Source organism: Panthera leo, chromosome Y, assembly GCF_018350215.1.
Source record: "Panthera leo isolate Ple1 chromosome Y, P.leo_Ple1_pat1.1, whole genome shotgun sequence".
Lineage (NCBI taxonomy): Eukaryota > Metazoa > Chordata > Mammalia > Carnivora > Felidae > Panthera > Panthera leo.
In genome coordinates, this window is record NC_056697.1 from 113,271 (window position 1) to 232,074 (window position 118,804).

General features: G+C 62.2%; 4 protein-coding genes and 1 long non-coding RNA gene across 5 annotated transcripts; 4 read left to right on the forward strand and 1 right to left on the reverse strand.

Annotated features, from left to right (window-relative positions):
- The first annotated feature begins 741 nt into the window (after positions 1-741).
- PLCXD1 (phosphatidylinositol specific phospholipase C X domain containing 1) lies at positions 742-25,557 on the forward strand. Its single transcript, XM_042926608.1, has 7 exons — positions 742-778; positions 5,120-5,257; positions 9,202-9,338; positions 12,933-13,061; positions 13,958-14,113; positions 16,447-16,630; positions 22,911-25,557. Exons 2-7 carry the CDS (start codon positions 5,140-5,142, stop codon positions 23,147-23,149), a joined length of 963 nt encoding a protein of 320 aa, XP_042782542.1. The 5' UTR covers positions 742-778; positions 5,120-5,139; the 3' UTR covers positions 23,150-25,557.
- Positions 25,558-28,987: 3,430 nt separating this feature from the next.
- Positions 28,988-42,070, reverse strand: GTPBP6 (GTP binding protein 6 (putative)). The gene is made up of 10 exons (XM_042926574.1): positions 41,709-42,070; positions 36,264-36,401; positions 35,628-35,698; positions 35,340-35,470; positions 34,931-34,998; positions 33,852-34,010; positions 32,012-32,220; positions 30,226-30,374; positions 29,715-29,867; positions 28,988-29,354 (listed from the first exon to the last, which is right to left on the reverse strand). Exons 1-10 carry the CDS (start codon positions 42,055-42,057, stop codon positions 29,219-29,221), a joined length of 1,563 nt encoding a protein of 520 aa, XP_042782508.1. The 5' UTR covers positions 42,058-42,070; the 3' UTR covers positions 28,988-29,218.
- Positions 42,071-49,000: 6,930 nt separating this feature from the next.
- LOC122212676 (cohesin subunit SA-2-like) lies at positions 49,001-98,042 on the forward strand. Its single transcript, XM_042926641.1, has 18 exons — positions 49,001-49,078; positions 49,840-49,909; positions 58,251-58,352; positions 58,524-58,649; positions 59,674-59,826; positions 62,762-62,858; positions 63,158-63,234; positions 66,635-66,706; positions 73,396-73,499; positions 73,547-73,599; positions 76,811-76,962; positions 78,640-78,707; positions 78,851-78,974; positions 87,560-87,658; positions 89,092-89,171; positions 92,273-92,380; positions 93,070-93,181; positions 97,905-98,042. Exons 1-18 carry the CDS (start codon positions 49,074-49,076, stop codon positions 97,908-97,910), a joined length of 1,608 nt encoding a protein of 535 aa, XP_042782575.1. The 5' UTR covers positions 49,001-49,073; the 3' UTR covers positions 97,911-98,042.
- Positions 98,043-98,164: 122 nt separating this feature from the next.
- LOC122212643 lies at positions 98,165-104,889 on the forward strand. Its single transcript, XR_006199236.1, has 4 exons — positions 98,165-98,246; positions 100,017-100,109; positions 100,199-100,288; positions 104,808-104,889. It is a non-coding gene; the product is annotated as an uncharacterized LOC122212643 (long non-coding RNA).
- Positions 104,890-104,925: 36 nt separating this feature from the next.
- Positions 104,926-116,259, forward strand: LOC122212637 (cohesin subunit SA-2-like). Its single transcript, XM_042926563.1, has 11 exons — positions 104,926-105,014; positions 106,102-106,178; positions 106,586-106,673; positions 106,939-107,019; positions 108,181-108,273; positions 109,442-109,601; positions 111,467-111,615; positions 112,379-112,480; positions 114,977-115,128; positions 115,577-115,714; positions 116,126-116,259. The coding sequence occupies exons 1-11, from the start codon at positions 104,964-104,966 to the stop codon at positions 116,166-116,168; spliced, it is 1,134 nt and encodes a 377-aa protein (XP_042782497.1). The 5' UTR covers positions 104,926-104,963; the 3' UTR covers positions 116,169-116,259.
- Positions 116,260-118,804: the final 2,545 nt, after the last annotated feature.

The window sequence follows — 118,804 nt, forward strand, 5'->3', positions numbered from 1 at the left end:
CTGACCCTGACCCCGTGGTCACACTGACACCCTCCTGCCCCTGTCCCCTGACCCTGACCCCGTGGTCACACTCTGGACACCCTCCTGCCCCTGTCCCCTGACCCTGACCCCGTGGTCACACTCTGGACACCCTCCTGTCCCTGTCCCCTGACCCTGACCCCGTGGTCACACTCTGGACACCCTCCTGTCCCTGTCCCCTGACCCTGACCCCGTGGTCACACTCTGGACACCCTCCTGTCCCTGTCCCCTGACCCTGACCCCGTGGTCACACTCTGGACACCCTCCTGCCCCTGTCCCCTGACCCTGACCCCGTGGTCACACTCAGGACACCCTCCTGCCCCTGTCCCCTGACCCTGACCCCGTGGTCACACTCAGGACACCCTCCTGCCCCTGTCCCCTGACCCTGACCCCGTGGTCACACTCAGGACACCCTCCTGTCCCTGACCGCTGACCGCTGACCCCGCGGGTCCCCTCGGGACACCTTCCCGTCCTCGGGGAGGGTCTGGTCCCTGCAGGTGGGGCTGCCCGGGACGTGTGGGGCACGCCCCCCTCCCGCCGCGCCCTGCCCTCCCCGCAGGGGTCCTGCGGGGACGTGGGGGCTGCAGCCTGGGGCCCGTGTGGGGTTGGGCGTGACTGTCTGGAGGCGGCCCCTCCTCCTCGCGGGGGCGGGGGTTCCTGGCGTCCAATGGCGAGGCCAGAGCATTTTAGGAAGTGCTTGACTCCGTGGCTGGGGGAGGGCGCCTCGCCGGAAAGTCCGCTGGCGAGTCTGCGGCGCGCGGTGAGTGCCTCCGGGCGGGTCGCGGGTCCCTGCGGGGACAGTGGGGACAGGTGGGGACGGGGTGGGGGGTCCCGGCCTGGGGCTCGGGCGGGGCGCGTCTTGTACTCCGGCCTCGGCGGAAAGTCCGCTGGAGAGTCTGCGGCGCGCGGTGAGCGCCTCCGGGCGGGTCGCGGGTCCCTGCGGGGACAGTGGGGACAGGTGGGGACAGCGGGGGTGGGGTCCCGGCCTGGGGCGGGAGAGGGGCACGGCACGTCCTCCGGACCGGACGGGAAGGGTTAGCAGGAGGGGCCGCCACAGGCTCGACTCCGGGCTCCGCGGCCGCGGGAACTCGCCGTGGTCAGCGCTGACCCGCTCCGGGGTGGTGAGGGCGGCGGATGCCGGTGCGTCCTCAGACCCTGCTCTGCCGCTGGCGCAGGACTTAGCGCCCCAGGTGTCATCGCGGGTCCTTGGGGCTGGGGCAGAGCCTGCGTGCACGCAGGCGGGTCGGGGAGCGTTGGGGGCCCGTGAACGGGACAGAATGTCACGCGGGTTTGCCGGCGGCACGTCCGTCCTTTTATTCACCTAAGAGCTATTTCCTGAGTGTGACTGTCGCCAGCCACCACCTCCGGATGCGCCGCGGGGACGCGGAGCCACCTCCCCGAAGGCTCACGAGTGGGAGGCTGCTGTGTCTCACCTGCTTGGGCCGGGAGCCTGCAAACCTGCCCTCACCCGGGTTTTGTGCAATCACCCCCGTCCTTCCCAGGGCACCCCTGAGCCCTGCCTTGATGTGATCAGAGAGGGTGGAGGCTGTCCAGCTGTCGAGGGGACCTTCCCAGGGGCTGGCTCGGCAGAGGAGACTCGGGGTGCTGGTGCTCCCAGGATCTCTTCCGGGGCCTGGGGTCGGCGGAGGGGACTCGGGATGGATGCTGGTGCTCCCAGGACCTTCCCAGGGGCTGGGCTTTGGAGAGGACTCGGGGTGCCGGGTGCCCAGGATGTCTCCCAGGGGCTGGGGTCGGCAGAGGGGACTCGGGGTGCTAGTGCTTGCAGGACCTTCCCAGGGGCTGGGCTCGGCTGAGGGGACTTGTGGTGCTGGTGCTCCCAGACCCCTCCCAGGGGCTGGGCTCGGCAGAGGGGACTCAGGATGCTGGGGATCCGAGACCTCCCAGGGGCTGGCTCGGCAGAGGAGACTCGGGGTGCTGGTGCTCCCAGGATCTCTTCCGGGGCCTGGGGTCGGCGGAGGGGACTCGGGATGCTGGTGCTCCCAGGACCTTCCCAGGGGCTGGGCTTTGGAGAGGACTCGGGGTGCCGGGTGCCCAGGATGTCTCCCAGGGGCTGGGGTCGGCAGAGGGGACTCGGGGTGCTAGTGCTTGCAGGACCTTCCCCAGGGGCTGGGCTCGGCAGAGGGGACTCCGGGTGCTGGGGCCCCCAGGATCTCTCCCAGGGGCTGGTGTCGGCGGAGGGGACTTGGGGTGCTGGGACGCCCAGGATCTCTCCCAGGGCCTGGCGTCGGCAGAGGGGACTCGGGGTGCTGGTGCTCGCAGGACCTTCCCCAGGGGCTGGGCTCGGCGGAGGGGACTCGGGGTGCAGGGGCACCCAGGATCTCTACCAGGGTCTGGGGTCGGCGGAGGGGACTTGGGGTGCTGGTGCTCCCAGGAACTCTCGCAGGGGCTAGGCTTGGCGGAGGAGACTGGGAGTTCTGGTGCTCCCAGGACCTTCCCCTGGGGCTGGGCTCCAGAGAGGACTCGGGGTGCTGGTGCTCCCACGACCTTCCCCAGGGGCTGGGCTCGGCAGAGGGGCTCGGGGGGCTGGGGCGCCGAGGAGCTCTCCCAGGTGCGGGGGCAGAGGCATCTCTTCAGGTGGACATTTCACGTCTACATGGAAACTGCCTTCACGCAGACAAACTAGTGCCCCGTTGGGCAGTTTCTCTGGGGTCTGTTGCTCCCTCCAGCTGGTAGGAACCCTAATGCCCCAGGGGCACATTCTTGGGGGGGGGGGTTCGTTACCTGTCAGCTGAAACTCACAGAGTGGTTTTCCTTGGAAGCAAAATGGTGAGCCCCTGGCAGATCTCAGGGTTCACCCAAGGCCTCTTCCTGGGGCCATTGAGACGTGGGCCCTGCTGGGATGGGACTGGGGAGGGCTCAGTTGGGCGGGACAAGGCCCCCTGGGCAGCAGCTGGGAGAGGCATAGCCACAGCCCCTGCTCTGTGTGTCCTAGCTGGGGCTGACCACACTCCCAGATGAGGTCCACCGACACATATAGGGGGTCCTGAGGCTGGGGCTACACGGCCCCTGATCTGCCCACTTTCCAGACACCTGCATGGCCGGAGGGCAGGCGGTGGCCCATCTGCCCCTGGATGGCACAGTGCCTTGAGGAATGTCTCCTGTGTGCATAGGCCAGCCCCAGACCACCTGGATGTTTGCTGCCCCCGCAGGAGGGCCGGGGTCCCACACTCACTCCTGCAGGGACACTCCTGCAGGGACTGGGTATGAGCTGGGAGAGTCCTGGGACCCACCATGAGGGAAGATGGATGGCAGGGGTGCTAGCTCTAGGACCCCCTCTTATGGGCGGGGGTAGGGTTAGGGTTAGGGATTGGGCTTTTGTCTGCCGAGGCAGAATGAGAATCAATACTGTACTATTGGCTGTTGGTGCACTCGACACAGTGTAGACAAGGAACAAATTTTTTTCTAAACTCTTAGATTCTTGGACCAAGACCTGCAAATTAAAATGACAAAGAGGGGGGTGCCTGGGTGGCTCAGTCGGTTAAGCATCTGACTTCAGCTCAGGTCATGATCTCCGTCTGTGAGTTCAAGCCCCGCGTCAGGCTCCTGGAGCTTGTTTCCGATTCTGTGTCTCCCTCTCTCTCTGCCCCTCCCCTGCTCATGCTCTGTCTCCCTCTGTATCAAAAATAAATAAAAACTTAAAAAAATATATTTTAAAATGACAAAGAGGGGCCCCTGTGTGGCTCAGTCAATTGAGCATCAGCCTACGTCACAATTTCCTGGTTTGTGAGTTTGACCCTCGCATCAGGCTCTGCGCTGACAGTGTGAATCCTGCTTGTGATTCTCTCTCTCTCTCTCTCTCTCTCTCTCTCTCTCTCTCTCTCAAAATAAATTAAATAAAGTTAAAAATAAAATTAGATAAGATGACCACAGAGGGGAGCATCTGGCTGGCTCAGTCAGTGGAGCATGCCCCCTGGACCCCGGAGTCGTTGGTTCAAGCCCCGTGTCGGGTGCACAGCTTACGTTATAAATAAATAAATAAGTGAGATGCCAGAAGACAGATGGGCAGGGGACAGGGTTTATTCTGTATGTTTGTAGAGGCCTTCCCAGAAGAGGAGTGGACCCAGGGAGACAGTTGGACGTTAGGCCTTATCTGCCATTTCACCAAAGGTTGATGAATTTGTGTGGAATTGACAAGCCAGAGTGAAAGGGCTGGGGGTTATAGGGACCCTAAGTCCCGAGAAGGTAGCCAGCTGGGGGAGGCTAAGGGCAGGGTCAGTGTTACTCCTTGAGGCTAGCTGTGCAGACCTGGGGGGGGTGCCCTCCCCTTCCGGGTACAGGGGATGGAAGGGGACGGCTGCACAGAGGGAAATTTATGCCTGCTTGCAGGCGAGGGTTAGGGTTAGGGTTAGGGTTAGACGAGGAGGGAGGAGAGTTTTTCTTGTTTCTGCTTTTCTTCAGTCTCCTTCTGCTCAAAATAACCCTTAGGGTGAAGTGGCTTATTTCCAGGGAAGCCAAGTTTCACCCCCTCACTGTACGTACAGAGCTTCCGCGGCTGGAGACGTGCTGGGGGAAGGGGCCACGTGGGAATCTGGTCGCGGGTCACAGCTCAACCCAGGATGGGCTCCTGTCTTTGGGGCTCCTTTTCTGGGCAGGCGATGTCTTGTGCCCACCTCGTCGGCTTATCCTGAGAGTAAATTACACCCCATGCGTGTTCCTCACCTGGCAGATGCTGGGAAGACAGTGGCCAGGGCCGTAGGTTAAGGACCAGGAGACACCCCCTCCTCTCCCCTAGCCCCAGACGTCTCCCCATTGCTTCTAAGGGAGAACTGGCTTCCGTGGGAACAGATCTCAGATTCCCTGCACCACAGCCCAGCACCCCAACCCCGGAGGCAGAGGGCAGGGTGCTGACCTGGGCCCCCAAGGCACCACCACCCCCAGGATTGAAGCCCTGCAGCCACAGACCTGGCCGACTGGCGTGTGAGCCCCTCTGTGCGGCGGGGGTGGCGGGGTGGAGGGATTAGTGCAAGACTGGAGCAGGGGGCACCAGCAGGGGGTAGGATGCACTCTTCACCAGCGCCCCCCAGGAGAGTGGCTCTGGGCCCTTTGGTTTACGTCAGCAAAACTTTGTTTCCTTCCTCAGGTCGCAGCGAGTGGCCCCTGATGGGCGGACAGGTAAGCGCTTCTGGCAACTTCCAGAGCTGCGGCACAAATGCAGACTGGATGTCGGCGCTGTGCCCCCTGCTCTGGGACGTGCCTCTGCACCACCTGTCCATCCCAGGTGAGGGCTTCTGCGTCCCCCAGGGGCGCGGCCGGCCATGGGGTGGGGCCTGAGTGCACGGAAACCACAGGAACCATGCATGCATGCACGCAATATAGGCACACACGCGCACGCACACAACACAGACACTCATGCGTGCACACACATGCACACAGTATAGGCACACACGCATGCACACAATACAGCACACATACACATGCACACACGCACGCACACATGTATGGACACAAGACCGACACATACACATGCACACAGAAACAGGCACGCATGTGCACACGTGCACACACATGTACACAGACACGCACGCATGCACATAATACAGACACACATGCGTGCACACACACGCAGACAGTACAGGCACATGCATGTGAGAACATGATACAGACACACATGCACATAAGACAGACACGTGTACACATGTATGCACATAGTACAGGCACACACACGCACACAATACAGACACGCATGTGTGCACACACGCACACAATGCAGTCACACATATACACACACGTGCACACAATACAGGCACACACGCATGGATGTGATACACACACACGTACACGATACAGGCACACATACGCATGCACATGCATGTACACACAGACACACAGGCACACACACACCACATGCACACACATGCACCAAATGACCGTCTTCCCTTCTCCGTCTCCTTCATTCTGATGTGGCCCAGCAGGCACGTGCACAGTCCCAGGGAGTGTGGCTGAGGGGAGATGTGATGGCATAGGGATTTGGGGTACTGCTCCCCCGCCAGTCTGTCCCTCTGTGTAGGGAACCCGCTAGCCCTTCAGCTGTAAGGACCGAGCACTGCGTTCCTGCGGGGCACCTCAAGCCGCCAGCTGGCCGTGAGCCGTCCCTATCACAGGACCCGTGGGACCCTAGGTCTGGTGTGGCCAGAGCAGCTGGCTGGCAGGTCAGGCCCAGTCTAGGAGGGCTGGGAGTGCAGGGGAGGGAGAGAGGGGCTGAGGGCAGAGGGGCAGCAGGGACAGAACCCCCCCTCTGGGGACAGAACCCTCCCTTCTGAGAACAGAATCCCCCCTCTGGGGACAGAGTCCCCCCCTCTCTGGGGACAGAACCCCCCTCCTGGGGACAGAACCCCTCTCTCCGGGACGCCTGCCAGGCCTGCGTGGGGCACGACCTGGTGGCCCTGAGTCCTGCTGGGCTCCGTCTGGGCCCTTGCGGCTCCAGTGGCCCCGGGACCAGTGGCCGCCGCTCCCCACTGATGAGCATGTGGGCATTACCAGCCTTTCGTTTTTGCAAAAACGAAGGGCTGTAGTGGACCCACTCCGTGTCTCCACGTCCGTGCACGTGCGGTATCTGGAGATCCTCCCTCAAAAATAAGCAGGTTTCTCACCTGGGTACATTTTTGTAGTTTTTCAGATTGAGCCACGTTTTCACCCTGTCCTAGTGCTTTCCTTTGGGATTTTACGAAGACTTCTCAAAAACGTTTAAATCCTTGATTCGAATGCAGTTTCTCTTGATGGGGCAGGACCCAGTCTGGTTATTTCCCAGATGGCTGTCTGTTGTTTGTCAGCTGGACTCCCACAGTGGCCCGAGTCCCGACACCCGAATGACTTCACAGACGAGAGAGAGTCCCTGGGGGTCAGGCTGTGTCCCCGCTGGGCCCAAGGGGTGACCACACAAACCCGATTCTAGGCACTGACCAGTGCCTACAAACTCACGTCCCGCATAGCCTCAGAACGGGGCCTTATGTGGAAATAGGGTGTTTGCCGACGTGAGTAAGTGAAGGCTCTGAGATGAGCCCATCCTGGGTCAGGGTGGCCCTGAATCCCATGGCAGGTGTCCTTGTAGGAGACAGAAGGGGAGACACAGACACAGAGGAGAAGCCACGTGAAGACAGAGGCAGAGATGAGGAGGACGGGCCCACCAGCCCAGGGACCCCTGGAGCCCCAGAAGCTGGAAGAGGCAGGAAGGACCGTCTGCTGGAGCCTCTGGAGGGACTTTGGTCCCGCCCCCTTGGATCTCAGTGGTCCTGCCCCGCCTGGGTATCAGACTTCTGGCCGCCAGAGCTGGGTTACAATTAATTTTTGTTCTTTGAAGCCTCCCACTTTGTTAAGGGAGCCACAAAAAACTCATATAGCCAATACATAATAATTGGAGACAAATGCAAACGTGTAAGTTAAAAAAAATTACATTCTCCGTGACGTATATAGATTTGCCTGCAGTTTATAGTTCTATATTATAATATATATGTGAATCCATTTACATATAGGGATAATCCATTTTTATATAGAAAGATATATACTATAAACGAAAAGAAGGCCCAACGGTACAATTTTTGATCTACGTTTTCACTGAGCATAATATTGTCTGCATTTTCTGTATCAGCAAATATGGAGCCACAGTATCGTCTTACTGGCTGTGTGCCCTCCGCTGACATTCGTATAGGAGTGTATGTAAGTGAGGACTGTCACTGGGCTTGGGGACCGTCCACTTCCCCATCGCAAGCTTCTCCAGGCGCATCCTGAGTCTTGGACTCTTGACCAGGTGGTGGGAGGGGAGCCCTCCCACTGCCCTCTGCCTTCTTGTCATGCCCTATGGCCACGCCCCCGTCATCGGTGTCAGGACCCCCTGGCCACACCCACTCGAGGAGAGAGGTGTCACTGTGCTCTCACTCCCTGGGGATCCGAATCACAGGGTTTCCAGTTTGCCCTGGGGCCAATTTCCTTGTGGGAGGCGGTTTCCCGGTGGTTCCAGGGGATCTGCAGGGAACTCTTCTGGGACCAACAGCCACCAAGGGCCCAGGGCATGCCCTTCTTCAGGCCCGTCCCCTCCCCTCCGTGCCCCGCAGAAGCAGGTGGCCTCTGGGGAGCGTGTGGGAGAGTAGCTCCCTTAGAGGTCAGATCCGGGGAGCGGGGGGCAGCTGTGGGCGGTAGGGGATGCCCCAGCACCACAGGGGAAAGGGCCCCTAGTCCCCAAGGCGCCCTGTCCAGGTGGCTGTGAAAGTGTCCTGGGACCGCTGTAACAAAGGGCCACAATCTGTGTGGTTCCAAACAGCTGTGTGAACTCACAGCTCTGGGGCCAGAAATCTGCACGGGTGTGACCTTTCAGTGCCCGCAGGCCCGGCTCCTTCCGGAAGCCCCAGGGGGAATCCCTTTCTCTTTTCTCTGCTGCCTCCAGCCTCCGTCTTCTCCTTTCATACGTTTGCGTTCGGGATTGTCCTCAGAAAGATTTCCTGGCACATTCCGACAGAGCAGGACGGCTTCGTTTTTCCAGCTAAGCCTGTAAACATCGTGGGTTCCGCTGGATGGGACACAGGGCCCGGGAATGTCTCCCGATCTCGGTGCTCACTGACTTTGTCCAGCGAGCAGAACGCCTCCGTTATAACACCTTAGATGCGCAAAACTGCGTCCGTCTTTGAAGTCAGCGCTCTGGTGCGTTGATCTGTGGAATCAGCAGCACTGGGTCTCAGCGATTCTGGCAGCTTCGCTTATTTATACGTATTTGTGCTTATTTATACGGACGTCCCTGTACAACAGGCGAACGTTCGCACCCAGTAAACGTGCCCCTTCCTTCTTCAAGAGTTTCTGGAAAACCTTCACGGACGTCAGTGCGGACGGACATGGGGGTGTTTCTCCAGGTCAGGGGGGCACGTTGGTGGCTCTGCTGGATGAGGATCGCTTGGCACGGGAAGGTCCCCGAAACCAGGGGCGGTGTTCCCCGCGAGGAACCGCGTGGTGTCCTGTGGCATCTCCTCTGTGTCTGTGTCTCTCCTCTTGTGTCCCTTACAAGGACACCCAGGTTTAGGGCCACCCTGGTCCTGGATGACCCTGTCCCATCGGCATGGTGGGCATGAGTTTGGAGCAGTACCCACTGCCGGGCACGGGGCGCCTGGTGGAGGGGGCTCCCGGGGCGCCCGGCGGAGGGGGCTCCCGGGTGCAAAGTCCCCTCGGGTTTGCTTGCAGGGAGTCACGACACCATGACGTACTGCTTGGACAAGAAGTCGCCCATTGCACAGAGCCAGTCCCGGCTGCTGCAGCTGCTGGGCAAGGTCCTCCCCTGCATCACACGCCCCTTCGTGCTCAAGTGGTCCACCACCCAGGTGAGGGGCGCGGGGCCCTGGGGCCAGCCGATCAGTGCCATCTGCCGGGTGGGTGCCCTCCCTGGCAGGGGAAACACTATTGAAAACAGACGTCTGGCCAACCCAGCCCAGCAGCCACAAGCAACGCACGTCCCCGTGTCTTTGTGAGGTGTTTTGCCGGCTGGAGGCAGGCCCGCACGGGATCCCACTTCAGAGCCCCCAGTCCTGGGGAACCTCCTCTGGGCCGTGCCGTCGTCCAGAGGCCTGTTTAGAGACGTGCACACGTTTGAAAAGGAGGAGAAAGAACCCACAATGACAGGTTTCTGCCCTGAATGCTCAGGGAGGGACAGGGCAGGCGGGGCCGGGTCCCCACGTCCTGGGAGGGGTCAGTCTCTCCTGTCTGATTGGGGTTTGCTCAAACTCCCTGCCGAGGCCTCTGTTCCTGGGGGTCCGAGGGCATTGTGAGCACTGGGGTGGGGGGGTCGTCCTGGGGTAGGGTGTACATGGAGAGGAAGGTCCGGGTGATGTGCAGTCTGAGGGTCACCTGGGGCGTCCTGGTGGGGGGTGGGGTGACCCAGAGGGTCCCGGTGGAGGGTAGGGAGAGCAGACCCAGGGTGACCCGTGGCGTCCTGGTGGGGAGTAGGGAGAGCAGACTCAGGGAGACCCAGGGCACCCTGGTGGGGGGTGGCGTGACCCTGAGGGTGCTGGTGGGGGGTGGGGAGAGCAGACCCAGGGTGACCCGTGGCGTCCTGGTGGGGAGTAGGGAGAGCACACTCAGGGAGACCCAGGGCACCCTGGTGGGGGGTGGGGTGACCCTGAGGGTGCTGGTGGGGGGTGGGGAGAGCAGACCCAGGGTGACCCATGGCGTCCTGGTGGGGAATGGGGAGAGCAGACCCAGGGTGACCTGGGGCGTCCTGGTGGGAGGGGGAGAGCAGACTTAGGGAGACCCAGGGCACCCTGGTGGGGGGTGGGGTGACCTGGAGGGTCCTGGTGGGAGGGTGGGGAGAGCAGACCCAGGGTGACCCATGGCGTCCTGGTGGGGAATGGGGAGAGCAGACCCAGGGTGACCTGGGGCATCCCGGTGGGGGAGGGGCAGGCAGCTGGCCGTATGGCCGTCACCGCACAGTGTCAGTGAGGGAGGAGAGGCACGTGACGGTTCCAGGTTCTGGCAGCAACGCAGGACCCACCTGGGGAGCAGCCCAGCCCCCCACCGCCGCTTGTGGGGGGCTCAGGGGTCCGAATTCTCCGCTCCCTGGACGTGTGCATTGGAAACTCCGGGTTCCCGGAGGCCCCAGTCCCGGGCTCTGTGCTTTGTAATCGCTGAGCAGCAGGAATTCAAGTCACGAGGGCAGCAGGAATCCCTCTGGGGACCTGCCTGTCTGGAATGTGGAGAAACCAGATTCCCTACTTGTGTGAGGTGCTTGCACTGGCCAGCCTGAAATGTCACCACAGAGCCCTGCGGGAGGGGTCAGCGGGTTCGCTGCCGTCCCGGAGATGGGGTCCCGCGGTGCTGGGGTCCCACCGAGCTGGGTCCCCGTGGTGCTGGGGTCCTGGGTGGTTCTGGGTCCCATGGTGCTGGGGGCCTGTGATGCTGGGGTCCTGAGTGGTGATGGGTCCCAGCAGTGCTGGGGTCCTGGACGGTGCTGGGGTCCCACAGTGCTGGGGGCACGCAGTGCTGGGGTCCTGGGTGCTGGGTCCCCACAGTGCTAGCATCCTGGGTGCTGCGTCCCCACAGTGCCGTGTCCCACGGTTCTGGGGTCCCCAAAGTGTTGGTTTCTCAGTGCTGGGGTCTCATGGTGCTGGGTCCCCATGGTGCTGGGTCCTACGTGGTGGTGGGGTCCCGTCGTGCTAGGGTCCTGAGTGGTGATGGGTCCCAGCAGTGCTGGGGTCCTGGACAGTGCTGGGTCCCCACAGGGCTGGGTCTCTCAGTGCTGGGGTCTCCTTGTGCTGGGCCCTATAGTGCTGGGGTCTCGTGGTCCTGGGTCCCATGGTGCTGGGGGCCTGTGATGGTGGGGTCCTGAGTGGTGATGGGTCCCAGCAGTGCTGGGGGCCTGGACGGTGCTGGGGTCCCACAGTGCTGGGTCCCCACAGTGCTGGGTCTGTCAGTGCTGGGGTCTCCTTGTGCTGGGCCTTACAGCGCTGGGGTCTCGTGGTGCTGGGTCCCCGTGGTGCTGGGGTCTCGTGGTGCTGGGGGCCATGAGGAGGTCTGGGTGGGGGGTATGCTGTTGTAAAGTCTGGGTGCCTCCAGGGAATCGGTTGAGGAAATAACCAGAACCGCTGGTTCATAAGCACCGGCCACAGGAAAGCATATGGGGTGCATCCACTGCCGGGAAGGTGTGCACACCCTGAGTTTCTGCAGAACGTCCCAGGTCACACGGTGTCATCGCCAATGCACACCGCTCAGGGAAGAAGCACGGGGAGGGCATCATGTTAAGTTTGCAGCTCACACACCGAGGGGAAGGGGCAGGAACGCCCCATCCAGCGCCAGGGAGGTTCTCGGCCGCAGCCCCCTCGTTGCGTCCCCAGGTGTAGGCAGGGATCCACCCTGGGCGGTCAGACCGCGTGTGTGTCCTGTGACGACCTCCTCAGATCCCACGGCTTTACTAATGCTGACACCACGAGCACCTAGTTTACGTTCTGAAAAGACACCATACGCGTGGGAAGGGGTGTTTCACGGGAGAAAATGTTCACTTCTCAGTCCTGTCCGTCCACGACCTCAGCCCACCTGAGGCACAAGCCTGTGCCCCGGGGAGTAGCCAGCTGGGTGCTTTCCTCTCCCCGGAGTCCGCTCCTGCAGAGAGCTTGGGGTCCCTGAGCGAGGGCCGACCTGGGCGTCAAGGCCCCTTGCAGGTGGTTCTGCACGGGGGGGGGGGGGGGGGGGGGGGGGGGGGGGGGGGGGGGAGGGGGGCGCACCTGGCTGGACCTCGCCCCCCGCCCCACGCACACACAGTAGGGGACACGCAAGCCTCTAGGTAGCCTCCTGAACCCGAGTGCTGCATGTTTCCACAGGGGGGCTCACAGGAGGGACCCTGGCTCCCTGCAGGGCCGCAAGGATGTACAAATTACTTTCACGTTAACTCTCGCTTTTTCCATTGTCACGTTGTGTGGGAGGGTGCGGCCTTTCCCTCCTTTACCCTCTCTGGATGGGATTCCTTCCTGCCTGTCCTCCTGCTGTTTGCGGCGTGGGGACGGTGCCCACCTCCGCTGACCCTCCTCCGCGCATCCTGACCGCCAAGGGTGCGGGTGCGGCCCTGGGGGCCTGGCTCAGGGCTGCTGAGGCCCAGAGAGCGTTCCTTCCCGGTGCCCGCCCCGGGCGAGGGGGAGAGGCGGGACCCTGCAGGGCAGCGCCGAGGGGGCGTGGACGGCAGGACAGGGCCTCCCCAGGCTCCGTCTGTGGCTCACCGTGGCCAGTGTCACCCGAAAGCATGTGCCCGAGTGCCAGGCGTGCGCGGCGTCCGGACCGCAGCCGGCACCTGGAACAGCTCTCGATTCGACCTCAGACAGCGTGGCCCAGAGGGGGGCATCTCCGGCCGGACCGCGAGCCCTGGACGGGGGCGGTGAGCCGAGGCGGGAGCCCCACGGCCCCCAGCAGCGACGACGGAGCTCTGTCCGCAGGTGCTGGGTGTCACGGAGCAGCTGGACGCCGGGGTGCGGTACCTGGACCTGCGGGTCGCGCACCTGCCGGAGGGTTCGGAGAAGAACCTGCACTTCGTGCACATGGTGTACACGACTGCGCTGGTGGAGGTGCGGGGGGGGGGGGGGGGGGGGGAGGGGCGGAGGGGGGGGAGGGGGGAGGGGCGGAGGGGGAGGGGGAGGTGGGGGGAGAGTGGGGGGGGAGGTGGGGGGGGGGGGCAGTGCGGGGGGGGGGGGGAGGGGGATGGTGTACTCGACTGCGCTGGTGGAGGTGTGGGGGGTGCAGGGGGTCACGGGGTTGAGGAGGGGGGGCGCGGGAGAAGGGGGGAGGGGAGGAGTGCGAGGTCGCGGAGGGGGGCGGGGCGGCTGGCGCAGGGAGGGGCTGGGGTGCTGGAGCGCTGCGGCCGGGAGGCCTGCACGCGGTGATGCGCACCCTTGTGGGGTCCAGCAGTCGGAGGTTACGACTCTTGACCTCCTGGGTTTTGCAAACCTGGGGCCGCTTGTCTTCCTGCCTTTGGTTGGGGCCTGGGGCGTCTTGCACTGTCTCCTCCGCCACAAGCTGCGTGGCTCTGAAGTCCGAATATGAGGAGTCACCGTCCCGCTCAGCCTGACTCCCCCCTGCCGTCCAGGACGCCTGGGCCCGGGTGACACCATTCCGGGGACCTCACTCCACATGCCATTTGCCGGGCTTTGCGTGTTCCCTGCACTTGCAGACTTCACACCTTTGCACACACGGTGCCCTGTGCAGTGAGGGTGCACACACATGACCACACACACACACACACACACACACACACACACACGCAGGCGTATGCTTCTCCCTGAGCATAATGGCTGGCGGCCCGGCGGTCGTTGGTGAGGCTGCATTGGCTATTTGTTGGCCCAGGACCCAGGCCCGTTTGCCCAGTGGGTTCTGTTTGCGGAAGGCCCTTGGGCCTGTGGGAGTGTCCTCAGCTTCCTGGCCCCCCTCGGGACGGTCCGACTGAGCCCCTCTCTCTCTTGTGCAGGACACCCTCACGGAGATCTCAGAGTGGCTGGAGAGCCACCCCCAGGAGGTGGTCATCCTGGCCTGCAGGGACTTCGACGGCCTGACAGACAACCTGCATGAGTACCTAGTGGCCTGTATCAACAACATCTTTGGGGACATGCTGTGTCCCCGAGGGGTAGGAAGGGCCCCTTTGGCGCAGGTGGGGGGCAGGAGTACGATTCATCAACAACATCCTTGGGGACACGCTGTGTCCCCGAGGGGTAGGAAGGGCTCCTTTGGCGCAGGTGGGGGGCAGGAGTACGATTCATCAACAACATCCTTGGGGACACGCTGTATCCCCGAGGGGTAGGAAGGGCCCCTTTGGCGCAGGTGGGGGGCAGGAGTACGATTCATCAACAACATCCTTGGGGACACGCTGTGTCCCCGAGCGGTAGGAAGGGCTCCTTTGGCGCAGGTGGGGGGCAGGAGTACGATTCATCAACAACATCCTTGGGGACACGCTGTGTCCCCGAGCGGTAGGAAGGGCTCCTTTGGCGCAGGTGGGGGGCAGGAGTACGATTCATCAACAACATCCTTGGGGACACGCTGTGTCCCCGAGGGGTAAGAAGGGCTCCTTTGGCGCAGGTGGGGGGCAGGAGTATGATTCATCAACAACATCCTTGGGGACACGAAGGCCCCCTTTGGCGCAGGTGGGGGGCAGGAGTATGATTGTAGACTCCCCTGCGTGCTTGCTTCTGCTGTGCATGATGGTGAGATAATTCCGGTGCTGGGGGTGGGGGCGCTGCTGGAGTGGTCTCTGTGATGCGCCCAAGGAGAAAGACCACTGCCCACCCCCCGCCCACAGAGTGCCCCTTGCACCACTGTGCCACGTACACAGCCTGGGAGTGCGAGGTCCAGGCGGGGACGAGGCTGGGAGTCTGAGGTCCAGGCAGGGCCGAGGCCTGTCTCCTGGGCGTGTAGACCCGTCTTCCCCCTGTGTCCTCACGTGGTCGTCCCTCTGGGCACGTCTGTGTCTTCATCCGCCCTTCTCCAGTCCTATTGGATCAGGGCTCATCCTAATGATCTGATTTTACCTTCATTATCTACTTCAAGACCCCACCTCCAAATACAGTCACGTTCTGGGGTATCGGGGTGAGGACTTCAACTTAAGAATTCAGAGGGGACACGGTCGAGCCCACAACACACCTGGTCTTTGTGATCCAGATAATTGGTGCCATTTGCTGGCGACGGCTGGAGTGACCCTCCCTGGGTCTCCGGGAAGCTGAAAAGTTAACTCCATATCCATTTGGGGTCCATTTTACATCACTCTGTTGGGCGTTTCTCCAAGTTCGTCCCATGAGCCTGGTCTGGGGCCAAAACAAGACAGTGGGGCTGCTGTGACCCAGGGCACCCAGGTGCTGGGGGCTTCTGAGGGAAGGTGGCAGGAGCAGCTGTTAGGGGACAGGCCGCCAGGCTGAGTCTCCAGAGGGAACGTCACAGAGGGGAGATGGAAGAGGGTGGGAGGTCCACGTGCAAAATCACTGGTCCTTCGAGCCCTGGTCCTTGTAGTAACACGTGCTTGACCTTCCTGACACACCTGGCTATTTGATGGGTGGGGCCTCTGGGGGGACAGCGTGAGCTCAGGGTGCTGTTGGTAACACTTCTGTCTGGGTCACAGACATTCCAGAGGCCAAGGAGCAGTTGTAGATACTGCCTGCCCCCCCCCATGTCCCTACTACAGGCACCCAAATGATGCCACATCCCTGCGTCTCTCAGACACCCTGATAACCGACCACCGTTGCTCTCAGACACCCCGATCCTCCACCATCAGTCTGTTTCACTCTCCAATCCTCCACCATCAGTCTCTCACACTCCCCCATCGTCCACCATCAGTCTCTCACCCCCATCCTCCACCATCAGGTCTCTCACACACCCGATCCTCCACCATCAGTCTCTCTCACCCCCATCCTCCACCATCAGTCTGTTTCACTCCCGATCCTCCACCATCAGTCTCTCACACTCCCCCATCCTCCACCATCAGTCTCTCACCCCCATCTTCCACCATCAGTCTTTCTCACCCTCTCTCCACCATCAATCTCGCTCAGACACCCTCATCCTCCACCATCAGTCTCTCACCCCCATCCTCCACCATCAGTCTCTTACCCCCATCCTCCACCGTCAGTCTTTCTCACCCTCTCTCCACCATCAGTCTCTCTCAGACACCCTCATCTTCCACCATCAGTCTCTCACCCCCATCCTCCACCATCAGGTCTCTCTCACACACCCGATCCTCCACCATCAGTCTCTCACCCCCATCCTCCACCATCAGTCTCTTACCCCCATCTTCCACCGTCAGTCTTTCTCACCCTCTCTCCACCATCAGTCTCTCTCAGACACCCTCATCTTCCACCATCAGTCTCTCACCCCCATCCTCCACCATCAGTCTCTTACCCCCATCCTCCACCATCAGTCTCTCACACTCCCCGACCAGTCTCTCTCAGGTGCCCGCTACTCCTCCTTCCTCTCCAGGAGGTGCCGACATTGAACCAGCTGTGGACACGCGGCCAGCAGGTCATTCTGTCCTACGAGGAGGCGAGTGTCGTGAGCCGGCACAGGGAGCTGTGGCCTGGGATCCCCTACTGGTGGGGGGACCAGGTGAAACCCCAGGAGCTCATCCACTACCTGGAGCACATGAAGAGGTGTGGCCGCCCAGGTGAGCAGTGTGGGTCGGTCACACATGGCACCTGCAGGGCTCACACACACGTTATCACTCACAGGTTTGCTTTCGGCTCTTAGGGAAGAACTTTAGAAGTCATGTAGCGTGTGTGTGTGTGCGCGTAACATATATGGACACGTGTGTGGCTGTGTGCGCACGTGTCTGTACGTGGGTACGTGTACATGTGTGCACGGATGCTCAGAGGTACAGATAAGTCCATACACACGACGCGGTTTGAAGTGTTGGGGCTCTGAGCCGACGGCCAAGAAAGAGGATTGTTGCACTGTCTTGGGTGCAAACAGGTGCTTTTATTACCGCGGGGGGACAGGACTGTGGGCGGAACGGGGTTGTGAGGGGTGACTGATACTTGGGAGGTGGGGGAGGTGAAGGGAAGGAAGTTCCAGAAGGACTTTCATATGCTAACGAGGACTCCGGAGGCTGGAGCCCTGGCTATTGTCAAGCTAAGGTCATTTGCCCTCTAGCAACGCATGAACTTTAAGAGGGTAGGGGGTTGCTGGAGAGATGTTTCACTCTGAGGCTGTCAAGAGTTCACCCATGGCCGCAGGTTATAAGGACATTTAATCCGCATTTCTGCCTTTGTTTCCCACATCTTTCCCCCCTGAACAATGTTGACACTTAGATCTTTGGGTTGTTTTTTTTTAAACGTTTATTTTTGAGACCGAGAGAGACCGAGCGTGAATGGGGGAGGGTCAGAGGGAGGGAGACACAGAATCCGAAACAGGCTCCAGGCTCTGAGCTGTTGGCACAGCACAGAGCCCGACGCGGGGCTCGAACTCACCGACTGAGGGGATTCTCAGTCTCTCTCCCTGTGCCCGCCCCAACTCTCTCTCTCAATCTAGATGTAAAAATAGAAACAAACAAACAAAACCAAAAAACTAAAAAAAAAAAAAAAAATTAGTATTTACAAAGACGTGTTGTTGAAACATAATTTTTCCCTGCAATTACCCTCATTTGGAGAAGTAGCCAAGTCAAGACTCATCTGTTTGTAAACCGAATCCAGTGCTAATAAACTTGGCCTAATTATTTACATCACCTCAGCAGGAATAGTGATAAGCCATACAGATTTTTCAAAATTTGCTTTGCGAATTTCGTAAGCAATCTCTCAACTGAACCAAGCATAGCTTCTCCAGGCCAGAAGCCAAGGCAAGTACTTCCGTCAGACCTGCCTGCTGTACCTGTAGAATGGGGCCAACCCTGGTCACGAGGTCCCCAAATATCCTGAGGTTCCTGCACCTGCCAGGAAGTGACCTGTACTCGCCTGGTGAGGCTGCTGGGAGCTCTGGGAGCAGGTACCCGGCCAACGTTTCCAAGGGGCTCGATGGCTCCGTGTTTCGTAAAGTCAACCTTAGTTCCTTAGAGCTGTCTGGTCCTACGTGAGTTTACACAGGTCACTCGCAAATAGGACATTCCGGTCAAAGCCTTCGTAAAATAACCAGTGGTCCCAATGGCGTCCTGGGACAAGAACGGGTTCTTATCGAACTTATGTAAATGATTCTCATTGCCAGGAAAGAAAGAAGACTCACTGAGGGTTTGTGAATTTCAGAGGGTTCAGGGAGAGAGAAAAGTTAGAAGCTTTAGTCTGTTCACAAATTAAAACTTTATCATATTCCTGTAACTCATAGATCTCTCAGGAGAAAGTTTCCTTAATCTGGAAGAGCAAACGTTTTTGGTTAGTTCTGGGAATTTTTACCAATTTCAGTTTTAGGATTTTACCCATGTCAAAAACCTATATTTGTCAAAAGCCCTTTTTACGAATTCCCTTGCAGATGAAACCCATTGTCACAAGAGAATAACGATAAATGAGGAAAGACTCGGAAAGGGACACGGTTAAAGATCTGATGAGAGATTACAATGTAGCTGGCAGGGAAATTCGGCTATTTCTGTGACACCGAACACATCAGTAATCAGAATATCAAGCGATGGCCTCATAACAAAACATTAAAACTTTAGGAATTTCAGGGCACCTGGGTGGCTAAGTCATTTCGGTCGGATGAGTGGGATGAGTGTCGACTCTTGATTTCGACCCTCCCCTGCTCAAGCTCGCTGGTGCAAAAAGCAAATAAACTTAAAAAAAAAAAACAAAAAAAAAAACCACTTTAGGAATTGCATAGTCTCCAGAATAGTTCTAGCATTTGCCCTAAGACCTATTCTTTATTTAATGATGCTTCCTGAGTCACCTAAGGTACCAAAGAAGCAAATCTAATTGGTCAGAAACACTTTATTTACAATTTAAATCTTGGGGAAGTTTGTTTAAAAAGCCTTAAAGAAGTTACAAAGCACACGCCTTAATAGGATTACCTACCATCACAAAGTTATTTATTTAACCAAGGAGGCAATAAAAGATTGCAAAGGCAAGTGTGTAGGGTTATGCAGTTATTAGCAAAACTTAGCTCTTTTAACATTGAGATTTAAGTAATCAAAGACCTGATAAACAGAAAATGTAGAAACTGGCTTTCTTAGCAGGTAACAGAAAAAAAAAACCAAACCTTTGTTTACATGTTCTTATCAAAAGCAGGCTAACAATCCAAAAAAAGACCTTTTTTATAACAGAGAAATCAGAATTTCAAACTTATACCAGTGTACTTTTAAAATCCCCTCATTATGGGGCGCCTGGGTGGCTCAGTTGGTTGAGAATCCCGCTCTTGGTTTCAACTCACGTCATGATCTCACAGTTTGTGAGTTTGAGCCCCACATCGGGCTCTGTGCTGACAGTGTGGGGCGTCTCTCTCTCTCTCTCTCAAAATATTATTTTTAACGTTTATTTATTTTTGAGACAGAGAGAGACAGAGCATGAACGGGGGAGGGGCAGAGAGAGAGGGAGACACAGAATCGGAAGCAGGCTCCAGGCTCCGAGCCATCAGCCCAGAGCCCGACGCGGGGCTCGAACCCACGGACCGCGAGATTGTGACCTGAGCTGAAGTCGGACGCTCAACCGACTGAGCCACCCAGGCGCCCCATCAAAATAAATACACATAAGAAAAATCCATGGATTTCAACTTTAGTCCTGACCACACACAAAATTCCTTTCCAAAGATTTCCCTTCTTAAACCCTCTACACCTTTTTTTTTCATCCGGTGTTGTTTCCCTTATTTCCATCAGGGTTAATTACATTTAGCAGCATTTTCAAAAATGTTTATTTATTTTTGAGAAGGACTGTGAGTGGGGGAGGGACAGAGAGAGAGGAAGACAGAGGATGTGAAGCCGGCTCCAGGCTCTGTGCTGAGAGCCGTGAGCCCGATGTGGGGCTTGAACCCACGAACCGCGCGATCATGACCTGAGCCGAAGCCAGACGCTTAACCGACTGAGCCCCCCGGGCGCCCCATTTAGCAGAATTTTTCGTGTTAGAAACCTCAGTCTCCAGTGGAAATTAACTGGTAACCAATTGCAAACTGTTCAGCCAGAAGTCTCTAGATGGCAGATTTATGAATCTAAAATTTAAAGCACAAATTAAATGAAAACATTTAAGCACAAAGCATGTTTTCCAGCAGATTTAAATGCCCTGAGTTTCTCTGCAATAAGAAGCCAAAAAACCACAAACCTACGTTCAGTAATCAATCCATGCTTCAGGGCCACGTCCTATTAGGGAAAGGTCTGGATGTCCAAGGAATTCAGTCCAATTTGTCATCGCAGCAAAGCTTTAAAAGTCTCGGGTCACCACAGACTTTGCAAGCTATGTAAACAACACCCGTGAAAACTGAGACAGAAATCAAGCATCATTTTAGGTCGTCTTTTTGCTGACCAGTTGCGACAGAGATAACACGACCTGACCTCACCTTTAGTGAGCCTGAATAGAATAGCAGCGTGGTATTTAAGGCTCATGAGTCTAAAGACAGGTGCATCTTAAGTACACGGACAAATTTAAATTCGTTTAAATACCGAATTATATTCCGTTTGTGTCCATTTGAAAGTCAATCAGCTCGTTCCCCACTGTCGAGCAGGGATCTCTGAAGTGGGCGCTGTGAGTCCGGGGCTGGTGTTTGCTCCTTGCGGGAGGGGAGGGGGAGCCCGGGCTCCGAGCTGGGCCAGGAACCGGTGGTGGGCCAGGAACTGGACCACCCAAGGTGGTGCAAAATAAGGAGCAGAGGCAAAAGAGGAGAGACGCCCCGGAAGGCAGGGAAAGGGGTTCCCGATGGACTCTAAGCCTCGTAGGCTCGGACAGATGAGCAGACCCCGTGGGGTTTTCCACCACAGTGGACGCGTGCTGTTTTCACAGCTGCTTGGGAACATTCCAGAAAGTCCCCGTCCCGAGGCAGACTAACCACAGCTGGCTCCGATGATCGCGGCCGTTATCCCGGGAAATGACTTCGGGAGTAGCCCCTGCGTCTGTTTGACGAGGAACAGACAGGGTCAGCGTCCCCTTTGCTAGGACGGCCTGGGTGCCACCGGGAGGACGCCTGTCTACACAATTATCGCAAGGGAGTTTGCTGGCCTGGGCCAGACACATCCTGCCAGGGCCGCTTAGGTCCGGGCTGATGTGGAAAATGTTGGGGTTCGGAGCCGGCAGCCCAGCGAGCATTCTCGAGACGTTTTTGGTGCAACAGGTGGCTTTATTAAAGCGCAGGGACCGGGCCGTGGGCGGGAAGTGCTGGTCTGGGATGGAGGACAGGCTGGTTATACACTCGTGAGCCGGGGGCGGTGAGGTCAAGGGAAGCGCCCAGAAGGGCTTTAGTCGTATGCTAAGGGAGATCAGGGACCCTCAGGGATCCTGGAGGCCCGGCTGGCGTCAGGCTACGGGTGCTTTTCCCTCTAGCGAAGCCTGCACGTTAGGACAGAGGACGTTCCCGGAGAAATCGCGGACTCGGCCAGCGCTGTCCAGCGATCGTCAGTGGGCTGCGGGTTGTAAGAAATTCCATTGTGTCTGCGTTTCCTTTTTGCTTTAATTCCCCACGTCACGTACAGACGCACGTACGCACGTACGCACATCCAGGAGACAGCTACGTGTGTGTACGTACGTGGACGCGCACCTGTGGTACCGGTAGCGAGGTGCGGAGCCTCGGGTCCACGGCCTGCCCCGGCTCTGCTCTGCAGCTGTGCGACACGCGTCGCGGGCAGTGTGCGGTGCTCGCGCCCACACGCGCGGTACACACTCCCACACGTGCTGCACACGCGCCCACGCGGGCGGTGCCCGACCCACATGCGCTCCACAAGCATCCACACGCACTCACACGCTCTGCGTGCACCCCACGAGGTGTACACGCACCCACACGCGCTTCACACACACCCACATGCGTTGCACACGCACCCACACGCGCTCTACACGCACCCACGCGCCCTCTACACACACACAGGCTCCACACACACCCACATGTGTTGCACACGCACCCACACGCGCTCTAGACGCACCCACGCGCTCTACACGCACCCACACGCCCTCTACACACACACAGGCTCCACACACACCCACACGGGCTCCGCACGCACCCACACACTCCGAGCATGCCTCCTGCTCGCACCGTCACGCCTCTGTGTGCTCACAAACCTGTTTCAGAAGCCATGTTGTAACCCGAGCGGCGGACATAAGGCCCCGCGCCAAGGCCACCCGAGAAGCAGGTTGGGACGTGGTATCTCGCGCTCTCGTGTTTCTCCGGTTGACAAGCGTGCGCTCTGAGGGTTAGAAGCAAAACCGTCGGCGGAGACACCGAACGTCTGACCGTGGCCGCCTGCCAAGCCGCCTGTGGTGGGGGTGGGGGGCTCCCACACCTTTGTCCAGGGGTTCCCACCCACACAGGGGCTGAGCCCCTCCCAGAGATTCTGCGATGTGTCTGAGGATTCTGGGCCACCACCCCCCCCCCGAAATCTACTGGCTGACACGCGGTGTGTGAGTGTCCATTTGCCGCTGTGACAAATAGTGGTTATTGTGTCCAGCACACGGGTGGGACGTGCACGTCGCTGGGGACACTATTCCGTCCAGCACGTGGGACATCTCTGGGGACATTCGTGTGTCCGCCGCTCAGGGTCAAGGGGTGGACGTCTGTGGGGACATGAGTGTGCCCGTCATGTGGGGGGTCGGGGCATGGTCATCTCTGGGGACGTTATTCCGTCCACCACACGGGAATCAAGACATGCACGTCCCTGCGGACATTATCTGTCCCCATGCTGGGTGGCAGGAGTCTGGCACTGATGTGGACACGTGTGTCCCTGCCGTCGGAACCCTAATCTGCACGTGGCTCTGAGAGTCTGTGCTCAGAAGCGTGTGGACACGAGGGCCGGGGAGCCTGACGGCCGTGGCACCAGCTTCCTCTCCTTCCTGTTCCAGGCGGGCTGTTCGTGGCGGGCATCAACCTGACGGAGAACCTGACGTACATCCTGGCGCACCCGTCCGAGTCCTTGGAGAAGATGACGCTCCCCAACCTGCCGTACCTGCGCGCGTGGGTGCGTGAGCAGTGCCCTGGGCCGGGCGTGCGGTGCACCAACATCATCGCGGGGGACTTCATCGGGGCGGACACGTTTGTCAGCGACGTCATCAGGCTCAACGACAAGCTGCTGCGATGCTGACACGGAGCACGGGCACAGGTGGGGGGGGGGACGCGGGGCAGGGTCCACCTTCCCCCATCCACGGAGCGCCCCCGCAGGTGACACCCAGCCTCGCGGCTCCTGGAGGCGGCAGTGGAAAGCACACGCTGGTGACCAGCAGAGACGTGTGCTCGTATCCTCAGAGGAAGAAGGACCCGGAACCTGGGATCTGCTTCTTCAGGTTTAGCTGCAGCCGTGGCTGCCGTGGGCGGGTGCCGTGGCTGCCGTGGGGCATCCCCTCGCCTGGGGCTGTGGCAGCAGCAGGATGACCTATGACACTTTCCCAGAGCTGCATAAAGCCCGAAAGTACCGTGTCTGTGGGGTAGGACTGGGCATGTCCGATCCACGAAGAAAACCACTAAAACGGGGAAGAGATACTGTTGTTTCCGATGAAACCACCGCACGTTTGCTTGTCCCCAGGCCACGGTTCCTGGGGCTGCTTCTATTCTGGCTTTTCCCACAGGGATGGAAGGAGCAGAGGGCCCTCGAAGGACGTGTTTGGCACTCACTCCCTCACTTTCCAGACGCCTCTCTGGCGCTCTCTTCGAGCCAGTGTGGGTCCGCACACGTGACGGGCAGCTGGGTGCCCACCCTGGGCGCTGCCGTGGCATCCCGGGGCCCTCCAGGAGGCCACCTTCAGGCGTCCCCGGAAATTAGGCCAAGTGGTGCTGGGGTTTCCCCTCTCTGACACTCGTGCCACTCCTCTCCCAGGACCACGTTGGGCAGTGGTCAGTATTCCAACATCCTTGTTCTGTGGTTTCTAGGGTCTGTCTGTCCGTCTGTCTGTCTCTATTTGCCCGAGGTGCGAACTCTATTTTGTTCTTTTCTCTGTTCGTGGCGCTCTGGCGTCTGGGGGCCTTGCGGCTCCCCCCCTCAGGCTAGCGGATTCCTAATCAGAGACGGCAACCACGGGCTCGGGAGCACACGCTATATGCGAGCAAAGCAACGCCATCATCCAGCCCGCGCTCGCCAAGCCCACATGCCTGGGCTTCGAGCCGACCCCTGAGCCGACACGGGCATGCGCTGGAGATACTGTGGGTTTCGGTCCAGCGAAACTGCAATAAAGTGCGTCAGATGAATTGTTTGGTTTCCCGGGACATACAAGTTGTGTGTTGACGAAGTAGTCTATTAACCACGCACCGATCGCGTGGTGTCCAGAAAACCAGTGCTTGTGCCTTAACTGAAACATACCGTATCCCTCAAAAAAAAAAAAAAAAAAATGCTAACCATCCCCTGAGCTGTCGGTGAGTCCCCGCCACCGGGCAGAGATCACCTTCACCGACACGGTCATAACGAAAACGTGGGAAACACGGCGAGAAAGACCAATCTGGGGCACAGACACAGGACGTGAGGGGATGTGGTTGGAAAAGTGGGGCCGGCAGCCTGGCAGGGCACTTTAGGTTTGTGCAGCATGCGGTGTCTAGGAAGAACCACGGGGGGCGGGGGGAGGGCGCCGGTGTCCCGCTGACACGTCTGCCTTTCCCATGCAAGGCCTCATGCAAATTTCTGCCCCAAACGGGTTTTCCTTGCGGCCCAGGGGCAGCACACCCCACCCTCTGGGGCAACGTGCTTAGTAAATTCTCCTGGCGGCTGGCCGCCTCCAGGAGTGAAAACCCCCCCGAGGGCGTGCATGAGGCCGTGCTCCCCGTGAGGGGCAGGACAGCATTGCTCCGCTTCCCCGGTATCCGGGGATCCAGCCGCGTGGACGCAACGTCACAAGTCCCGCGTTGCGCACGCGACCTTGACGGTGCTGGCCCTTTCAGCTTCTCAGCCCAACGGTGAACCCCGATGCTGTGTGGGTGTTCCTCTCCCCAAGAAGGGCTCCCTGGGGTTCCTGTGTGTCTCGTGTTCTGGAGCATTCTGCCTCCGATGGAGGAGGACATTAGGCTTTCTCAGGGTAGTCTTGAAGACGACGCTTTCCTCCGTGTTGGAGTGTGGTCCCTTCAGGTGCAAGGGGTCATTTTCCAGAACATCCGCTTATGTTTTCGGTATGCGGATGCCATCATTCCAGGCGCGGCCCGAGGCCCAGGAACTGGAAGCTCGAAGCCCGCAGGGGACGGCGCCCGACATGATGCTGCGTCCTTGGAACGCCCCGTGGCCGTAGTTCCTGGCCACGTCCGGCCCACGAGTACCTTCCGTTTGTGTCCGGAACGCTCCTCGCGACTGTTCAATCCCACGAAATCCGCCTCGTTCGTGGATTTCTGTTTCTCTCATTCAGGTGACGGACACGTCTGGGCAACACGGTGTGGAGGGCCCGGTGTTGAAGGAGCAGGTTCCCCGGGTCACGGGGAGGTTTCTTCACCTGCCTCGCTGGGCCGCACTTTATTGTTGCTTTATAACTTAAAATCCTGGGTCAAACCTTTCAGTTTTCTGGTATTTTAAGTCTCTTCATGTGGACATGAAGCAAAGGTTCTGTACTTTATTCATTTTTTTAATGTTTATTTATTTTTGAGAGAGAGAAGACAGAGTGTGAGCAGAGGAGAGGCAGAGAGGGGGGCGGGGGAGACACAGAATCCGAAGCAGGCTCCAGGCTCCGAGCTGTCTGCACAGAGCCCGACGTGGGGCTCAAACCCACGAACCGTGAGATCATGACCCCAGCTGAAGTCAGCTGCTTAACCAACTGAGCCACCCAGGCGTCCCTATTTAATTTTAATTTAATGTAACTTCATTTAATTTTATTTTACTTCATTTTGTTATTTTTTATTTATTTTGTTCTACAGTCTTTTAAAAAATTTGTTTCTTTACACTTATTTATTTTTGAGAGAGACAGAGCATGAGCGGGGGAGAGGCAGAGAGAGAGGGAAACACAGAATCCGAAGCAGGCTCCAGGCTCTGAGCTGTCTGCACAGAGCCCGACGTGGGGCTCGAACCCACGAATCATGAGATCATGACCCCAGCCAAAGTCATCTGCTTAACCAACTGAGCCACCCAGGCGTCCCTATTTAATTTTCATTTAATTTAATGTAACTTCATTTAATTTTATTTTACTTCATTTTGTTATTTTTTTATTTTATTTATTTTGTTCTACAGTCTTTAAAAAATTTTTTTTCCTTACATTTATTTTTGAGAGAGAGAGAGAGAGAGAGAGCGTGAGTGGGGGAGAGGCAGAGAGAGAGGGAGACACAGAATCCCAAGCAGGCTCCAGGCTCCGAGAGCTGTCAGCACAGAACCTGATGAGGGGCTCCAACTCAGGAACCATGAGATCATGACCTGAGCCGAAGTCGGACGCTCAACAGACTAAGCCACCCAGGCGCCCCTCGTACTTTATTTTTTTTTAAGATGTTATTTTGGGGCTCCTGGGTGGCTCAGTTAAGCATCAGACTTTTGATTTTGGCTCAGGTCATGATCCCAGGATTGTGGGACTGACCTTGTGTTGGTCTCCGCACGGAGAGTGGACTGTGCTTGAGATTCTCTCTCTGCCCCCTCCCTGGCTTGTGTTCTCCCTCTCTCTCTCTCCCTCTCTCTCTCTCTCTCCCAGAAAGGAAGAAAGAGAGAGAGAGAGAGAAAGAAAAAAGAGAGAAAGAAAGAAAAAAGAAAAAAAAAAGAGAGAGAGAGAGAGAAAGAAAGACACAGAAGGGTGAAAGTAAATAGAAAATACTAACCCAAAGAAAGCTGGTGGGTCTCTATAAATAACAAAGAAAAGGGGCGACTGGGTGGCTCAGTCGGTTAAGCGTCCGACTCTTGAGTTTCGCTCAGGTCATGATCTTGCACTGAGACGCGAAGCCTGGTTTGGATTCTTTCTCTCTCTCTGCCCTTCCCCCGCCCGCTCTCTCAAAATGAATAAATAAACTTAAATTTAAAAAATAAAAAAGATGTTATTTTTGAATGATATCTACAGACCACATGGGGCTCGAACCTAGGAACCCGAGATCAATAGTTACATGGTCCATCCACAGCCAGCCAGATGCCCCCCTCCCCACCCATATTTAATTTTATTTAATTTATTTAAATTTATTTAAAGTTGTTGGGGCGCCTGGGTGACTCAGTCGGTTAAGCGTCCGACTTCTAAGCGTCCGACTTCGGCTCAGGTCATGATCTCGCGGTCCGTGAGTTCGAGCCCCGCGTCGGGCTCTGTGCTGACTGCTCAGAGCCTGGAGCCTGTTTCGGATTCTGTGTCTCCCTCTCTCTGACCCTCCCCTGTTCATGCTCTGTCTCTCTCTGTCTCAAAAATAAATAAACGTTAAAAAAAAATTAAATAAAAAAAATAAAATTCTTAATGTTTATTTTGAGTGAGAGAGAGACAGAATGCAAACGGGGGAGGGGCAGAGAGAGAGGGAGACACAGAATCCGAAGCGGGCTCCAGGCTCCCAGCTATCGTCACAGAGCCTGACGCGGGGCTCGAACTCAAAACCGCAAGATCGTGACCTGAGCCGAAGTTGGACACTGAACCGACTGAGCCACCCAGGCGCCCCTAATTTATCTAAATTTTTAAAAATGCTTATTTATCTGAAGCAGGCTCCAGGCTCCGAGCTGTCAGCAGAGCTGACCTGGGGCTCGAACCCACGAGTCGTGAGATCATGACCTGAGCCGAAGTCAGATACGTGACTGAGCCACGGAGGCGTCCCCTGCCCATACTTAAAGATGAGTGTCTGAGCCTTGTGTATTTGAGGGACGCACTCTGTCAGAAGCATGTGCCTGGCAGGTGCTGTGGTGGCTGCGTGTGCGGACCACGAGCCCACGGGAAAGGAGGCCGTGTGGTTCGGGTGCGCGCACTGCCCCGTGGCTGCTGAATAAACGTTGGCGGAGTGAAGTACCATCAGGTGACGGTGTCTCTGGGTCACTCAAACCCGTACTTGGCCCTTCCCATGTCAGAATCGGGGTGTGGGCACCTCGGGGGTCGGCCGTGCCCGGGCCCCCTTCTTGGGGTGACTGCCTGCCTCCCAGCACATGGGCGTGTTCTCAGGGCCCGGCTGCTCGCGGCACAGTGGACCGGGCCTTGGGAGGGGAGAGGCCCATCCGTGGACAGAGGGGTCCTGGGTGCTCGTGGGGCAGGGGGGGCGGTCTTGTACCTGGTCCCCTCAGTGGGAAGACCAACGCCCTCTGTCCGAGGTCCCTCCCCCCCATGTCCCTGATCCTCCCTCCTGGGCCCCCGAGCCCCTCCCCCAACCCTCCCAGGCAGGCCCCCGAGCCACCCCCCCCCGACCCTCTCTCACAGGCCCCCCTGAGTGCCAGCCACCTCCTCATCATGCTTGTAAGCACGCAATTGGGCGTCATGACCCTGTGGCTCTGGGCCTTGGGGTGGGGCCTCCGGGACACTGGGGTGTGGACACTGAGGGGGGTGGCTGTGAGGAGGAGAGTGAGGGTCTGACCCACCCGCACCCCCTTCTTGTGTCTCCTGCACGGGGAGGTGCTGCGGTGGTGAGAACAGAGTCGGGGGCTGGAAGGGGGCGGCCCTGGTGTGGGTCCCAGGCAGAGAGCCAGGCGGCGGGGCCTCAGGGAAGAGTGGGCACACACCGGGGGGCAGGCAGACCGGGCGGGACCTTGGGGGCGGGGGGCGGCCCACGCAGCACACTCCCCTGCCCACTGCGGTCTCTTCGGGGTTGGCCAGTCTCTTGGCTTCAGGCTGGGCTGGGCTGCCCTGTCCACACCTCTGCCCCGTCCCCTTGTTTCTCCTCGACCTGTGTGTGCCCTTGGAGGCCTCAGGGTCGTCGGGAGACAGTCCTCATTGCCGGGACACTGCGGTGGGGAACAGGGAGGTCTGGCAGCCCTGAGTCTATGGGGACCAGCACCCGGGAAGCCCCAAGTGGCTCCTCCCACCCCCGCCACACTGGCAGGACCGTGTGCCTGGCGGCCGGCCCTTGGAAGACTCAGCAAGGCTGGTTTACAGACACAAGAGCAGAGCTTTTAATATCCTGTAGCTGGAACAGCGTGGAAGGCAACCCACGCTCAGGTCACAAGCACGTCCCCGCGGAGTCACCCTGAGACCTGACCTTTGACTTCTGGGCGCAGTGGGGCGGCCACCAGCCTTTCGGGTCCAGCAGGGAGCAAGGCGCCTGAGGGGGCGGGCGGGACGCCCCGCGGCGGTGCTGAGGCCACACAGCCTCCGCTCCCTCACTGGCTGGCTGACTCCGGGAAGAGCTTCCGGAACTTGCTGTAGGCAGAGCTGCTGATGACGACCCTGACGTCGGCCGCCCCGGCCTCGGGGATCACGTCCACGTCCTGCACCGTCGCCTCCTGGTGCAGCCAGCTGAGGAAGTAAGCAAGGGACACGTCTGTGAGGCGGGCGAGGACCCCAAAGGGCTATGTTCCCAGGAACTGGTCCCAGGCAGAGCGCCGTCCCACAGAACGCTACCCCTGGAGCCCCGTCCCCCGTCCCCGCAGAGCCCTGTCCCCCGACCGCACACCGCCTTGCCGTCACTGGTGGGGGACCTACTGGCAACCAACTCCCCCGCCCGGCCGCATGCCTGTCAGCTCAAGGAGGCCGCTTGCCCCGCAGGCCAAGTCATCAACCCAGGTTCGCTGCAGGCGCGTCAGACACCCCGCACCTGCCCCGCGTGCTGGTGCTCCGCCCGGCCCTTCGTACACCTGCTTGGCCAGCCCCACGCACCTCAGCTGTGCCCCCGCCAGCCGGACTCGGAGCGTGAGGACCTGTCTCCCTGTGGCTCTCAGGACGGCGTCCTCCAGCCGGGCTCTCAGCTCCGGGAGCCCGTGACCCAGGAGGGCGGACACGGCCACGGCCTGGGACCCTGACGGGCTGTACCTGCGTCGGGGCGGCGGGCAGACCCCACTCAGCCCGGGGAACACCGAGCGCGGGTCCCCAAGAAGCACCCCCCGCCCCCGCCCACGGGGCCTGAACTGTGACTGTGTCAGACGGTCCCAGGAGAGGACGCGGCCCCGCTGGACAGGGACACAGGGACGGAGAAGACCATAAGGCTGCGGTGACACATCCGGGACAAGGGCGCTGGGACGGCCCCCTTTCCCTCCCGGGACCAGCAGGGGGCGCTCCGCGGAAAGCCGTGGGGCAGGCGGCGAGGGGCGGCCACGGGTCACCGGGCCGCGTCACCAGTACCTGCGGGAATGAGGTCCGGGCGGAGGCGGGCAGGCCGGGGTCCACTCACCCGGGCACCAGGTCGACCTTGTTATGAACTTCCAGCACGGAGTCCAGCAGCGGGGCGGGCAGGCGCAGGCCCCGCAGGGCGGCCAGGACGGTGGCTTTCTGCAGCTCTGTCTCGGGGCGGCTCACGTCTCTCACGTGCACGACCAGATCCTGGGGAGCAGACGGGCCCCGTGCTGGGGACGGGGTTCCGGGGGGGCACACCGGAGGACCCGCGCCGGCCGCACGGTGGGGTGGGGTGGGGTGGGAGCGGAAGCCGGCCCGGCCCCCTGGCGCTCCCCTGCCCGGGTCGCGGTGGGAGGCTCCCCGAGACCAGAGCTGGCCCGGGGCCCACCCAGTGCTCCCTGCTCGGGGGGTCCAGCCCCGGCCAGGCCGCCGCCCTCCACGTGGCCGGGGGCCCTGGGCGGCTCCCGCACCAAAGGCAGCAGGCACGCACCTTCGGGCTCAGGTAGGCCCCCGACCCCCACCGGGTGCCTTGTTCATCATCGGCGGAACCCTGAGTCGGCGTTACTCCAAATTTTAAAGGACGCCTCCTCCTACGTTTAAGTATCTTTACAGGTAGGTGACCGATGCACAATTGGGAAAACGCAGGCATCTGACTGGTGCAGCCGTTTTGGCTGGGGTCATGACCTCACGGTTGGGGGGTTCAAGCCCCATCTCGGGCTCGGCCGACAGCGTGGAGTCCGCTTGGGATCCTCTCTCTCCCTCTCTCCCAAGATAAATGAAAAAGAATTTGGAAAATGCAGCAAGAAGAAAGAGCTGCCTGTAATTCCGCCCCTGGGAACAGGCACCGCCCACATTCCAGAATGTTCACTTCCGGGTTTTAGATGCACTTAAAATTAAAAAAAAAAAAAATGTTTTACTTCAGAAACGTTCCAGATTTTCTGGAAATATGGCAGCGTGGGCACGTGGCCCTCACCTTGCTGCCGCAGCCAACGTTAGTCATGGTGTGTGCCACAAGCCGGGGTGACCCCGGGGCGCACTTGTGACGACCCCCAAGGCTCTGTCCCGAGTCACTGGCCTCTCCTTTTCCGTCCTGGACACCACCCAGGACACTTGTCACATTGCCGGTCACCTGTCCTTGGCCCCTCTGAGCCCCGACCACGTTGAGCACCGTGCGGGCATTTTGTGGGACGCCCCGTAGCTGAGGTCGGCCTGGTTCATTCTCCCGTCTACACCACGGTTCGGGGTTTGGGGGCAAGACCACAGAGAGCGTGCCCCGAGTCCCCGCGGCCACGGCTGCGCACACAGGTGACCTGAGGGCTGAGGGGCAGGCGCCTGGTCGCCCTGGACAGCGGCTCCACGTCCTGCGAATTAGTCTTCGAAGGGGGTCACCGGACAGGGCTCAGTCTCAGGGTGGCTTAGGCGCCACCTTCCTGAGGGGGGGTGTGTCCGGAGACCTGGCCCCCGGGTTGTGTCGTGTGTGAGGGGACCCGGCCCCCGGGTTGTGTCGTGTGTGAGGGGACCCGGCCCCCACGCTGTGTCGTGTGTGAGGGGACCCCGCCCCCGGGTTGTGTCGTGTGTGAGGGGACCCGGCCCCCACGCTGTGTCACGTCTGAGGGACTTCGCCCCCACGTTGTATTGTGCATGAGGGAATCCTGCCCCCAAGTTGTGTCATGTATGAGGGGACCTGCTACCCAGGGTTATGTCGTGTGTGAAGGTACCAGATCCCTATGTTGCGTCACGTGTGAGGGGACCCGGTCCCCAAGGCTGGGTCGTGTGAGGGGACCGGGCCCCAGGTTACACAGCTGTGTTAGGTAATTTGGCCTCTGGGATCATCCCACACTCACTGAATGAGCCACGTCTCCCAGGGTGGCGGAGAAGGACTCGATCAGGCTGTGGGGCAGCTGGGAGAGGAAGCCGACGGTGTCCATGTAGATGACGGCCACGCGGGAGGGCAGCCACCCCGCGTGGGCTGTGACGTCCAGTGTCGCGAACAGCCGATCCTGGGGCCGGATGGCGTCGTCACCCGTCAGGGCCTTGATCAGCGTGGTTTTTCCTGGAAGGTGGGCCACAGGGGACGCGCTGTGTGAGAGGCCCCCTCACCACACGTGTCCCACCTTGGCCGCAGTCGAACCCACGTGCATCTGGCCGAGGCGGCGGCCACGCGTCGTGAGGTCTCTGAGCTCCTAGTCTCCGCCCTGTGTGGTCAGAGAACCTGGCGTTCTCCGTCACGCTTGCGGCCCAGAGGGCCAGGGCCCAGGGTACGAGTGCCCGTATGCAGGACGGCGGTGGTGCGGACGGGGTGGTGACGGCCGAGGGGGTGAGGGCACCCGTGCACACGAGGATAGTACAGACCCGGCGGTCACGTTTGTACACGTGTGTTGTCTGTGAGGTGGGCTGGGTGCCTGTGTAGACAGAGTGCCGGTGGTGGAGTTGAGGTATAAGGCGGACGGGATGTCGGTGTAGACGGAGTGATGATGGAGTGGGGCGGGTACAGCGTGTGTGGCATAGGCTGGGCGTCTGTGTAGACGGGGTGGTGGTGAAATCGGTGTGTGTGGGGGGGGGGGTGGACGGGGGTGACAGCGTTAATGGAGTGTGGCGGTGTAGACAGGCAGGAGCTGTGTGTGTCTGCGATGGCCCCAGAGGACGTCCCCTCCACTCAGCCTTCCTGCAAGAATGCGCCCGTGTGTGCGCCCGGCCCCCGTGTTCGGGGCCACGCCAGCACCACGCCAGCTCGTGGACGTTACTGGTGGCCACTGGCTTCAGCCCGCCCCACAGGTGAATGAGGAGATGACCCGGGAGGGCGGCCCCACCTGGACACGCAGGTGCCCTCACCACACAGGTCCCGGGACACGGACTCCTCTGTGCCGGTGAGCCTCGGGCCGCGGGCGTAACCTAGCAGTGCTGAGTTCGGTTGCCTGGGCGGAGCTCCAGAAGCGCGGTGCTGACGCCGCCGTGCGCGCGCACTCGCCATTTCCCACAAGGTGAGAGCCTGTATCTACCCAAGCGGGATTCTCTGCAGCTGCGGTGCCCCCGCACTTTCCGTTCCAGGTTTTGTGGGGAGGTCCCTCCCTCCTTGAGGACAGGGAGCTGGTGGCGTGAGGCTGGTGGGGACCTCACGCTGGCAGGGGGCTGGACCCCGCGCAGCCCGGCACCCGCTGGCGGACCGGACCCCGACGGTGAGGAAGTCGCACCTGCCGTTGTCTCCCTTTACCGAGCACAGCCGTGAGCTCAGGGCTTCGGGACGAAGGAGACCCGAGGTTCCGTGTCCTGCAGACGATCGCGCTGAGCGCACACGTTAAGCTAAACCACGAGCCCTGTGCTGAGGTCCTACTGCGCACAGTCTGAACCGCTTTTATCCTTCTAGGGGCCTGCCCACCATGCATGGTCTTAACACCGTCACCCTTCTGTCTCCCTCTGAGTCTCAACACACCTGTAAGAGAGGGGAGTGCAGTCCGCTGTCCAGCACTCGGTGACCACGCTGCTGACCTGACGGGGCACCCGCCCTGGGCCCTGCAAGTGCCCCGGGGACATGAGGCACGCTTTCCACCTGTTCTCATCATCCGTCGGCCCTCTGAATCCCAGGGCCTTGTTGCGTTTGCGAGCGGTTTCTCCCCAAATGCACTAGCAGGGTGGTGGGGGGACGGTGGACCCCCCCCCCCCAGGAGCCCCCAGAACTTCTCTCACCGCAGTTTGTGTATCCCACCATGGAGACCACAGGAAACTCCCGCCGTCTGCGCTGCCTTCCCAGGAGACGCCTTTTCTCCCGAAGTCTGTCCAGGGCCTTCCGAATCTTCAGCTCCTTGTCCTTCAGCAGGCGCCGTTGCACCTGCACGAGCGATTCTCCTACACACACCCAACACGGCGAGTCGGTGAGCACACTCACAAAGACGTAAGAGCAGAGTGAGCCACGCGGGTCCCTGTGTGCGTTGTGGACAGGCATTCTGCCGCTGGGACCCCCCGCCCCCCGCCGGCCTGGTCTTCCACACTGCCCCAGCACCTTCCTGTCTGACAGATGGCTTCACCCAGTGGAGGGTGGCCTCGCCTCCGGACTTCTGCCCTCTGAGGTCACCTGGGCTCCCCTTTATTTGGGAGTAAGGGAGAGCCTCACAAGGACAGCCCCCATGATATCCAGAGCCACCTGAGCGGTGCCCCAAAGACACATCTACATCCTGACCCCTGGGACCTGTGAACGGGAACTCATTTTGGAATATGGTCTGGGTGCATGTAACTGGACAGGGATCTGAGGGGGTCATCCTGGATCAGTGTGCCCTAAATCCAAAGACAAATGTCTGCATAACAGAAGAGAAGACAGAGGAGAAGCCGTGTGAAGACGTGAAGACCCATGTGGGAGGGACGCAGCCACGAGCCCAGGGACGCCTGCAGCCCCAGAAGCTGCAAGAGGCAGGAAGGACCCTCCCCTGGAGCCTCTGGAGGGAGCACAGCCCTGCCCACTTGGGTCTCAGTGGCCCTGCCCTCCCCCGACCCGATCTCAGCGGCCCTGCCCCCACCCCACCCCCCAGATCTCAGACTTCTGGTCTCCAGAGCTGAGAGAGTAGATGCCCGAGGTTTTAAGGCTCTGGCTTGTGGTCCTTCATTGCAGCCACCCCAGCAGACCACGTAGATATCCTAGTTTGTGTGAATGGGACCATGTACGGGGTCACATGCAGCCCCACTGGGATCTTTCAGCGCTGCTGTCCCCTTCCTAAGGGTGGCTGCCGTGGCATACCCCCTTCTGAGCACGCGGTGACAAGACCTCACGTTACCTGACCCCATGATGTAGCGTGAGCCTCCTCCCCGTCCATCCAGGCGGGTGGTGCTGCTCAGGTGGGACCTGCCGTGGAAAGGGGGCGTCTCAGTAGACAGGGTGAGACGTCCGTGCCCATCTAGGGGGAGCGCACCAGGTGACAGCACACAGACGCGAGGGTGAGATGAGAACTCTGGGTGGAGAGAGCGAGGCAGGGGGCCGTTCCTCCTGCCTGGATCTTCACCGTCACCGAAGGGGGGGCCCCACAGCAGGGTGACCTGTCCGGGTAGGCACGCTGCTTGGACAGGAGCCTGACAGGCCTCGTCCGGGAGGGCACGGCCAGCCCTGCCTTCCGTCTTCACCGCACCCCAGGCAAAGGGTCGGACACGCGACTACGCGAGCCACGAGAGCTGGGGTGTGCCCCGAACCTGAGAAGGGGGAGCTCAGCCAGCGCCACCTGCAGCCGGGCCTCCTTCGTCCGGGCGTTGCAGCGGAAAATGGAAAGAACAACGGTGAATCGGTCAAACACCTGCACGCCCCAGGCGGCCTCGAGTTCTTTCTGGAAACGGAGGGAGGGAGTGAGGGCATCTGCAGCGGTGTCTCGGGTGAAGGGGGCCGCCGAGATGGCGTCGTTGATCCCGGGGCCTCCTCGGTCCGACCCGACTCCCTCGGCCCGGGGCCCGGAGCATGGGAAGCGCCCTGAGACTCCCGCGTACCTTGGTGGGCGGGGCCATCCTCTCCACATTCAGGAAGACCGCGGTGATTTCTGGCAACGCTCTGATTTTCTCTGAGGAAAAGAGAAGGTTCGGTCGGACGTCAGGGCTCCACGGGGTCTGTCGTGGGGCCGACCCTGGGCTCAGGCTGGCTGTGGTCACCGGGTACCCCTCGACTCCCTGAGTGCGTATTTGGGAAGTCGGGTGTGTGAGGCAGGGGAGGGGAGGACCGGGGTCCCTTCGGGGGTCGTGGGTCTTGCACACGCAGGTGACACGACCCCACGGGGTCTGAATGGCTCCATGACCTGCGGTGACAGAGCCGGGCGGTGAGCACCCCCTCAGCGTATCCGCAGGGCTCGCCGCGCTCAAGTGGGACACCCCCGGGGGTCCCTGGAAGGCAGGGTTCACACACAGCACCCTGTCTGCGGGGAGGGCCGGGCTGGGGTCCCGGGGCCGGTTTCCACCGGACTCTGAATTGCCCCGACGGCCCCAGTGGGCACAGTTGAGGTTGCGATCGGGGCACGGAGGCGTTTTGGACGTCTGATCCAAGTTCCCGTGAGGACGCCTCTACTCGGCCCAGACGGCGAGAGCCCCACCGTTCCTGCTCCAGGAGGAAGAGAGCCAAGGAGCAGGGCCCACCTGTCAGGTGCCGCAGGGTCCCTCTGCCGAACGTGACCTTCCCGTCGGCTGTTCTGGCGGGCACCACCATCCTTTCCACCACCGACCAGCGGTCCAGCGTGTGGACCAGAGATTCCGCCTCCGCCACCTGCCGGTCAGCTTCGGGGAGACACAGGGCCAGGGTGAGGGACACACCCCTGCGAGGTCGGCCCCGGGGCCCCGTGCTCCCCAGCTCGGATGGCTGCCCGCACGGCGGCACAGAGGTCCGGACGCGGCACCCAGGTAGGCACCTGTTCCGAAACACAGCTGTGTGCCTCCAGGCCCAGACCGTTGCAGCCTCCGCTCGCGCTGGACGCCGGGGGCTGGGCAGATAACGGGACGTGGGCGCGGTGAGGCCCCCGCGGTCTGTCGTGACCCGGTGGACAGCGGGTCTCGTGACGGAGCCCAGGAACTGGCTCCCTTCATTGCCGGCAGGGTGGGCTGTGAGCCCCCGCTTAGGCAGGGAGTGGGGCGCTGGTGCCGGTGGGTCCTGGGGCTGGGAGTCCTGACTGCTGCCGACAGGGCCGAGGGGGGCTCAGGGCTCTGTGACACAGAGGCCAGCGTGCTGGGCCCCACCCCTGTGACACTTGTACTAAGCGCCCGCTGTGCCCCAGTGCCGTCCGCCCTCTCCCGGCGGCCGCCTTGCAGCACAGTGTCCTCAGGTTCCCCGGAGGGACCTCGCTGGTCCTCCTCACCTCCGCCCCTCTGGGTGGGGCCCCCCGACTCGCCTCCTTAACCGTCACACGTGGGGCATCGGCAACCCCCACAGACGCGCTCTTTCCCGACCTCCGTGGGGGGCCACGTCCCCACTCAACCGTGGATCACCCTGCAGCTTCCCACAACCCCCCTGGCGGTCCTGCTCCTGCGGCCACTCCCACAGCCACCGGCCTGGGGGTCTGGTCCAAGTGCCACGTGGGACCCCCGACGCTAATGCTCGGGGATCCACCAGGTGGGGATGAAACCTCAGGACACTTGTGTATTCACACTTCACATGCACGGGCTCACTCACAACGGGGCCCTGCTCGCAGGACAAGGGAGGTTCCCCCACCCCTCACCTCCCCACCCCTGCCCCACACCTCCCCACCCCTGCCCCACACCTCCCTATCCTGCCCCATACATCCCCTCCCCATACCTCGCCACCCCCTCCCCACACCTCCCCTCCCCCACACCTCCCCTCCCCATACCTCCCCACCCCTGCCACATACCTCTTCACTCCACACCTCCACCCTGCCCCACACCTCCCCTCCCTTGCCCACCCCTGCCCCACACCTCCTCAGCCCCCACCCCACACCTCCCCTCCCCTGCCCCACACCTCCCCACCCCTGCCCACCCCTGCCCCACACCTCCTCAGCCCCCACCCCACACCTCCCCTCCCCTGACCCACATCTCAGCACCCCTCCCCTCCCCCCTCCACTCCCCTCCCCTTCCCACCCCTGCCCCACACCTCCACACCCCTGCCCCACACCTCACCTCCTCTGCCCCATCCCTCCCCTCCCCGCCCCATACCTCCCTACCCTGCCCCACACCTCCCCACCCCCTCCCCACCCCTGCCCCACCCCTCCCCTCTCTTGCCCACCCCTGCCCCACCCCTCCCCTCCCTTGCCCACCCCTGCCCCACCCCTCCCCTCCCCACGCCTCCCCTCCCCCACACCTCCCCACCCCTGCCCCACATCTCCCCTCTCCTGCCCCACATCTCCCCACCCCTGCTCACCCCTGCCCCACACCTCACCTCCTCTGCCCCACACCTCCCCTCCCCGCCCCACACCTCCCTACCCTACCCCACACCTCCCCACCCCTGCCCCACCCCTCCCCTCCCCTTCCTCACACCTCTGTACCCCTGTGCCACACCTCCCCACCCCTGCCCCACACCTCCCCTGCCCCATACCTCCCCACCCCTGTGCCACACCTCCCCAGCCCCTGCCCCACACCTCCCCTCCCCTGCCTCACACCTCAGCACCACACCACTGAAGACCAATTAACACCACTTCCTTGTACCCCATCTATCACATCCGGCCATTAGGAGAAAATTACAGGGTATACTGACAGGTGACAAACGTGATGTAAAGACACAGAGCAGCGTCAGAGCCAGTGGAATATGGCAGGAATGCTGGAATTATCGGACCAGGAACTTACAACAACTATGAGTCATATGCTAAGGGCTCTGACAGATAAAGGAGCCTGCACGCAAGGACAGATGGGCAACGTAAGCAGACAGATGGAAATTTGAAGAAAGAGCCAAACAGAAATGCTGGCTGTCACAAACACTCCAACGGAAAGGAAGAATCCGCTGATGGGCTTATGAGTGGGCTGGGCAAAGCCAAGAAATGAATCTCTAAGCTTGAAGACAGGACTAGAGTCGTGATGAAGAAATTCCGACTGCGAACGACGTAGAGAAACTGAGAAGTCAAGCCACAGACTAGAAGAAAATATTTGTAAAAAACATCTGAGAAAGGGCTGTTATCCAGAAGAACTCTTAAAACTTAGCAGTAAAAGAAGAACTTGAGGGGTGCCTGAGGGCTCAGTCGGTCAAGCATCCGACTTCGGCTCAGGTCATGATCTCGCGGTTCATGAGTTCGAGCCCCATGTCGGGCTCTGCGCTGACAGCTTAGAGCCCGGAATCTGCTTCGGATTCTGTCTCTCTCTCTCCCTCTGCCCTTGCCCTGCTGACACTCTGTCTCTGTCTCTCAAAAAGTGAATAAACATTAAAAAATGTATTTTAAGGGGCCCCTGGGTGGCTCAGTGGGTCGAGCGTCCGACTTCGGCTCAGGTCATGATCTCGCGGCTCGTGAATTCGAGCCCCATGTCGGGCTCTGTGCTGAGAGCTCAGAGCCTGGAGCCTGCTTTGGATTCTGTGTGTCTCTCTCTCTGCCCCTTCGCCGCTCATGCTCTGTCTCTCTCTGTCTCTCAAAGATGAATAAACGTTTAAAAAAAAAAATTTAAAAGAAAGAACTTGATCCAAAGCTGGGCCAAACGGGACGCCTCAGTGGCTCGGTCGGTTGAGGGTCTGACTTCGGCTCAGGTCACAATCTTACGGTTTGTGAGATCGAGCTCTGCACGGGGCTGTCAGTGGGAGCTGGCTTGGGACCCTCTGCCCCCTCTCTCTTCACCTCTCCTGCTCACGCTCTCTGAGAAATAAACATTAAAAAATTTCATAATAAAAATATAAAAAAACAAAAGCTGGGCCGAAGACCTAACACACACCTGACCACAGAAGCTGGGGAGAGACGCTCTGTACCATATGTGGTCGGGGAAATGAATGCACGTTACCTCGAGAGCCACGCACACCTGTGAGGCTGGCCCAGACGCAGAACGCGGACAACACCTGACACTGGTGACACGGCTGCAGCAAGAACCCTCCTTCGTCGCTGATGGGACCCCAAAGTGGTGCAGCTGCTGGCAAAGCAGTTTGGTGCTTTCTTATAAAACCAAATGTGCTCTTACCAGAGGGCCCAGCAGAATGCTCCCTGGTATTTACCCGAGTGAACAGAAACTTAGGTCCACACAAAGCTGCACGTGGATGTTTACAGCAGCTTGGAAGCACCCTTGATGTCCCTCAGCAGGTGGATGAATGAATACACTGGGGTCCATCCAGACAATAGGGTCTTAGCACCACCAGAAACAAATGAGCTGTATGGCCACAGAAACTCACGCAGGAGCCTTAGATGCATGCGATTGAGCGACAGGAGCCGGTCTGAAAAGGCCGCGTGGTGGATGGTTCTAACCCTATGACGTTCTGGAAAAGGCAGAACGAGGCACATAGTAAAAACATCTGCAGTTGCCAGGAAGGGGGTGGGGTGAAGCATGAACAGGAGGGGCAGTGAAACCCTCTGCAGAATCCTGTAATGATGGATCCGTGATGTTGCACATGGTCCAGACCCACAGAGCGTGAAACACCGAGAGTGAATCATACTGAAAACCGCGGACTCTGGGTGATTCCGTGTTCACGTTGGTTCCTGGATCGTAACACGTGTCCTGCTCTGGTGGGGATGCTGGTAACACACGAGGCTAACCAGGTGGGACAGGAGGTACAGGGAACCCTCTGTACTGTCTTCTCAAGTTTCCTGTGCAACTAACACTACTCTAAAAGGCTTTAAAAGAGAAAACAAGGAACATAGCACTGAGATGGAATGTTCTTGAACAGGAAAGTTCACGGGAACAGAGAGCAGATTCGTGGCTGTGAGGGACCGGATGGGGATGCGATGCAAAGTGGCTGGGATTAAGGGGACAGGGCCTCCTTCTGCGGTGATATGAACCACACAGAGGGGCTGGCTGCAATGTGCTAAATGCTACTGAACTGTGCCTGGCAGAAGGCTAATTGTATGAATGACATGTTAATAAAGGTCTAAGGGGAAGAGGGGAATTAAAAGAACCCACTGTATCAAGTCACCCTCCTGCTCAATGCAGAGTACTTGTGACAACCCCAGCGCTTACAGCCCACATCAGTGTGTGTTAGACACCCAGGGACTCCACTGTAAGTGCCCCCACCTCCCCACAGCCACCCAGCCAGCCTGCCGGGGTCGCAGGCCGTGCTCCCTGGAGGACCCCTCTCTGGAGACTGTCCTCACACCTCTGTGCCTGCCCCTTCCCGCTGTGGGCTCTGGTCTTCCCAGGCCATCCAGGACCGCTCTGCTGAGACGCTCGAACCACGTTCTCGCCCACCCGCAGCACGTGGGCCCAGGAGGTGGCTCTCTGCCGTGAGTGCGTGCTGTGCCCCGAGCCTCCAGCTAACTGGCTGTTAGTGACTGGGGGGGACGATGGCGGTCCCAGGCAGCTGCCCTCGAGAGGGCAGGCAGACAAGGGTTTGCGGTTCCGGGTATAAAGTGCATGCACGATGACCATCTTCTTGCGCAATCTTTAGTATTCAGTGGTTACATAAATGAAAATGCTGCACAGTAAGGTACTTAAGGATCCGTCTCACACACACACGAACACACACAGACGGGGCACGCTGGCTCTAGACTTTTGCTAGATTCTTTACAGGAAAGAACGGGTAGGACACAACACACGCTGCAGGGGAGAGGAGGGCTTAACCAGGGAGCAGGCAGAGAGGGGACAGGGCCAGGCAGCAGGGGGCTGGGGCTGCCTCCAGCAGGTTTAGGGAGATGGGTGGGGGCGTTTCAGTGCTGCGCTTGGCGCCCCGCCCCCTCAGCCCCAGTCCTCCGAGTCTCCGCCCCCGACGCCCCGCCCCTCCCAATCTCCGCCCCCAGAGCGCCTGCCCTGAGCTGTGGACTTGGAAGCCCCGCCCATCCCAATCTCCGCCCCCAGTCAGTCCCGAAAACCCCGCCCCCCTAGTCTCCACTCCCGAGTTCAAGGGCCTACGGCCACGCCCCCCCACTGAGCTCTAGCCCGATTCTCCCGAGGCTCCGCCCCCTGGAAGCCCCGCCTCTCAGAGTCCCCGGCCCCGCCCGCGGCGCAGTTCCTGCGCACCTCGGGTCAGCTGCGGCTTCCCGGGTCCCCACTTGACCTCAGGGTGAACCAGGCACACGCGCTGGGTCCCCACCGGCAGCAAAGGGTCCCTGCTCAGCAGCTCCTCCTCCTCTTCTTCCTCGTCCTCGGCATCTTCCGGTTCCTCCACCTCTCCCGTTCGGCTTCTCGGGCCATCAGCCGGTGGGCCCCGTCCTCCGCCCCCTCGCCCCTTGAGGTCCCCGGGGTCGAAGGCGGCGAACGCGCGCTCGGGGCAGACCAGCAGCGGCGGCGCGGGTCTCGGAGCCCGGCGGCCGAGAACCACGCGAGGCAGCCAGGCCGCCGGGCGGATGGCGGCCCGCAGGGCCCACATCCTGCGCCTGCCGGCACGCTATGGGGCGGGGCCTCGGGGGGGGGGCGTGTTCCCATGCGAACTCCCCATTGGCCGCCGGACGTCACGTGCTCGCCGTCGCTTGATTGGCGCGAGCGGTCCCGGGCTGGCAAAGCTTGGGACTCCGCCGCCGGGGGCTAGCTTCGCTTCGGCGGAGCCTGCTCGGGGCGGATGCCCGCGCCGGGTAGTGCCGCCAGCGGGGCAGGCGCAGGCATCCGATCCTGGGCAGGCGCTTCCCCACACCCGTCTCTCTCCGGCTTCCGAGCGGGATCTTCCCTCAGATCCGACTGGTCTGGTCCTGGGGGCCTGAGTGCCCCCGCAGAGGTCCCACATCCTGCGAGGGGGTCCGAGGCTGCACCGGGGGTGGGGGTGCCTCCACATCCTGCCTTGGGGGTCCGAGTGAGGCCGCGGGGGTCCCACATCCTGCCTTGGGGGTCCGAGTGCCGTCTCGGGGGTCCACATCCAGCCTTGGGGATAGGAGTGCTCCCTCGGGGGTCCCACATCCTGCTTTGGGGGTCCGAGTGAGGCCGCAGGGGTCCCATATCATGACTTGGGGCTCTGAGTGCGCCCCCAGGGTTCCCACACCCTGCCTTAGGGGTGTGAGGGCTTCCCCTGGGGAGGGTCCCACATGCTGCTTTGGGGGTCCGAGTGAGGCCGCAGGGGTCCCACATCATGACTTGGGGCTCTGAGTGCTCCCCCAGGGTTCCCATACCCTGCCTTAGGGGTGTGAGGGCTTCCCCTGGGGAGGGTCCCACATGCTGCTTTGGGGGTCCGAGTGAGGCCGCAGGGGTCCCACATCATGACTTGGGGCTCTGAGTGCTCCCCCAGGGTTCCCACACCCTACCTTAGGGGTGTGAGGGCTTCCCCTGGGGGGGGTCCCACATCCTGCCCTGGGGGGTCCGAGTGCTCCTCCAGGTTTCCCACATCTTGCCTTGGGGGTCTGAGACCTTTTCGGGGGTCCGGAATTCTGCCTTGCAGGTCTAGTATTGCCTGGGGGGGGGGTCCCACATCCTGCCTTGGGAGTCTGAGCCCATCCCGGGGGTCCTACATCCCGCCTTGGGGGTCTGAGCCCATCTCAGGGGTCCCACATCCTGCCTTGGGAGTCTGAGCCCATCCCGGGGGTCCTACATCCAGCCTTGGGGGTCTGAGCCCATCTCGGGGGTCCCACATCCTGCCTTGGGAGTCTGAGCCCATCCCGGGGGTCCTACATCCAGCCTTGGGGGTCTGAGCCCATCTCGGGGGTCCCACATCCTGCCTTGGGAGTCTGAGCCCATCCCGGGGGTCCTACATCCCGCCTTGGGAGTCTGAGCCCATCTCGGGGGTCCCACATCCCGCCTTGGGGGTCTGAGCCCATCTCGGGGGTCCCACATCCCGCCTTGTGGGTCTGAGCCCATCTCGGGGGTCCCACATCCTGCCTTGTGGGTCTGAGCCCATCCTGGGGGTCCTACATCCCGCCTTGGGGGTCTGAGCCCATCTCGGGGGTCCCACATCCTGCCTTGTGGGTCTGAGCCCATCTCAGGGGTCCCACATCCTGCCTTGTGGGTCTGAGCCCATCTCGGGGGTCCCACATCCTGCCTTGTGGGTCTGAGCCCATCTCGGGGGGCCTGAACTCTGCCTTGCAGGTCTAGTACTGCCCTAGGGGGTCATACATCGTGTCTTGTGGGTCCAAACCCGACCCTAGGGTCCCACATCTTGCCTTGGGGTCTGAGTGCTCCCCAGGTTCCCACATCCTGTCATGGGGGTCTAAGTGCAGCTGTGCGGGTCCCAATCCTGCCTTGCGGGTCAGAGTGGTCCCTCGGGGGTCCCACATTATGACTTGGGGGTCAGACTGCTCCCTCAGGGGCCCCACATTCTGTCCTGGGGTCTGAGTGCTTCCCCATGGGGGGTCCCACATCGTGCCTTGGGGGTCTTAGTGCTGCCCCAGAAGGGGGTCCCACATCCTGCCTTGGGGGTCTAGGTGCTCCCACAGGGTCCCACATTCTGCCTTGGGGGTCTGAGTGCTGACCCGGGGGGGGTCCCACATCCAGTCTTGGGGGTCCCGAGTGCAGCCATGGGGGTCCCAATCCTGCCTTGGGGGTCTGAGTGCTGCCCCAGGGGGGGTTTCACTTCCAGCCTTGGGGGTCGAAGTCCTCCCTCAGGGGTCCCACATCCTGCCTTGGGGGTCCAAGTGCTCCCCCAGGGCCCCACATCCTGCCTTGGGGGTCTAAATGCAGCTGCAGGGAACGCAATCCTGCCTTGCGGGTTGGAGTTCTCTCGGGGGGTCCCACAGCATGACTTGATGGTCTGAGTCCTCCTCCAGGGGGGTTCCCACATCCTGCCTTGGGGGTCTAAGTGCTCCCCTAGGCATCCCACATCCTTCCTTGGGAGTTCGAGTGTGGCCATGGGAGTCCCAATCCTGCCTTGGGGATCCGAGTGCTTCCCTGGGGTCTCACATCCTGCCTTGGGGATCCAAGCCCATCTCGGGGGTCCCACATCCTGCCTTGGGGATCCAAGCCCATCTCGGGGGTCCCACATTCTGCCTTGGGGGTCTGAGTGCTGACCCGGGGGGGGTCCCACATCCAGTCTTGGGGGTCCCGAGTGCAGCCATGGGGGTCCCAATCCTGCCTTGGGGGTCTGAGTGCTGCCCCAGGGGGGGTTCCACTTCCAGCCTTGGGGGTCGAAGTCCTCCCTCAGGGGTCCCACATCCTGCCTTGGGGGTCCAAGTGCTCCCCCAAGGCCCCACATCCTGCCTTGGGGGTCCCACATCCAGCCTTGGGGGTCAAAGTGCTCCCCCAGGGTCCCACATCCTGTCTTGGGGGTCTAAGTGCAGCCATATGGGTCCCCATCCTGCCTTGCGGGTTAGAGTGCTCCCTTGGGAGTCCCACGTCATGACCTGACTCTCTGAATCCTCCACGGGGGTGTGGGGGGGGTGTCCCCACATCCTGCCTTGGGGTTTGAATGTGGCCACGGGGGTCCTAATCCTGCCTTGGGGTCTGAGCGCTCCCCCAGGGTCCCACATCCTGCCTTGGGGGTTTGAGCCCGTCTCAGGGGTCCTAACATCCTGCCATGGATGTCTGAGCCCATCCTGGGGGTCCCACATCCTGCCTTGGGGTCCAGGCGTGTCCTCGGGGTCCCACATCCTGCCTTGGGGGTTTGAGCCCGTCTCAGGGGTCCTAACATTCTGCCGTGGATGTCTGAGCCCATCCCGGGGGTCCCACATCCTGCCTTGGGGTCTGAGCCCATCTCGGGGATTTCACATCCTGCCTTGGGGGTTTGAGCCCGTCTCAGGGGTCCTAACATCCTGCCGTGGATGTCTGAGCCCATTTCAGGGGTCCTAACATCCTGCCATGGATGTCTGAGCCCATCCCGGGGGGTCCCACATCCTGCCTTGGGGTCCAGGTGTGTCCTCGGGGTCCCACATCCTGCCTTGGGGGTTCAAGCCCATCTCAGGGGTCCTAACATTCTGCCATGAATGTCTGAGCCCATCCCGGGGGTCCCACATCCTGCCTTGGGGTCTGAGCGCTCCCCCAGGGTCCCACATCCTGCCTTGGGGGTTTGAGCCCGTCTCAGGGGTCCTAACATCCTGCCGTGGATGTCTGAGCCCATTTCAGGGGTCCTAACATCCTGCCATGGATGTCTGAGCCCATCCTGGGGGGTCCCACATCCTGCCTTGGGGTCCAGGTGTGTCCTCGGTGTCCCACATCCTGCCTTGGGGGTTCGAGCCCATCTCAGGGGTCCTAACATTCTGCCATGAATGTCTGAGCCCATCCCGGGGGTCCCACATCCTGCCTTGGGGTCTGAGCGCTCCCCCAGGGTCCCACATCCTGCCTTGGGGGTTTGAGCCCGTCTCAGGGGTCCTAACATCCTGCCATGGATGTCTGAGCCCATCCTGGGGGTCCCACATCCTGCCTTGGGGTCCAGGCGTGTCCTCGGGGTCCCACATCCTGCCTTGGGGGTTTGAGCCCGTCTCAGGGGTCCTAACATTCTGCCGTGGATGTCTGAGCCCATCCCGGGGGTCCCACATCCTGCCTTGGGGTCTGAGCCCATCTCGAGGATTTCACATCCTGCCTTGGGGGTTTGAGCCCGTCTCAGGGGTCCTAACATCCTGCCGTGGATGTCTGAGCCCATTTCAGGGGTCCTAACATCCTGCCATGGATGTCTGAGCCCATCCCGGGGGGTCCCACATCCTGCCTTGGGGTCCAGGCGTGTCCTCGGGGTCCCACATCCTGCCTTGGGGGTTCGAGCCCGTCTCAGGGGTCCTAACATTCTGCCATGAATGTCTGAGCCCATCCCGGGGGTCCCACATCCTGCCTTGTGGGTCTGAGCCCATCTCGGGGGGCCTGAACTCTGCCTTGCAGGTCTAGTACTGCCCTAGGGGGCCTTACATCCTGTCTTGGGGGTCTGAGTGCTCCCTGGAAGGGGGTCCCACATCCTGACCTGGGGTCTGAGTGCTCCCCAGAAAGGGGCCCCACATCCTGCCTTGGGGGTCTAAATGCAGCTGCAGGGAACGCAATCCTGCCTTGCGGGTTGGAGTTCTCTCGGGGGGTCCCACAGCATGACTTGATGGTCTGAGTCCTCCTCCAGGGGGGTTCCCACATCCTGCCTTGGGGGTCTAAGTGCTCCCCTAGGCATCCCACATCCTTCCTTGGGAGTTCGAGTGTGGCCATGGGAGTCCCAATCCTGCCTTGGGGATCCGAGTGCTTCCCTGGGGTCTCACATCCTGCCTTGGGGATCCAAGCCCATCTCGGGGGTCCCACATCCTGCCTTGGGGATCCAAGCCCATCTCGGGGGTCCCACATCCTGCCTTGGGGGTCTGGGCCCATTCCGGGGGTCCTGCATCCTTCCCTGGGGGTCCAGGCCCATCCGGGGGTTCCACATCCTGCCTTGGGGGTCCGAGCTCATCCTGGGGGTCCCACATCCTGCCTTGGGGGTCAGAGTGCTTCCTTGGGGGTCTCATATCCTGCCTTGGGGGTCCAAGCCCACCCTGGGAGTCCCACATCCTGCCTTGGGGGTCTGAGCTCATCCTGGGGGTCCCACATCCTGCCTTGGGGGCCAGAGTGCTTCCTTGGGGGTCTCATATCCTGCCTTGGGGGTCCAAGCCCACCCTGGGAGTCCCACATCCTGCCTTGGGGGTCTGGGCCCATTCTGGGGGGCCTGCATCCTACCCTGGGGGTCCGGGCCCATCCTGGGGGTCCCACATCCTGCCTTGGGGATCCAAGCCCACCCTGGGAGTCCCATATCTTGCCTTGGGGGTCCAAGCCCATCCCAGGGGTCCCGCATCCTGCCCTGGGGGTCTGGGCCCATTCTGGGGGTCCCACATCCTGCCCTGGGGTTCAGGGCCCATCCTAGGGGTCCCACATCCTGCTTTGGGGGTCCAAGCCCATCCCAGGGGTCCTGCATCCTGCCCTGGGGGTCTGGGCCCATTCCGGGAGTCCCACATTCTTCCCTGGGGGTCCGGGCCCATCCTGGGGGTTCCACATCCTGCCTTGGGGGTCCAAGCGGAGCTTTGAGAGTCTCATCCCATCACTGGGGGTCTGCAACTCGGCCTCAGGGGCCCCAGACGCTGCGTTGGGAGTCATCGCCAGTTCAGAGGAGCCTCAAACTTTGCCTGGCATGTCTGAGTCCATGATCTCAGGTCGTACACTGCTACGGGGGTTCGTGTTCAGTCGCATGGGTCCCATACTCTGCCTTGGGCACGTGGTGCTGACTTTGGGCTTCTTCCCCAGCGCTGCTTGGGGGTCTGAATTTGGCCTGGTGACGGCCGGGGGCGGGGGCGGGTGGGGATTCTGAAGTCTGTGCTGCTAGCCTGGGTGTGTCCCTGGGGGTCCCAGGACCTGCTTGGGGATCAGAAGCTGGCTGGCGGATGTGGTGTGGGAAATGAATGCAGAGGCCAGTGGGCCCAGGAGGGTGAGAGGTGGGCTGTTGGAAGGGAGGGCCCCTCCTGTTCAGACTGTTATCAGTATATCCTCCAGGAGAAATTCAGAATGCGTGGTGTCGAAAGGGTCGTCACACGGATCCCGGCTGTCACCAGGGGCTTCTTGTTTTCACAGAAGAGCAGGTTTAATGGAAATGTTCCTTTTTAAGGGTGTGCGGAAAGCCACGGCCTTTCCGATATTTCGATGATGGTGCAGCTCGTCATTCTAACATGCACAACGAAGGAGGGGACACGTAGGGACACGTAGCCCGAAGAGGCAGGGGAGGCCTGGTTGCTGTGTCGGAACCGGGGTGGGGGATTGAAAGGAACGTCTGAGGTGGTGTTACTGTACTGGCAGGAACTGTCCTGTGCCCCCCCCCCCCCCCCCCCCCAGCCAGTGTGACCACGTCGGGCACGGTTGGAATTGAGTTGAGCTGTCGTGCGTCTGTCTCAAAGAAAATGGGCGAGCTTGGGATCTCGACCCGGTGTCGCCAGTGACGCCCCCACGGGCCGTGAGTCCTGGGTGCCATTTCCTTGCTGATGGAATCAGAGTGTGGATTAGAACCTACAGTAACGAACGCACGAGTGTGTGTGTGCTGATGGCGTAGATCGTTCCGGGGCCGGTCCCCCAGCCCTCCGCCCCGTCCCACGGCTTCCGACCGCCAGCACAGGGCACGGGCACCAGTGAGTCCGCGGAGAAAGCACGGGGCCTTGTGTCCCGGGGAGGGTGTCTCTGCGGGGCCTTGCTCTGAGATCCTGGGGCGAAGCTTCTCTGCAGCGGGAGGCCGGCTGGCGATCGCACAGGAGCTCGCTGTGGTCCTGTGACGCCCCCTGGCGTAAGATTCGGGCAGGTCCCCTCCTCCAAGCCCTGCCTCCTGTAGACGGAGTGCAGTCTTACTTGGGCGAGCAGACCTACCGGAGCTCGCGTTTCCAGGGCTGCGCGGGGCGCCAGGTTCTTCGCCGCACTCAGACCTCTCCGCTTCCTCGGTCCCCGTCGCCGTCGCCGTCCGGGCCGCATCGCCAGCGCTGTCCCCTGGAGCCTGCCTGCCCGGCGGTTTCTGGGGGTGGCTTGGGGAGGGACGACGGTGAGGATTAACACTTGATAATGAGGTAACGCATTTTTTTTTTACTCCTTCACTATTGACACTATGCCCTGAGGCTGCTGAGGGGGGTGGTAGACGGTTTCCTGCCAAGTAAGTTCATCCTACAACCTCACCTCCGTGCTAACCCAGAGCTGTCTGCAGACTTGATTCAGCAGACAGCCCTCGAGACGTCTAGTGTGTGTGATAAACGGCGTAGATGTTGGCGTGAAAATGGTGTTGAGGCTGTAGGAAGAAGTAGGGGAGAGAGGAGACAGGTGCCAGTCGCCTGGGGTCGTGGCGCGGTGAACACAACACGGTGGGAGGGGGCTCGCACAGCCGTGTGGAAAAACCGCTCGTGTTTTGCCTTCGCGTGGAAAGTGTTCCATTTTCCCGAGTCTCAAACACCCGTGGTTGTTAAGAGACATCGTGGATTGGATGGGGAGATGTGTCCTGGTGTGTCAGAAGCCCCGAACCGGGCGCAGTTGGAATCAGGGGCCGCCGGTCGTTTAACCCCCTTCCCAAGCATGCGGAGACGGACGGTTTTGTCCCCTCTGTGAGCCGAGCCACTCCCCATTGCTTGGCATTGTCTGACTTTGGGGGCGTTCTTTCCTCTGCCGACAACAATTTAAAAACGTCGAATTTTAAGAGCGTGTGCTGAAAAGCCCCAGCGTGTGGAACTGCCTGTAGCTCGGGAAAGACTCACCGAGCGAGTGGGGGGGTGGCTGTGCCATTACGTGGCTTGCAGCCTCAAGGGCTCCACGCAGCAGTCTGACTTTTCTCGTGTCTCAGCGAAAGGTCTGGCCAAGAGGAGGGGAACCTGATGCCCGTGTGCGATGGCGGTGGTCAGGACACCGTGCCGGTAAGTGCCCGTGCTGGCGGAATCCGTGGCCACGCGGATACACGCTGGTTACGTGGGCCTAAGCTGCGTGTTTCCCTCGGGGGGGGGGGGTTGTGACACGTTCATGCAGATGGCAAGGTGTAGACAGGAACGCGGGAGAAAAACACGGATCCCTTATAATCTGTCCCGACAGCGCTCACTAGTAACATTTTGCTACAGGGGCACCTGCGTGGCTCGGTCGGTTGAGCCCCCCCACTTGGGCTCAGGTCATGATCTCGCGTGATCTCGCGTGAGTTCGAGCCCCGCGTCGGGCTCTGTGCTGACGGCTCGGAGCCTGGATCCTGCTTCGGATTCCGTGTCTCCCTCGCTCTCTGCCTCTGCCCTGCTCACGCTCTGTCTCTCTCTGTCTCTCTCAAAAATAAATTAAACATTAAAGAAATTAAAAAAATATATTTTCCTGAATATTCTTCTAGTTTTCTTTTTTTTTTTTTCTTAAAGCCATCTCTGTGTCCAAACTGGGATTCGAACTCACAACGTGAGAGCAAGCGTGGTGTACCAGCCACGTGTCCCTCTTCCAGGCTTTTTATGCACGTACACACACACGCATGTGTGTATTTGCATATCTGTATGCACGCATGTGTGTATTTGCATATCTGCATGCACGCATGTGCATATATATATCCTAAAATTTAATAAAAAATGAGTTCAAATGGTATATATTGTTTTATAGTTTCTTTTTTTCATCTTATGAAATTTTAGGCTTAAGGATGTGCCTGGCTGGATCAGTTGCCACACCATGCAACTCTTCTGTTTTTGTTGTTATTTGTTTAATGTTTATTTATTTTTGACAGATTTGAGAGAGAGAGAGAGAGACAGAGTGCAGGCAGGGGAGGGGCAGAGAGAGAGGGAGACACAGAATCCGAAGAAGGCTCCAGGCTCCCAGCCGTCAGCACAGAGCTGACTGGGGGCTCGAACCCATGAACCGTGAGATCAGGACCAGAGCCAGAGTCGGATGCTCAACCGACGGAGCCACCCAGGCGCCCCACCCCCAAGCATGCAACTCTTCATCTCAGGGTTGTGAGTTCGAGTCCCATGTTGGGTGTAGAACCTACTAAAAAAAAAAAAAAAAAAAAAAAAAAGCAGAAACAAACAAAATAGGAAACAAGATTTGTAAGTTTCACCTGTCTCCTGAGTATCCTTGGAGTGAGTTTGCATTGCTGTGTAGACAGCAATCACAGACCACAGGGTGGTCTGTCGGCCACGTAGCAGTTTAGTTAATAACCCCTAACGTTAACCGGGCTTGTCATGTATACATGGGGGTGCGACCACAGTGTCGTGAGGTTACTGTTTTCCAGTCACTCCTGACTTGAGAATGAAAATACGTGGCGGTCCGACTGTAGCTGGGGTGGCTGCTTGGGACCTGAGATGGTGAGGGTTGGTCATCGTGGCCTCGAATGTGCGTGCGAGTCTGCAGAGTTGGCTCAGGAGCACGCAGACAGGCGGGTTAGACTGAGGCCCCCGTGGCTTTAAGCCAGCACGACGTCAGGGGTCATGCGTGTCTGGGCGCGTGCAAAGCCCCCCAGGGCTGTGTCCCCAGGACGCATTCGTAGCACTGCGGTTGGCTGTTTACTGGCCACACATTGTGCTTCTGGGGCTCCACTTGGTGGTCTCCTCCCCTGATCCTGCTGTGTCCCCCTCCCCACGACCAAAATACATGCCGTTTTTTTTTTTTTTTTTTTTTTTTTTTTTTTTTTTTTTTTTTTTTTCAAATTTTTTTTTTTCAACGTTTTTTATTTTTGGGACAGAGAGAGACAGAGCATGAACGGGGGAGGGGCAGAGAGAGAGGGAGACACAGAATCGGAAACAGGCTCCAGGCTCCGAGCCATCAGCCCAGAGCCTGATGCGGGGCTCGAACTCATGGACCGCGAGATCGTGACCTGGCTGAAGTCGGACGCTCAACCGACTGCGCCACCCAGGCGCCCCAACATGCCGTTTTTAATTTATTCGTGCTGGTCCTGGAGAGTCAAGCTCGTTTTTGTTTCAGACGCTTGGTGTGAGGGGCACCCGGGTGGCTTAGTCGGTGAAGCATCCGACTCGGCTCACGTCATGATCTCACGGCTCGTTGAGTCTGAGCCCCGAGTGGGGCTCTGTGCTGACGGCTCGGAGCCCGGAGCCCGCTTCGGATTCCGTGTCTCCCTCTCTCTCTGCCCCTCCCCTGCCTGCACTCTCTCTCTCTCTCTCTCAAAAATAAATAAACATTAAAAAATTGTTTTCAAACACTTGGTATGAAATAAACACGTATTGAAAGTGTGTGGTTTAACACACGTGGACACCTTCTGGGCATCACCGCCATCAGGATGATGACTATCTCCACCCCTCCTGCCCCCTCCAGATCTTGTAAGCCTTCGCAGTGGCAGACCCAACACCTCTCCACACCCACTCCAGTCTGCCCTGTCCCTGACCGTGACACTGTGTGCATTTCCTAGAGGGTTATATACAGGGACTCACGCACTACGATTTCTTTTTCTTGGTGCTCGGGCATCATTCACTCAGCATAATTAAGTATGTTCGCATTCAACCATATTGGAATGGGTCGGTAGTTCATTCCTGTATTTTCTTTATTTTTTACTTTTTAAAAGTTTATTTATTTTGAGAAAGAGAGACTGTGGGCAGGGGAGGGACGGGGTGTGTGTGTGGGGGGGGGGGACAGAGAATCCCAGGCAGCATCAGGGCAGAGCCCGAAGCAAGCCTCGATGTCGTGAGCCAGGAGATCACGACCCCAACCAAAACCAAGAGTCACAGGCTTAACTGCCCGAGGCCCCCAGGCGCCCCGGTTCATTCCTTTTATTACAGAGTGGTTGCTGCACCTGTGGACCGACCACCGTCTGTGTGTCCGTTTACTGTGGACGGGACATTTGGGTTGTTGGGAGGTTTCCTTATCCCTGATAAAGCTGCCGGGAACATTTGTGCACAAGCCTTCGTGCGGAAAGATGCCTCTGTTTCTCTCGGGTAAATGCCAGCGGCACGGTGACTGGTAGGCACACGTGAACGTTCTAATGGCGGTGGGTTTGCAGTTCCCCTTCCCTAGTGCCTAATGACGTGACTGTCGTCCACTAAGGGCCCCACCTGTGTGTATCTTCAGGCGAGGACTCTGTTAAAATCGTTTGTGACTCTCCTCTATCGAGTGGTTTGTTGTTGAGTTTTGAGACTTCTTTTTTAACGAACTTAATTTTTTTGAGAGTTCTTTTTTAAAAATATTTATTTTTGAGAGAGGGAAAGAGAGAGCATGAGCACGGGGAGGGGCAGAGAGAGAGAGAGAGAGAGAGAGAGAGAATGTGGACCAGGGGAGGGGCAGAGAGTGGGAGACACAGAGTCCGAAGCAGGCTCCAGGCTCCGAGCTGTCAGCACAGAGCCCGACGCGGGGCTCGAACCCACGGACCGTGAGATCATGACCTCAGCCCAAGTCGGAAGCTTAACCGACTGAGCCCCCCAAGAGCCCCTGTTCAGTACCGTATTTTTAAGCAGATTATCTTCTTTCGGTGGAGTTGCCTTAGCAATTTTAGAAAAGGCCAATTGACCATATTTGCGTGCTTCTACTTCTGGACTCTGTCCTGTTCCACTGATCTACGGGATATCCTTTTGCCGACTACCACACAGTCTTGATTGTCTATGGCTTTATACTAACGTTTGAAATGAGTGCGAATCCTCCAATGTTGTTGTTTTTGAACGTTACTTTGGCTGTTCGAGTTCCTTTTTCTTTCTATACATTTTAGAATCAGCTTACTAATATCTAGAAAAACGTAGGCGGAGATGTTGATTGGGAGTGCACCGAATCGAGATCACTTTGGGTCACGTTCACATTCTAATCCTCTGAAGTCTTTCAGTCCATGAAGGTGGGATGCATTTCCATTTCTGTACATCTTCTTTAATTTCTTCCGGCAATGTTTTGTACTTTTCATCGTACAAATCTTTCACCATCTCGGGTAACACTTAAGTATTTTATTCTTTTTGATGCTATTGTCAAAGTCCCCTACTATTATTGAAATGTTATCAATGGGTTTCTTTTTTTAAAAAAAAAATTTTTTTAACGTTTTATTTATTTTTGAGACAGAGAGAGACAGAGCATGAATGAAGGAGGGGCAGAGAGAGAGGGAGACACAGAATCAGAAGCAGGCTCCAGGCTCTGAGCCATCAGCCCAGAGCCCGATGCGGGGCTCGAACTCACAGACGGCGAGATCGTGACCTGAGCTGAAGTCGGACGCCCAACCGACTGAGCCACCCAGGCGCCCCTCAATGGGTTTCTTTATGTTTGTTATTAATTGATTTATATACTTAGGTGTTCCAAGTTGGGGGCATAAATATTTACAAAGCTCTAGATGGCTTTGATTACATTGAGATACTTTCCTTCTATTCTTAGTTAATTTTATTTTTTAAATGTTTTTATTATGAAAGGGTGTTGAATTCTGTCCGATACTTTTTCTGAACCTGTTGAGTTGATCATGTGATATTTTTCCTTAATCCTGTTGACATGGTGCCTTACGATGATCAGTTTTTGTATGTCAGACCAACCTTCTATTCTAGGAATAAGTCCCGCTTGGTCATGCTGTCTAGTCCTCTGAGTTCCGTTCGCTGGTATCTTGTTGAGGATTTTTACATCAGTGTTCATGAGGGATGTCCGTGTGGTTTCCTTGTAGCGTCTGTCTGGCTTTGGAATCCGAGGAATGCTGGCTTTCTGGAATGAGTTGGCAAGTGTTCCCCCCCTCTTCAATGTTTGGAAAAGTTTGAGAAGGATTGGTGTTAGTTTTCCTAAAATCCTTTGGTAGAATTCCTCAGTGAAGTCTTCAGGTTAAAAGCTTTTCTTTTCAGATTTTCTATTTCTGTGTGACTTAGTCTTACTAGGTTTTGTGTTTCTAGGAATTTGTCTATTTCATATACGTCATCCCGTTTGCTGCTGTGATGTTATAAACCTGTTTCTGTGGAATCTGTAATAATGCCCCCACTTTCAGTCCCGATTTTCGTAATTTGAATCTTTACTCTTTTGCCCTTAGCCCATCTAAGCTAAAGGTTTGTTAACGGTTATCTTTTTTATTTTAAGTTTTATTTATTTAAGTAATCTCTACACCCAATGTGGGGCTTGAACTCACAACCCCAAGGTTAAGAGTTCCATGCTTTTCCAACTGAGCCAGCCAGGCACCCCAAATCTGTTATCTTTTTGAAGAACCAGCTTTTGGTTTCATTGGGTTTTCTCTATTGTTTTTCCATTACCTATTGTGTTTATCTCCGTTTTAATTCTTTGTTAGGTCCTTCCTTCTGCTACCTTTGGATTTAATTTGACGTTCTTTTTCTCATTCCTCAAGTTGTAAAGTTGTGTTGTTGATCTAAGATCTTTCTTGGTTTTTGGTGCCAACATTTACAACTGTAAATTTCCCATTAGCACCACTTTCCCACCATTCCAAAAGCTTTAGTTATGTTGATTTTCACTTGCATTTGTCCCTAAATATTTTCTTTTCCTTTTCTTTTTTTAAAAAATTAATTTATTTTTTATTTTTTAAATTTACACCCAAGTTAGTTAGCATATAGCGCAACAATGATTTCAGGAGTAGATTCCTTAATGCCACTTACCCGTTTAGCCCATCTCCCCTCCCACAACACCTCCAGTAACCCTCTGTTTGTTTTCCATATTTAAGAGTCTCTTACGTTTTGTCCCCCTGCCTGTTTTTTATATTACTTTTGCTTCCCTTCCCTTGTGTTCATCTGTTTTATATCTTAAAGTCCTCATATGAGGGAAGTCATATGATAATTTGTCTTTCTCTGACTAATTTCACTTAGCATAATACCCTCTAGTCCCATCCAAGATTTCATTCTTTTTGATTGATGAGTAATACTCCATTGTATATATATAAACCACCCCTTCTTTATCCATTCATCCATTGATGGACATTTGGGCTCTTTCCATACTTTGTCTATTGTTGATAGTGCTGCTATAAACATGGGGGTGCACGTGTCCCTTTGAAACAGCACACCTGTATCCCTTGGATAAATGCCTAGTAGTGCATTTGCTGGGTCCTGGGGTAGTTCTATTTTTAGTTTTTTTGAGGAACCTCCATACTGTTTTCCAGAGAGGCTGCACCAGCTTGCATTGCCACCAACAATGCAAAAGAGATCCTCTTTCTCTGCATCCTCGCCAACATCTGTTGTTGCCTGAGTTGTTAATGTGAGCCATTCTGACAGGTGTAAGGTGGTATCTCATTGTGGTTTGGATTTGTATTTCCCTGATGATGAGTGAAGTTGAGCATTTTTTCCTGTGTCGGTTGGCCATCTGGATGTCTTCTTTAGAGAAGTGTCTATTCATGTCTTTGTCCATTTCGTCACTGGATTATTTGTTGTTTTGGGTGTTGAGTTTGATAAGTTCTTTATAGATTTTGGATACTAACCCTTTATCTGATATGTCATTTGCAAATATCTTCTCCCATTCTGTCGGTTGCCTTTTAGTTTTGCTGATTGTTTCCTTCGCTGTGCAAAAGCTTTTTATTTTGATGAGGTCCCAGTAGTTCATTTTTGCTTTTGTTTCCCTTGCCTCCGGAGATGTGTTGAGTAAGAAGTTGCTGCGGCCAAGATCAAAGAGGTTTTTGCCTGCTTTCTCCTTGAGGATTTTGATGGCTTCCTGTCTCACACTTAGGTCTTTCATCCATTTTGAGTTTATTTTTGTGTCTGGTGTAAGAAAGTGGTCCAGGTTCGTTCTTCTGCATGTCGCTGTCCAGTTTTCCCAGCACCACTTGCTGAAGAGACTGTCTTTATTCCATCGGATGTTCTTTCCTGCTTTGTCAAAGATTAGTTGGCCATACGTTTGTGGGTCCATTTCTGGATTCTCTATTCTGTTCCATTGATTGTCTGTTTTCGTGCCAGTACCATAGTCTTGATGATTACAGCTTTGTGATACAGCTTGAAGTCCCTGTCCCTAGATATTTTCTAATCTCCCTTGTGATTTCTTCTCTGAACCACTTGTTCTTTCATAGTTTTGTGAATTTTCCAGTTTTCCTTCTGTTATTGATTTCTACTTCATACTGTTGTGGTCAGAGAAGATACTTTGTATGTTATCTGTCTTTTGAAATCTAATAAGACTTCATTGGTGGTCTAACGTGTAGTGTATTCTGGGGAATGTGCTAAGAACACATGAGCAGAAGGTGTGTGCTGTTGCTGGGTGGAGGGTTCAGTATATGTGTCTTAGATCTAGTTGGTTTGTTAAGTCTTGTTTGTCCTCACTGGTCTTCTGTCTGGTTGTTCTGTCCATTATTAAGAGTTCAGTATTGAATCTCCAGCTGTTGCAGAATGATCCATTTCTCCATTCCATTCCATGAACATGGTATAGCTCACCGTTTCTGAAAGCCTTATTTGATTTTTTTCATCAAAATCTTGTAGTTTTCAATACACATATCCCACACCTATTTTGTTAGGTTGATATCTAAGTATTCCATTTTGGGGGAACTGTTGTAATAGCTAGTGTTGTTTTTTTTTTTTTAATTTCAGTATCCAGGTTTTCATTGCTTGTTTTTAGAAATATGATTGATTTTATTAAACTGACCTTGAATTGGCCTTGCTAAATTCACTTTTAAGTTTGAGGACATGCCAATCTATCTCCAGCGTGTTGCTGAGGCACAGCCTTCAGTGTGCACACATATCAGTGTGGGGTTCCTACAAGCAGAACCAGATGTGTGTTATGGTGAGGTTATCAGTGGGCCAGCCAGCCTAGTACTACAGCCCTCAGATGTTCTCGTTTGTGGAAGACTGTCATGTGGTGGTGTCACAGAGGCCCACAGTGTAGGGATGCAGGGGTGTGGGGCACCCACAAGTGGGCACACTTGTCCTGAAGACCGTCTGTGCCCCAGGATGGCCCTTATGGGCTCATGGTATCCGTGAGCCCCTGGTGGGTCGGACGCTAGTGGGCAGGGGAGCATCGAGTCAGGACAGGCATGGCCGTGGTTCTTTCACTGCATCCATGCTGGTCCCCATGCAGTAGCAGCATCCCACTAGGGAAGGCCATGCTCTATTGGGCAGGTGTGCCCAGGAGTGACGCCCAAGTTCTGCTGTCTGCACATGTGACCCTTGGCTCTGGGTTACTCTCCCTGTGCCCCTTGAGGCTGTGGTGGTCTCAGTCCTGCTTCTGCGGGGCCACTGGGCCCACCCCTCCCAGAAGGACAGGGAGAGCCGGCTCATATCATGGGTCTTACCTCCCCCAGCCTTGCTGGTCACTGGCCTGAGCTCCCCATCTCTATCTGGGGCTCTGACCAGTGGGGTGATGGGAACCCCATATCCCTGAGAGACAGTCCTCAGGATGGGGTTTAAGATGGCTTGCTGTCCCCAGGACACTGGTGGTTTGTGGCAGCGGAGGCTTGTGTCTGAGCACCCAGCTGAGGGCGTGATGACAGTCAGAGACCCTGGCCGAGACCTCTGTCCTGCAGCAGCGGTGGGTGACATGGGGTGGCCACCCTCCTCTCCCGGGGGCCCCTGGTGGGGATGGGCAGTTCTAGTGGACACTTCCTGCCCCCTGGGTCCTGGAGTTAAGGGGTCCTCTCATTAAGCTGGCCTCCACTTAGCACCATTTCCTGGCCCTTCACATCCTGCTCTCTGGCTGTAGGTGCAGGAAGGACCCTCAGGGATCCGGGATGTCAGTGGGATTGGATTCCGACGGCGTGGGCGGGCCACACGCAGGAGGTACAGGAACGAGGCTGGCCAGTTCATCTCCATGGTGACCTTCTTTGAGGTGATGTCCGGGAGGAGGGGCTCCATACTGGTATTGACCACTGTGGGGAGGGCTGGGCGGGCTGGGTGGTGCTGTGCTCCCCTGTGCCGGGCCAGGTGCTGCCAGCTTGAGGACCGGGTCCTGGAGGCTTCTCTCTACTGCCTGCCCACCAAACCCCAGGCCCACCAGGGCCCTGCAGTCCAGCGCACTTCCACTGTTGGTCTTTGGAGGTGGTGTCCTCTCCTGTGTCCGCAGATGGGGTGTTCCTTCCCTCCCCCATCCTCGGACATAGCATCCCCTCCCTCGTCCTTGGACACGGCGTCCCCTCCCCCAACCACGGACATGGAGTACCCTCCCCCAACCATGGACACGGCATCTTCTCCCCCATCCTCGGACACAGCATCATCCCCGACCATGGACACGGAGTCCCCTCCCCAACCATGGACACGGCGTCCCCTCCCCATGCTTGGACACGGCGTCCCCTCCCCCAACCATGGATATGGCATCCTATCCCCTGACCTTGGACACGGTGTTCCCACCCCCTGACCGTCCTCAGACACGATGACTCCTGCTCCCCTCTTCAGGCTCAGTGTCCCCTCGCTGCTCCCTGGCATCGATGCCCCTGCCTGGGGGTCTGGGGAAACCCTCCCTGCTCCCTGGAATTGATCCCCCCGCCTGGGGGTCTGGGGTTGCTCCTGCACCCTCCGTTTCAGGTGCCTGAAGCCCCCTCCCTGCCCAGGGTCTCAGGTGATCATGGACCCCTTGCAGCGGGTACAGGACAGGCCATGAGGAGCTGAGAGCTATTTGGTGTGAAAGTGTGAGCACATGGTGACAGGTGGGCACCCCTAGGGGGTGCGGCCAGTTGTCTCCTGAATGTCCAGGTCTCCTTCACAGCTGTGTGCTCCCGATGGTCCAGGGTTCCTGCCTAGGGCCACCACGGTGCGCCCCTGCGTCCCCGGGTGTGTGTGGGGGGCTACACCCTCCTCACCTGCCCGGGACACAGGGTGTGCGGTGCAGCCCGTCACATCCCACTCTTTGGTTTCAGGCTCAGGGAGCAACCTCGGGGGCCCAGGATGCCCGTGGGCAGGGCACCTGCCGGCGAGGGCGGCCCCCGCGGAAGTACCGCAAGAGGAAAGTGGCCATCACCGCAGAGGTGACCCTGTTTGAGATGGTTGCCCTGGGGAAGAACTCTGTGCAGGTACCGCCCACCGCAGGGGACGTGGGCTGGACGCGGGTGCGACACACGCTGCTGGGGCCATCAGGGGCTGAGTGTCCCCACAGGGTCAGGACGACACTGGCCACAGCTCTGTGCTGCCCTGTGTACCCAGCCAACAGGTGTGCCGGCCATATATGCCCGTCACACGTGTTCACTGCCGCCTGTCACACACCGGATCACACACACACGTGCTCACCGCCGCCTAGCACACACCTGATGACACACACACGTGCTCACCGCTGCCCGTCACACACCTGATGACACACACACGTGCTCACTGCCACCCATCACACGCCTAATCACATACACACGTGTTCACCGCTGCCTGTCACACACCTGATGACACACACACGTGCTCACTGCCGCCTGTCACACGCCTGATGACACACACATGTGCTCACTACCTGTCACACGCCTAATCACATACACACGTGCTCACCGCTGCCTATCACACACCTGATGACACACACACATGCTCACCGCCGCCTGTCACACACCTGATGGCACACACATGTGCTCACTGCCACTTGTCACACACCGGATGACACACACACACATGTGCTCACTACCACCCGTCACACACCTGATGACACACAGATGTGTTCACCACCGCTTGTCACACACCTGATCATACACGTGCTCACTGCTGCCTGTCACACACCTGATGACACACACATGTGCTCACTGCCGCCTATCACATGTGCTCACCGCCACCCTTCACACACCTGATCACACACACAGACGTGCTCACCACCTCCCGTCACACGCCTGATCACACACGTGCTCACCACTGCCCGTCACACGCCTGATGACACACACATGGGTTCATCACCGTCTGTCACACATCTGAGCACACACACGTGCTCACTGCCACCCTTCACACACCTGATCACACACACACGTGCTCACCACCACCCATCATATGCCTGATCACACACACGTGCTTACTGCCATTTGACACACCTCTGATCACACACATGTGCTCATTGCTACCCTTCACACGCCTGATGACACACATATGTGCTCACCACTGCCTGTCACATGCCTGATCACATACACACATGCTCACCACCACCCGTCACATGCCTGATCACACACACACATGCTTACCACCTCCCATCACACACCTGATCACACACACACATGCTCACCTCCACCTGTCACATGCCTGATGACACACACGTGCTCACTGCTGCCCGTCACATACCTGATCAGACACACATGCTCACCGTCACCCATCACACACCTGATCACACATGTGCTCACCGCCGCCTGTCACACGTGTTCACCACCACCCGTCACATGCCTAATCACACTCACGTACGCACCGCCACTGTTCACACACCTGATCACACACGTGCTCACTGCCGCCCGTCACACGCCTGATCACACACACGTGCTCACTGCCACCCGTCACACATTTGATCACCCACACATGTGCTCACCGCCACCCATAACACGCCTGAACATACACACATGCTCACCGCCGCCCATCACACACCTTATCACACACACACGTGCTCACTGTCACCTGTCACACACCTGATCACACATATGCTCACCGCTGCCCATCACATGTGCTCACCACCACCCTTCATACACCTGATCACACACACACATGATCATCACTGCCTATCACACACCTGATCACACACACACGTGCTCACCACCGCCCATCACACACCTGATCACACACACGTGCTCACTGCCACCAGTCACACGCCTAATCACACACACATGCTCACTACTACCCGTCAAACGCCTGATCACACACACACGTGCTCAGCACTGCCCATCACATGCCTGATCACACACACGGTCACCACCTCCCGTCACACGCCAGATCACACACACGTGCTCACTGCTGCCTGTCACATGCCTGATCACACACTTGTGCTCACTGCCACCCTTAACATGCCTGATCTCACACACACATGCTCACTGCTACCCGTCACAGACTTAATCACACACACGTGCTCACTACCGCCTGTCACACGCCTGATCACACACACATGCTCGCTACCGCCTGTCACACGCCTGATCACACACACGTGCTCACTACCGCCTGTCACACACCTGATCACACACACACATGCTCACTGCTGCCCTTTACATGCCTAATCACACACGTGTGCACCACTGCCCATCACACATGCCTGTCTCACATGCTCACCACCGCCCTTTACACGCCTGATCATACACACGTACTCACCACCGCCCATCACATGCCTGATCACACACATGCTCACCACCGCCCATCACACACTTAATCACACACATGTGCTCACCACCACCTGTCACACGCCTGATCACATACACACATGCTTACCACTGCTCATCACACGCCTGATCACACACACGTGCTGACCATTGCCCATCGCATGCCTGATCACACACGTGCTCACTGCCACTTGTCACATGCCTGATCACACACACATGCTCACCACCACCCATCACACGCCTGATCACACACACATGCTCACTGCTGCCCCTCACACGCCTGATCACACACTTGTGCTCACTGCTGCCCTTAACATGCCTGATCACACACACACGTGCTCACAGCTGCCCTGCCAACTGTCACATGCCTGATCACACACACACGCGTGCTCCCCACTGCCCATCACATGCCTGATCACACACACATGCTCACCGCCGCCTGTCACACGCCTGATCACACACACGTGCTCACTGCCACCTGTCACATGCCTGATCACACACTCATGTGCTCACCACTGCCCATCACATGCCTGATCACACACACATGTGCTCACTGCCACCCGTCACACGCCTGATCACACACACGTGGTCATTGCTGGCCCATAACACACACACCATCACACCTGTGTCCTCACTGCTGGCCTGTCACATGTGCGTCATCACACACGTGTGCTCACCTGTGCTGCTGCCCCTGCAGACGGCTGTCGAGGAGTGGGTCCAGTCTTACAAGGAGGACAGGGAGCTGGCCCTGCTGGACCTCATCAGCTTCTTCGTCCAGTGCTGTGGCTGTGAAGGTGAGCCATGCTCCTGGCACTCCTGGGCCTCTCTCTCTCACGTGCCGGCTGGGCCTCACTGTCCTGGCCGACTGTGGTCCTAAGACACTGGGCGGGCTGGGGCCTCCTCCAGAGGCTGGTTTGGGTAGGAGATCTTGGTTTTTTGGGGAGCAGCGAGGCCGGATTACTCCTGTGGCCTTGCCGTGGCCTCTGAGGGATGAGGTGTCGTGGCCCCGCCCACCTCCCACGCCCTCCCAGGAGAAGGAGGAGGGGTGGTGCAAACCGCGTTTTCATGTTGAGTGAGCTTCTTTCTCTCCCAGGGATGGTGACGGCCGAGCTGTACCAGACCAACCAAGGCAACAGTGTGGTTCACAAGATGACCGAGAAGTTTGACCAGGTGAGGCGGGCTCCGTGCCCTCCATGAGCCCGGGGCCTGGGGGTCACAGGATCTTCCCTGCTGCCCCGTGTCCCCCAAGCCTGTGGGTTCGCCATCAGGCTTGCAGGCTGAAGCAGCCCAGGCGTCACGATTGCACAGGTAGACACCGTCCGCCCTCACGTCCCTGGGAGAAGCGGCCCTTCTTCCGCTGGGGAGACCACGATTCTCTGTAAAGGAAAATTTGACCTTTAGTTACTATTGGAGATTCCATCGTGTACGTGGAAAGTACCGTTATAAAACGGTAACCACGTGGCCATCGTCCAGATGCAGAGAGAGCGTGGCCAGTACGTGCCCAGACGTGCCCTGCCCCCGTCCTGACCTCCTCCCCACCGGGACGTAACCATGCCCCGAACTTGGTGCCCAGAACATGCCATGGCATATCTGTCCCACGTGGGCATCTGTAGATGATGTCACCTGGCGCCCAGGTCTCTGCACGGGAGACACGCTTGACAGAATGATTCTGACCAGTGTTATCGCGTGAAGCCGTCTGGTGCACAGCTGTGGAATGTTCCATCGCACGCCTATGCGTCCTTCCTGTCTCCATTCTGCTTCTGATGGCGTTCGGGTTGGTTTCGCGCTCTGTCTGTGTGTCGCTGCAAACGTCTGCTGTCCGTGTGTCCTGCTGTGCGTCTTCACGTGTTTCTGTAACTTACGGCCTGTGCATGCACACGTTTTCCTGTGCGAGGTGGCACCAACGTGTGTGCCCAAGCAGGAGCCTCTACCTGTGTGTTAGACGTCGCCTTGGTCCTGTTCCCTGCCAGTGCGTGATGCGATGTTGTTAGGTTTTGCTAGTCTGGTAGGTGTGCACGTGGTACCTCTGGTTTCGGTTTCCTGGATTATTAGTGAGGCTGACCACCTTCTTGCATTCAAGCACTATTCTCGTTTAAAAAGGCTTCTTAAGACATTTTTTGATGTTCATTTATTTTTGAGAGAGACAGAGACAGAGACAGAGACAGAGTGTGAACAGGGGAGGGGCAGAGAGAGAGGGAGACACAGAAGGTGAAGCAGGCTCCAGGCTCCGAGGTGTCCACACAGAGCCTGACGCGGGGCTCCGACTCACGAACTGTGAGATCATGACCTGAGCCGAAGTCATGCGCTCAACCAACCGAGCCACCCAGGTGCCCAAAAAGGTTTTTTTAAATTGTGGTAAAATACATACAATATGAAATGCGTCACCTTAATCCCTTTTAGGTACACACCTCAGTGGCACTGAGCACATTCACGTTGCTGTGCAACCATCTGCAACATCATCTCCAGAACTTTCCATCTCCTCAAACTGAAGCTGTGTCCCCATGAACCACTGACTGCCCGTCCCCGTCCCCAGCCCCTGGCTCCACCATCTACTCTCTGTCTCTGCGGATGTGACTCCTCTAGGGACCCCATGTATGCGCACTCACACACGATTTGTCCTTCTGTCTGGCTTATGTCACTGAGCATCATGTCCCCAAGGTCCGTCCACGTAGTGGCAGGTGCAGAACGTCCTTCCTTATTTTCAAGGCCGAGGCACATTCCACTCTGTCCGTGGACTACAGTTCACTGATTGACTCATCCATTTAGGGACAGATGTAATATCTACATTAATTTCTCACACCTTAAAATATTCATGAAGTGTTTTCAGAAGTGCTGTGCATCAAGTCAGTGAACATTAAATTTTTTCTTTAACGTTTTGTTTTAAAAATGTCAAACCTAAGAAAAAGGGGAGAATACATGAATTTCGCCCGCGTTTAGCAATTCACGCCCTGCCATGTTCACTTTATGCCCCATGCGTGTGCTGCTACATGTGCATGCATGTGTGCTGGGCACGTGAGTGAGCAAATGCACATGCATGTGTGCATACGTGAGCATGTTGCTACATGTGTGTGCATGCAGATACACATGTGTGCACTGTACACGCAAGTGAGCAAATGCACATGTGTGTGCATATGTGAGTGTGTTACTGCATGCATGTGTGTGCAGGTACACACGTGTGTGCAGTGTACATGTGAGCGAGCACATGCACACGTCTGTGTGCATGTGTGTTACTGCGTGTATTCTCATATTCACGCCCTGCCAATTCACTTTATGCCCTATGCGTGTGCTGCTACATGTGCATGCATGTGCACTGTGAGCGAGCGAATGCACATGTATGTGTGCATATGTGAGCGTGTTGCTACATGTGTCTGCATACAGATACACATGTGCACTGTGCATGTGAGCAAGAGAATGCACATGTGTGCAGATACACGTGTGTGCACTATACTCAAGTGAGCAAATGCACATGTATGTGTGCATATGTGAACGTGTTACTGCATGTATGCGTGCATGGGTACACACGTGTGTGCACTGTGCACATGAGCAAATGCACATGGATGTGCATGTGTGAGTGTGTTACTGCATGTGCGTGTGCACACGTGTGCACTGTACACACAAGTGAGCAAATGCACATGCACGTGTGCATGTGTGAATGCGTTACTGCACGTATGCATGCATGGGTACACACGTGTGTGCACTGTGCACATGAGCGGATGCACATGTATGTGCATATGTGAGCGTGTTACTGCATGTGCGTGTGCATGTGCGTGCACTGTACACGCAAGTGAGCAAATGCACATGTGCATGTGTTACCGCATGCGTGTGCGTGCAGGTACACACGCGTGTGCACTGTGCATGTGATTGAGCGAATGCATGTGTGTGTTTGTGTGTTGCTGCGTGTGTCTGCCGGAACCACTCCCACGATGGCTACTCGGATTGGGTCTGCTTCCTCAGAGGGTCCCCGTCACCAGGTCGGGCCCTGTCCACCCTCCCCCATGCCAGAAGCGGCAGTGGGGGCTTTTCCAGCCCCCCAGCCTGGCGCCCTCATGGGACGCCCAGCACTTCCCACAGCAGGCCCCTGGACGTGTCCGTAGGGCAATGCCACGGGGTGCAGGGCCCCCCGTGGGCATGGTGACCCGCACGGCCACAGGAGGAGCCTCATGGAGACGTGGGCGTGAGAAGCTCAAACACTCCCAGGTTCTCTGTTGAGAACGGCCTGTGTGCCGTGACCTCTCCCTGTCCCGGCCTCCAGAGCAGACACAAGGCGTGCCCTGTGTGTCAGGCCCGTGGACACACAGTGGCTGAGCGCCACAGAAGCAGTCTGTCACCACCTGTCCCGAGGACAGTGACACGAAGCTAGGCGCGGGGCCCCCTCGCGGAGGCGGGGCGTGCCTGCTCTGGGCTGCCCGAGCATCCCACCCCCACGGGCCCGGCCCCCGGGTAGGTGGACGCCAGCCCCCAGTGCCCTGTGCTGCGCAGGCTGGTCCCTGCCGGGGCTCCCCCGGGTGTCTGGGGCTTGTGGCAGCGGGGGACGCTTCACCTCACGGCCACCTGTCCTCTGTCCATTCAGGAGACCGGGCTGTACTACAAGAAGTTTCTGGCGTACCCGTGGATCCTGACCATCATGTGGCCAGAGAAACTGGTAAAGCTTTCGTCTCACGTTTGGCGGCGTTTGAAGATGGGGGGTTTGTGTGCAGCTCCCTGGTGAGCCCCAAGTCAGTTGGGCGTCCGCGTGGCTCCCGACTTCCTTCCGCACGCAGGGTGGGCTCCCTGGGCGCACACGAGGGTCCACGTGCATGGGTCCCGGGGACCGTGGGCCTAGCGCACAGAGTCCTGCTGATACTGACCCTGTGTCCTGACTGGCGAGCGGGGGCTCCTCCTGACCTGACCCTGTCCTGTCCACACTGGATCCTCTTGAGCATCTGAGTCTTGTCCACGAGGGGGGATTACCTGGCGGTGCTCAGTCTACACTCACACCCGACCGCGTTCTGCTTCGGATGAGATCGTTTAAGCCAGGCTGTGTCTGGTGTGATGGGACGACTAGACCTGACACGTTCTGCAGAAGTGACCTCACTTAGCGAGTTCTGTCTACACTGCGACATCTAGCCCTGAGTGTGTTCTGTCTACACTGTCCTGTAGATTGGTGTTCTGTCTACAGGGGATTTTTTAAAGTTTATTTACTTTGAGAGAGGGAGAGAGCGTGAGCGGAGGAGGGGCAGAGGGAGAGAGAATCCCAAGCACCTGCAGGGGTTCAACCTCACAACAAACGACCCTGAGATCGTGACCTGAGCCAAAACTGAGTTGGACGCTTGACCAGTTGAGCCACCCGGGTGCCCCTACACGGGACATTACAACCTCACTGTGTTCCGTCTACACTGCGACACTTAGACCTGATAGTGTTCTGTCTACACTGGGACATTTGGACTTGACTGTGTTCTGTTCACACCGGGACATTTATTTACACCTGACTGTGTTCTGTCTACCCTGGGAGATTGAGAACTGACTGTGTGCTATCTACACTGGGACCTTTAGACATGGCTGTGTTCTGTCTACATGGGACATTTAGGCCTGACCGTTGTCTGTCTACACTGGCACATTGGGACCTGACTGTGTTTCGTCTACACTGGCATATTTAGACCTGACTGTGTTCTGTGCACACTGTATCATGGAGACCTACTGTGTTCCATCTACACTGGCACGTGGAGACCTGTGGTCCGTCTACACTATATCATGGAGACCTGTGTCCATCTACACTATATCATGGAGACCTGACCATGTTCTGTCTACACTGTATCATGGAGATCTGTGTCCATCTACACTATATCATGGAGACCTGGCCATGTTCTGTCTACACTGTATCATGGAGACCTGACCATGTTCTGTCTACACTGTATCATGGAGACCTGTGTTCTGTCTACACTGGCCTATTTAGACCTGACTGCCTTCTGTCTACACTGTATCATCGAGACCTGACCGTGTTCTGTCTACACTGGCATATTTAGACCTGACTGTGTTCTGTCTACACTGGCATATTTAGACCTGACTGTGGTCTGTCTACACTATGTCATGGAGACCTGACAGTGTTCTCTGCACACTGTATCATGGAGACCTGACCGTGTTCCGTCTACACTGGCATATTTAGAACTGACTGCGTTCTGTGTACTCTGTGCTTTAGTGTCTGGACACCACTGCGTTGGTCACAGTTGGAATGACCCGACCAGTAAGTGTCCCTGTAGACACGAGCATCCGGGTGGCTGAACAGGGAGATGTAGGGCACCGTGTGGCCGGCCTGTCGCCCCTCGGCTTCAGGTGCCCCTGCCGGAGACGCGCCTGGGGTTCCTCATGTGGTTAATTCCCCACGATCCCATGTGTGCAGACAGGTAACGTGTGTTACTGTGCTCAGCAGTGAGCACGTGGGGACGTGCGCTCTCAAAGTGCACCGAGTTTGGGGACTGAGGACCCACCTCACAGACCCGGTTAGTGACCTGGCCTGGCCTCGGTGTGGACACGTTTATTACCCTGTTAGAGATGTGCCCCAGCCTCCGTACTGGGGAGTGGCACGGGAGCCCCCCCGGCATCAGGTGTTCTGACGCTGGGGTCTGCGGTCGAGGCTGGCTCGAGTGAACGACTGTGCTGTGCACCCCCATGTGACCCCCGATCCCTGGCAGGGCACCCCTCCCCTTCACAGCCGAGTGAATGGTGGGGGGCGCTCAGCCAGTTGGGGGGGGATGGAGGAAGCCAGGCTGTGGGGGCAGAGCGGAGGGAGTGCTGTGAGGAGAGGCGGTTTGCACGGAGCCCTGGGCAGAGGCGCGGGGCGCCGGGTCCCAGCATGGAGAACGAGGAGGAGGGTTGAGTGCCAAGTGCACTGGGGAAGGCTGGACGACGCAGCGCACGGCGGTCCTAGCAGGTGGGACGCTGTGCGCATAGGAGGGGCGGGCTGACGAGAAAGGGTCCTACGCGACGTGGGGAGGTCCCTGCGCACGGAGGGGGCGGTCCCTGCGCACGGAAGGGGCGGTCCCTGCGCACGGAGGGGGCGGTCCCTGCGCACGGAGGGGGCGGTCCCTGCGCACGGAGGGGGCGGTCCCTGCGCACCGAGGGGGCGGTCCCTGCGCACGGAGGGGGCGGTCCCTGCGCACGGAGGGGCGGTCCCTGTGCACCGAGGGGGCGGTCCCTGCGCACCGAGGGGGCGGTCCCTGCGCACGGAGGGGGCGGTCCCTGCGCACGGAGGGGGCGGTCTCTGCGCAAGGAGGGGGCGGTCCCTGCGCACCGAGGGGGCGGTCCCTGCGCACGGAGGTGTGAATGCGAGCAAGGCGGGAAGCTGTGGCCACGTCCCCGCCCACACCCAGCAGAGGTGTGGATGCGTTGCCCCAGGGTGAAGGCTGCCGTGGGGGACCGCGTGGGGGGGGTGCGTGCACGAGGGGCACAATGTCGGGGCAGTCCCTGGTCCATCCCCAGCCCCTCGAGCTCTGGGGCCGGGCACCGCTCTGCACCGGCCTGCTGGGTTCTGGCCACAGCCTTGACGTCCCTTCAGGGTCCACCTTCCCTTGGGGTCTCGTGAAGCCTGTGCAGGTAATTTAGACAAATTCGTACAACACGAGAAAGGCGAGGCTAGGGGCGGGGCGTCCTGAGGACCCCCTTTCCTAGTGGAGGGAGGCGGGGGGCGGGTCGTCCCGAGGCCCCGATCGCCCCGGGGGGGCAGGCGGTCCCGAGGCCCTGATTGCCCGCGGGGCGGAAGGACCGTGGCCGTAGGCTGATTGGCCCCGGGTAGTGTGCCGCCCACGTCTGGGAGCGCACCTGCCGTGTCTTCCTGAGGAGACGTCTCCCTGGTCCGGCCGCGTCTCCCGCAGGGTCGGGGACCGGCCGCCTCCTTCAGCCCCCGTTTCGGGGGGGTGCGTGTGGCCTCTGCGGGAGCAGGGTTGGGCTGAGTCCTCCGTGAGGGCCAAGGGAGTAGCTCTCAGGTCGGCACTCCCTGTTTGCAACACCTGAAACCGGCCGGAAGCAGAGCGGAGAGCGGAGGGCCGGGCTTCTCTGGGACACGCGTTGGGAGAGGGGCCTGCACGCTTCCCTCGAGGGTCACCCGAGGTGCCACGCGTGGGGGTCCTCCCAGCACAGCCTCTTGACTTGACCACGGGGACGTGGGACAGTCCACTCAGGTGCAGGTGTGGGAGAGGTGGGGAGACCCTGGTGGCCGCGGATATGTGACCCCCCAGGTTCTGGGTCTCAGGAAGGTGGGGTACATCTGAACCCCCCCCCCAGGTGCAGGGTCTTGGAAAATGGGGGTCACTCTGCTGAGTGTGGATATGAGTCCATGGTGCAGCACTGGGAAGTGTGCTCACCCTCAGTGTGGATGTGTGACCCCCAGAGCAGGATGTGGGAGACTTGGTGTCACCCTGTGTCAAGGTGGATGTGTGACTCTCAGGGGCAGGGTGTAGGAGACCTGGAGTCACCCCGTGTCAGGATAGGTGTGTGACCCCCAGGGGCAGGGTGTGGGAGACTTGGGGTCACCCCGTGTCAGGGTGGGCGTGTGACCCCCAGGGGCAGAGTGTGGTCACCCTGTGTCAGGGTGGATGTGTGACACCCAGGGGCAGGGTGTGGGAGACTTGGGGTCACCCCGTATCAGGGTGGGCGTGTGACCCCCAGGGGCAGGGTGTGGGAGACTTGGGGTCACCCCGTGTCAGGGTGGGCGTGTGACCCCCAGGGGCAGGGTGTGGGAGACTTGGGGTCACCCCATGTCAGGGTGGGCGTGTGACCCCCAGGGGCAGGGTGTGGGAGACTTGGGGTCACCCCGTGTCAGGGTGGGCGTGTGACCCCCAGGGGCAGAGTGTGGTCACCCTGTGTCAGGGTGGATGTGTGACACCCAGGGCAGGGTGTGGGAGACTTGGGGTCACCCCGTGTCAGGGTGGGCGTGTGACCCCCAGGGGCAGGGTGTGGTCACCCTGTGTCAGGGTGGGCATGTGACCCCCAGGGCAGGGTGTGGTCACCCCGTGTCAGGGTGGGCGTGTGACCCCCAGGGGCAGGGTGTGGGAGACTTGGGGTCACCCCGTGTCAGGGTGGGCGTGTGACCCCCAGGGGCAGGGTGTGGGAGACTTGGGGTCACCCCGTGTCAGGGTGGGCGTGTGACCCCCAGGGGCAGAGTGTGGTCACCCTGTGTCAGGGTGGATGTGTGACACCCAGGGCAGGGTGTGGGAGACTTGGGGTCACCCCGTGTCAGGGTGGGCGTGTGACCCCCAGGGGCAGGGTGTGGTCACCCTGTGTCAGGGTGGGCATGTGACCCCCAGGGCAGGGTGTGGTCACCCCGTGTCAGGGTGGGCGTGTGACCCCCAGGGGCAGGGTGTGGGAGACTTGGGGTCACCCCGTGTCAGGGTGGGCGTGTGACCCCCAGGGGCAGGGTGTGGGAGACTTGGGGTCACCCTGTGTCAGGGTGGGCGTGTGACCCCCAGGGGCAGGGTGTGGTCACCCTGTGTCAGGGTGGGCGTGTGACCCCCAGGGCAGGGTGTGGTCACCCCGTATCAGGGTGGGCGTGTGACCCCCCAGGGGCAGGGTGTGGTCACCCTGTGTCAGGGTGGGCGTGTGACCCCCAGGGCAGGGTGTGGGAGCCTTGGGGTCACCCCGTGTCAGGGTGGGCGTGTGACCCCCAGGGGCAGGGTGTGGTCACCCTGTGTCAGGGTGGGCATGTGACCCCCAGGGCAGGGTGTGGTCACCCCGTATCAGGGTGGGCGTGTGACCCCCCAGGGGCAGGGTGTGGTCACCCCGTATCAGGGTGGGCGTGTGACCCCCCAGGGGCAGGGTGTGGGAGCCTTGGGGTCACCCTGTGTCAGGGTGGGCGTGTGACCCCCAGGGGCAGGGTGTGGTCACCCCGTATCAGGGTGGGCGTGTGACCCCCCAGGGGCAGGGTGTGGTCACCCTGTGTCAGGGTGGGCGTGTGACCCCCAGGGGCAGGGTGTGGTCACCCTGTGTCAGGGTGGGCGTGTGACCCCCAGGGGCAGGGTGTGGGAGACTTGGGGTCACCCTGTGTCAGGGTGGGCGTGTGACCCCCAGGGCAGGGTGTGGTCACCCCGTGTCAGGGTGGGCGTGTGACCCCCCAGGGGCAGGGTGTGGTCACCCCGTGTCAGGGTGGGCGTGTGACCCCCAGGGGCAGGGTGTGGTCACCCCGTGTCAGGGTGGGCGTGTGACCCCCCAGGGGCAGGGTGTGGTCACCCCGTGTCAGGGTGGGCGTGTGACCCCCAAGGCAGGGTGTGGTCACCCCGTGTCAGGGTGGGCGTGTGACCCCCCAGGGGCAGGGTGTGGTCACCCCGTGTCAGGGTGGGCGTGTGACCCCCAGGGGCAGGGTGTGGTCACCCTGTGTCAGGGTGGGCATGTGACCCCCAGGGCAGGGTGTGGGAGCCTTGGGGTCACCCCGTGTCAGGGTGGGCGTGTGACCCCCAGGGCAGGGTGTGGGAGCCTTGGGGTCACCCCGTGTCAGGGTGGGCGTGTGACCTCCAGGGGCAGGGTGTGGTCACCCCGTGTCAGGGTGGGCGTGTGACCCCCAGGGGCAGGGTGTGGGAGACTTGGGGTCACCCCGTGTCAGGGTGGGCGTGTGACCCCCAGGGCAGGGTGTGGGAGCCTTGGGGTCACCCTGTGTCAGGGTGGGCGTGTGACCCCCAGGGGCAGGGTGTGGTCACCCCGTGTCAGGGTGGGCGTGTGACCCCCAGGGGCAGGGTGTGGTCACCCCGTGTCAGGGTGGGCGTGTGACCCCCCAGGGGCAGGGTGTGGTCACCCCGTGTCAGGGTGGGCGTGTGACCCCCAAGGCAGGGTGTGGTCACCCCGTGTCAGGGTGGGCGTGTGACCCCCCAGGGCAGGGTGTGGTCACCCCGTGTCAGGGTGGGCGTGTGACCCCCAGGGGCAGGGTGTGGTCACCCTGTGTCAGGGTGGGCATGTGACCCCCAGGGCAGGGTGTGGGAGCCTTGGGGTCACCCCGTGTCAGGGTGGGCGTGTGACCCCCAGGGCAGGGTGTGGGAGCCTTGGGGTCACCCCGTGTCAGGGTGGGCGTGTGACCTCCAGGGGCAGGGTGTGGTCACCCCGTGTCAGGGTGGGCGTGTGACCCCCAGGGGCAGGGTGTGGGAGACTTGGGGTCACCCCGTGTCAGGGTGGGCGTGTGACCCCCAGGGCAGGGTGTGGGAGCCTTGGGGTCACCCCGTGTCAGGGTGGGCGTGTGACCCCCAAGTGCCCAGTCGGGGTGTGCTCATGTGACCTGGAACCCCTTGTCCGCGAGCAGAGGTCCGTGTTGTGATTCTGGGAGTGCCAGGACCGGCACAGCGCCTCACCCCTGTCCCTTGTTGTGTCCTTAACCAGCAAAATGACTTCTACCCCATCGTGGGCCCGGGCCCTTCTGGAAAAGGTTCAGGGTCAACTTCTGCGAGTTCACGGAGCTGCTGGTGCAACAGACACACTCTTCGGTGCTGTGTGACGGACACCTCATGGACACGGTCATCTGCATGCTTAGCGGCCTCACCAACTCGGCCGTGCACAGCCTGCGGCACACCAGCTCCCTGGCAGGTGGGCCACTGCACAGGGCCGCGCGCCCGGGCTCCCGCTGACTCGGGGGGCCGGGGCCGTGTGACACGGGGGCAGGGGCTGTGGGACTTGAGAGACGGGGGCAGGGGACAGAGAGGCAGAGGCCAGGGGACACAGGAGCACACCCCCGGGTTGGCCCGCGGGGCACGTCCTCTCCCTCTGTCCCCATGGGAGTCCCCAGCGCTGGCCCATCTGGGCACGTGCTGTCCCTCTGTCCCCACGAGAGTCCCCTAGGACTGGCCCACCCAGGCACGTCCTCTCCCTCTGTCCCCATCAGAGTCCCCCAGGACTGATCCACCTGGGCATGTCCTGCCCCTCTGTCTCCACGAGAGTCCCCAGGGCTGGCCCATCTGGGCATGTGCTATCCCTCTGTCCCATGAGAGTCCCCCAGGACTGGCCCACCTGGGCACGTGCTGTCCCTCAGTCCCCACAAGAGTCCCCAGGGCTGGTCTACCTGGGCACGTGCTGTCCCTCTGTCCCCACGAGGGTCCCCAGGGCTGGCCCACCCGGGCACGTCCTGTCCCTCTGTCCCCACGAGGGTCCCCAGGGCTGGCCCACCCGGGCACGTCCTGTCCCTCTGTCCCCACGAGGGTCCCCAGGGCTGGCCCACCCGGGCACGTCCTGTCCCTCTGTCCCCACGAGGGTCCCCAGGGCTGGCCCACCCGGGCACGTCCTGTCCCTCTGTCCCCACGAGGGTCCCCAGGGCTGGCCCACCCGGGCACGTCCTGTCCCTCTGTCCTCATGAGTGTCTCCAGCGCTGGCCCATCCAGGCATGTGCTGTCCCTCTGTCCCCATGAGAGTCCCCAGCGCTGGCCCATCTGGGCATGTGCTGTCCCTCAGCCCCACGAGAGTCCCCAGTGCTGGCCTACCTGGGCACGTGCTGTCCCTCAGCCCCACGAGAGTCCCCAGGGCTGGCCCACCTGGTCACGTCCTGTCCCTCTGTCCCCACGAGAGTCCCCCAGGACTGGCCCACCTGGGCACGTGCTGTCCCTCAGTCCCCACAAGAGTCCCCAGGGCTGGCCTACCTGGGCACGTGCTGTCCCTCTGTCCCCACGAGAGTCCCCCGGGCTGGCCCATCTGGGCATGTGCTGTCCCTCTGTCCCCATGAGAGTCCTCTAGGACTGGCTCACCCAGACACGTCCTGTCCCTCTGTCCTCATGAGTGTCTCCAGCGCTGGCCCATCTGGGCATGTGCTGTCCCTCTGTCCCCATGAGAGTCCCCAGCGCTGGCCCATCTGGGCATGTGCTGTTCCTCAGTCCCCACGAGAGTCCCCAGTGCTGGCCTACCTGGGCACGTGCTGTCCCTCAGCCCCACGAGAGTCCCCAGGGCTGGCCCACCTGGTCACGTCGGGTCCCTCTGTCCCCACGAGAGTCCCCAGGGCTGGCCCACCTGGTCACGTCCTGTCCCTCTGTCCCCACGAGAGTCCCCAGGGCTGGCCCACCTGGTCACGTCCTGTCCCTCTGTCCTCATGAGAGTCCCCAGGGCTGGCCCACCCGGGCATGTCCTGTCCCTCTGTCCCCACGAGAGTCCCCAGGGCTGGCCCACCCGGGCACGTCCTGTCCCTTTGTCCTCATGAGAGTCCCCCAGGACTGGCCCACCTGGGCACATGCTGTCCCTCAGTCCCCACAAGAGTCCCCAGGGCTGGCCTACCTGGGCACGTGCTGTCCCTCTGTCCCCACGAGAGTCCCCTGGGCTGGCCCATCTGGGCACGTGCTGTCCCTCTGTCCCCACGAGAGTCCCCCGGGCTGGCCCATCTGGGCATGTGCTGTCCCTCTGTCCCCATGAGAGTCCTCTAGGACTGGCTCACCCAGACACGTCCTGTCCCTCTGTCCTCATGAGTGTCTCCAGCGCTGGCCCATCTGGGCATGTGCTGTCCCTCTGTCCCCATGAGAGTCCCCAGCGCTGGCCCATCTGGGCATGTGCTGTTCCTCAGTCCCCACGAGAGTCCCCAGTGCTGGCCTACCTGGGCACGTGCTGTCCCTCAGCCCCACGAGAGTCCCCAGGGCTGGCCCACCTGGTCACGTCGGGTCCCTCTGTCCCCACGAGAGTCCCCAGGGCTGGCCCACCTGGTCACGTCCTGTCCCTCTGTCCCCACGAGAGTCCCCAGGGCTGGCCCACCTGGTCACGTCCTGTCCCTCTGTCCTCATGAGAGTCCCCAGGGCTGGCCCACCCGGGCATGTCCTGTCCCTCTGTCCCCACGAGAGTCCCCAGGGCTGGCCCACCCGGGCACGTCCTGTCCCTTTGTCCTCATGAGAGTCCCCCAGGACTGGCCCACCTGGGCACATGCTGTCCCTCAGTCCCCACAAGAGTCCCCAGGGCTGGCCTACCTGGGCACGTGCTGTCCCTCTGTCCCCACGAGAGTCCCCTGGGCTGGCCCATCTGGGCACGTGCTGTCCCTCTGTCCCCACGAGAGTCCCCCGGGCTGGCCCATCTGGGCATGTGCTGTCCCTCTGTCCCCATGAGAGTCCTCTAGGACTGGCTCACCCAGACACGTCCTGTCCCTCTGTCCTCATGAGTGTCTCCAGCGCTGGCCCATCTGGGCATGTGCTGTCCCTCTGTCCCCATGAGAGTCCCCAGCGCTGGCCCATCTGGGCATGTGCTGTTCCTCAGTCCCCACGAGAGTCCCCAGTGCTGGCCTACCTGGGCACGTGCTGTCCCTCAGCCCCACGAGAGTCCCCAGGGCTGGCCCACCTGGTCACGTCCTGTCCCTCTGTCCCCACGAGAGTCCCCAGGGCTGGCCCACCCGGGCATGTCCTGTCCCTCTGTCCTCATGAGAGTCCCCCAGGACTGGCCCACCTGGGCACATGCGTCCCCAGGGCTGGCCCACATGGGTATGTGGTGTTCCTGTGTCTGCTGGCCTTGTGTGCCCTCCGAGGCATGCTGAGTCATGGTTGAGTCGTGCTGGCTGTGGGCTACTGATGTGATCTTGCAGCTGGGTAGGACGTGGGGTGTGTCCGTGCCCGGGACCCTAAGACATGTTTTGGGTCAGTGTGCACGGCTGTTGTTTGGGGGTGACCCTCTGCACACTTGTGACCCAGCAGGGGCAGGACGGGACATCTTCTCCAGCCCCGGCCTCCCCGGGCCCTGTCCTAGGACTGCTGCGAATGGTCACTCCTGTGGGAGGTGAGCTGGGCTCTGGGGTCACAGATCCGTGGACACGGCCCCGGGGTCACAGCCCTGCTCTGTTTGGCAGCCATGAAGCTGCTGACAGCGCTGGCCAGCGTGAACCAGGGCACCTGCACGAACAGGCGCAGGTCCCAGCGGCTGTGCCAGGTGGAGAACATCGCCAAACTCAAGGGCAAACACAAGCACTGCATGGAAGTACTGGACCAGCGCAGACAGCAGGTGCAGGGGGCGGGGCCGCCGTGTGTGGGCGGGGCCAGCAGCAGACGCCAGGCGTGGGGGCGGGGCCACGGAAGGAGGGCGGGGCCAGCAGCAGACGCCAGGCGTGGGGGCGGGGCCACGGAAGGAGGGCGGGGCCAGCAGAAGACGCCAGCGGCGGGGGGTCGGGGCCACCTGAGGGGGGGCACACAGGTGTGAGGAGGTCACTGTGTGCAGGGAGGGGACCCAGGTGTGAGGATGTCACCGTGCTGGGAGGGAGGGGACCCAGGTGTGAGGATGTGACTGTGTGCAGAGAGGGAGGGGACCCAGGTGTGGGGGCCTCGCCGGGTGCAGGGGGCAGTGAGGAAGGGAGGCAGGCGTGTGCCCGGGGTCTGGGGCTGGGCCGGGCTGATCCCCAACCTCTGTGGTTTCCGCCTCCGCCCATGGGGCATCCGTGCAGCCGCATGTGGCCCCCTAGGCGTGTGAGCATTGTCCTGGGTTGGGGTCTTTACAATAGGGCAGCGAGCGGGGGTGCAGAAACCATAGCGGTGACCCCAGCCCCTTCCACGTCCCGGTTCCGGGTTCCAGCTGGCCGCCCGTGGCGGGGGGGGGGGGTGCCCTGGCTCCCCGGGGACACGCAGGTGAACCCCCATCCCCTGTCACGGCTCAGTGACATGTCTGTCTCTCGATATCATTTGTGGGCTTGACACCTATGGATTCTTTTACGCACAAACCGCGTTCACTTGCGTCACGTGTGAGGCCCGTGTGTCCCTCTGACCTCTCCGCCCCCGCGGTCTTCGGTCTGCGCACCTGGGAGGTCACTTCGCTGCCCAGTGTCCACAGCTCACAGAGCACAGGAGCCCCTCCAGGAAGATAGCTGGGCATGCGTGGGGTCTCCGCCGCTGTCCCCTCCGCCAGGGCCCTGGGTCCTTCACCCTGGCCCCTGGCCCCCGACCTGTGCCCCGTGCCCCTCACCCCCCTCGCCCTTCCTCCCGCCCCCTCACCCCTGCCCTGTGCCCCTTACCCCCTTGCCTCTGCCCCCGATACCCCCACCTTCATTGTGTCACCCCTGCCTGTCACCCCTTGGTCCCTGCCCCCATCCCCCTCACCCTGCCACGCCTTCGCCCCTGCCCGTCACCCCTTTGCTCCTGCCCCACCCCCCATCACCCCTACGCTTGGCCCCTGTCCCTTACCCCAGCCCCTCACCCCATTGCCCTCCTTCACCCCTGCTTTACCACTCCCAACTCCTCAGCCTTGCCCTCAGCACTGCCCCTCACCCCTTCACTCCCTTCCCTTCACCCCTCCCCTTTGTCTGTTTGTCCTCATGGGTGCCCCTTCACCCGTACCACGCAGCCCTACACCTCCCCCCACTCACCCCTTCACTCCCCCCCAGCCTTCACCCCCCACCCCTCCCAGTCACCCCTTCACCCCCCCCCCCCTTCACCACCCCCCACCCTGCCCCCATATGTGCGCATGCGTGAGGCCAGCGTGCGCGGAGCCGGCCCAGCAGCTCAGGCGACAGACGGCCGGCGGGCTGGTGTGCAGTCCCAGCGGGGCAGAACCACCAGCGTAGAGGATGCTAATGCCTGGTGGGGGGCGACCACGCAGCGGGCTGCGCTGGGCCTGGTGGCCGCAGCTCTGCAGAGGCCCGCAGCCCGCCTCTCCTGCCTGACGCTCCCGTGCCTTCTCCCGCTCCACCAGAGCAAGCCCGTGGCCATCGACAACATCATCTGCGCGCTCTTTAAGAGGACGTTCGTGCCTCGCTACCGGTAAGGCTTGGCCTCGGGGCCGCGCGTCTTCCCCGCCTGTCCCCGTGACCAGGCCTGGCTCAGCCCCGTGTCGACACGCGCACCCTGCCGCGTGGGCGACACGGCCTGGCCGTCCCACTGACACTCTGGCTTCGCTTTCGCAGCGACATCAGCTCGGACATCCGAGTGATCTGCGTGGCGGAGCTCGGATGCTGGATCAAGCTCTACCCGGACCTGTTCCTGGACAACAACTACTTGAAGTACATCGGCTGGATGCTGTATGACAAGGTAGGCGCGCTCCGCTGGTCTGCCGCCTCCGCCGAGGAGGCCCCCAGGCCCGCGTTCCTGTCCGGCGGTTCCCGGAGCGAGCACGCGTGTCCTGCACGGTGTCTCGTGAGCCCCGCTGTGCAGAGAAGTCTTTCCGACAAGCTGCGATTTTGCAGCAGGGGGTCTGGGCCGCAGGGGCTCACGTGTCCCCCGGAGAAATGGGGACGTGGCCCTGTCCTGCGACACAGGGTTGTGTGTCTGGGCCCCCCCGCTGACATTGCGGACCGGGCCCAGCAGCTGCCCGCGCCCACAGGACCGTGCTCGAGGTCAGCCCCACCCCCTGCCACCAGCTCTGGGAGGGGGCCACGGGCACGGTCCTCGGCCTGCCGGGCACAGGGAGCCTCAGACACCAGCCTGCTTGGGAACACCCGCTCGGGACCCTGCGCGTCCGGATCTCACCAGAACAAACGTGCCCGCCTGGCGGTCGCCGGCTGCGACTGACATTGGGCGGTTTCTGGTCCCTGGGACAGACAGAAACGAGTACAAGTCTGGTCTCCCAAATAGACGCCTTTTTCGTGAAAAGTAAACAAGACGAAGCCCTAAGAAATGTTCGTGACCACCCGTCGGTTGTGTTTCCTGGTTCTGGCCTGATGGCTTGTCTCCCCCCCCCACTCCTCCCCATCCTCTTCTTGACGACTCCTCCCTCCTCCCCTCCTCCTCTCCCCTCCTCCTCCTCCTCCTCCTCCTCCTCCTCCTCCTCCTCCTCCTTCCCCCCCTCCTCCTCCTTCCCCCCTCCTCCTCCTTCCCCCCTCCTCCTCCTTCCCCCCTCCTCCTCCTTCCCCCTCCTCCTCTGCCTCTCCCCTCCTCCTCTGCCTCTCCCCTCCTCCTCCCCCCTCCTCCTCCGCCTCTCCCCTCCTCTTCCTCCTCCTCCTCCTCCACTCTCCTCCCCCTCCTCCACTCTCCTCCTCCCCCCTCCTCCTTCCCCCCTCCTCCTCCTTCCCCCCTCCTCCTCCTTCCCCCCTCCTCCTCCTTCCCCCCTCCTCCTCCTCCTTCCCCCCTCCTCCTCCTCCTTCCCCGCTCCTCCTCCTCCTTCCCCGCTCCTCCTCCTCCTTCCCCGCTCCTCCTCCTTCCCCCCTCCTCCTCCTTCCCCCCTCCTCCTCCTCCCCCCCTCCTCCTCCCCCCTCCTCCTCCTCCTCCCCCCTCCTCCTCCTCCTCCCCCTCCCCCTCCTCCCCCTCCTCCTCCTCCTCTTCCCCCCTCCTCCTCTTCCCCCCTCCTCCTCCGCCTCTCCCCTCCTCTTCCTCCTCCTCCTCCTCCCCCTCCTCCTCCTCCTCCCCCTCCTCTTCTCCCCTCCTCCTCCCCCCTCCTCCTCCGCCTCTCCCCTCCTCTTCCTCCTCCTCCTCCTCCACTCTCCTCCTCCCCCTCCACTCTCCTCCTCCCCCTCCACTCTCCTCCTCCCCCCTCCTCCTCCACTCTCCTCCTCCCCCCTCCTCCTCCCCCTCCCTCGTCCCCCTCCCCCCTCCTCCTCCCCCCTCCCTCGTCCCCCTCCTCTTCCTGAGTCCTCCCCATCACCTTTCTCTCCTGCATCCTCCTCCTCCTCCTTCCACCCTTCCTCCTCCCCACCGCCTCATCCATCTCCTCTTCTTGACTCTTTCCCCACCTCCTCCCCCCTCCTTCTCCTCCTCCTGACTCCTCCCTTCACCACTTCCTCCCCCTCCTCTTCCTGACTCCTCCCCCCTCCTCACTTCTCTCCCTCTCTTTCTTCCCCCCTCCTCCTCCCCCCCTCCCTTCTCATTCCCCTTCCCTCCTCCCACACATCGTTTCCCCCCTCCTTCCCCCCACTACCTTCCCCGCTTCCTCCTCCCCACCTCCTTTTCCTCCCATTCCTTCCCCTGACTCCTCCCCCTGAATCCTCCCCAACCCCTCCCACCTCCCCTTCCTCCCCCTTCCTCTCCTCCCCCTCCCCCTCCCTTCTCCCTACTTTTCGTATCCCTTCCCCCTCCTCCTCCTCCTCCTCTCCCTCATTCCTCCTTCCTTCTCCTGATTCCCCCCTCCTCCTCGTCCCCCTCCTCTTCCTGACTCCTCCCCCTCTCTTTCCTACCCTCCCTCCCCTCTCCTTCCTCCCCTCCCTCCCTCTCCCTCCTCTCCTTCCTCCCCTCCCTCATCCCCTTCCCCCTCCCCCCTCTTTCATCCCCCCTCCTCCTCCCCTCTCATTCTTCCCTTCCCTCCTCATCCCCCTCCTCTTCCTGACTCCTCCCCCTCTCCTCTTCCCCTCCTTCCTCCTTTCTCCCCCTCTCCTTTCTCCTCCTCTACTTTCTCCTCTCCCTCCATCTCCTCTCTTTCCTCCCCTCCCTCCTCCCCTTCCTTCTCTCTGTCCCCCTCTCCTTCCTCCTCTCCCTTCTCCTCTCCTTCCTCCCCTCCCTCCCTCCTCTCCTTCCTCCCCTCCCTCCCTCCTCTCCTTCCTCCCCTCCCTCCTCCCCTTCCTCCCCTCCCCCCTCCTCCTCCCCTCTCATTCTTCCCTTCCCTCCTCATCCCCCTCCTCTTCCTGACTCCTCCCCTCTCCTCTTCCCCTCCTTCCTCCTTTCTCCCCCTCTCCTTTCTCCTCCTCTACTTTCTCCTCTCCTTCCTTCTCCTCTCCTTCCTCCCCTCCCCTTCCCTCCCTCCTCCTTTCCTTCCTCCCCTCCGTCATCTCCTTCCTCCCCTCCCTCCTCTCCTTCCTTCTCTCTGTCCCCCTCTCCTTCCTCCTCTCCTTCCTCCTTCCTCCCCTCCCTCCTCTTCTCCTTTCTCCCCTCCCTCCTCTCCTTCCTCCTCTCCCTTCTCGTCTCCTTCCTCCCCTCCCTCCCTCCTCTCCTTCCTCCCCTCCCTCATCCCCTCCCCCCTCCTTCATTCCCCCTCCTCCTCCCCTCTCATTCCTCCCTTTCCTCCTCATCCCCCTTCTCTTCCTGACTCCTCCCCCTCTCCTCTTCCCCCCTCCTCCTTTCTCCCCCTCTCCTTTCTCCTCTTCTACTTTCTCCCCTCCCTCCTTTTCTTCTCCTTCCTCCCCTCTCCTTCCCTCCCTCCTTCTTTCCTTCCTCCCCTCCCTCCTCTCCTTCCTCCCCTCCCTCATTTCCTTCTTCCCCCTCTCCTTCCTCCCCTCCCTCCCCTCTCCTTCACCCCCCTCCTCCTCCCGTCATTCCTCCCCTCCCTCATCCTCTCTCCTCCTCCCCTCCCTCCTCCTTCCCCTCTCCCTCCTCCTGTTTCATCCTCCTCCTCTTTCCTCCTAACTCCTTCCCCCTCCTTCATCCCTCCTCCTCTTCCTGGCTCCTCCCCCTTCTCCCCTCCTGACTTCTCCCCCTCTCCTTCCTCCTTCTCCTCTCCCCTCTTCCTCCCCCACCTCCTTCCTCTCCCACTGAACCCTCCCACTCCTCCCCCTTCCCTTCCTCCCCTCTCCCTCCCTCCTCTCCCCCTCCCCATATCCCTTCCCCCTCCTCCTCCCCTCTCTCTTCCCTCCCTTCCTCCTCCCCTCTCTCTTCCCTCCCTTCCTCCTCCCCTCTCTCTTCCCTCCCTTCCTCCTCCCCTCTCTCTTCCCTCCCTTCCTCCTCCTGATTCCGTCTCCTCCCCCTCCCCCACTCTGCCCATCCCCCTCCCTCCTCCTTCTGACTCCTGAGCTGGGGCTCTTGTCTCATGGGCATTGCCAGAAGGGGGCAGGTGTGCAGGGACGGGGAATCTCCACGTGGTGCGCTCACTGCTTGCGCGCTGGTTGCAGGCGAGGCGCTAGGTAAGGTTCCGCGTTCTCTGGGTTTTTACCTCTTGGTGGTTTATCGCGCTGTGAGGACAGACGGCACGTTTGCGTGTGCACGCCGCGGATCGCAGGGTGGTGGCTGGTCGCGTGTGCTGGCCGGTCCTGGGTTCCAGAGTGGAGACGGGGCATGTTCTCTGAGGTGAAGGGTAGTAACAGGACGGGGACACCGGACCGTTTCTTCGTCCGCCGGAGCTTGTGCTTGTGCCCAGGTCACCGCGACGGAACGCCACCGGCCGGGACTCGTAAACCACACGCGTTCATGGCTCACATCTGGGGCTGGATGTCCCAGGTCAAGGCCGGCCGACTCGGGGTCTGGAGAGGACCTCTTCCCCGGGCCGTTTTCCCCACGTGGGGGAGGCGAGGGTCAGGGAGCTGTCTGGGGCCTTGTCGACCAGCACGGTGATCCCGTCGTGGGGACTCCGCCCTCAAGGCCGCATCGCCTCCCGGAGGCCCCGCCTCCACGCACGTTCTTCTGGGGGGCTGGGACTTCGCGTTTGCCCTTGGCGGGCACGGGGACGTTGGTCTGGAGTGGCGGCTGGCTGCTTTCCGCAGCTTCCTGAGTGCAGCTGGCTTAGTGCAGACGCAGCAACACAGTGACTTTCCTGGGGTCTTGGGGGCTGCTTGGCCTCCGCCAACGGAGCCCGTGTGCGGAGGGAGGAGGGCGGGCAGGGCAGGGCAGCGTTGCGGGCAGCGCAGGTCCTCCGGGGGGGGGGGGGGCGCGCTGTGGGCGGCTGTGACCGCAGCTCGGGGCAGGCGGTGGGCTCCGGGTTGCTTCCTGGCGCCTGGGGAGCAGGGATGCACAGCGTGGCTTTGCTCCTCTGCCCCCCCCCCCCGCCCCCCCCCGGTGCTCTGCTCTGTTTGAGGTGGGGTGAGTGGCCGTCAGGAGGGCGGGCGTCGGGAGCCTCTTCTGTGCCCCAGGGAAGGGCTGCCAGAACGTCCCCAGCAGCGGTGTCCCTGAATGCGGCCGACGGACGCGGGCTCTGCTGGCCTACAGGGACCGCGTGGCGCAGCCCGGGCCGGGTCGTCACGAGAAGCCTCGCCCCACCGCGTAGCGCGTGTGTGGCCCAGGGCCTGTGTGCGGCTTCGGGCTGTGCTGCTCAGGTCCAGGAACAATCCCTCAGAGACGGACTTGGTTTCGTACAGAGACGTGGGGGGCGGACAGGTCGCCCGCATGCCCTGCACTTGGGATTTGGCGGTCGGGAGGCATTTCTCTCCATCGGGGGGACTGTGCTGTCACTCACTGAGGAGGGTAGTAATGTCAACGCTGGAAGAGGTCGCTCAGAAATAAGCCGTGTTGCTAAGTCCACCCATGGAGGGGCGTGTTTATTTTCTCTGCTTAAGAGACACATCTTCCGGGGGCACCTGGCTGGCCCCGTGGATGGGGCCTACGACTGTTGACTTTGGAGTCCTGAGTCCCACCCCCCGGTTGGGTATGGGGCTTTAAAATTCATTTTGAAACACACAAGAAAGATGCACAAGGCTGTGTTAAGCGTGGACACTAAATTAATCCGTGTGTGAGGCAGGACAAATACCCCACATGACATGGCAACAATAGCAGACATTAATCTCTCCCAGTGCTGGAGGCTGGGAGTCTGAGATCCTGGCTGGGCAGAGACTGGGAGGTTGAGGTCCAGGCAAGGCCGAGGCTGAAAGTGTGAGGACCAGTAGGGCCTGAGTCAGGGACTCTGACATCCAGGCAGGGCTGAGGCTGGGAGTCTGAGATCTAGGTGGGGCCGAGGCTGGGGGTCTGAGATCCGGGTAGGGCCGAGGCTGGGGGTCTGAAGTCCAGGCTGGGCTGAGGCTGGGAGGTTGATTTCCAGGAGGTACCAAAGCTTGGGGTCTGAAATCCAGGAGGGGCGGAGGCTGAAAGTGTGAGGTCCAGTAGGGCCTGAGTCAGGGCCTCTGACATCCAGGTAGGGCTGAGGCTGGGACTCTGAGATCTAGGTGGGGCTGAGGCTGGGGGTCAGATCCAGACAGGGCCGAGGTTGGGGGTCTGACTTCCAGTCAGGGCCGAGGCTGGGAGTCTGAGGTCCAGGCAGGGCAGAAGCTGGGAGTCTGAGATGCAGGAGCAGTCGAAGCTGGGAGGCTGAGATCCAGGCGGGTTTGGAGGCTGGGAGTCTGAGGTCCCGACCTGGCCAAGGATGGGAGTCTGAGATCCAGGCAGGGCCGAGGCTGGGGGTCTGAGATCCAGGCAGGGCTGTGGCTGGGGGTCTGAAGTCCAGGCTGGGCTGAGGCTGGGAGTCTGAGATCTAGGTGGGGCCGAGGCTGGGGGTCTGAGATCCGGGTAGGGCCGAGGCTGGGGGTCTGAAGTCCAGGCTGGGCTGAGGCTGGGAGGTTGATTTCCAGGAGGTACCAAAGCTTGGGGTCTGAAATCCAGGAGGGGCGGAGGCTGAAAGTGTGAGGTCCAGTAGGGCCTGAGTCAGGGCCTCTGACATCCAGGTAGGGCTGAGGCTGGGACTCTGAGATCTAGGTGGGGCTGAGGCTGGGGGTCAGATCCAGACAGGGCCGAGGTTGGGGGTCTGACTTCCAGTCAGGGCCGAGGCTGGGAGTCTGAGGTCCAGGCAGGGCAGAAGCTGGGAGTCTGAGATGCAGGAGCAGTCGAAGCTGGGAGGCTGAGATCCAGGCGGGTTTGGAGGCTGGGAGTCTGAGGTCCCGACCTGGCCAAGGATGGGAGTCTGAGATCCAGGCAGGGCCGAGGCTGGGGGTCTGAGATCCAGGCAGGGCTGTGGCTGGGGGTCTGAAGTCCAGGCTGGGCTGAGGCTGGGAGTCTGAGATCTAGGTGGGGCTGAGGCTGGGGGTCTGAGATCCAGGCAGGGCCGAGGCTGGGAGGCTGAGTTCCAGGCAGGGCTGAGGCGAGGAGACTGAGATCCAGGCGGGGCTAGAGACTGGGAAACTGAGGTCCAGGGAGGGCTGAGAATGGAAGTCTGACATCCAGGAGGGCCTGAGTCTGGGACTCTGACCTCCAGGACGGGCTGAGCCTGGGAGTCTGAGGTCCAGGCAGGGCTGAGGCTGGGAGTCTGAGATCCAGGCAGGGCTGAGGTTGGGGGTCTGAGATCCAGGGAGGGCTGGAGGTTGGGAGTCTGAGGTCCAGGCAGGGTTGAGCCTGGGAGGCTGAGATCCAGGCAGGGCTGAGCCTGGGAGTCTGAGATCCAGGCAGGGATGAGGCTGGGAGTATGAGATCCAGGCAGGGCTGAGGCTGGGGTCTGACTTCTAGGCAGGACCAAGGCTGGGATTGTGAGGCCCAGGCAGGGCAGAAATGGGAGGCTGAGATCCAGGCAGGGCCGAGGCTGGAAGTCTGAGATCTAGGCAGGGCTGAGGCTGGGAGTCTGAGATCCAAGAGGGGTGGAAGCTGGGGGTCTGAGATCCAGGCAGGGCCGAGTGGGGGTTCTGAGATCCTAGCTGGGCAGAGACTGGGAGGTTGATATCTAGGAGGTTCCGAAGCTTGGGGTCTGAAATCCAGGAGGGGCCAAGGCTGGGAGTCTCAGTTCCAAACAGGGCTGAGCCTGAGAGTTTGAGATCCAGGCAAAGCCGAGGCTGAAAGTGTGAGGCCCAGTAGGGCCTGAGGCAGGGACTCTGACATCCAGTTGGGGCTGAGGCTGGGGGTCTGAGATCCAGGCAGGGCTGAGACTGGGGGTCTGAGATCCAGGCAGGGCTGAGGTTGGGGGTCTGAGATCCAGGGAGGGCTGGAGGTTGGGAGTCTGAGGTCCAGGCAGGGTTGAGCCTGGGAGGCTGAGATCCAGGCAGGGCTGAGGCTGGGAGTCTGAGATCCAGGCAGGGCTGAGGCTGGGAGTATGAGATCCAGGCAGGGCTGAGGCTGGGAGTATGAGATCCAGGCAGGGCTGAGGCTGGGGTCTGACTTCTAGGCAGGACCAAGGCTGGGATTGTGAGGCCCAGGCAGGGCAGAAATGGGAGGCTGAGATCCAGGCAGGGCCGAGGCTGGGTGTGTGAGGTCCAGTCAGGGCAGAGGCTGGGAGTCTGAGATCCAGGAGGGGTGGAGGCTGGGGGTCTGAGATCCAGGAAGGGCCGAGGCTGGGGGTCTGAGATCCAGGAAGGGCCAAGGCTGGGGGTCTGAGATCCAGACAGGGCGGAGGTTGGGGGTCTGAGGTCCAGGCAGGACAGAAGCTGGGAGTCTGAGATGCAGGAGGCGTCGAAGCTGGGAGTCTGAGATCCAGGCGAGTTTGGAGGCTGGGAGTTTTAGGTCCCGACTGGGCCAAGGATGGGAGTCTGAGATCAGGCAGGGCTGTGGCTGGGGGTCTGAGATCCAGGAAGGGCTGAGGCTAGGAGTCTGAGATCCAGGCAGGGTTAAGGCTGGGGGTGAGATCCAGAAGGGTGGAGGTGGGGGCCTGAGATCCAGGCAGGGCTGAGTCTGGGGGCCTGAGCCTCGGCCGAGGCTGGGGGTTTGAGGTCCATGCAGGGCTGAGGCTGGGTGCTCCTGATCCCCGCGCCTGGGTGTGGGACGTGGGCTCCCCCCTGTGCCCTCTGGTGGTCATGCTCTGTGCAGGTCCGTGTGCTGGTTCAGCCTTCTCATTAGGACCGTGTCGTATGGAACCAGTGCTCCCTCTAGCGACCTCATTTTCCTGATCCGCTGATTTTCCACCCCAGGGGCACACAGTCCCGTCCTGAGGTCCCGGGGGTGCGGGCTTCAACCTGGGACATGGGTCGCGCCGTGCCGCCCCTGCGGGTGTGTTTGCCGGCCGCGTGGGGGTTGCCGACACGCACAGCCCACGCAGAAGGCGAGGCCCAGGGCCCGAGGGGTGTGTCTGCTGGGGAGTCTTGGTGGGGGGCTGCCCTTCCGTGGTGACCGGGCCCCGTTTCTCTGTGCTAAAGGACGCCAGCGTGCGGATGAAGTGCATCCTGGCGCTGAAGGCGCTCTACGAGAAGAGAGAGTCGGCTATGAAGCTGGGCCTTTTCTTCCACAAGTTCAAGGTGAGTGAGATTCCGCGTCTTGGCCGCCGGGGGCGCCAACCCGAAGCGTCGCCGTGGACGTGCGGACCTCGGGCCGCGGCCATCAGCCGCTCGCCGCTCGCGGGGCTTCGGACCCGCCGGCCACGTCTCCGCCCGCTGCCTGGGGCCGCGTCCTGCGACCACGAACCGGAGGCCCCCCCTCCCCCCGGGGCCCGTCGGGGCCGAACCGCCCGCGCTTCAGAGCGCACCAGGTGACACGGGCGGAGCGTGGGCACACCCCGGTGGGTCAGTCGCGTGCTGGCGGGAGTTTTCGGGTGCGGGAGCGGGAAGGGTCAGCGCCCGCCGTCCCGACGCAGGCACACTCCTGCCGCTGGGTTGCGAGGCTCCGTGCCCCGCGTGCAGGGCCGCTCAGGGACGGTGCGACCGAAGCAAGTGCCCGGGACGATGCGGGCTGGAGCCCACGGTGAACTTGTACTCAACCTGTTCCTGAATTTGGGGACCGCACTACCACGCGGGACGCTGCGTGAGGCCCCACTGCCCGATGTGGACAGCAGGGCTCGGCGAGGACTCCCCACCGCGGGGCAGGGCCATCGGGGACTCGGACCGGGCCCCGTGGCTGGTTGGGAGCAGGGGTCGGGCCACGCTGGTGCCAGTGAACGTGCAGCCAGCGACGCGGGGCGGGGCGGGGCGGCACCAGCAGTTTGTCTCCCCCTCCGGGGGCGTGGGGGAGAAAGCAGCCTTCCTTGACCCCGTCCGGGTCCCCCGCTGGGCGTGAGCAGGAAACCCACGCGGGCGGGCCACGCGTAGAGAGGCGCGAGGGGGCCGTTAGAAGTGTGCAGGGGGGGAACTCTAGTGTCCACGAGGCGGGGGGGGGGGGGGCGGGGACGGACGGAGGGCCTCCGGGAGGTGGTGGTGAGTCCCCATGGAGGACAGCGCAGTGCCCAACCTGTGCACCGACCGGGAGCCACGGCCCCTTCGTGAGCGCAAGGGTCGTGCAAAGTCACCTACGTAGGAGAGAAGGGCTGCGGAGGCTCGTGGCGGGAGGCGCACACGTCCTGCGGAGCTCATGTCCCCACGGGCTGGGTGCGCGCAGGTGGCTGGCGTCTTCCGGAGACTCGGCGTGGTCAGGGGCGTTTCCCGGCAGCCTCGAGGCTCCAGGGCTCCTGCCTCCCGATTTCTGTGCCGAGGAATTCCGTCTCCCCGTGGGTCCACATCAGCGGCTGACGCCTGGGGACGCTCAGACTCTGGGGACACGTGGTTGTCACCGCCGTGTGACATCACCGTGTGCGCGCTCCCTGCGTCTGCGGGGACCAGGGATGCGGCCCCATGACCCTCACGGTGTGCGGGACGCCCGCCTGAGGGGACGGCCCGGCCCCGCCGTGTCCTCTGTGCACGTGGAGGCGCCCACGGTGCCGGAACCAAGCGGGCTTGTTGTGTTCTCTCGCTTCCCCTAGAAACGAATCCTGTCGATGACCCAGGACAGGCAGCCGGAGATCACGTCCGAGTGCATGCAGCTCCTGCGGCTTATATCCGAGTGAGTAGCCCTGCGGCCGTGCGGAGCCGTGTGTGCCCGTGCGTGGTCCTGCATCTGTGCAGAGCACCGCGTCCGCGCGGAACCCTGCGTCCGTGCGGAACCGTGCGTCCGTGCGTGGCCCTGCGTCCGTGCGGAACTGTGCGTCCGTGCGTGGCCCTGCGTCCGTGCGGAACCGTGCGTCCGTGCGGAATCCTGCGTCCAGAGCGCGTTTCCAGGCCACGTGGGCGGCGGGCCGGGTGCGCTGGGCGCGCAGTGACTGCGTGTGCCGCTGGCGGACCGCGGGGTGACCGTGTGCGGTGTGCAGCCCGCCCCCCCCTCCCCCGCGTAGCCGCGTGATGGTCAGCTCGCATCCTTGGGTGTGTTTGCACCGCTGCTCAGTTGGAGACCTCTGTGGCCGGTGCCCTTGCGTACGATGCGATGCGATGCGAGGGCTTGTCGGGACCTGGCTTCCTGTTCGGGGGTTCGGGGGTTCCCTGCGGGGTCCCTTCTGCCGCCGCCCTGCATCAGGGGCTCTGATGGGCCAAGGTGCTGGTGTACAAGAGGCAGCTGCAACCCGGCCAGGTCCGCAGAACCTTCTGGAAGCTCCCGGGTCCCCGCGTGCACTTGGGCCGGATACACACGGGTACACACTGCAGGTGACAGCCGCCTCGTCGAGTCAGGTGTCAGACGTTGATGTGAGACGTCTCTGGAACGGGGGACACGGGGACGCGACCTGCCGCTGGGCCGCCACGCCTAAATGCCGCGGCTGGTGCCGTGGGAACGTCTCGTGCCCTGAAGGCCAGCGTGGTGCCGTCCGTCCGCCCTGTGCGGAGGACGGAGTGGGGCCCTGGTGGGCGCCCGACCCTCCCTGGGTGTGCACCCCGACGCGGCCCAGACAGATGGAGGCTGTCGCAGCCAGAGACGGGGACGAGCACCAGACTTACCGTGTGCTGCGCGGAGGTCCCGCCAGCGGCCGGGACCCCCCAGCACCCGTCCTGCGCCACCGCCCAAGGGCAGTGGCTGGGTGATAAGGTGGCGTATTTTTCAAGGCAGCCGTCTGGACAGAGCCAGCCCACACAAGTGCCACGATCTGGGTCAGTGACCCGGTTGGCGAAAGCGTGTCTGCGTGGACCCCTGTCCAGGGTGCTGTGCCGGCGGGCCGTGGGGCCGCGTGTCCCCTGGTACTGACTTGGAGAAGCTCTTACCCGTGTGGCTTCCGACACGTGTATGCAAAAGCCCTCCGGGCGGGGACCTGAGCTCCCCCGTCTGCTCCCCAGCCGCCCCCTCCCCCACCCCCCAGCGGACACTGGCACACAGAACAGGCTCTGACGTGGCGTACCACGTGTCTGGCTTCCTGCACTCAGTGACGGTCTGCGATGAGTCGATGGTCAGAAGCCACACTCTCACGAGGAAGTGTCGATGGGTGATGCCGTTTGTCAGCCTGACTGCTGACGTGGTGGGAGGGGGCAGCTCCCACGTGATTCCAGAAAATCTGTGAGGAGGTCCCCAGATGGGTTAACACGTGAATCCCCAGATCAGTAAAGCACATTGTCCTCCCCAGTGTGGTGGGCCACATCTAATCACTCGAAGGTCCGCGTAACAAAACGTGGAGGCACTTCACGTGGCCCGGCTTGACTCCCAGCCGAGGCGTCCATCTTTTCATACCCTGGGCAGCCCCCCTCCCAGGTCCTGGGGCCGCAGCCACGTTCCGAGCCCTGGTTGGGCACCCGCGAACTAGGCTCGGTCGTGGGCAGAGCCCGTGTGCCCCACGTTGCACAGAACCAGGCGGCTTTGGGGTTTGACTTGGACAAGTCAAGCTCAGGGCTGACTCGGACCCCCCAAGGGTGCTCCTTGTGTGCCCAGAACCCCGAGGACAAACGCAGGCGTCCCCCGGGGTTGTCCCCCAGGCATCAGAGGTCGTCCACCACCGTTCAAAGCCCAGACCGGGAGGCGGGTAGGCCACCTGCCTGTGTTTCTGCCCGTGTGGGAACGTCCCTGCGGCTGTGTTTGCACATCGCTGTGCTCTGCTCATGCGGGTTCACTGGATGCGTTTGGATAAACGGTCACACTGGTGACGTCCCCCCAGGTGGTGTCAGGGGTGTCCCCCACTCATCCCCTGACTGCTCCCAGTATGGGTGCCCGTGGACATCTGCCTCCTGTCCGTGGTCGCCCCCTGTGTGCCCGCCTGCTGCGCATCAGTGATTGGCCCTGCATAGTTGCCCCCGCGTGTGCGTCCCACGCGGTTGCCTGCTGCCTCTACGTATGCACCCCTGTGTGTGCGCCCGCTGCCCCCGCGTATGCGCCCCTGCGTGTGCACCCCTGTGGGGTCGCCCGCTGCCCCTCCAAGCGCGCCCCCGCGGGGTCGCCTGTTGCCTCTGTATGCGCCCCTGCGTGTGCGCCCCCGCGGGGTCGCCTCCTGCCTCTCCGTGTGCGCCCCTGTGTGTGCGCCCCCGCGGGGTCGCCTCCTGCCTCTCTGTATGCGCCCCTGCGTGTGCGCCCCGCAAGGTTGCCTCCCCTCTCCGTATGCGCCCCTGCGGGGTCGCCTCCTGCCTCTCCGTATGCGCCCCTGCGGGGTCGCCCGCTGCCCCTGTGTATGCGCCCCTGCGTGTGCACGCCCGTGGGGTCGTCCGCTGCCTCTCCATGTGCACCCCTGCGTGTGGGCCCCCACGGGGTCTCCCTCTGCCCCTGCGTGTGCGCCCCCTCTCGGTGGCCTGCTTGGAGTCAAGAGCGCTCTCCTGGGGAGGGTCAGGTGACAGGTGGCTCAGGTGCACACGTGGGAGAGGACAGAGTGGTTTTCCCTTCCTTTGGGGCTAGCAGGTGGCTGGAGGGGAAGGAACCCAGACACGGAGGCCCTGCGGGGGGGAGGCCTTCCCAGGAGGCTGCTCACGTCGTCTTGGCTCACGTGGGTCCTTCTCGCGCGGCCTCAGCTCCTGTCCTGGGACGCGGGCCGCCCCAGGGGAGCTCGGTCCGGCAGGAACTGCAGGGGCGGGGGCATGTCTAGGGGAAGCCGAGGTTGGGGCCCTCGATTTAGCGAAGAGCCTCCCTTCGCTCTCCGCGGGGACAGACGCCTGTGGCCGTGTCCCGCGTGCACGGGCCCCGGACTCACGCGCGCCTCCCCTCAGGCACTACGTGGGCGTGTTCTCATCCATGGAGTACGTCTTCTTGTTCCAGTTCGTGTACGCGGCCTACAGGCCCATGGCGACCGCCGCGGGCGAGCTCATCTGTAAGAGGTAAGGCCGGAACACGTGACGGTGTCTCCAGGGCTGTGATGGCACCGTGATGTTTGGGGGGGGGGGGGGGGGGGGCTCCCGCGTCCTGCCAGGTGGACTCGCAGATGGAGGAGGGTGGGGGCAGCGGGAGGCCCCAGGGACCAGGGGAGCAGCAGGGCCCCCGAGCAGGGCTTGCACAGGACAGCAGGTGTGGGCCCCGAGGCACAGGACAGGATGGATGGGAACGGCAGCGCAAAGGACGAGCGTGGCTGGGGGACTTGATCCGCGTTATAGGCGCGCCCCTTCCCGCACTGGTCTGACCAGGTGGTAGAGGCCCCCTCGGGGGCCCCTACCGGCCTGAGGTCCTGTCCTGGGCCACCTGGCTGTCTCGCCCTCCCTAATGGGTCTGCGTTCAGGCGGGGGTCCGCGTCCTTTGGGGGTCTGACGTGCGGCAACGGGGGGCAGTCCTGTCGTCTGTTCCCACTGCAGTGCTGGCCTGAGCTGGCAGTGGGGTCGGACAGACAGAAGTCATTCTAGAGCTTTCCTCCCTGGGCCGTGTCCTGCGCCCGCGGCCTCCCGGCGTGCCTGCTCCCCAGCTCACTGCGTTGCACGTGTGCGTGCAGGGAGCCACAGGACCTCGGGCACCAGCAGGTGCGGGGAGCCCCCCCCGTCCAGGCTGATGCTGGGGTCGCTCTTTCTGATCCCACTAGGCTCCTGGCCCCCCCGCCCCAAGAAGGTTTCTTTGGTCAAAACCCTCCCGACGAGTTTGACAGAAACATCCAGAACATGAAGACGCTCATCGACTTTTACTTGCAGGGCGAGGTGAGGGTGTGGCAGCACAGGGCCCGGGGCCGGGTTGTCCGAGTCGCGGGAGGGACCTGGACCCGTGTCCTGCAGCCCACGTTGCATGCCACGTCCCGTGTCCCACGCCCCGTGTCCCGTGTCCCGTGCCGCGTCCTGCGTCCGGCTGACGCGGGGCTTGCTTCCTGTGTGAACGCCTGCCGCGGGCACACGGGCGTCAGGGCTCTGGGTGGGTGTCCCCGTTTGTCCTCACGTGTCCACCACACGGGTGGGTCGGGGAGGGGGCCGTTCCTGCCCATGTCCTCACGTGTCCCCTCCACCAGGTGTCACCACGTGTCCACCCCTGGTTGTCACACGTCCCCTGTGTCATCAGGCGTCTGCCTGTGTCATTACGAGTCCCCTCTGTCATCACACGCCCCTCACGTCGCGTGTCCTTTCTGTGTCATCACACGTCCCCCGTTGTCACGTGTCCCCCCCGTGTTGTCACGTATCCTTCTCGCCCTTGTCACGCATTCCTTCTACGTCGTGCTGTCATGTGTCCCCCTGCGTCCTCACACGTCCCCCTGCCTGTGTCATCACACGTGGCCTGTGTCCTCAGTGTCCCCCGTCCCACGTATCGCGTGCTCCTGTAACATCATCGTGTCTTTCCTTCCGCGTCGTCACGACTTTACACGTGTGGCCCGTCCCTGTCAGTTCCACAGACACGTCCCATACCTGGTGGACGGCCTGTGGGACGCGGCGCCCGCCCTGGTCCGGAACTGGGAGTGCATGACGGCCCTGCTGCTGGAGCCACGTGGCGGGCGCCAAGGTGAGCGTGGCCAGAGGCCGGCTCTGAGTCGTGGATGGGGGCCAGCGATCCCGCTGGCCTCCCGGCCGTCCCTGCCAGGCACACCATCCCCCGTCCTGCCGTCCCTGTTCCTCTGTGACCCACCGGCCGCTGTGTCCCGCTGCCCCCTGTGTCCCGCTGTCCCGTGTCCTTCTGTCCCTGTGTCCCGCTGTCCCCCGTGTCCTGCTGTCTCCCCGTGTCCTTCCGTCCCTGTGTCCTGCTGTCCTGTGTCCCGCTGTCCCCTGTGTCCTTCCATCCCTGTGTCCTGCTGTCCCCCGCTGTCCCCGTGTCCTGCCGTCCCTGTTCCTTTGTGACCCACCAACTGCTGTGTCCTGCTGTCCCCCGTGTCCCGCTGTCCCCCGTGTCCCGCTGTCCCCCGTATCCTGCTGCCCGTGTCCCGCTGTCCCCCGTGTCCTGCTGTCCCGTGTCCTGACATCCCTATTCCTCTGTGACTTGCTGTGCTGCCCCGTGTCCTGCTGTCCCCCCCCGTGTCCTGCTGTCCCCTCCTGGTGTCTCACTGTTCCCTCCTCCCCATGTCCCACTGCCCCCAGGCTTCCGTCCTGCCAAGTGTCTGTCCATATAGGCAGTGACACAGCCCTGTCGAGCCTCCTGTGCTGCACCCGCTCCCTGAGTGGCTGCTTGGGGAGCATACCCATGCTTTCCTGCGGTGAGGGGTCCTCAGGCCTCGAGGCTGGGGTGTCACAGGGCTCTAGTGTGGGGTCCACAGGACGAGGGCCACAGACTGACTTGCCATAAGAGGATCAGCCTGGGGGCCACTGAAGCCCAAAGCCCGGGCCCCAGAGGCAGGGTGCACGGTGGGCAGAGTGCCCAGCGGATGAGCCCCCAAGCAGCTGGGGTGCCCTCGCCTGCCCCTCCAGGCCCAGCAGACAGCCCGTCCTCCCTGCCAAACTCCCCTCGGCAGACACAGGTGTCGTCGGCCACAGCCAGGAGTCCCGGTGCCATTTATGACGTAGCCCAGGCCTGTCACGTTCCTGGAGGGACCCGCAGCTCTGACCGCGCTCCTTGGGGTCCCTGAAGGGGCCTGTTTCTTTGTCATGGGGATGCGTCCTTTCCTCTGACTGAAATCTCTGGGGCCCAGCTGTGTGGTCTGCGTTTCTTGGCTCTGACTGTGGGCCTGCTCCTGCTATGCCTGGGCTCATAGGGCTAGCTCCAGGACATGACAGACTAGGCAGGAGACCCATGTGTGACATTCTCAGGCTGGCTGTGACACATGATCTCAAACCCAGTGGTTAAATGAGAATCCATCCTGTCTTAGGTCTGGAAACCAGAAGTCTGAGATACAGGCAGGACAGGACCGCTGAGATCCGGGGGGGCAGGACCTCTGAGATCCAGGAGGGGCAGGGCCACTGAGATCCAGGCAGGGCAGGACCACTGAGATCCAGGAGGCGCAGGGCCACTGAGATCCAGGGGGGGCAGGACCTCTGAGATCCAGGAGGGGCAGGGCCACTGAGATTCAGGCAGGGCAGGACCACTGAGATCCAGGCAGGGCAGGGCCACTGAGATCCAGGAGGGGCAGGGCTGTTGAGATCCAGCAGGGCAGGGCCACTGAGATCCAGGAGGGGCAGGGCCACTGAGATCCAGGAGGGGCAGGGCCACTGAGATCCAGGAGGGACAGGGCTGTTGAGATCCAGGCAGGGAAGGGCCGCTGAGATCCAGGAGGGGCGGGACCCCCTGAGATCCAGGCAGGGCAGGGCCACTGAGATCCAGGCAGGGAAGGGCCACTGAGACCCAGGAGGGGCAGGACCCCTGAGATCCAGGCAGGGCAGGACCCCTGAGATCCAGGAGGGACAGGGCTGTTGAGATCCAGGCAGGGAAGGGCCGCTGAGATCCAGGAGGGGCGGGACCCCCTGAGATCCAGGCAGGGCAGGGCCACTGAGATCCAGGCAGGGCAGGGCCACTGACACCCAGGAGGGGCAGGACCCCTGAGATCCAGGAGGGGCAGGGCCATTGAGATCCAGGCAGGGAAGGTCCACTGAGATCCAGGAGGGGCAGGGCCACTGAGACCCAGGAGAGGCAGGACCACTGAGATCCAGGAGGGGCAGGACCACGGAGATCCAAGAGGGGCAGGGCCACTGAGATCCAGGAGGGGCAGGACCACGGAGATCCAGGAGGGGCAGGGCCACTGAGATCCAGGCAGGGAAGGGCCACTGAGATCCAGGAGGGGCAGGGCCATTGAGATCCAGGCAGGGAAGGGCCGCTGAGATCCAGGAGGGGCGGGACCCCTGAGATCCAGGCAGGGCAGGGCCACTGAGATCCAGGCAGGGCAGGGCCACTGAGATCCAGGCGGGGCAGGGCCACTGAGACCCAGGAGGGGCAGGACACCTGAGATCCAGGCAGGGCAGGACCCCTGGGATCCAGGCTGGGCAGGGCCACTGAGATCCAGGAGAGGCAGGACCCCTGAGATCCAGGTAGGGCAGGACCACTGAGATCCAGGTAGGGCAGGGCCACTGAGATCCAGGAGGGGCAGGGCCACTGAGATCCAGGCAGGGCAGGGCCACTGAGACCCAGGAGGGGCAGGACCCCTGAGATCCAGGCAGGGAAGGGCCACTGAGATCCAGGTGGGGCAGGGCCACTGAGATCCAGGAGGGGCAGGGCCACTGAGATCCAGGAGGGGCAGGGCCACTGAGATCCAGGCAGGGCAGGGCCACTGAGACCCAGGAGGGGCAGGACCCCTGAGATCCAGGCAGGGAAGGGCCACTGAGATCCAGGCAGGGCAGGGCCACTGAGATCCAGGAGGGGCAGGGCCACTGAGATCCAGGCAGGGCAGGGCCACTGAGACCCAGGAGGGGCAGGACCCCTGAGATCCAGGCAGGGCAGGACCCCTGGGATCCAGGCTGGGCAGGGCCACTGAGATCCAGGAGAGGCAGGACCACTGAGATCCAGGTAGGGCAGGACCACTGAGATCCAGGTAGGGCAGGGCCACTGAGATCCAGGAGGGGCAGGGCCACTGAGATCCAGGCAGGGCAGGGCCACTGAGACCCAGGAGGGGCAGGACCCCTGAGATCCAGGCAGGGAAGGGCCACTGAGATCCAGGTGGGGCAGGGCCACTGAGATCCAGGAGGGGCAGGGCCACTGAGATCCACGAGGGGCAGGGCCACTGAGATCCAGGCAGGGCAGGGCCACTGAGACCCAGGAGGGGCAGGACCCCTGAGATCCAGGCAGGGCAGGGCCACTGAGATCCAGGCAGGGCTGTGCTCCCTCCAGAGGCTCCAGGGGAGGGTCCTCCCTGCCTCTTCCAGCTTCTGGGGCTCCAGGCGTCCCTGGGATTATGGCTGCGTCCCTCCCGTCTGTCACCGCTCCTCCACAGGGCTTCTTCTGTGTCTGTGTCGTTTTCTGTCTCTTATAAGGACATTTGTCCCTGGGGTTAGGGCCACCCTCATCCAGGCTGACCTCATCTTGGGTCTTTCACTTAATCACATGTGCAAAGATTCGATTTTCCCACAAGGTCCCTTTGTGAGGTTCCGCGTGGGTGTGACTTTGGAGCGAAAGCCAGTGCAGAACGCTCCGTGAGCAGACGTGTGGTCAGCTGGATGGTTTCAGACCCGCGTCCTAGCATTTTGGGGCAAAGCCAGGTGAACCCCGGTCTGCGGTCCCGTCGGGTGCTGCCCTGAGGACGTGTGCGTCTGTCCCAGCCCGGGCCAGCGCCAGGTCCCACGTTGACCTGAACGGGTGACAGGGGGTCCCTTTGCGTGCGGTTTGAGCGGAGGGCTGGCCCCGGGGGCTCTGGTCTGTGTGTCACTGAGCCCACGAGCCGTCGGCCTGTGGCCGTGCCCGGGGGCCCCACCACGCTCGCCCCGCGCCCGGCTCCCCGAGGCCCCTCAGAGCCCTGCGGCGGCCAGAGCGCCGTGTGTCCCCGTGAGGCTCGGAGGGCGCTGACCGGACCCCGTCTCCTTGCAGCGCTGACGAGCCAGCAGGAGAGAGTCCTCATCGAGATCCTCGTGGCCGCCGTGCGACAGGCCGCAGAGGGCCACCCCCCTGCTGGCCGCGAACTGGGCAAGAGAGTCAGTGCCACCCCCGCCCCCGCCCGGATGCGCTTCGTCCCCTGTGCTGACCGCTGGCTGTGGCTGCTGCGCCCTTGCTGTCAGTGCCGGGGCTCTGGGGGTGCCCGCTGCGGCCTCGGGCTCGCGGGGCTCCCCCACCCCCACCCGCGCGGCCGCGCGATCGCTTGCTGCCTTGTGCTTGGCGCGCTAGCTGCTCACTGGGCCGCTGGCTCTGCGGGCGGGGCTCCCGGCCACCCAGGTAGGTCTCGCTGACTGTGCCTCCCAGCTCCTGCCCGCCCCTCCTGCCGCTACCAGCCCTCTGCCAGCTGTTCCCGTGTGAGCCGTCCGCCTCCCCGGGGGGGCACCCCACAGTCCCCCGCCTGGTTCACACCGGACACAGCAGTGTGTCAGCCAGCTCCCGAATCGTCTCTGTGTGGGTCTCTGGTGCTGCTGGGACAGAAGATCACACCCGAGTGGACCTAGGACCACGGGGGTTGGGCGTCCTGCCCCAGCTCTGGAGAAGAGGAGTCTGACATCCAGGCAGGGCAGGGCTGGCCAGATCCAGGCAGGGCAGGACCCCTGAGATCCAGGCAGGGCAAGGCCTCTGAGATCCAGCTGGGGCAGGATCCCTGAGATCCAGGCAGGGCAGGGCCACTGAGATCCAGGCAGGGCAGGGCCACTGGGATCCACGAGGACAGGGCCGCTGAGATCGAGGAAGGGCAGGACCACTGAGATCCAGGGTGGGCAGGGCCGCTGAGATCCAGGTGGGGCAGGGCCATTGACATCCATGAGGGGCGGGACTACTGAGATCCAAGCGGGGCAGGATCCCTGAGATGCAGGAGAGGCAGGACCACTGAGATCCAGGAGGGGCAGGGCTGCTGAGATCCAGGCAGGGCAGGGCCACTGGGATCCACGAGGGGCAGGACCACTGAGATCCAGGCAGGGCAGGGCCGCTGAGATCCAGGAGGGGCAGGACCCCTGAGATCCAGGTGGGGCAGGGCCATTGACATCCATGAGGGGCGGGACTACTGAGATCCAAGCGGGGCAGGATCCCTGAGATGCAGGAGAGGCAGGACCACTGAGATCCAGGAGGGGCAGGGCTGCTGAGATCCAGGCAGGGCAGGGCCACTGGGATCCACGAGGGGCAGGACCACTGAGATCCAGGCAGGGAAGGGCCACTGAGATCCAGGGGGGGCAGGGCCGCTGAGATCCAGGCAGGGCAGGGCCACTGGGATCCACGAGGACACGACCGCTGAGATCCGGGCATGGCAGGGCTGCTGAGATTGAGGAGGGGCAGGACCATTGAGATCCACGAGGGGCAGGACCACTGATCCAGGCAGGGCAGGGCCACTGAGATCCAGGCAGGGCAGGACCCCTGAGATCCAGGAGGGGCAGGGCTGTTGAGATCCAGGCAGGACAGGATCACTGAGATCCAGGCAGGGAAGGGCCGCTGAGAACCAGGAGGGGCAGGACCCCTGAGATCCAGGCAGGGCAGGGCCAGCGAGATCCAGGAGGGGCAGGGCCACTGAGTTCCAGGTAGGACAGGACCCCTGACACCCAGCCAGGGAAGGGCCACGGAGATCCAGGCAGGGCTGTGCTCCCTCCAGAGGCTCCAGGGGAGGGTCCTTCCTGCCTCTTCCAGCTTGTGGGGCTGCAGGCATCCCCGGGCATTTGGCCACGTCCCTGCTGTCCTTGCTTCTATTTTCATGTGGCTGTCACGTCCTCCCCTGTGCACGTGTCTGGCTCTGTCCTCTGATGTGTCTTTTTAACGACACCCCAGTCCTACCGGACGAGGGTGAGCCGTAAGGCCTGAACTTGGGGGAGACGACCCAGTGTTTCTTGACGGTTTCCACGCACGTGAACTAGCGTTTCTGGAACAAACCCCCGGAGTAGCACTCTGGAGCTACACCTGTGATGTGGGGGCAGCGCTGCCTGGGTGTGATCTGGGCCCGTGTCGGCCGGTCCCAGGGCCACCGCGAGACTCACACGGGTCGGCCGTGGGCTCAGGCCACGCTCGCTCTGCCCACAGGCCGCCAGGGAGGTGGACGGGACCCGCCGCTGGCGTGAGCGTGCCAGCATGAGCCGACACTTTGTGAAGGTGCTGCCCCAGCTGCTGTCCAAGGTGCGGGGCGGGGAAGGTCAGGGGGCGGGGAGGCGGCGGGGGCGCGGGGGCGGGCCGGGAAGGCCCGTTCACGCCTGGTCTGTGCGCAGTTCGCCGCGGACAAGGAGAAGGTGACGCCCCTCCTGCAGATCCCGCAGTACTGCAACCTGGACGTGTATGACAAGGACGGCCTGGGCTCGGTGAGTCGCGGGACTCCGCCCCTCCCCCCTGCGTTCTGCCCGTGGGGGCCGCGGTCCCCCTCCCCGGGCTGCAGGCGTGGGGCACGGCGGCCGCCACATCATCGTCTGCCCCTGTGTCCTGCCACCCTCCCGAGGCCTGGGGCGTCACGCCTCCGAGGCTGCTCTTTCGTGCTGGTCTGTGCTGAAGGAGCGTCCCCCTGTCCAGGGCGGTGGCCCGGGCCCCGTCAGGGGGTGTCTGGGTCACCTGGTCAATGCCTCCCTGCAGCTCGAGGTGGGTGGTGGGGCCCGATGACAGGGCAGGACCGGCAGGGCTGTGAAGACAGAGGCACCGACCGCTGTCTCGAGTTTTCATGGCGAGAAGGTCAGATGCCTGGTTCTGGGTGGCGCTCTGGGGTCTCGTCCTCAGGGTGCCCGTGGGCACAGAAACTGGTAAAGCCCCGGGAGCTTGTGGGCTGTGCCCTGCGTGTGGGTACGGTCGGGGCGGGGGGCAGGAGAGGTGGGATCTGAGGGGGACGCGGGGGGCCCAGGCGGCTACTGGAACATTCTGCCCACCTTGTCCCCACCGCAGGTGCAGCCATCACCCATAGTGGTGGGAGGGTCCACACAGACTCACAGTTCCCGTGACCTCTTCCTCTTGGCCCCATGTCCCCCTCATGACCCCACCTGGCCCTTTCTTCTGGCTCCTGACCTCCTCCCCTAACCTCTGACCTTCTCCCTGGCCCTTTATCCCTCAACTCTCTGAACTATGACCTTTCCCCTTGACCCAGGCATCCCCAGGCTTTCCCCCTCAATAGCCTGACCTTTCCCCGGCAGTTTCCTGCTTGACTCTGTGACCTCCCCGACCTTTCCCCTTGGTGCCATGACCCCATGACCCCGGATCTTTCCCCCTTCACCCCCATGATCTCCCCGACCTTTCCCCTCAGTGCCCTGGCCCCTGGCCTTTCCTGGTCAGTGCCATGACCCCCTGACCCTGGATCTTTCCCCCTCAACCCTATGATGTCTTGACCTTTCCCCCTCAACCCCATGACCTCTCGACCTTCCCCCTCCCTCTCTGTCATGACCCCTGACCCCTGACTTTTCCCGTCAATGCCATGACCTGTGACCCCCAACCTTTCCCATCAACGCCATGACCCCATGACCCTGGATCTTTCCCCCTCCATCTCATGACCTCCCCGACCTCTCCCCCTTGGTTCCATGACCCCACGACCTCCCGATCTCTCTCCCTCGGTGCCATGACCCCCGACCTTTCCCCTCACTGTCATGACCCCACGACCTCCCGACCCTTCCCCTCGGGGCCATGACCCCCTGACCCCGGATCTTTCCCCCCTCAACCCCATGACCTCTCGACCTTCCCCCCCTCACTGTCATGACCCCTGACCCCCGACCTTTCCCGTCAATGCCATGGCCTGTGACCCCCAACCTTTCCCATCGACACCATGACTCCACGACCCTGGATCTTCCCCCTCCATCTCATGACCTCCCCGACCTTTCCCCTCAGTGCCATGACTCCTGACCCCTGGCCTTTCCCCCTCTGTCTCATGACCTCCCTGACCTCTCCCCCTCGGTGCCATGACCCCATGACCTCCCTCCCTCGGTGCCATGACCCCCGACCTTTCCCCTCACTGCCATGACCCCACGACCTCCTGACCCTTCCCCTCGGTGCCATGACCCCCTGACCCTGGATCTTTCCCCCTTCAGCCCCATGACCTCCCCGACCTTTCCCCTCGGTGCCATGACCCCACGACCTCCCGACCTCTCTCCCTCGGTGCCATGACCCCCGACCTTTTCCCTCACTGCCATGACACCACGACCTCCCTCCCTCGGTGCCATGACCCCCGACCTTTCCCCTCAGTGCCATGACCCCTGACCCCTGGCCTTTCCTCTCAGTGCCATGACCCCCTGACCCTGGATCTTTCCCCCTTCAGCCCCATGACCTCCCCGACCTTTCCCCTCGGTGCCATGACCCCACGACCTCCCGACCTCTCTCCCTCGGTGCCATGACCCCCGACCTTTTCCCTCACTGCCATGACACCACGACCTCCCTCCCTCGGTGCCATGACCCCCGACCTTTCCCCTCAGTGCCATGACCCCTGACCCCTGGCCTTTCCTCTCAGTGCCATGACCCCCTGACCCTGGATCTTTCCCCCTTCAGCCCCATGACCTCCCCGACCTTTCCCCTCGGTGCCATGACCCCACGACCTCCCGACCTCTCTCCCTCGGTGCCATGACCCCCGACCTTTTCCCTCACTGCCATGACACCACGACCTCCCTCCTCGGTGCCATGACCCCCGACCTTTCCCCTCAGTGCCATGACCCCTGACCCCTGGCCTTTCCTCTCAGTGCCATGACCCCTTGACCCTGGATCTTTCCCCCTCCGTCTCATGACCTCCCCAACCTCTCCCCCTCGGTGCCATGACCCCACGACCTCCCTCCCTCGGTGCCATGACCCCACGACCTCCCGACCCTTCCCCTCGGTGCCATGACCCCCTGACCCCGGATCTTTCCCCCTCAACCCCATGACCTCCCCAACCTCTCCCCCTCGGTGCCATGACCCCACGACCTCCCTCCCTCGGTGCCATGACCCCCGACCTTCCCCTCACTGCCATGACCCCACGACCTCCCGACCCTTCCCCTCGGTGCCATGACCCCCTTACCCCGGATCTTTCCCCCTCAACCCCATGACCTCCCCGACCTTTCCCCTCGGTGCCATGACCCCACGACCTCCCGACCCTTCCCCTCGGTGCCATGACCCCCTGACCCCGGATCTTTCCCCCTCAACCCCATGACCTCCCCGACCTTTCCCCTCACTGCCATGACCCCACGACCTCCCGACCTTTCCCCTCGGTGCCATGACCCCCTGACCCCGGATCTTTCCCCCCTCAACCCCATGACCTCCCCGGCCTTTCCCCTCACTGCCATGACCCCACGACCTCCCTCCCTCGGTGCCATGACCCCCGACCTTCCCCTCACTGCCATGACCCCACGACCTCCCGACCCTTCCCCTCGGTGCCATGACCCCCTTACCCCGGATCTTTCCCCCTCAACCCCATGACCTCCCCGACCTTTCCCCTCGGTGCCATGACCCCACGACCTCCCGACCCTTCCCCTCGGTGCCATGACCCCCTGACCCCGGATCTTTCCCCCCTCAACCCCATGACCTCCCCGGCCTTTCCCCTCACTGCCATGACCCCACGACCTCCCGACCCTTCCCCTCGGGGCCATGACCCCCTGACCCCGGATCTTTCCCCCTCAACCCCATGACCTCCCCGACCTTTCCCCTCACTGCCATGACCCCACGACCTCCCGACCTTTCCCCTCGGTGCCATGACCCCCTGACCCCGGATCTTTCCCCCCTCAACCCCATGACCTCCCCGGCCTTTCCCCTCACTGCCATGACCCCACGACCTCCCGACCCTTCCCCTCGGGGCCATGACCCCCTGACCCCGGATCTTTCCCCCCTCAACCCCATGACCTCCCCGGCCTTTCCCCTCACTGCCATGAACCCACGACCTCCCTCCCTCGGTGCCATGACCCCCGACCTTCCCCTCACTGCCATGACCCCACAACCTCCCGACCCTTCCCCTCGGTGCCATGACCCCCTTACCCCGCATCTTTCCCCCCTCAACCCCATGACCTCCCCGACCTTTCCCCTCGGTGCCATGACCCCACGACCTCCCGACCCTTCCCCTCGGTGCCATGACCCCCTGACCCCGGATCTTTCCCCCCTCAACCCCATGACCTCCCCGGCCTTTCCCCTCACTGCCATGACCCCACGACCTCCCGACCCTTCCCTCGGTGCCACGACCCCCGACCTTCCCCTCACTGCCATGACCCCACGACCTCCCGACCCTTCCCTCGGTGCCATGACCCCCGACCTTCCCCTCACTGCCATGACCCCACGACCTCCCGACCCTTCCCCTCGGGGCCATGACCCCCTGACCCCGGATCTTTCCCCCCTCAACCCCATGACCTCCCCGGCCTTTCCCCTCACTGCCATGAACCCACGACCTCCCTCCCTCGGTGCCATGACCCCCGACCTTCCCCTCACTGCCATGACCCCACGACCTCCCGACCCTTCCCCTCGGTGCCATGACCCCCTTACCCCGCATCTTTCCCCCCTCAACCCCATGACCTCCCCGACCTTTCCCCTCGGTGCCATGACCCCACGACCTCCCGACCCTTCCCCTCGGTGCCATGACCCCCTGACCCCGGATCTTTCCCCCCTCAACCCCATGACCTCCCCGGCCTTTCCCCTCACTGCCATGACCCCACGACCTCCCGACCCTTCCCTCGGTGCCACGACCCCCGACCTTCCCCTCACTGCCATGACCCCACGACCTCCCGACCCTTCCCTCGGTGCCATGACCCCCGACCTTCCCCTCACTGCCATGACCCCACGACCTCCCGACCCTTCCCTCGGTGCCACGACCCCCAACGCCCCCCCCCCTCCCCACCTCTCCCGTCGGCCCCGTGCCACGGTCCCTGAGCGGTCGTCTGCCCCCCACCCCGCCTCCCGCAGTACCTGGACTCGGCCCTGCTGGAGCTGGACTGCCTCGTGCAGCGGCACTCGGACGTGGCGGTGCTGGAGGCCTGTGCCCGCGCCTACGGCGCCTACTGCTGCGAGGGGGGCACCGCCCACTGCCAGGCCGCCCCCGCCTGCAGCCGGCTGGTGGACATGCTGGTGGACGCGCTGACGCCGCTGCTCGACGTGTTCCTGCAGCACGAGGTGCCGGCCGTGGGGGCGGGGCGTGGGACGCGGGGGCGGGGGTGGAGACGCGGAGGTGTCGCGGGCGGGCGTGGGTGTGCGGCGTGTCGTGCGGGGTGGGGAGACCTCCACCGAGGCGGGCCCCGCGCCGGCCGAGGACGCTCGGCCGCAGCCCTCGGCGTTTCGTCGTCGGGCGCCTGCTGGGGGTCGGCTCAGCGAACCCGGGGACCGGCTCTTGGTCTCTGGGGACGCAGGGTGGGTTCTCTGCGCCCCTGCCGTTCACCCCGCACCTCCGGTGGGGGCTTCTGTCCCCTGGGAGTGGGGAGATGGGGGGGGGGGGGGGGGGTCCACACATGGGCCTCACTTTCCCCCAGGGGAGCCCCGTGAGCCCACAGAGGACCCAGTCTGACCGAGGCCGTGGCTCGCGTAGGCTCGGGCAGAGGGTTTCTGTGAAGCGCCACGTCACGAGCACTTTTGGGGGGGTCATCGTGTTCCCGGGGTAGTCCGAGAGCACACGCGTATCACGTGACCGGGCCGTGTGCCGATAAAACTTTATTGGCACCGACGGGCCGAGGGCCACGTGACCTGTGGACCAGGCGTCCAGCCCCGCTTTAGGCACTGTCCTTCTGAGGACCCGTCGCCACAGGCGGGGCTCCCGGTTCCTCTTGCGGCCCCCAGCCGAGGGCCTGCCATGAATTTGGGCGGGGGGGCGGGGGGGGGGGGGCTGGGGGTCCTCGACACGCTCCCCTGTGTGTTCTGCCCGCTGCAAAGTGGGAAATCTAGTTCCTGTAGCGGGTTCCTCACGGGGCCGCGCCTGAAGTGCTGGGAGACGGCGGATCTCGGGTCGTTTCCGTTCTTCTCGTCGTCCGCGCACGCGGGTTTGGGGACTGTCCCACCCTCCCCCCCCTCTTCTGCGAGGCTGGAGGCAGAGTGGCCTGGGGTACCACGTCCCGACCGGACAGTTTAAAGAGCCGCCTTCCGGGAAGTAGCAAGAGAGGAGGCTCCTAGGATGGAGGGCCGGCTCGAAGCCAGGGCCCAGGGCCCCGGGAGCCCCGCCCGGGACACGCGTGTCAGGCGGCCACCCCCTTGCCCTCTCCCTGCTGTGTAGAAACAAGGCCAGTTCCTGGGACACCACGAGATGGGTCGCATCTGCTCGACGCTGCGGAGACTGGTGGCCTTCTACAGGTGAGTGGGGTGACACGGCCGGCTCCCTCGGCGGGGGCACACGTGACCCCCCCAGCAACGTGCCCACTGTCTCACTCTGAGCCGTGTTCCTGTGTCCCGGGTGAGGCGAGGGGCGTTCAGAGCCTGAGGGGCGTCCCCGGGGTGGGCCGGGTGGCTGCGGGTTCCCCGGGAGCCCGTCCTGCCCGCCTGGGGCCCTGAGCCGCGTGTGCAGGAGCTGGGACCGCCTGGGCCACGCCCGCGCCGCGGTGTCCCAGAGGGGCCGCCTCGGCCATCTGGGGCGGGTGCCCCTCCGTCTGCCGGGAGGTGGTCCTGTGGCTCCGGGGGCTGCTGACCGGGTGTGGGCGGCTCACCTCGGGACGCTGGGGTCCCGGGCCGAGGTGGGCCCTGACACCCCCGTTTCTGGTCAGCACGCACGACCTGAGCAGCTGGAACCTGTACGAGAAGATGGACAGTCTGCTGACCCTGCGCAGGCACCAGGGCAGCATGCCCACCGAGGTGAGGGCCACGGGGTCAGGGGAGGGCGCCGGTGGGAGGAGGGTGCCGGGGCGAGAGTGGGTCCTGAGGTTCAGGGAGGCGGGAGGTCCTGGGGGAGAAGGACGGATCCTGGGGAGGAGGGTCCCGGTAGGGTCCTGGTGGGGGTGGGGAGAGGTCTGGCGGGAAGCAGGTCCCGGTGAGGGCTCGGGGTCTTGTGCAGGGGAGCATCCGCAGGTGGGTGTCCCGTCCGTGTCCCCAACTCCATGACAGGCCTTGTGTCCCGTAGGTCATCCACTGTGCACTGCAGTGCACCTACTATGCGCTCCTGTGGCAGATTGTTGCAGCCACGGACCGGCTGCCGCCTCAGGTGGGTGAGGGGTTGGGAGGGGTCCGGTGCGGGTGTGGGAAGGGTCAGGTGTGGGCAGGTGAGGGGCGGTGGGCAGCAGGTGCAGGTACGGGTAGGTGAGGGGATGGGAGGGGCAGGTGTGGGCAGGCGAGGGGCTGGGAGGGGTCGGGTGTGGGTGAGGGGCCAAGAGGTGCAGGTGTGGGCAGGTGAGGGGCGGTGGGGGAGTAGGCGCAGGTGTAGGCAGGTGAGGGGTGGTGGCGGGGCAGGTGCAGGGCGGTGGGGGGGGCAGGTGAGGGGTGGTGGGGGGGGGCAGGTGCAAGTATGTGGATTCCAGTTGTCTGTGACGGATGCGGCAGGCTGGGGACAGGGGACAGGGTCACCGCTTGGACAGGCATCCGCCCCCACCACTGCCTCGCGTGTGTCACCCTGGGGTCAGGCCTGGGCTCCTGGGATCTGAGTCAAGAGCTGACCTTGGGCCCCGGCCGACACGGCCCTCCAACCTGTCCGCCTGCCACAGGGAGCTGGGTTTAGATCCTCTCTGAGCACCTGCCCCGTGTTTGCTGGGTGGGACCCTTGACCTTGGTTACTGGCCAAACCAAGGGTAGCTTGAAGTCAGCCGTGCTTTGGGGCCGTATTTATGGCTGCCTGGAAACGTTCAGCCCTAATTCCTCATGACGAAGGACAGACGGGGTGGGGGCCGGGGGGGGGGGGGGGGGGGAGGAGGAGCATGTGGGAGGATGGCAGGTGGGGCGGGGTGTGGGGGACAGAGGGAGGTAGGGGAGGGGGACACGGGGGCTGGCGGAGGTAGACAGTGGGACGAGAAGGGGGGTGGGGGAGGGAGATAGTGCGGGAAGGGGACAGTGCGAAGTGGGGAAGGGGGAGGGGGTTGCGGGGGGGGGACACGGGGGTAAAGACGGGGGAGGGGGCTGGGGGGACGGGGTGACGATGGCAGTTTGTCTGCATCAGGCTGTGGCTGGAGGGCCGGCTCCCGTGGGCGGGGCAGGTGCCTGGCTGTGTCAGGTGGGGGAGGGGGAGAGGGTTGCCGGGGTGTGGGGGGGGGGGACACGGGGGTAAAGACGGGGGAGGGGGCTGGGGGGGACGAAGGCAGTTCGTCTGCGTGAGGCTGTGGCTGGAGGGCCGGCTGCCCTGACGGGCGGCCCCTGCCCTGTCGCTGTCTGGCAGGACGCGCTCCTGGACTTGCGCAGGCGGCTGATGAAGTTCTGCGTGGCCTGCCGCGTGTACCTGAGCCACCAGAGCAAGGTGCTGAGTGAGAAGGTGGGTGCGTCCCCGGGACGCTCACGGGGCGGGGGTCCCGGGGCGGCCGAGCAAGGGGAGGGGCGGTAGAGAGGCCCGTGCGGATCGGGGCCCGTTCGTGTTTTCGGGGACGGTGTTTGCACGTCGTACCGCGCGTCTCGCACGGTGACGCGTCCGCTTACGCGCACGAACGCGCGTGAACGTCCCGTTCGCATCAGCCCGTGCGCGCGCCCCCCGGTTGCGTGCAGTACACACGTTTGGCGTGGGGCCCTGGACGCCGAGCGTCGGCAGCTTCCGCACGCGGAGAGTCTTTAGGGCGATGTCACGTCTGCGGGGAGGCGGTTCTGACGGCTTCGTGACGCGGGACAAGCCCCTGCGCTTGGCGTGTCGTGTGTGCTCGTGACCTGCTGCTTCCTTTGGGGCGCGTGCGAACGTGCGCATGTGAGAGCGACCCCGTCGCGGTCTCAGATACCACGTGTCGCGGCCGACCGCTGGCTGAGGAGCAGGGCCCGAGTGTCCTTTCCGGGCTCCGAGCTGCGTCCTTCGTGACCCCCTCCCCGTCACACTGTGCGTCCGCGCGCCCTGGTCACTGCGGGTTTTGGTCGCGAGCCTGCATGTGGCAGACGTTTCCGCTCACCGTGTGAGTCGTTGCCTGCGTGTTGTGCGTTCGGGCGCGTCTGTCCCCTGCACGTGGCGCGTTTCTCGTGTGTGTGTGTGTGTTGTGTGCTTTGGATTGTGTCACGTGCGTGTCGTGTCCGGTGCGTATGTTGTGTTTGTCACACGGGTGTCCTAGGTTTCTTTCTCGTGTGCGTGTCGTGTCTGGGATGGTCACACACGGTTGTGTATTTGCGTTTCCGGTCTGCGGTGTCTGTGGCTGTCTGTTACCCGTAGGCTGTCTTTCCCGCCTGCGTGTGACGCGTCACTCTGTCAGCCTTGGGCGCTGGTGGCTGACGGCAGCTTTTCGACGTCACCAAGCGTCCCGTGTGCTGGTTTCGTTGGACCCTGTGTCATGGGCAGGGTGGGGTCGAGGCGGGGGGTGTCTTCGAGGGGCCGGCCGCCGTATCCCTCCCCGCACTCTGGGTCCCGCCCAGCCCTGGGTCGCCCACCCCTGGGAGCCTGTTGGGGGGCAGCCGGGGGCAGGCAGGGCATGACGTCCCTGTGGCTGCTCCGTCCCCCCTCACCCCCTCAGGCCTTCATCTTGCTGTGCGACCTGCTGCTCATCCTGAGCCACCAGGGGCCCGAGGACACGGGCCTGGGGCTGCTCTTCTTTGTGCCCGACCACATCCTGCAGGGCAGACTGCTGAGCTTCGTCAGGGAGCACGTGTTTCTGGAGGAGTCGGGGGCTGAAGGTATGCCCCCCCCAGGGGCCGTGGGGGGGTAACCCCAGGGAAGAAGGCTAGGTGGGGGCCGCGGTGGGGGAACAGAGTGGGGGGGTAACCCCGGGGTGGAAGGGTAGGTGGGGGCCGCGGTGGGGTGACGGGGGAGTAACCTTGGGGTGGAGGGGTAGGTGGGGGCTGCAGTGGGGGGATTGGAGGGTAACCCTGGGGAGGAAGGGTAGGTGGGGGCCGCGGTGGGGGGACGGGGGGGTAACCTTGGGGTGGAAGGGTAGGTGGGGGCCGCGGTGGGGGGGCGGGGGGGGTAACCTTGGGGTGGAAGGGTAGGTGGGGGCCGCGGTGGGGGGACGGGGGGATAACCTTGGGGTGGAAGGGTAGGTGGGGGCCGCGGTGGGGGGGCGGGGGGGTAACCTTGGGGTGGAAGGGTAGGTGGGGGCCGCGGTGGGGGGACGGGGGGGTAACCTTGGGGTGGAGAGGTAGGTGGGGGCTGCAGTGGGGGGATCGGAGGGTAATCCTGGGGAGGAAGGGTAGGTGGGGGCCGCGGTGGGGGGGCGGGGGGGTAACCTTGGGGTGGAAGGGTAGGTGGGGGCCGCGGTGGGGGGACGGGGGGGTAACCTTGGGGTGGAGGGGTAGGTGGGGGCTGCGGTGGGGGGATCGGAGGGTAACCCTGGGGAGGAAGGGTAGGTGGGGGCCGCGGTGGGGGGGCGGGGGGGTAACCTTGGGGTGGAAGGGTAGGTGGGGGCCGCGGTGGGGGGACGGGGGGGTAACCTTGGGGTGGAAGGGTAGGTGGGGGCCGCGGTGGGGGGACGGGGGGGTAACCTTGGGGTGGAAGGGTAGGTGGGGGCCGCGGTGGGGGGACGGGGGGGTAACCTTGGGGTGGAGGGGTAGGTGGGGGCCGCGGTGGGGGGACGGGGGGGTAACCTTGGGGTGGAGGGGTAGGTGGGGGCCGCGGTGGGGGGACGGGGGGGTAACCTTGGGGTGGAGGGGTAGGTGGGGGTCGCGGTGGGGGGACGGGGGGGTAACCTTGGGGTGGAGGGGTAGGTGGGGGCCGCGGTGGGGGGACGGGGGGGTAACCTTGGGGTGGAGGGGTAGGTGGGGGCCGCGGTGGGGGGACGGGGGGGTAACTTTGGGGTGGAAGGGTAGGTGGGGGCCGCGGTGGGGGGACGGGGGGGTAACCTTGGGGTGGAGGGGTAGGTGGGGGCTGCAGTGGGGGGATCGGAGGGTAACCCTGGGGAGGAAGGGTAGGTGGGGGCCGCGGTGGGGGGTCAGAGTGGGGGGGTAACCCCGGGGTGGAAGGGTAGGTGGGGGCCGCGGTGGGGGGGCGGGGGGGGTAACCTTGGGGTGGAAGGGTAGGTGGGGCTGTGGTGGGGAGACGGAGGGGTAACCCTGGGGCTGAAGGGTAGGTGGGGCTGTGGTGGGGGGTCGGGGGGGATGGGGGGTGTAACCCCGGGGCGGAAGGGTAGGTGGGGGGTCGGGGGGGATGGGGGGGTAACCCCGGGGTATAAGGGTAGGTGGGGGTGGGGTGCAGCGGGGCACCGTGGGGTGCTCCGCACCCGGGATGATGAGCTGCACTCCGCACGTGTCTGTCTCCCGTGCTCACGCGGTCGCGGAAGGGTCGGGGGAGCGCTGAGCAGGCGGTCAGGACCGGGAGACACAGGCACCCCGTGGCGCTCGCGGGCTCTGTGCCGTTGGGGCCACGGCGTCCGGTGGCGGGTCTGACCCGCGACCGGCCCCCGGAACGATGCCCGGACCGCGAGCACCTCTGGATCGGACTTCCCGCCGTGCCCGGCCGCGCCCTGCTCGCCTGCCACGCGGCCGTCCCACGGCTGAGCCACGAGGGGGCCGCGGGACGACGTGGCCGGCACGTGCTGTCTCCCCAGGTCCCAGCAGAATTTACAAGGAGGACGACGCGGACGAGCTCCACGAGCTGTTCCACCGGAGGAACATGCTGGCCGTGTTCTGCAAGCTTGTGGTCTACAACGTGCTGGATTTGAGCGCGGCCGCCGAAATCTACCAGTTCTACCTGAAGGTGCCCGTGCGGCCCTCCTGCCCCCCCCCCCCGCCCCCGCCCGGCTCCCCTGCCCCGCCCACTGCTGTCCTGCGCGACACACAGAGTCGGACGGACGGAGAGCACGGGTGGCCGCTGCCCGGTCTTCCTGGGTTCTCGTGGCCCCCACCACTTCCTGCGGACGAGCCCGGCGCAGCGCGCGTGGGGACCGCGTCCCCGTCAGCGTCACGTGTGCGTTTTTGTGGCACTGTCGTCTCTCCCCGCACCTGGCGTCGAGCGGGTTTCTTCACTCAGGACATCACGTGCTGTCTTTTAAAGCCGTTCCCTCAGTTTCGTGCTTTCGTCACTACCGAGACTGCGTGCGGCCGATCTTGTGACAGCAGGGTCCCGGGGCCGTGCGTCTGCGGGCTGGTGCAGTCGTGGCAGGGGCACGTCACGGTGGCTCTGAGAGGCCTCGCTCCCTTGCTCCCGGCCCTCCATGCCCGGTGGCCCTGCCCTCCCCACGGAGGAAGCGTCCCCGTGGGAGGGGCCCAGCCAGTCCTGGGAGTGCAGCTGGCCCCAGGACCTTGCTGCCTGATGGCTTCGGCTTCCCGGGTCCTGTGGACGTGCTCCCACCCGCTGGCCCTGACGCGGGGCCTGGTGGCCGGCGGGATCCACGTCCATCTAGGTCCTGGGGTTCGAGCTCCGTGGCTGTCCTTAGAGTTTGCAACGTGGGGACACGGTGTGGTAACGCGTCTGTGCTTGCCGCGTCCCTGTGCTGACGCACGCCTGTGTTCGCTCTCAGCATTACCATCACTTTGGTGACATCATCAAGGAGACCATGACCAGGACGAGACAGAATGACAGGCTCCGCAACGCGCTGTCCCTGCTCCTGTGCCTGCAGCAGGTGAGCGGTCTGTTCCGGAAGGTCGGGCGGCGCTCTGTGGCTGCTCCCCACGACACCAGGCACGGTCGCCGGGGCCTGGAGGGGCGGGCGCCCTCGGGGACGCACCGGCCGTGGGCACCGTCTCCTCGGGAGTCCCGCCCCCGCGTCAGTGGCCTGTGAGCAGCTGCTGGAGGGGACGGCACGTGCTGGCGGCTGGGTCGTCCCACGCCCCACGGACAGACAGGGCGGCTGAAACGTCAGACCCTTCTCCCTCCTGGTTCTGGAGGCTGCGGCCTGAGACCAGGGTGCTAGCGGGAGGGGGCGCCGGGGTCAGGTTCTGGGGAGGCCTCTGGAGGGCCACACACGGTCCCCTCTGCCGTGTCCCCACGTGGCTGTGGGCGGAGGGCAGGAGGCTCTAGGGACACCTTCGCAAGCACTAACGCACAGCGTGGGCCCCGCCCTCCTGACCTGATCTGCTCCCCGCCAGCTGCCACGGCCCCCTCGGCGGTCAGGCTTGCGCACGTGGATTCGGGGGACTGATTCAGTCCCCCGCAGTTGGCTTCCGCGGCCGGCCCCACCTCAGGGTCGTGGGACCTTTGTGTCGCGTTCCTCTCTGTTCAAGGACGGGGGGACAAAGGAGGATGCGGTCACGGGGTGTTGCGGGGACACGTGGCAGGTGGACGCGTGTGCCCACGGCTTCCTAGACAGAGGGGCGTCCCCGCGTCGTGGGGGTCAGGGGGCCGCCGTGCCCCAGTGTTGGGCTGGATTGTCCCCGGCGGGTTCCACGTGTGTCCTCGCACAGTGAACTGGGGGCGGGGTGTCCCTGACCCTCCGGGTGGGCGTCACCCCCAGCTCGGTCCACTGAACCTCAGGATGGGCGTCCCTCTGTCATGACACGGCGTGAGAGGGCGTCCGCATCTATTCTTCCATCCCGTGGTGGTCGGCTTACCCACATACGTGGCACCTGTGGCCGTGAAGCGTGGCTTGTTCCGTGCTCTGTTCTGCTTTTCACACGGGTGGGTCTGCCTCTCGTGTCACGACGGGCAAGGACGGGAGGGTGTGGCAGAGCCAGTGTTGACTTACAGGCCGGCAGGGTCTCTGGCGGACAGCCTGCGCGGTGGTTTTCCGGCACGTGGCCTCTGTTTGTGGGTTCTGGAGCGCGAGCACCTTCTGGACGCTCGCCCCGAGGCCTCCCTTTACCTCTGATGCTTTCCTGCCGTTGGTTCTTCCTCGGGCAGCGGCCTTGTTCCTCCCGTTGTGGGACGGGTCTGCACGTGACCTGTTCGGATGACCCACAGATGCCCCAGGGCACGCGTGGAACGTCGGCGGGCACGTCCCCGCCACGTCAGGGCCCGCTCTGCGTGTGCTTTCTCGGACTGGGAGCATCTTTCTGGCTCCTGGTTTTCTGTTGAGTCCGCCTCCGGGGCAGGCCCGGGGAGCTGCTGCTGAGCAGATGTGACGTTGCGGACTGGGGTGACCGCCGGAAGGTGCGGGGAACCCCGGATCCCCGTGTGGGCGGTCGCGGGTGCTCCCCCGGCACCCTGTCCTCTGCGGAAGAGGTCATCGGCGAGCGGCACTGTCGTCCGGGACCCGGTCGTCACGGGCACTGGCTCAGCTCTGGCCGGGGGCTGCAGGTCCAAGAGACGCCTCTCTGGATCTCTTGAGCCTCCGACCCCGGGGGGCGGGGGTGCTGGCCACGTGTCTTGTGTTGGCTGCTTGTGCCAGACAGGGGGCCTCCCTGAGGCACTAGGGTGGGGGGGGGGGGGCGTGGGGAGGGCCCAGTCAGGTCTCAAGGGTCCCGGCCCCTCTGCTGGCAGGGCTGACCCTCCGACAGAGATGCCTGGTTCACAGACCTGTCCTGCACCCCTCGGTTCTCCAGCCTCGACAGGCTCTGTGCAGGGCGGGCCGCCCTGGCCCGCCGCCTGCTGCACCCGGAAGGTGCTGGCAAGGGCGTGGCCGCCTGACCTTCATAAAACTCAGACCCCGCAGACGACAGGATCCAGACTCTGGACACGGGGCTCCCCCAACACTGTGGATGCAGTGTTTGCCCCTACTCAGGCACACGGCCCCCCCAGACCCTGGGACACAGGCTGCCCCCCCCAACTCAGGCACACCGGCCCCCAGATCTCAGACACAGCCTGCCCCCTCGGCCCCCCTACTCAGGCACACAGGCCCCCAGACCCTGGGACACAGGCTGACCCCCTCCGCCTCCGCTACTCAGGCACACGGGCCCCTAGACCTGGGCTGCTCCCCCTACCCCCCTTACTCAGGCACAGGGGCCCCAAGACCTGGGACACAGGGTGCCCACCCCCTACTCAGGCACATGGGCCCCCACACCTGGGACACAGGGTGCTTGCCCCTTACTCAGGCACACGGGCTCCCAGACCGTGGGACACTCGGTGCCCCCCTCTCCGCCCCCCCTACTCAGGCACACAGGCCCCCAGACCCTGAGAGCCCGGGGTCGCTGGCCCATGCCCAGCACGTCCCTGACCCCACTGGGTCCCTGCAACCCCCCAGCTCTTTCAGAAGCACATGGACACGTACGGTCTTAACTACGACCCCATCGAGTTAATCTGCGGCCCCTTCTACTCCATCCGGCTGCTGGCTCGCCGCTTTGCGCTCACGCTCGGCTTTGACCGCGCCCGGGAAGCCGCCCACCTGATCCAGAGGTCCGTGCCGGGGGCTGCCCTGTCCACACTGCCCTCTTCCCGACTACACCGCCCCACCTGACACCCTGCTCGTGGTCTGGGTCCCACCTGGGGCTGTGGTCCAGGGTCCGATACCCCGCCCCCAGGCGCGAGTCCCCCCCCCTCCCGTGTCCTCGGCACCTGCCCGACGCCCCGCCCACCTGCCTGCGTCCCCGCCCCCAGGCGCGAGTCCCTCCCCCCACCCCCAATGTTTCCCCCGGGTCCTCGGCACCTGCCCGACGCCCCGCCCACCACCTGCCGGCGTCCCCGCCCCCAGGCGCGAGTTCCACCCCTCCCCCGGGTCCTCGACACCTGCCCGACGCCCCGCCCACCTGCCGGCGTCCCCGCCCCGAGGCGCGAGTTCCCCCCCTCCCCGGGTCCTCGGCACCTGCCCGACGCCCCGCCCACCTGCCTGCGTCCTCGCCCCCAGGCGCGGGCTGGCCTACGCCTTCTCCGAGGCCCCGGTGGCAGAAGCGGAGGGGGGCCGCCAGCGCTACCCAAACCTCTGCTTCCTGCTCCTGCTGGCCGAGTTCTCCTGCAAGATCCCCCCGGCCGAGCGCGGGACCGCGTGAGTGCGCGGGGAGCCCCCGGGGGGCGGGGCTCGGGGGCGGGGGGCGGGGAGGGCGGGCGCCCAGACCAGGGAGCCGTGGCGAGCGGGGCGCGGACGCGGGAGGGAGGGTTCTGGGGGGGAGGGGGGACCGTCCTGTTCACGCCGCGTGTCCCGGCTCCGGCTCCGGCTCCGGCCCGTGCGCGCGCTGGAGGCCGAGGGCTCGGGGCTGGTCCGGGTCGGGGCCGCCGGGCTCCGCGCTGCAGGACTCACCTGCGCCCACCGGGTGGCGCCCCTCCGGCAGGCCGTGGCGGCCCCAGGGGGAGCGGGGGGGGGGGGGGGGGGGGTGGTGGCTCCTGAGGACCTCGGCGGGGTCCCCTCCCTCGCCCCCTCCCCCTCCCCCACAGCCCACGTCCTCTCTTTTGCCCGCAGACTCGCTCACTTCCAGGACTCCATACCCGAGGGGCGTACCTAGCTTTGGGGAAGGGGATATGAACCCCCTGCTCGTGTACCGCAAGTCCCTGATGAAGACGGACTACGTGCCCCAGACCGAGGAGGAGGAGGAGCCGGCCGCCAACCCGTTCGATGCCATCTGCAAAGAGAGCAAGCGGCCGCAAGGTGCGGAGGGGGCGGGGAGGGGCGAGGGTCGGGAGGGGGGAGGGGCGAGGGGTCGTGAACGGAGAAGGGCGGGGGGGGGGGGGGAGGAGGAGGAGGGAGGAGGAGGAGGAGGAGGAGGGAGGAGGAAGAAGGGGGAGGGGCGAGGGTCGGGAGGGGGGAGGGGCGAGGGGTCGTGAACGGAGAAGGGCGGGGGGGGGGAGGAGGAGGAGGAAGGAGGAGGAGGAGGAGGAGGAGGAGGGAGGAGGAAGAAGGGGGAGGGGCGAGCGGTCGGGAGGGGGAGGAGGAGGGGTCTGGGGCGGGGAGGGGCGGGGGCCAGGGTTCGGGAGCGGAGAGAGGGCAGGGGCGAGGAGGGGTCGGGAGCGGTCGGGAGGGGGTCGGGTGGGGGCGGAGGAGGGGTCGGGAGCGGAGAGGGGAGGGGCGAGGGGTCGTGAACGGAGAAGGGCGGGGGGGGGGGGAGGAGGAGGAGGAGGAAGGAGGAGGAGGAGGAGGAGGAGGGAGGAGGAAGAAGGGGGAGGGGGCGAGCGGTCGGGAGGGGGAGGAGGAGGGGTCTGGGGCGGGGAGGGGCGGGGGCCAGGGTTCGGGAGCGGAGAGAGGGCAGGGGCGAGGAGGGGTCGGGAGGGGGTCGGGTGGGGGCGGCGGAGGGGTCGGGAGCGGAGAGGGGAGGGGGGCGCGGGGGTCGGGAGTGGGGGGCGCGGGGCCGGGGCGTCCGGGCCGTGGCTGACCCTGCCTGCCGTGCAGAGCTGCCCGCAGCCACCGGCTCCTCCTGGACACCAGACACCTTGGCCAGCTCCTCCGCGGGGGACCGAGAGCCGAGGACCCCGTCCAGGGGCCGCAAGGCCAAGCGGTGAGCGCACCGCGGGCGCTGCTGTGCTCCTGTCGCCGGGCGGGCGGGCGGGCGGGGCGGGGAGGGTGCGACGGGGGTGGGGGTGGGGTCCCGCGGGGGGGCCCGAGGCAGGGGTGGGCTGTGTGTGGGGAGGGCAGCCAGGGAGGGGCTCTTCCCCTTCCGCCCAAAGCGTGGAGTAGGGCGCACAAGGGTGTTAGGGGTGCAGCTGAGCCCTCATATGGGGGCTGTGTCGCCTCCATGTGTCTCTGGGTCCACACCCCCCCCCATCTCCACCTTGCCTGCCGCCCCCTTGTCTCCCCACCTCTTGCCACACTAGCGCACCCTGCCGCTCCCGCCGGCGCCTCTTGCCCCAGCGGGGCCCCTGTTCTCTGGCCCTGTTTCCTGCAGCAAATGGGCCGCCAGTCCCCCTGCTCCCTGAGGGGCCTCCTGCCCCAGGGTCTGTCAACAGGGACAGGGACCCGACCGGAGGCAGAGTCCCTGGAGGCCGTGTGTCGGTCTCCCTGGCGAGCGAACCCCTTCTCTCTCTGGCAGGGACATCTTTGACGTTGACTTCCTGTCGTCAGAGGATTCGGACAACTCTTCCAACGAAGACGTGGACGTGGAGGGCATCTCCGTGCAGGTCTGTGCCGGCCAGGCCTCTGGGAGGCGGCCTCGCGGGGCGCCGACTTCGGTTCTGGAGGGTGCCCGGGGGGGGCGGGGGCAGGGGGCTGCCTGCCAGGGTGCCCCTGGAGGCGGGACGGCTCTTCTGCCACGGGGGCTCCGGGTGATGCCGTGGCCGCTGTGCCCGTGCGGGAGCGCGCGTGTCCTCCTGTGTGCTCCCCGGAGATCCAACTCCCGGTCTGACGGCTCGACGGGTCCGGATGGGTCCGGGCGGTGGTGTGCACAGCTTTCCGTCTGTCCATCCGAGTGTCTGTGTGTGGGTCCTGAGGGTTGTCTGTCCGTCCCCAGGGAGGATCCGACTGAAGAGGAAACCCCCCACCCCGTGATGAGCTCCCCCTCCGTTGCTGTGTTCTGTCCCCCGTGGCTACCCACTCCTGGGGCCGGGGGGCCGGTCGCCTCCGAGTACGGCCGACCCGGGCCCTCCAGGTCTCTAGGCAATGACAGCGACCCCTGCCATCTGCACCCGTGGATCCGAACCCCTTCTGTGGGGAGAGGGCTGTGTGACCGCTGACCGGGACCTTGGGATGCCCACCCAGGTGCCTACCAGCTGGCAGCTTTCTCTCCGGGCGACTGCTGTGCTTGGCTGGACGGTTCCAGAACCAGCTGTGTTCTCCGCCGTGGAGCATGGTGCTGGGTCCCTCGTCCTCGCGGTCCTACGTGTGGCGGCTCTGGGTGGGCCGCCGGCTGTTCCTGTCACAGCCCAGGGCCTCGCTGTCGGGCATTTTGTGACGTCCGGAGCTGTGGGCCAGCTGCGGGGCAGGGAGGGCCCGGGGAGGCTGCGGTCTGGTCAGCACGGGGCGCTCCAGACAGATCGGCTGTGCGGACTTGGGGCAGGGGCCTGGGCTGGATGCTTTTGGGTCACCCTCCCCCGGACATGCAGGGTGGGGCCTTCTGCCCTTCAAATCTCGTGTTGGTGCCAAACCACAGACCCTTCTTGGCCACTGTGTAGAGGGGCACGGCCCCCCGCGCATCCCGCACGGAGAACCAGC

Bases quoted from the DNA above. Each gene is read 5' to 3' on its own strand.
- PLCXD1 (XM_042926608.1), top strand. From the start codon at position 5,140: ATGGGCGGACAGGTAAGCGCTTCTGGCAACTTCCAGAGCTGCGGCACA. The intron at 13,062-13,957 runs GTGCGGGGGGGG...TCTCTTGTGCAG, and splicing joins ACACGACTGCGCTGGTGGAG to GACACCCTCACGGAGATCTC. The intron at 16,631-22,910 runs GTGAGCAGTGTG...TTCCTGTTCCAG, and splicing joins GAAGAGGTGTGGCCGCCCAG to GCGGGCTGTTCGTGGCGGGC.
- GTPBP6 (XM_042926574.1), bottom strand. From the start codon at position 42,057: ATGTGGGCCCTGCGGGCCGCCATCCGCCCGGCGGCCTGGCTGCCTCGC. The intron at 36,402-41,708 runs GTGCGCAGGAAC...GTCTCCCCGAAG, and splicing joins GAAGCCGCAGCTGACCCGAG to CTGACCGGCAGGTGGCGGAG. The intron at 30,375-32,011 runs GTGAGTGTGGGA...TCTGCTCCCCAG, and splicing joins TGGGAGACGTGGCTCATTCA to GATCTGGTCGTGCACGTGAG.
- LOC122212676 (XM_042926641.1), top strand. The intron at 63,235-66,634 runs GTGAGGCGGGCT...CTGTCCATTCAG, and splicing joins TGACCGAGAAGTTTGACCAG to GAGACCGGGCTGTACTACAA. The intron at 92,381-93,069 runs GTAAGGCCGGAA...TGATCCCACTAG, and splicing joins GGCGAGCTCATCTGTAAGAG to GCTCCTGGCCCCCCCGCCCC.
- LOC122212637 (XM_042926563.1), top strand. From the start codon at position 104,964: ATGCTGGTGGACGCGCTGACGCCGCTGCTCGACGTGTTCCTGCAGCAC. The intron at 106,674-106,938 runs GTGAGGGCCACG...TGTGTCCCGTAG, and splicing joins AGGGCAGCATGCCCACCGAG to GTCATCCACTGTGCACTGCA. The intron at 107,020-108,180 runs GTGGGTGAGGGG...GCTGTCTGGCAG, and splicing joins CGGACCGGCTGCCGCCTCAG to GACGCGCTCCTGGACTTGCG.